This window comes from Vigna angularis, chromosome 5, assembly GCF_016808095.1.
Source record: "Vigna angularis cultivar LongXiaoDou No.4 chromosome 5, ASM1680809v1, whole genome shotgun sequence".
Classification (NCBI taxonomy): Eukaryota; Viridiplantae; Streptophyta; class Magnoliopsida; order Fabales; family Fabaceae; genus Vigna; species Vigna angularis.
The window spans coordinates 27,762,735-27,906,913 of NC_068974.1; the positions used below are offsets into that span (position 1 = coordinate 27,762,735).

At 33.8% G+C, this 144,179-nt stretch overlaps 8 protein-coding genes across 11 annotated transcripts; 3 read left to right on the forward strand and 5 right to left on the reverse strand.

Moving 5' to 3' along the window:
• The first annotated feature begins 20,406 nt into the window (after positions 1-20,406).
• Positions 20,407-21,488, forward strand: LOC128196708 (transcription factor bHLH162-like). Its single transcript, XM_052878218.1, has 3 exons — positions 20,407-20,535; positions 20,752-21,108; positions 21,243-21,488. The coding sequence occupies exons 1-3, from the start codon at positions 20,407-20,409 to the stop codon at positions 21,384-21,386; spliced, it is 630 nt and encodes a 209-aa protein (XP_052734178.1). The 3' UTR covers positions 21,387-21,488.
• Positions 21,489-27,336: 5,848 nt separating this feature from the next.
• LOC108340157 (probable pectate lyase 4) lies at positions 27,337-28,833 on the forward strand. The gene is made up of 4 exons (XM_017577377.1): positions 27,337-27,792; positions 27,909-28,264; positions 28,353-28,488; positions 28,609-28,833. The coding sequence occupies exons 1-4, from the start codon at positions 27,337-27,339 to the stop codon at positions 28,831-28,833; spliced, it is 1,173 nt and encodes a 390-aa protein (XP_017432866.1).
• A 3,899-nt stretch (positions 28,834-32,732) lies between these two features.
• Positions 32,733-36,977, reverse strand: LOC108339564 (dihydroorotase, mitochondrial). The gene is made up of 8 exons (XM_017576709.2): positions 36,856-36,977; positions 36,612-36,734; positions 35,464-35,645; positions 34,932-35,068; positions 34,374-34,539; positions 34,165-34,281; positions 33,530-33,690; positions 32,733-33,186 (listed from the first exon to the last, which is right to left on the reverse strand). Exons 2-8 carry the CDS (start codon positions 36,692-36,694, stop codon positions 32,992-32,994), a joined length of 1,041 nt encoding a protein of 346 aa, XP_017432198.1. The 5' UTR covers positions 36,695-36,734; positions 36,856-36,977; the 3' UTR covers positions 32,733-32,991.
• Positions 36,978-52,792: 15,815 nt separating this feature from the next.
• On the forward strand, positions 52,793-60,808 carry LOC108340715 (uncharacterized). Of its 3 annotated transcripts, none has more exons than XM_052878277.1 (5): positions 52,793-53,518; positions 54,028-54,107; positions 54,190-54,248; positions 58,962-59,152; positions 60,203-60,469. In XM_052878277.1, the coding sequence occupies exons 1-5, from the start codon at positions 53,210-53,212 to the stop codon at positions 60,323-60,325; spliced, it is 762 nt and encodes a 253-aa protein (XP_052734237.1). In that variant the 5' UTR covers positions 52,793-53,209; the 3' UTR covers positions 60,326-60,469. The 3 variants fall into 3 exon arrangements, with proteins under 3 accessions (XP_052734237.1, XP_052734236.1, XP_017433739.1); XM_052878276.1 differs by having other exon boundaries at positions 52,796-53,518; positions 60,208-60,808; XM_017578250.2 differs by lacking the exon at positions 58,962-59,152 and having other exon boundaries at positions 52,801-53,518; positions 60,203-60,808.
• Positions 60,809-61,549: 741 nt separating this feature from the next.
• Positions 61,550-64,710, reverse strand: LOC108340052 (wax ester synthase/diacylglycerol acyltransferase 4). The gene is made up of 5 exons (XM_017577281.2): positions 64,451-64,710; positions 63,113-63,676; positions 62,650-63,003; positions 62,297-62,434; positions 61,550-61,841 (listed from the first exon to the last, which is right to left on the reverse strand). The coding sequence occupies exons 1-5, from the start codon at positions 64,655-64,657 to the stop codon at positions 61,677-61,679; spliced, it is 1,428 nt and encodes a 475-aa protein (XP_017432770.1). The 5' UTR covers positions 64,658-64,710; the 3' UTR covers positions 61,550-61,676.
• Positions 64,711-85,420: 20,710 nt separating this feature from the next.
• LOC108318845 (G-type lectin S-receptor-like serine/threonine-protein kinase At1g11300) lies at positions 85,421-89,024 on the reverse strand. Its single transcript, XM_052877633.1, has 7 exons — positions 87,717-89,024; positions 87,389-87,529; positions 87,119-87,315; positions 86,805-87,015; positions 86,475-86,712; positions 86,251-86,398; positions 85,421-85,915 (listed from the first exon to the last, which is right to left on the reverse strand). The coding sequence occupies exons 1-7, from the start codon at positions 88,993-88,995 to the stop codon at positions 85,592-85,594; spliced, it is 2,538 nt and encodes an 845-aa protein (XP_052733593.1). The 5' UTR covers positions 88,996-89,024; the 3' UTR covers positions 85,421-85,591.
• A 14,300-nt stretch (positions 89,025-103,324) lies between these two features.
• LOC128196505 (uncharacterized) lies at positions 103,325-105,597 on the reverse strand. The gene is made up of 2 exons (XM_052877634.1): positions 104,006-105,597; positions 103,325-103,769 (listed from the first exon to the last, which is right to left on the reverse strand). The coding sequence occupies exons 1-2, from the start codon at positions 104,898-104,900 to the stop codon at positions 103,732-103,734; spliced, it is 933 nt and encodes a 310-aa protein (XP_052733594.1). The 5' UTR covers positions 104,901-105,597; the 3' UTR covers positions 103,325-103,731.
• On the reverse strand, positions 103,325-109,566 carry LOC108339643 (tRNA-splicing endonuclease subunit Sen2-1). Of its 2 annotated transcripts, XM_017576819.2 has the most exons (3): positions 109,239-109,566; positions 106,164-106,919; positions 103,325-105,897 (listed from the first exon to the last, which is right to left on the reverse strand). In XM_017576819.2, exon 2 carries the CDS (start codon positions 106,912-106,914, stop codon positions 106,189-106,191), a length of 726 nt encoding a protein of 241 aa, XP_017432308.1. In that variant the 5' UTR covers positions 106,915-106,919; positions 109,239-109,566; the 3' UTR covers positions 103,325-105,897; positions 106,164-106,188. The 2 variants fall into 2 exon arrangements, with proteins under 2 accessions (XP_017432308.1, XP_017432306.1); XM_017576817.2 differs by lacking the exon at positions 103,325-105,897 and having other exon boundaries at positions 106,113-106,919; positions 109,239-109,565.
• Positions 109,567-144,179: the final 34,613 nt, after the last annotated feature.

Genomic DNA, 144,179 nt, shown 5'->3' on the forward strand with positions numbered 1-144,179 from the left:
TTTCCCTCCTTGCTATGATCATCCTATGGGTGTGAGCAGGGGGAGATGAGGTCTCTTTGGAGCAGACGTTGGACGAAGGGGCTGTAGATGTTTAGTTGGTTTTAGACTAGATGTTGTAAAGAGTTTTATTCTAGTTACCTTATATATAAATTTTCAAATTTATGGCTATTTTTGGGATTACTGTAAATAACTTTATATTTTCTTTCTTGTTAACTGTTCTTGCTAATATTGAGATTGTGATGACTCTTTTATATAGTTAAATACTATATTTTTGGGATGTTACATTTTTTGTATCAGAACAATTCTTCCTTAGGATGACCTGTGAGTTGTGGGTTTGTCGTGCCTTTTCTGTGGAATGTTGAGTCTAAATGGTATGGTTTACCATGTTCTCCAAGTCTAGATAGTAGAGTTGTGCATCTAACTATAAGTATTGAGAGCAGAAAATGTCTTGATAAGAGTAGTGAGGGTGCACACTCATGACTTTATCAGTGATGATTTTCCTTTCTTAATTTTGAAGGTTTGAGGAAAAGAAAAGGTTGTGATTCCAATTCTGTTGTCCATAGTGATTCTTTTCTTGTTCTTGCCTTTGTGGTAGTGTATTGTGCCCTATAGTGGCAAAAGAATGCAGATTCAAGGATAATTTGACCTGCATACTTTCATTAGTATTGGTTAAAGCCTTTGAGACAAGTTTTTCCTCAAAGATAGAGTGATGTGATGTGTTGGTGCTTAGGAGTTAGAAGATCAGAGTGATTGGTCTGCAAAGGATGGAGAAATATGTTGGAGTTCAGAAGCTACGTTTTCGTTGAAGGAGATTTAATAACAGAGTTAGAGGAGTAGAAATCATAAGTTCTATAAGAGGAGTACAACGTCGAATATTTTTGGCCTTTCACGTCGAATTCGAGAACGACATGATATTGAGAGACGTTAAATTGACGTCGAATTTAAAAAGTTCGACATTAATTTAACGTCGAATTTTGTCAATATACGACGTTAATCAATTTTTTTTAATAATTGTAATCTTTTTTTACAACTCTACGAGATCTGAAAAGCAGAACTATGAACGGTAATATAGGATCAACAACAAATAACAAAGTTCAATCAAACAACAAACAAGTTCAATTAAACAACAACAACAACAAACAATTTCAACCAAACAACAAACAAGTGCAACGAATAAGTTCTTCAAAACGAAAACGAAAACTAACCTTCAAAAGGTAGGTTCGTCGGAATAAAGTGTTGCCACCAGTGAGAGAGAAAGCATAATGCGCATATGAAGGACAAGAACACAAAAATAATCGGTGAAAACAAATGAAAATCATACCTAAAGTAGTTAATTAACATGCATTTGTATCAAATGAAAGAAAGATTACATGTGATGCTCGTCAAACTTCGTTCGAGAAAAGTTTGAGCAGAGAAGAGGGTCTCGCGCGCTAAGATAAAGTTAATGAATTTTCAATCTCCCGCTCAATTTTTTATTGAATTCACTAACCTTTTGGCGTCTAACGCTGAGGCATTCGACGTTTTATATCCTTTTACGTCAAATTATAATTCTAAACGACGTTTAATAATTTCACTTATTTACAAAATTGACACCGGTCATTTTTAACATTGGCTATTGAATAGTTAGATATTGAATGTGTGACGTTATACACTGTTTTTTCACTAGTGAGTTGAGTTTAAAGGCTAGGATAAGCAAAGTTCGAGAAGACAACATAGTTTTGCATATAGCCAATGTTTGAGATCTAAAAAAGAAAAATGGTGTAAGAATTGAGGTTAAAGTTAAGAAAGGAATATGAATTTTGAAATGGACCAAGAGGCAACAAATCTTTAGAAAAGAAGTATAAGGTGAAGAACTATTTTAGGAGCATTTGAGTAATGCATAGTTTCTAAGTTGGATAAAATGAAGTTTTAAGAGAATGGAGCATTGTTTGGTTTGTAAGCTAAGTAAAATATTCAGAAGGAGATTATTAGATCTTCTCAACAAGCGAATGCATCAGAATCAAGTTTAGAAGGATGTTTCACGATCAGCGGATTGTATATAAGGAAGGTTGACTTTGGACTAAGGTGAAAGATTTTAATCGCAGAAGGAAGGAGCACATTAGAACGCCAATTTGGTAAGGAAAGGTAAGGTTAGAGGATTAAGAGAACAATGAATGAAGAAATGAGAAGAAAGGTATGGAAATAGATGAAAAAGGGGTGTCTACAGTATTTGTCGCTCAAGCGGGTATCGAGTATGAGTAGAGAGCTTGAGTTGGGGGATTTGGACCCTTCCGGAGCTGTTGGTGATGGCTTCAAAGCTATTTTCCTTACCTAAGTGTGAGTATGAAGTTTCTATGAAGAAAATTATGTTATTGTGTGATTTATAATGACTTGTATGAGTGTTTCTATTTCTTTAATATATGATCAATAGTCTCATGTATTGGTATAATATGTGAATGTGAAGTAAAATCAATGGTTTCAATGGTATGGAAGAAAGTTCTAAGGAGGAACTTCTCGGTGGTGGTTTCAAGTATTGTAAGTATGAATATGGGAAGTTCAGTATTGGAGTTCATCCTGACATTCTAATGGTCACACATTCTCAAGTAGAGAAGGGTGAGACATGTCGTTAGAATAACAGGAGGTCCTAGTCTAAGGGTTTTTACCTTGACCTAAGACGAGTGATAACGGAATAACCTTGTTTTGGTAGCTTGGGATGAGTCAGTTGTTTCACCGCAACAAGTGCATGAACTGTTATAGCTCAATATTCATACTAATTCAGATGGTCAAGTCAAAGGGTTGTCATGCATAACGGGGTTGTTTGGTTTGATGTGCTATGTGTTCTTGTGTGAATGTTAACATGTGTTAATATATCATTAATTGTTGTATTCTAGCTTACCTTAACTTGATTATATATATACACACACAGTAATAAACTACTAAAATATCATTAATATATTTAAATTGTCTAACCAGATAATTCAATAGATATAAATTATTAGTATTGTCTCCTTTTATATTAATTTTTAGAAAAGACAATTTTTTTTTTTAAAAAAAACTTAGAGATAGTAAATAATTTTCATATAGAAGAAGAAGAAACATAAAGGACAATAGACTTTGATTTTAAAAATAATCAAGACAAAGAAAAATTGTAATTAGTAGTAAACTTAAAATTTTGATGAATTTTTAAATTTGTTATTTAGAACATGAAGCCTTAAAAACCTCTATGCTTCAATTTTTTCAACAATCAAGAATTATACGTCTTCTTTAAGATAAAATAATAATTAAAACAAAGATAAAATTTAGAAATTTTAACGAATCTTTAGGTCTCGATTGCTAAGAAACCAAAGCATAAAGCTTGGTGTAACATCCTAAAAATACAGTGTAGAACCATATAATTGGAACATCACATTCATAATACTTCAGATCAGTTCTTACAAAAGATAGAATGTACGGTTATGGCCGAACGGCCTTACAGAATAGCAGGGAGATAAAACTGTACAATGGCTACCACTAGAACGAACGGTTTACAAAATACTTATACCGAACGTTCTTAAGGTTCAGTCTTCACTTCCACCTCTTCCAGTGCTTCTTCCAGCAACTCTTCTCCTTCTGCTCCCACCCACAAGGTGATCATCGCAATGACAAGGATGAACGAACGAGAATACATGACAAGACAGGACATAAGGGTAAGCTAGTGTAATTTAATTAACTATGTTAACATACAATTCAGATACCCACATAATACAATTATACATATATAGAAATCATAAAACATGTTTTAACCGACCACTTTACACTGACTGTCCGGACTAGTATGAATATGAGCTATGGTCGTTCGTGCACTCGTGGGTGGTAATCTAGAAAACCACCAGTATTACCGCAACATGGAAAAACCCTTGAGCTTGCCACACGAGGTTAACCCGTTATACCTCACCTTAGGTCAAGGTAATACATACCGCCCAGGCTAGGGTCTCCTGCTATTCTCACCACATGCATCACCATTCTCTACTTGAGACTCAGTGACCATTAGAATTTCAGGATGAACGCCAATACTAAGCTTTCCCTATTCATACTTTTACCACATTACAACCAATCACTGAGACATTCCTCCTTGGAATTCTCTTTTAGATCCATATATAATTTTCACATCATACTTTCTCATCCATCACATCTTTAAATAAATATCACACCTAACAGTACAACAATAACCCCACCTTTGAACACGACCGAACGTGAAAGATCAACATAACCTATGAACAAGACCGAAAGGGAGAGCACTCCCAATATGAGAACATGACCGAACGGTCATTTAGAGAATAAGACTCAAGCAAGAGTCGAACACTTGGATTTATATCAAGCACTTATGATTTAGAACGAACAATATTGTCTTAGACCAAACACTATTAACTTAGTACAAGTACGATATTGAGCACTAGTATGAGAACGAGCGCTCATAAGAGACCACACAACTCAATAATACCGATTGCTAACACTATCATAAACACTTAGTACAAAACCGAGCACTATATCGAACGAGCGCTGGTCCAAGACCAAGCACTTACCAAGAACGAGCGCTAGTACAAGACTGAGCACTACCAAGACCGAGCACTAGTACAGAACAAGCACTACCAAGACAGTACATGACCGAGCGCTATCACTAACCTAATGGCTAGTACAAGACCGAGCGTTATCATTAGCCTAACGGCTAGTACAATACCGAGCGCTATCACTAGCCTAACGGCTAGTACAAGACCGAGCGCTAGTACTATCATAAATAATAGTATAAAACCGAAAACTATATCAAGAACGAGCGCTACTGAGACCGAACGCTTGGTCCAAGACCAAGCACTACTAAACTTAAGTAAACATGAAGGAATGTACATATACAATTACGCCACACTTATTTTTAATGAAAAATAACGATAACATCTATGAGTTTACGTATTATAGAATACATTAACTAAACTGTTTAGGAAACATAAAGAATAATTATACTCAGACCGAACGCTTACTATTAAACCGAACAACACAACCAAATTATCACTACGAAGCCTAATACTGCTAAGCCTAAATATATGACCAGACCGAGCGTTCTATACCGATCGATTTTCTACAAAACTTGTAGAACTTCTCAACCACTTCACAAATTTCATCCAAACCCAGAATATTGCATATAACAGTCCACACCCAAAATCACCGAACATCAAATAATTCAATTTCACATACATGCATGATCATCAAACAACAGTTTCATACATCAAAACTAAGTAATTAAATTAGCTAGCTTCCCTTACCTCTTAAGCGTAACTGAACGTTCACAATGCAGAATAGGGTTCTCCTCTACCAGAGGCCTTAACGTTCTACAGTCACGCTTTAAGAAACTAAATCAAACATAAGACCAAAAATACTCAGAATGAGAGGATCAACTCATGCAACCAAAAATTTGGGTTTGCATGCGACAGAAAACACACGGCTGAGGGAAAGATGAACTTACCAGCTCGGAATCAAAAACTGATCGGTTCAAACAAACGCCCTCGACGCCGGGAATGCTCAGGTGTGGTCTGTTTGATGATCGGAAGAAGAAAAGAGTAAGATTTCTTGAAGAGAAGATGAAGAAATCTAGAGAGAAGGAGAAGAAAATGAAAGTTCAGGACTTTGGGGAAGAAAGGTGCATGCAGAAATGGCGTGAATTTTTGAAAACCTAGAGTTTTACTTCTACCGTCAAAATCGAACGGCCAACCTCCTGCTGCCACCTGTTTTTCACTTTCTGAAATTCTAACTCTCTTTTTGACACTTCTAAAATTAAAACATGCAAGGCAATGTTTTAAAAATTAAAACTGAAGTAGTAAATATTGGTAAATTTTGTATTTAAATAAATATTCATTGTATGAAAAATACAACTCTAGAATTCGGTTTTTAATAAATGTTAACTAATAATAATAATAAGAATTCTAATGGAGAAAAATGTGTGCTTGAAAATTGTAAAAAGTGAAATATTTAAAGCATAGATACATATGTCAACACAAACGACAAAGAAGAAGTAAACGATCGTAATGTACAAAAATATTCAGAGCAATACGTTTTTATTGAAAATAAGTAAAATTTGTCGTGTAAAAATATGCTTCAAAATAAGAGCAAAGACTCTAATTCTTGTATTTGTAAGATTTTTTTTAGCAAAAATCATTTTAAAATTAAATTCGTCTAAATAGATTAAAGTGCACTCTTTGACGTAATATAGGTGACGTATAATAGTCGCATTTTTATGGTAAATGACGCAATAATATCACCACAAAGATAATTGCGTATTTGAAGTTCATCCTTGAGGACATTGGACATAGGTCAACGATGGAATTGAAGTCTGTTAAATATTTATTAAAGTCAAAAAGTTGAAGCAGAAAAGCACTTTGTTCATTTCTTGAGCAAAATCTTCGATGCTTCTCAAAACTTTATCCGGTAACTTTTTCGTTATGCACTAAAGTTCGTATTCCTCCAACTTTAATTTTGCAGTTTTGATTACTTCAAATCCAAGACGCCGCAATTTCGCGGAAAAGATGAGGAATCGTCGCGGATGAAGTTATCAAAAGCATGCAAAACTAATTATATCAACACAAGAAAAGGTTGCAAAATTTATTTATTTTGAATTTATAATTAAACTCTCATATATCTATTAAAAATATGATAAAAGATTATAATGTATAATTTTGAATGAAACCTTATCTTATTAAACAAAGTCTAAGAAATTGAGTTAGAGTTATTTTTAATTATCTTAATAAACTTGATCATATTTTTTTAAGTGAAAAATAATTTTTTTATTACATTCTTAGTTATTTTTAAAAAAAAAATCTTAAACAAGAACAGAGGAAAAGTGTGTCTCTCTAACAAACAAATATCTGCGTAGTGCCAAAGAAACAACAGTCAGAGGTGGCACGATAATGTGAACAGAAACAGTAAGAGACAGCGCTGCTATTTGAACAGTGAGATTGAATCATCACCATTCTCACTCTCAGAATGGATCGTTTCAAATGAGAACACAAAATTAATGATGAATGACAATGGACTCATGAATGAACGTAGCGTGTCCCCTCGAAGCTTCGTTACAGTAACTGTTGTTATATTAGACAATTATAAATGTCAAGTTTTAACTCTATATTTTAATTCTTAGATAATATATTAAAAAAAAATTATTTGTACATGCAGAATTTTCTTTTTATTATACATTTTTTACTTTATTTCATCTTTTAATATTTTACTAATAAACCTGATCACTCCAACCGGAATAAATATAGATAGTTTGGGTCTACTCCTACTGTGATTTTTTTTATTTGAAAAAAACTAAAGTGATTCATAAGAAGATTAACATTGATTAATTAAATTTAAACATCTCATATTAGTGAGTTCTGACTGAACCACAGCAATGAGTTTCTCACACGGTTTTATTGAAACTTGAAACGTTTGTAATTATGTTTACAAAATTTAACTCTATTAATTATATTTTTAATCAATGTTTTTTATCTATTGATTTTTACTAAAATTTAGCTAACAAATTGAAGATATTCTTTAAGAAAACCTTAAAGATAAGATATTTTTTGACATAAACATATGGAGTCATAATATATATATATATATATATATATATATATATATATATATATATATATATATATATATATATATATATGTGTGTGTTTTTTTTTTTAAACCTTAAAAATATTACAAAATGTATAAACATTTTAATGTGTAAACTTTTTTATCATAATAATAGCTTTGATACTATAACATCTCGTTTGAATAGTATACAATGACATTATATATAAAGAAATGAAATGACAAGTTTCTCACATATAATACATATAAAAACCTATTATTGTTTTACAAAATTTAATAAGATAAAAAATCTAACAATCTAACTATAAACTTCATAATCACTCCCCTTCCATATTAGATCAATGAAAATATTTTCATCTGTTCACATCATTAAGGTGATTATTGCAAACAAAAGAAACACACAAACGTACAAACAGAAAAGAAATATTCAACCTATTATTAAACCAATACCCTAACCATTTACCCATTTAAACATATAACACTAAAATCACCATTTATGCCCTTAATATCATCAAGTTAGACCATTAAAACAAGTGAAATATAACAAACAACTTCATCAGAATTTTTTCATACCAAACCATAAGATTCCAAACCTGAACACCTAAACATAACACACAACATTTCAGCAACAATTCCTAACCCTCATATTTCGTCCAAAATTAGTAGCATTCAACAAGCAATCATAACAATATTTAAATAATAACTTAATTAATTAAAGCAATCATTCCAATTAATCACGAACTATCAAACATATAAACACAAATCAAGTTATATAAGAAATTGAGTACAATAATATTTAGCTTCCCTTACCTTATAAATGATCAAACCACTCTAAAAGGCCTAAAACAATACCAAACACACATGAAGTTCTATCTTCTTCTACAAATAAAAAAAATACAATCAAGGTACATTGTTAGAACCATTGATCAATAGAGAGTCTTATAGAAGACTCAAAGGTCACACTAGTGCAGTCAGGGGAAACGACAGCGGTTATTTTTGCCCATAGGCAGCGGTTCCCGAACCGAGGCATATCTAGGCGTACTTTTTGCCTCGAGTGAGAACCGAGGGATAAAAGGAGGAGATTTGGCCTCGGTTCAGCCTTAACCGAAGTAGTAGATGTTTTGGTTTTTTTATTTTATTTTTTTCGTAGGACTTTATGCCTCAGTTCATTCTGAACCGAGGTAGTATGTCCCCCTCTATTGCCTCGGTTGAAACCCTAACAGAGGCAGTAGAGCCCATTTTTGTTTTTTTTTTCATCCGCCAGCCTTTCTGCATCGGGTGTGACCTTAACCGAGGCCATAGGAGGCTTTTCTACCTCGGTTATGACCTTAACCGAGGCATATTTCCCTGTGTTTTTTTAAAATGATGTCTGTTTCTGCTACATTCCCAACTACAGAAACAGACTTGCATATATATTTACAACCAGAACAGTCCAGAATAATCCAGAAACGTATATTTTGAATAAAAATTATATTAAAACATAAATACGTTCAATGGAATCATAAATCAACTTCTTAGAAGTATAAATCAATCCAATGTAATCATAAATCAAGTTTGAAGCATAAATCAATGCAATGTACAAAGTTAAACTAATAATAATGTAGAAAATCATAAAACAACTTAGAAACATAAACTTAGAACTTACTATATCCTAATATCTACTACATACTATTATATAATTGAATTACATATTTAGCCAGTGTTTTCCTCACGAGTTGAAGTAACTTCTCTGGAATTGGAGCAGTCTTATTGAATCTCTACATAAAACACAATGATTTCAATTAGTGTATATGAAATCTAAACTATAGAGAAAATAAAATTCAAACCTAAATATTACCGTTTCCCATCCACTGGTGTAATGTGCACGAGTAATGGTCATATCCAAAACATGACGTAGTAACCACATTCATATGACCTCGTTTGTCTATTACACTACAATATATCATCATAATTATAAAATATTAATTAACATCATTTGAATGGAACCAAATGTAACAAAGTATGGACTAAAATACCGAACCTTAAGGGCAACCCATGCAAGCTTTTTAGCTGTAGCAGTAGATCTCCCAGATAACATCATATGTGTTGCAAGGGAACTATTAAAAAAAATTTTCTTTAGCATACATTTATATAACAAAGAAAGTTAAAACATTGAGGTTCTTACCAATCAACTACATGTCTAAGAGGGCTGAGAGGAGACTTGTGCAATGAACAAACCAGACAGCAGTATTCTCCGGTATGGAGATCACAAGTAGCTGCCAATGACACCTGAAATTGTTAATAACTTCATTGTCATATACCAAAATTAATAAATGAAACTTTAAAGTTAACAAACTTCACTTACCCATGTATATAAGGGAGAAAATATATCTCCTTCCCCATTCCAAAGCAGGTGGTGATGTATATTTGGATATCATCAAATTTATTTCTTTCATGAGTTATAGAGGGGTCAATGAATCCATATACATCGTTGAACCCCTTCCTGTTACTAACATCAAACATATACCTAAAATGAAGAAATAATCTTATATAAGTAACTTGATAAAAAATAATTATATAAAAAAGTTCTCATAAACTTACATCATCCACAGCTGAATGAGTGTAATATTAATTTCTTCTCTCCCAGACGCAAGCTCCCTAACATCTTGATGATACAAGTACAATGAGATCTGAGCTTCTCTTCCAAATGTAGTAGAATCCCAATGTACATTCATCGGCGCATCTGAAATGATTTTAGCAAGCTCGTCTAACGCACCAAGAGGGTCGTCCCCAGATAAATGAGTCTACCTCGGTGTAGGACTTCCCTCTTGACCTCCTATCTGTTGTTACATGAAAAAATGGTTATGTTATAACGTCAATTAGAAGTAAATATTAAAATTGAGAAGTATATAGTACGAGTGTTTATCGGGGAATCAGATACATCACCAACCAAATGTCTAGGCTAGGCGACAAAGGACTTAAATGCCTCTTCCACAGTGAAGAACTCATCTGTAGGCACAGGAAGAACGACATCTGGTATGACAACTTCATCCACCGTGACCTTGACCTCATCTTTTGCAAGTTGTACACCATGCACTATAGTGCCTGTCTCATAAACTGTACCACGAGCCACTAGCATGGTCCCAGTATCAGAGAGAATATATAACTGACATGGACGAGTGTCATCCATGTCGTCCCCTGGGGCACCGGCAGTTGAACAACTTCCTTTACCGCTTCTACCCGTCAAATTAAATGTTAGGTTATAAAAAAAGTAAATTAATAAACAAAAATCATTAAGTTTACCTGTAGGGGGCACATGTTCCGCTACAAGAGATGGCGGAGGACGATTGCCATAATCCTCATAACGCTGCTAGAATTGGCGCGCAACCATTTCAGCAACTTCATCATACAACTCTGCCCGAGCCTTCTTTGTGATCTCCTGCGTCATCTCTTTTCTTATGTCCTCCTTCATCTTTTCGTATGAATATGGACGCGAGGAAGACCCAAAGAACTGTCGTTTGCCTATGCCAGTACCAGCACCACGCACCCGTCCTGAGTGCTCAGGTTGTCCAATAGTTGTGGCAAGAATATCCTGACGACCTTCTTGTGTGAATTGACCTTCAAAGCTTTGCTCAACCAAGGAGTCCTGTCACATAACAAAATTTCAAAATCATTTGAAAGATCTATGTAATATATATAACAAAAATGTTGTAAAAATATGAGAAATGACATCTTACAATTCTTTCAGATATCTCTCTAGCAGAGTCGAAAGTGTAGGAGCCTGATGGTCTTATACGGGCTAACTTCCACTTCTTGTGCCGAGATGGTGGTGAAGGAGGAGGAGGGTCACCACCCTCAGAAAGTGGAAGTCTACTATCTGGCTTCTGCTTCATTATTTTTTCCTCAAGCTTCCTATATCCACCACGAGACAATAGATGTGGATTTTTATTCTAAGCACTTATTCCCTATGCTTTTGCCTTTTTTTCCTGTGAAAAAATGAAACAATTGTCATAAAAAAGAATTATGAATGATGAATTGAATGATTTTACCTACACTTACCTGTCACGTCTTGGATGAACGAAGTTCTACAAACTAACGTCATGTTTCTTCGTCAATTGTTGAATATTTGGAACATGGAGTTTCATTGCTTTTTGGTCCAAATATATATCTGGACGTCAATTTTGTCTTAAACCCTCTAAATCTTTATGCAATTGCAGATAAACACTTATTTCTTAAGCTCTCTACATTTGGCATATCAAATGTCATCTACAACAAAGAAAGTAATAACCTTATATCAATACAAATTTATCAATATAATGAATCTAGAATTTATCAATATAATGAGCAATATTGTTTAACTTACCAATAGATCTTGCCAAATGAGATTTCGATCAGCCTCAGATACATGGTCAAAGGATTGAGTAAGTATAGAGATACGATCACGTGCTAGTACTCCAATGTAAGACCTAAATACATCTGCATTTGGGCTAGATGCAACTCTAGTGACCACGTCAATAATGACAGGTGTCCTCTCACCTACATTTCTTCTAAGTATAAGCTGTCGTAACCTTGTTGCTCCTCTCATCCGTCTAGAAGTGGTGGGGACTTCATCTCCTGACGAATGAGGTGACTCAGCCATATATCTGTCACAATAAATAAGATGAAAGATTAATAAAACACTTATAAAATAAAATATATTATTTAACAAAAGCCATAAATATTTATACAAACATGAAATTCATACATAATCATATGGATTGGTCATATGTATATTTCCTAATTGTGATCTTCTCGAATTGCTTCTATATCATCAATTAGATGGTCGTCATCCAAATTTATTGTCGTTTTAAATGGATGGTTGTCAGCAATATGAAGATTACTTAGATTCTCTTCTTTATCTTCAATTTGTCTTTTTCCTTGAAGAGCAACATACCAATGGTCAGACGCAGGATCTTTAACATAAAAAACCTGACTTGCTTGATATGCCATGATAAACGGTTCGTCTCCATAACCAACCTTTCGAAAATCAACAAGTGTCATACCAGATTCATCTATTTTGGCACCACTCTTATTGTCGACCCACTTACATTTGAAGAGTGCAACGGAAAACTTAGTGTAATCAACCTCCCATATCTCTTCAATTCTACCATAATATCTCATGGATCTAATTACAAGATTTTGATCTTTGGATGTGGAAAATTGTAGCGACTCAGCTTCTAGAGTGACGCCATTATTTTGTACTGTGCTTTTATCATCCAAAGTCTTTGTATAGAATGTGCAATTATTAATTTCGTAGCCTGTACAACACACAACATCAAATTTCAAACCATTTGCTAGCCACAACAAAGTCTCATAGGACCGTGATTCTTTCAAAACTTCATATTTGAACCAGGACAAGAATGCTCTGTTATGCTCCATCAACTGTCATTTCTCTTATTGTCTTGGATACTTGTCTTTTACAACGGCTTTGTGTGCTTCCTAAAATGGGATCACTTCATCTGTGTTGTTTAATATGTACAGATGTGTTTGCATCAATTCTTCACGACTTTTCGTCACCACATTCACACCTTGGATGCTTTTACTTGTAGAATATCTATTCAACCATGATGTCTGAGGGACTCTTATTAGATTTGCTTTAGTCATATGATCAGAGAAAAACTCAATACTTTCTTCAGCAATATATCTTTCAATCATTGAACCTTCTAGACGATATTGATTTTTGACGTACCCTTTCAAAATCTTCATATAACGCTCAATAGGGTACATCCATCTTAAGTATACTGGTCCACACAACTTTATTTCTCTGACCAAATGAACAAGTAAATGCACCATGATGTCAAAAAAGGATGGAGGGAAAAACATTTCTAACTGACACAAGATTATGATAATTTCGCTTTGAAGTTCATCTAACTTTGTAGAATCGATGATTTTACTACAAATTGACGAGAAAAATGAGCACAATCGAGTTATGGTCTGCCTAACTTTTTTGGGCAAAATTCCACGAATTGCCACCGGTAACAATTGTTGCACTAAGACGTGGCAATCGTGAGACTTCAATCCAACAAGTTTTAAGTCCTGCATTGACACTAAGCTCTTGATATTTGAAGAGTATCCTTGTGGTACCTTGATACTCTTTCAACAAAGACAAAAACTTATTTTCTCTTGTTTGGACATTGTGTAACATGCAGGGGGCAAATAAGTACGTTTACCAATCTCTCTTGATGTCAACTCTTCTCGGATCTTCATGTCAAACAAATCCAAACGCGCATTCACTCCATCTTTTGTTTTTCCCTGGATGTTTAGTAGTGTACCAATCAAGCTATCACAAACATTTTTCTCTACATGCATGACATATATGCAATGTCTAACATCTAACTTTGACCAATATGGAAGATCCAAGAATATTGATTTCTTCTTCCAAGGGGTCGTTACAGAAGACTTCTTCGACGTTTTCCCAAATACATGATGTACTGCCCGAACTTTTTCAAGAACTTCAAGTCCAGTAAGTGGAAAGGGTGCATTGTCTTTCTCTTGTTCTCCATTGAATGCTTTCTTTAACCTTCGATATGGATGATTAGATTTTAAAAATCGTCGATGACGCATATACAATGTCTTCCTTCCGTGTTTTAATTGATGAGCTGCAGTGTTTTCTTCACATATAGGACATGCTTTATGACCCTTCACACTGTACCCCGACAAATTACCGTAAGCTGGGAAGTCATTAATGGTGCAAAATAACATAGCATGCATCATGAAAGTTTCTGAAGCAAAGGCATCAAATATTTCAACCCCATCAACCCACAACAATTTCAAGTCTTCAACTAGTGGCCTGAGATAAACATCGATGTCATTTTCAGGCTGCTTTGGACCAGATATCAACATTGAATACATCATGTACTTTCTTTTCATGCACAATCCAAGAGATAAGTTGTAAATTATCAGTATAACGGGCCAACAACTGTGATTGGTACTTAAATTACCAAATGGGTTCATTCCATCAGTAGCTAAGCCAAACCTAAGATTTCTACATTCTTCACCAAATTGGGGGAATTCTTGATCAATATTTTTCCATTTCTTTGAATCAGCTGGATGACGAAGCATCCCATCAGTTGTTCTCTCATCTGCATGCCATCTTAGGTTTTTAGCGTCTTTGGGATTCGCGAACAAACGCTTAAGTTTGGCCACGAGTGGAAGGTACCAAACTACTTTCAAAGCATAACCATTCTTTTCTGTATGACCATTATCTTCACCGTTGTTTTTTGACTTGTATCGTGATAACCCACATTTTGGACACTTTATCAAAACTTCATTCTCATTCCTATATAATATGCAATCATTCGGACATGCATGTATCCGTTTATACTCCATACCCATCGGACAAAGAATTTTTTTTGCATCATAATTATGAGTGGGTAATGTATTTCCATCTGGCAGCATTTCATTCAACAACGACAACAATTCTGTAAAACTCTTATCAGTCCATCCATTGCTCGCCTTTAAATTCATGAGCCTTAACATCGCTGACAATTGTGTGAACTTATTTGAACCGGCATACAAAGGAGTCTCTGCATCAGTGGACATCGTTTCATACACATGCGCCTGGGCAAAAGCTTCTGCGCCAACATCGCGGATCATGTCCTCTAAGTTGTCTTCTTCCGGTCGATCTTCCATATCCATTGTGGAATCATATACATTTTCAGTTGGAGAGACAGTTGGAAAGTCTGTTAATTCTCCGTGTCATATCCATGTTGTATAACTTCGTACGAAACCATCACAGATAAGATGTTCCCTAATATCAGTTGCATTCAACTTCCTTCAATTCAAACAGTTCACACAGGGACATCTAAACTTGACTTCATCATCACCACTCGTAATCGCATTACATTGCGCAAACTCTATATATTCTTCTACCCCTTTCTCGTACTCAGTGCTGATGCGTGGTAAATTAATCCACCCTCGATCCGTACGCATGTTTACTGAAATTGTTTACACAATTTCAATAATCTTGAATGATCATTTTGATCGTGTTTGTATTCAAGGTGTGACCCTATCCCATTCAAGAAGATTCACTTTTTTCAGTTTATTAAACATATCAATTTTAAACAACATATATAAAATTTCACGAAATTTTGCTAGCATTTTGCATTGGTCTTCAGGTTACACGAAATGAAAGTGATTATAAATCACAATCAAATATGCACCCGAAGATTAATACAAAACACAACTACAAAATTTCATCAAATTTAAGACATGTATATTAAAATTGATATGTATAATAAACTATGAAAAAGTCATTACTCTTCTTAAACTGTCCAACCGGACAATTCAAGATTCAATACTTCTAAATTATTATTACCATCTCCTCTCTATTCATTTTTAAAAGGTACATTTCTTCAAATATCTCTGGAGATAGTAAATAATTTTTGTATTGAATCTCAAACGGGAAACTAAGGCTAATTCACAACAACAATATATATTTAAGCAAACAAATAATTATATCTGCAACCTACAATATATAAAAGCAAACAATATATTCAACCAAACAATATATTCAAACAAACAATTAATTACATGGTCATATTAAAAGGAAAAATTTAAAAATAAGAACCTGGGAGAGTGAAAGTCGATCAACAATTTTGTTATTTTTGAGAAAATAATCACTTTCTAACTATAATTGTTAGTTAAAGTTTACTTTATTATACCCTACCTATATTGTTAATTGTTTAAATTCAAACATAGAATATTCCACTGGATTCTTAACAACCGAAATAAATACCCACAAAAAAAAAAACCTGTTAACATGAGGTGACATTAACAGAGGAACTAATATTTTTATAGTCTCCTCTCCAATATTTTTTATAATCAACAGGATGTATAAACCAACAACAAGATAAGGTAATTTAACTAATAATTATATAATCAATAGGATGTATAAACCAACAACAATATTTTATCTTCCATTGTAGCAAGTTCAACATCTAATTTAACTAATAATTTTATAATCAACAGGATGTATAAACCAACAACAAGATAAGGTAATTTTATAATTCAACCAATATATCAACTTATTTATCAAACACAAGGATAAGGCACGATTGTAGGGACGAATGCAATGAACAACTTACCGTGATGGGCAGCACCAAGGGGTGACGACGGCAGCAGAGGCTATGAATGCTATGAACGGCAGGGACGAAGGAAGCACAAACAGAACGAAGGTCTCACGGCAGCGACGGTGGTGGAGACAGCCCTTGGAGAGAACAACTGCGGTGGCGGCAGTCCTTGGAGAGAATAACGGCGGTGGCGGCAAAGGCGGAAGACAAAGGCGCAAGGAGAAGCAATGTGGCAGGGACGAAGGAAGCACAGGCGCAGCGAAGAAGAAAAGAAAAAGGAAGCAGTAGAAATGTTGCACAGGCGCAGCGAAGAAGAAAGGAAAAAGGAAGCAGTGCGAATGAAAAGGGGTGGGAAACTGAACTTATGAAGCTATACTACCTCGGTTATCAAGAATAACCGAAGCAATAGGGCACTACCACCTCGTTTATTCAAGAAACCGATGCTTATAGTTGACGCGGGATACAAAAACTCAAGCTTATACGCCTCGGTTATCAAAAGAATCGAGGCCTAAATGACGTTTGATATCGGCTGCAGTGCTACCCGAGGTCGTTTCTCTTGGTCAGAGATGACTGACTTGACGTGTTGCAGGCGTTTGCAGGCGTGTTGCAGGCGAGTCAGACGTGTTTCAGGCCTTTCTGCTTCGGTTCTGCGTGCAACCGAGGCAGTATCACCTTTTCTGACCGTTTCATACGAAAATCCTGACATGTTAGGTGATGTTTAGGCATTGGTTTCCTTTGCAACCGAAGTGGTAGCCCTGTTATGACTGGTCCTAATTGAACCGAGTCCTATAAGGTCTCCTTAATTACGGAACTGCCATCGTGTTTGGATAGGCAGCGGTTTGGTGTAAACAGAGGTCTATTGTGCGAGTTTAAAAGCACATTTTGTACTAGTGTCACATGCATCAATAACCAACTCACATGAAAAAGAAGACAAAACAAACTAAAAAAATGAATAGAAAACAAACCTACTATATCTGAGAAACTTCTCGGTTCAAATTGAAAAACTTGCTATAAAAATCAATCTTACGATTTTGGTTCTTCGGTCAAATGAATAGAGGACAAGAAATCCTAAAGAGAAGTTAGAGAACCCTAAAAATGTATTTTCTATATTTTAAAAATATAAAATTAGACAAAAATATTTATATTAAAACTTTTTAATATTAAAATAATCGAATCTCGTTATTTTAAATCATTATCACTTTTAAAATGTCATATATATATATATATATATATATATATATATATATATATATATATATATATATATATATATATATATATATATATATATATATATATAATAACGTGTATTTTTATAACTAATGTGTTTACAATATTATCACTTAATGTTTTATTATTATATACAATTCTTTAGTTAAAATGTATGTAATCTACCTCAATTATTAGTTTGATTACAAAGAAGAGAAGAATTTTGTCACAGAGATAAACTTTACCTATTATTTTTAAGAAATTTACCTCAATTAAGATTTAGACGAGATATGTTGTGTGTATATTTGTTTTCTTCAATTTTATTCTTTAATAAGTAAAGATTTTTTTCAAATTAAAACAATTATCTTACTAATTTTACTTTTTTAAGCGATTTTTTTATTTAACAATTTTTTAAACTTAACCATTTTTAAATTAAAATAATTATTTATAATAAAATATTATCTACAAAATAAATAAGAAAATACTTATAATAAAATTATATAAATTATTTATATTTATTTTTATAATTATAGTTTTATTCTTTTTTTTATTAGAAGGAACATACATACCAGAAATCAATTATGAAATACTAATAAAGTTTGACCTGTTAGGATTATTCCTGGCAAGACGAGAGACTTTTTGGTCTTAACCACTTCTGTATATAAATTTCAGAAAATCAGTATTCTGCTTTTGCTGGGACCCACGATCAGAGACTATATATATATATATATATATATATATATATATATATATATATATATATATATATATATAACAACAACTATTTTCCTTTAAAATATTTTTCATCTTAATTTTTAAGCATGAAAAAGTTGCCTCTCTTTTTCAGCGTCCACTCCTCCTTTTCTTCACATATAAATATTTGGATATTTTCCATTTTCCACTACTTAATTATAACGCAATTTAAGATATAATATCATCTTTTTTATTTCAAATTAAAAACTCAGATAAGATTTATGTATAATTAAGTAATAATAGAATGAAAGTTAAACTTTACATAAAATAGGAGTTGCAAAACCACTTAAACTTTTCACGTTTAAAATAAGTTAGTTAATATCAACTGCCAAACTAATCTATTCTTAAAAAAAAAATACATTTTTACATGTTACATTTTTAATTGCTTTCGAAGAGCTAATTAAATAAATGATAATTCAATGTTTCATTATATTTAGTTTTTGTGAAGGAGCAGAAATATGAACTTGACTATGAGAAAACCTTGTTGTATACTTATCAAACAATAATCATAAACAAAAAATATTTCAATACAATTTTATAATAATATTTAAGATATTATTTTTTCAATAATTTATTATTTTTTTTTATTATATTGACGTATTCTAAATTTAAAATGAAAAAATGATAGGTATATTGTGTTAAAATGTTAGTCATAATTAACTCATTCTTAGTTAAGTTGCCGTTTTATTCTTTTATATTAACTTATATATTTTCAGATTTTTCTGTTTAATAAGTCATGTTCTTCTCACATAAAACATAAAAGTTTACAAGATAAAGTCTATATAAAGACTAGAAGTCACAATGACACGTAAACTTATTTTACTTTTAACTTTTCAAAATAAGTTGGGATAAAATGGTCCATTCTAGTTAAGTTGAATTGGTAAACTAATCAATTTTTAAAAAAAAATAATACAACTTTAGTTTTAAATTTTATATAGAAATTTTATTAGTCCTTAATTTGTTAATTAACATTTTTAATTATAAGAAAGAAGAAACAATTACTTTTATAAATTAAATTATTCAATTACAACAAGTAATTACAATTTAATTAAGGTGCTGATACCTTAAATTATAATGTTATTTTTTACCGCTTTTACCAATACAAATTTATAATCCTTTAAATTATATATACATATATATATATATATATATATATATATATATATATATATATATATTAAATATAATATATTTAAAATAATGCTGAAATGATAAGCGCGACATCCTAATAGGGAAAATTGCGGTAACCCATTTGTTTTTTTTTTTCACTCTATCTACTTTTCAATTAGTTTTTACGAAATTTAAAGCATCTTTAATTACTTTTTGTACAAAATTTAAAGCATTATTTAATTAATTTTTTGAACATCTAGAAGATAAAATTAATAAAAAGTTAAAATATATATTAGACAAAGGCATCACTGTAATAGAAAAGAATTAGGAATGTATTTTGTTAGTGTTACGCGGAAACGCAGACCATTGAAGTGAGAAAGAAACAACGAAAGTGCATAATAAAGGCACGTGTGTATTTGGACGGCAGAGCAAAACAAAATGACTCGCACATGGCAGGCTCAAGAACATTACATCACGAAGTGACGTTTCTGATCTCTAACAATTCCATTCCTTCCATACAGAATTTAAATCTCATACCCTTTCTTTCACTATTCTAAGTATAACTACTTCACGTATATATACCCACATCAGCACACCACTCCATTCATCTTCCTATCTTCTAATAAACTCACAGGTTGCTGCAGAATTCAACTGCATAATAATGGATCATCTTGGAATTCAACCCCCTTCAACCAAGGTTGAAAGAAGGCTCGTTGAGAAGAACAGAAGAAACCAGATGAAGATCCTCTTCAACAAACTCAATTCTCTTCTCCCTAGCTACAACCCCAAGGTTATAAAGCTTCCTTCTTTTGTTTCCTTACCAACTTTTTTCTTGCATGGAGATTATAAACTTAGATGGGTGGCCATAGTTTACAAAAGTTACCGTAAAATGTGTTTACACTGCTATCTGATCACCAGTTGTTCGTATAATTGCTTTGTTAGTACTGTTGGTGTGTTTGGAATTTGAATGGTGTTATTGATTTGGTTTTTGATGGTGATGACGCAGGAAGTATTACCACTGCCTGATCAAGTGGATGAGGCAATCAACTACATCAAGAGTTTGGAGGCGAAGGTGAAGATGGCACAAGAGAAGAAAGAGAGCTTGCAGGGTGCTAAGAAAAGATACCGTGGTTGCTTCTCCAATAATAACGGTGCTAATTTAGATGCAGCACCACTCCCAAAATCTCCACAACTTGAGATTCAAGAAGTGGGTTCCTCCCTACAAGTTGTTCTGACTACAGGGATGGATAACCAGTTCATATTCTATGAAATCATTCGAATGCTGCATGAAGAGAACATAGATGTTAGAAGTCTCAATTCCTCACTCACTGGAGACTCGGTGCTTCATGTTGTGCATGCTGAGGTATGTATATATGTGTCATCGTCTGTTGTTGTTTAATGTTGTTTTCATATTAATTCATCGGTTTGATGTGTTCTTCTTAACATACAGTCATACCTTATTCCTCTAATTTTGAAAAACTTGATGGGTTTATGCAGATTCCTCAATCTTTTCTTCAATTCGGAGCCGCCAAAGTAAGTGAGAGGTTGAAAAGGTTTGTAAATGGATCATACAGTGACGTGGAAACACAACACGAGTGGTGGGATTTTGATATTGGCAGTGATGATATCTGGGGTTTCTAGATCTTATGTATGCACCAAAAGTTTTGTAAAATATGAGGAAAATATATAACAAGTTTAAGAGTATTTTGGTCTGTGATAATTTCCGCTGTTAGAATAGATTTTGACCGGAACAGTATAGTTTACCAGCTATTACTAGCAATAGCAACCTGCATTCTGAATTAAGATCCTGATCTTTTGTCCCATCTCTTAATTTTAACAGTACTAATTGTGATTTTTATCATCAATTAGGAAAAAAAATTCCTACAAATTAAGTTGATACCTAACATAATAAAGAGGTGGAAAGTTCATCAGCTTCAATAAGTATCTTATAGATATGCTGTGTATGCCCTCTACTTTGGAGGATATATATATATATATATATATATATATATATATATATATATATATATATATATATATATATATATATATACACACACACAATTCAGGTTCTCAAACCATAAGAACATATATTCTATGTCTAGATCATTTGCATTCAAGCTAATCACAGATCCAAAAGTCTCTTCAAACACTCTCTCAATGAGGTTTTGTTTGTCGAGAAACAAATTAAAATTGTTGGGGAATTCAGAGAACCAACCTAAGATTGGCTAGGAAATAAGTAAATTGGTTCAAATAAGAGAAATTTAACCATAAAAATTAAGAGTTTCGGAACTGTATAATTGCTGACAGTTCACAGAAGAAGATGCAGCCGAACCCTGATGAGTTCATCTGTGAAATATATCTGGTTTCTCTTGTGATTCATTTGGTTTTAAAATGTTAAAACTTCGCATATTATAATCATAACTAAAAGAGTATAATTATAGGAAATTAAATTAACTCAACAGACACTGTACATTTTTTTTCTTTCTTTTGTTTCAACAGACCTTTGAACCTTTCTTTGCAAGAAACAACAGGAAAATAAGATAACTTTGTTGTAATTCAAGGTAGTCTTCTCAACAAATGGAGTAGGGTGATATAACACCAATTACTCTTATGTTTTAAGGTATACTCTAAATTTCTAAATTCTTTGTGCTTAGATGCTTGTAATATCTAGGGTTGTGCTATGGTAGATGGAAATTTCGCTAGGTTAATGATAAAAAAAGGAGCTGACACTTCTATTTGCACTATGTCCTTTAATTATATATTTATAATGGAAATGTCATAATTTCTTTAAGCTTTTCCAATACCATTTTGTCAAAAGTTATAGAGAAAGAGAACCTGTTGATGTGTGTATTATTTCATTCACCCTAAAAGAAATACTGAACATATGTATTGTACAGATTTATTTAATTATAATTTTCTATTTATAGTCTAGGGGAGAAATAGAGGAGAAACTGTCTGTATGTGTAGATTATATTTTCAAGTTATTATATATTCTTATATTTACATTTTTTATATTCCCTTCTTTTCGTCTCTATTTCTTATCATATGATTGGTCACATTTATTAGTTTATATTTTTTTTTCTGTCAATTTCTATCTTTCACCAATCAATCCAATGGATGTATATGTTTTAAAGTTTTTCAATTCACTACATTATTTTCTGCTGGTTGAGTTATATGTTTGCCAAATTATTAGGAGATTTAATGACTTTCTACTAAATAAAAATTAGTTTTATTTTTGCTTATTTTATTTTGGTACATTAACAACATTTTATGCGTCCTAAAAGTGAATAAATGCATGTACAGTATAGGTGACTGTCATAGCATGCAAAACCCCTATATATATGCATTGGAGATATATCATTTGTGAGTCATTACTACTATTATTGGTTAATTAAGATTTTAATTGTATATTAAAAATTTTAGTTAATGTCATATCATATGCATGTTTAATGTTTTTTATCTTTTATGATTTTAGTTTGTATATGATTTTTTTTTATGTTTTGGGCATAACTTTCTTTTGTAATCTTTTATTTCCATTATTCATTGATAACACTCACAATAATTTATTAAAGAATTCTGATGGTAAACAATTATGGTTAAAATGAATATATATACATATATATGATGAAAGACTTGACTTTTACCAACTGCATAATTGTGTGCCATTTTTTCTACTTTAGCTTTGCAAGTCTTTCATAAAGACCTGAAATTATTTTATAACTATGCTTTTTCTACTTTGATTATCCCACACTAATAAGAAACGTAAGTATTTGATCCAAGCATGTGTACATGGAAGATGACACAAATAGCATGACCTTGTACAGACTTTAGAATGTATTATGTGTTATTACGTCACCCTTTAGACGTCTGACCCTCGAATATCCAATGTAAAAAATGATCGGTGGTATTTTTCGTAAATAAAACAACTATTTAGACGTCGGTTATGGAAGGGTCCGACGTCTAAATACTCATATATGTCGGCTCCCCCGAATAGACGCCAAAACTAAACGAAAAAGTTAAAAAAAATAATTTTTTATTCTATTTAGACGTCTGTTATGGAGGGAACCGAGTTCTGAAGCACTTTAGACGTCTGTTAATTGGGGAACCGACGTTTAAACCCTAAATCCATAAATTTAAAAAGTCCATTTTTGACTCCCTTTAGACGTCTAATCCCGCCACTCCGACTTCTGAAGCACTTTAGACGTCTGTTAATTGGGTGAACCGACGTCTAAACCCTAAATCCATAAATTTAAAAAGTCACTTTTTGACTCCCTTTAGACGTCTGATCCCGCCACTTCGACTTCTAAAGCACTTTAGACGTCTGTTAATTGGGGAACCGACGTCTAAACCCTAAATCCATAAATTTAAAAAGTCACTTTTTGACTCCCTTTAGACATCTAATCCCGCCACTCCGATTTCTGAAGCACTTTAGACGTCTGTTAATTGGGGAACCGACGTCTAAACCCTAAATTCAGAAATTTAAAAAGTCACTTTTTGACTCCGTTTAGACGTCTGATCCCGCCACTCCGACTTCTAAAGCACTTTAGACGTCTGTTAATTGGGGAACCGACGTCTAAATTTTGGCATTAAAACACTGTGAACGCGAGACAGCTGTTACGCGCACTCATTGTTCATCATCTTCGTCGCGTTTTCTCTCTACAGGTTACGATTTTCAGGTTCGTTTTCTCACTTTTGCACCGTTTTAAATTAATTTTACTCCGATTACATCACTCTTTGATGTATTATCTTTCATTTGAACCAATTAAAATGCATTTTCGTTGGGTTTTGGTGCAGTTATTCTCGTGTCTTTAGGCGGCGTTCTATGGCAGTGATTTCTTGCGTTTTGTACTCCTCCAATTCCCTCCACTACGTTTTTAAAACCATCCAATAAAAAAAATGTCCAATACATTCTCTTCAACTAAAATATAAAGTTGTAAACTCGAATCACCATGAGTCAGGAGCAACCTCAGAGACGTCTAACCTGTATGGATCGGACGTCTATATAGACGTCGGACCTATATAGGTTCGACGTCTATAGAGACGTCTGACCTAAAGGGTCTGACGTCTCATTAACGTCACCCATATAGACGTCGGACAGAGATCAGACGTTAAAAGCCCAAAATAACAGACGTCTAAAGTCCTTTTTGCACTAGTGGTTAGAGAATTAAACTTAAAATCTCTCTCACTCTTCCTCTAAACTTTATAAATCAACCTTATAACTTCTAAATGTTAGTGAAGAGAGTTGAAATCATACTCTTTCTTACCCTTTCTTTCAACTTTTGTCACTAAATCAACCTTCATTAGTACAAAAAACACATTCCAAAACTCTTTGGTTCCAAGAAAAACAAAATCTTTCAAAATACAATGGCAGTTTTTAAATTAGTTGCACACCTACAGGTTTCGGTTATAGAATAATCAAAGTCTATAACCCTAAACGAAGTCTATACTATTACAGATTTTGATATAATTGAATTTTTAGAAAAGTTATTTTTTTGTCATTACATTGCATTGTTGTTGCGAACCTTCTGTTTTCAGGTTTTCTCTTTTCTCTCATTTTTCTTCTTGCTTTCTCTCTTGGTTTCTCTCTCTTGTTTGCTTTCTTCACGCACAGTTCCTTCATTTGCATGCCCTTCATATAGGTTCCTTCATTTTTAAGTTCTCATCGCCATGTTTGGAAAGGTTTTTTATGTTATTTGTTTAGTTCATTGTCTTTGTTTGTTTGTTCATATTATATATATATATATATATATATATATATATATATATATATATATATATATATATATATATATATATATATATATATATATATCTTAATCGCATGAAAATCCATATTTTAGTATTAGTTCTCATATGGTAGTATTAAAATTTAGTTTAATTTTTTAGGTTGTTTAATAAAGCGTGAGAGTTATTGAATGAATCTTTTTCTTTTTAAATATCACAATAAGCTTTGATTTCCCAAGGAACTGAAGCATATAGTCGAATAGACTTTTATTGTTTTTCATAACCGAAGTCTTTTCCTTTATTCTTTTATAATATTTTATTGTGTTGGGTTTCAGTTTCAAAGACAATTGAAGTCTAATGTCGAACTTTATACTTGAGTTTATAATCGAAACCAAAAGACCCACATTTTTTACCTCATCTTGATCTGTTTTGGTTCAGAAACTGAAGTACAATGTCAAGAATAAATGAAGTCAAAACTTTTTTATGCACTAATGCTTATAGCTCCTTTGTTTTTATTATATAATATCTAGTCTTCATTTAAGCTTACAATGTATTTGGTTCCTTTAAATTTGTAATGCATCTAACACTTTTGTAACGTCTTCTAGGGCTTTATGTAACATACACTAGGGAAGAAAAAACTTTATATACGTCGATTAGAAAAGACTTTATATGAATCGACATTGAAAGTTCACATTCTATATTGGACCCACCATAATAAGTCATAAAATTCAATATTTACACTAGTGATAGCCTATATGTTTAACTCTTTGTGTAATATTGTCTAAGCTTTATGTAGTATACTAGTTCACACTTTTTATAAACTAATTAGATGTTTTTTGTGTTCATCTTGCTTTTCTTGAGAGTAATTTTAATTATAACCATCTTACTAGTTCACACAATTTTAATTATTATTTGTTGTCATCAAAATCATGAATAATCTTAGACAAGATATATTGATTGATTAATAGTTAGACTATACATCATTGAGCTTTACATGTTTTAAAGTTGTTTAATTCACTAACATTATTTTCTGTTGGTTGATTTCGTATGTTTGACAAATTATTTGTCAATGGGATTTAGTAATGTTTCTACTAAATAAAAATTTGTTTTATTTTTATTCTTTTTTTTTTTGGAACATGAACAACAATTTTATGCATCATAAAAGTGAATATATTCTTATGAAGTATAAGGAAAAAATGTCAATGTTGATAAACAAAAATGGGTAGTGGGATAATGTCTCGATAGCAGGATGAAACAATAGAATCAACAAACAACAAACTTTACTTGGATAGACTCTAACCTCTGACTTTGATACCATGTTAAGAAGTGAGTTTTAAGTTTAACTCAACCTTACAAAATTGTCTAGTAAGGTGAGGTTTGCATCCACTTATATATTGTAAATTGGTGTTATTTTAATCGATGTAGAACCTCTAACATAACTCAATCCTAAAAAATCGATTTATAAGATTAGATTTGGATATACTTATATAGTTTATTTTATCTCTAGTTGATGTGAGATTTCTTAATGTGGGATTTCTAACAATTAATGCTAGAAGATACCTGAATTTCTAAATTTACTTCTATAGTTGCGAAGATTTAGGTAATTGTTACAACTTAAGGTTAACATTTAAAATTAATTAAGCAAATATAGTTACTTATTTTTATTAATAGGTTTTACGTAGTAAGGAATACCCATTGACATAGCTTGCAAAAACAACTTAAACGAACTTTTAAGATAATTTTTGTCTTTATAATCACTTTTCATATTACCTTTTTTTTATCAAATTATACTATCAAACATTCTCTCTTTTTTCTATAGTGTTTTTTTATAATTTACATCTATTAAGAATAAGTATCATTTACGATGATATCTTACAATATCAATATTAATTATTGGCATTTTGCTTTAGCTATTGTTGTTGTTGTCTTCATTCCAAACCTCAGTGTTGCAAAACAATCTAAAATAGATGGATTGAAAATGAATGTGATTGATCAATGTTGGAGATTAAATCCTGAATGGAGGATGAATCGACCTCAATTAGCAACATGTTCTATTGGCTACACTGGTAAGATGACAAACAACACTGGGAAAGACCTCATCCATTATAAAGTTATTGACCCTAGTGATGATCCTATAAGTCCTAAACCTGGTACCTTGAGATATGGAGCTTCTGTAATTCAAAGTAAAGTGTGGATCACATTCCAAAAAGACATGCATATTAAACTTGAAAAACCCCTTCTTATTAGTAGTTTTACAACCATTGATGGTCGAGGCATTAATGTTGACATTGCTGAAAATGCATGTTTAATGATCTTTAAGGTAATCTCATTCATTAATTTCTTGCTATAAAATTTGTATGCACTTACATCTTTTCAAATTTTGTTTATACAAGCTAACACTTTCCGAACAACTTCATTTATTTATTTTAATTTTAGGCCACAAATGTAATCATCCATAACATTCGACTTCATCATTGCAAACCTCAAGCTCCAGGGGTTGTGATGGGACCAGAAGGAAAGGTGATTCCTTTAGGCCATGTAGATGGAGATGCAATAAGATTGGTTACTGCTTCAAAGATTTGGATTGATCATAATACACTTTATAATTGTCAAGATGGCTTACTAGATGTAACACGGGGTTCAACTGATGTGACTATATCTAATAATTGGTTTAGAAACCAAGACAAAGTCATGCTTCTTGGACATGATGATGGTTATATAAGAGATCAAAACATGAAGGTTACTCTTGTATACAACCACTTTGGACCTAATTGTAATCAACGCATGCCCAGGTAATTAATTATTAATTTAGTACATAATATACACAAATTTAAATAAATTTCACAATTTTATACTTTCTCGTGAATAAAAACATGTTAGGATTCGTCATGGGTATGCACATGTAGTCAATAATCTTTACTTAGGATGGGTGCAATATGCCATTGGTGGAAGTATGAGACCTAGTCTCAAAAGTGAAGCTAATCTCTTTATAGCACCAACAAAAGGGAGTAAAGAGGTAAGCAATTTTAGTTTTTCCTTTTCAACTACTTAATATTCAATTAATAACACATCAGAAAAGTTGGATATGAATGAAGAAGTCACTTTAGTAATCTTTTTATTGATTTAATGTGTGAAGGTAACATGGAGAAAAAATAGCCAAGGAAATGGAGATGCATGGAAGTTTTATTCACTGAAAGACGCATTTGAGAATGGAGCTTCTTTCACAATGACAAAAGGAGGACACGTGCCAAAACCAAACTATAATGAAGAACAACGTTTTAGTGTTGTTAATGTCAAATATGTAAGATTATTAACTCGTTCATCAGGTGTATTACAATGTACTACAACATCTTTATGTTGATAAGTAAAAGAATCTTAAAAAGAAAGAGGTAAGCAAATTTAGCTTTTCCATTTCAACTACTTAATATTCAATTAGTAACACATCACAAAAGTTGGATATGTATGAAGAAGTCACTTTAGTAATCTTTTTATTAATTTAATGTGTGAAGGTAACATGGAGAAAAAATAGCCACGAAAATGGAGATGCATAGAAGTTTTATTCAATAAAAGATGCATTTGAAAATAGAGCTTCTTTCACAATGACAAAAGGAGGACATGTGCCGAAATCAAACTATAATAAAGAACAACTTTTTAATGTTGTTAATATCAAATATGTAAAGTTATCATCTCGTTCATGAAGTGTATTACAATGCACTACAACATCTTTATGTTGATAAGTAAAAGAATGAAAAATTTTAGTCCATTAAATAAATAATGAGAAATTCATTCCTCCCATATGTGTTCTATGATATACTAAGTGTAATTTTTCATTTATGAATATATGATACATTTTTTTCTTATCTATTTTAGTAGTAATAATTTTAGGAAGACATCTAACTCTTCTTTCCTTTTTCATTATTTATTAATAACATTGACAGTAATTTATTCAATAATTCTGATGCTACACAATTATAGTTTAAGTGAATATTATATATATATATATATATATATATATATATATATATATATATATATATATATATATATATATAGTGTAATTTACAATTTCTGACCCTTAAACAATAAAATCATAAATTAAATTTTATAAATAAACTATGATGAAAGACTTCACTTTTTCCAACTGCCATTTTTTCTACTTTACCTTTAGACGTTCAAAGTCTTTCATAAAGACCAGAAAATTATTTTATAAGTATGATTTTTCTACTTCGATTCTCTACAATAATCAGAAATGTATAAAGTATTTGATCCAAGCATGCGTACATGGAAGATGACACATATAGCATGACCTTCTGATCATAGTTCCTCTTTAAAATAACTTTGTTTGTTGAGAAGGTTTGACTTTAGAAAAGTAAGTTAATTTTTCTAAGTCCTTCTCATATTGTAAGATCAATACAACTCGTATTGCAAGATAAATACAACTCATGTAACAAGTTCAGTAAGTATTTTATCGCAACAATCATTGTTTCTCTTAATTAATAATTTAACATAACGATATTTTTTCCCTAATAAATACAAGAAAGTTCTCATTAGAAAAATAAACATAATTTATAAATGTTCATTATATCATATAAGGAAAATTGTGTAATTGATCTGATAAATGATTCTTTATGTAAAATCATCTTGAAAATTGTTTTCTTTTACTTGAGTTTTTAATAGTTTTTGCATTCTATGCATAATAGTGTTGACACATTTTGAGAATGGTTTTGTAAAGACCGTCTCAGTTTTGAAAACAATATTTAGATTCTTTGAAATTAGGCTATTGATGTCAATATAAGTTATTAAAATTATTGTAAATTGCTATCAAAATCACGAACAAAATCAACCATAAATTATTAAGATTGTTGTAAATTGCTAATAAAATCACGAACTTCAAAAATCTTTCGAGGATAACAAAACTAATAAGTAATCTCTTAAGGAATAAAAAAGCCCAAGATATTTGAGAATAAACAAAAAGAAGGAGAACAAAGAAATGAGAGGGGAAGAGCTTAAGATGTTAACTATGAGGAGAGTTCGAGATTGTATATCTGTAAGAGAGTGCTCGAGAAATATATTCTATAAGAGAGAGCTTGTCTAAGAGATTCTATGAAAGTGAGCTCTTTGAGTGTTTATGTGAGAGAGCTCGTCCAAGTGTGTTTTGTGCATTTGGAACATATCTCAATCCTTTATTTATAAGGTGGGATGAGAAAAGAGTTTGGCCCAAGCTCCACGACATGTGGAAGAATCCCACACCTTATGGTTTAACATGACCATTCGACAAGCGTAGAATGTAAAAGAAATCTCAACTCTTGTAGAAGAAAGGTTTGACCAAGAGTTTGTTAGAGTAACCAAGAGAACTGACCACACAAAAACTCGACCACACAAGCTCGGTCTCAGGAGCTCAATCATGAGAGTTCAACGACGAGAACTCAGCCACAAGAGCTTGACCAGATGAACTCGGCCAACACAAGTTCGACCAATGAACTTGGCCAACATTTGAAACTTTTGCAATATATATGTAAAAGCACAAGTTTTATAACAAAATATGGAGCTGTAAGTGGTGCGTGTTTCACCATACAGGTGAACCCAGGTATTTATTTATTTTTGGGAGTTTCGTTATCTTCTTTTCCTACCACATCATCAAGGACAATTCCTTAATAGCTTGGTCCATATTGGATCATTTGAGTTCTATGTTTCTAATAATATCTTATCTGTTCGGTTGCAGAATGTAAACATAGGAATTATGAGCTATAGGCGAAAATTAAGAATCACGATAACAACTCTAAAGGGATTCATAAGAAAAATTCAGTCTCAGGTGAAGAGAAACTCATGTTTTGCATTGAGGAGATATCATAAATACCCAACACAAAAGTAATTGAGCTTACATTACGTACGAAATCAAGGCGAGAAATATTATTTTTAAAAAATTGCATATATATTGTCTGAATAATCAAATCATCTTCGTTTTTTTCAATTACTTTTTGTTCGATTAAATGCGTCATTTTTTCTCTGCTGAAATTGTCACTTTATTTATCACATTCAGAACAAAATATATCATAAAAAGTGTTTACTTAAAGCATTCCTATGCAAAAATTTTAATGATAAAATCAACAATAATATTTTCTAACATGGCTTCTCTGGTAGATAAAATTGTTAAAAGCATTAACATTTCTTGTGACATTAAAGATCTTAAATCAGTTCTTATAAACTTTAACTTTGAAAATCTGAATTTATATTGATATTACATTATCAAGTACAGTTAGTACGATCCTATAAGCAATTAAAACATGTGAATAACAAACACAACTAAAGAATGTCAATAGATATAATTAACTCATCAAGCAAAGTCATTTTCAATACTTTCAATAAAAGAAAATATCATCCAGATTAACATTGGATAAATTATACGAGAAAAGATAGAGTGAACATTATCACAACATTTTCTTAAATAATTATCTTCTAACAAACATTTTCTTATAATATTATTTTAGTTGTTTATATTTATCTGTTATTATTAACATTGACATTTCAAAAAAAGTATAGAATTAGAACAGGAGACACAACATAGCAAAATTAGAAGATAGGAATAACTCCACGTTTTTCTTCACACACACCCCACTTAATTTTGTTCAATCTTTCCTATATTTTCTTCTCTACTTAACTACCTTCTTCCTCTCATTTCCCTTTCCTTCCTTTGACTCACATTCCTTTCTATCATACCAAAATAACCGTAAGTCTATCTGCAGAATTTTTCTGTTTTATTTCTTTCATCATATTCCAAAAAATTGGAATAGTTGGTCAGATATCACATCTGAAAAATAATAAATTTGATGAATAACGGGGTTTTGCTTTAAGCTTGGGAGGGAATATCAAAACGATGGAAGAGTTCTTTGGGGGAACATTGTCTAGCACCCTTTTTATACTTGTTTGGAAAACTTCTAAAGGTTTAATCATGACACTATTTGGTAGTGGGTTGCAGAAAGTACCTCTCTGCTCAAAGGGTAAAGCTTATGTAGATTTGTCCATACTCCAACTATATATATACAAAAATATTGTAGCTGGAGTTGCAGTCTACATTATTCATGTAAATTATCGTTAATATGAAATAACACTGCTCAAATATTAAAATAGAAAAGAGAAATAAAAGTCTTTTGAAACAAGTTATGAAATTTGGTGTCCCACTAGAGACTACTGGCCTGTGGGCGCTTTGGTTCAGACAGACATTCAAAGATCCATAAAGAGAAAATGGAAACAAGGCAAATCTGGAAAATTTAAGCAGCGTTTATTTATAAAATCCGAGCAACCAAATTGCCTAATCAAAGTTCTGAATATTACCAAAATTCCCAGTTCAACAACCAATAATTTATGGATCACAGTCAGTGCTTTGGTTTTATAGTGAAACTTACCTGAGCCTGACCTAGAAAATGGAAATGATAACAGTCTGCAAAATAAACGCAGAACTGACGGATAAGACTAGAACAAGATTACTGAAGGATACCGAACTTTGAAATAGACGTGCAAGTCAACAAGGCAATGCCTCCCATTCAAGGGTTTCACCAGCAAACATGGGAACAATGTCTCCAAATGGAAATGACAAACAATCAGGTACTTTCCAAGGAGCTTTCCTCAGTTTAATCTTTGACTTATTTCTAGGGAGGCCATAGAAGTCAGGCCCATTAAAGCTTGTAAAAGCCTCCAGCTTATCAAGTGCACCGGCCTAAAATTGCAACAATTTCACAAAGAATTTTAAGACTTAAATCCAAAAACTTTCAGAAAGCATGCAAAATATTATAACCATACCACATACTCATATAAGCATATTACCATACAAACACGTGAGAAATATGTCAAAATTATGGACATGTGATGCATAATCAGATATCATCATCACCTCTAACATACTGTATTACTTGTTTTGCAAACCATGGACAATATTTTCGCTTCCAATCACAAATTTTCATTTCTAACTATTCTCACAAACTGTGCATATTGCAATTGAATGATAAAAAACCACCCTTCTGAAATCTACCCAGATGCACATTAGTGAAATGAAGTGTTACCTCTTCAAAAACCTTGGCATATAGTGATAGAGCTACCGGGGAGTTGTATATCCCAGCACATCCACATGAACATTCCTTTCTTCGCCTATCATGTGGTGCACTATCAGTTCCAAGGAAAAATCGTTTACTTCCACTAGTAACAGCCGAAACAATAGCCTGTCCTAAATAAGAAAAGGAAAACAAAAATGAGATAAGATGACAAGGATGTGTACAGTTTCTTAACATTATCAACGTGATGATCCTTGTCCCTAGTGACATTTCCTCAAACCTAACTCAGGAACTATGACAGCATAAAGACTGAAACTCTTCAATAGTACTGTGTAGCACGTACTGTGTGCTACACTCTGCAATTAAAATTTATGAAGTACAATTTGTTTCTTGAAAAGACCATTCAATGCACTTCAGAACATATTTATGTTTGCCCAATCAAATCAAACAGGAATCTAATTAATTTAATTAACAGAGTGTAAGACCAAGAAAATTACAAAAAAAAATCATATGATTTAAATTATTTCACCTATCTTCCAAATTCGACTGAATCATTAGTTCAAATTGTAAACTAAGAAGTGTGGTATAACAGCTGGAAGATATTGAAATTTAATAGATTGTACAGGAACGAAAAGAAAGCTACATACTATGGATCTCTCTTTTGAGCACTGGAAGACAGTAATTATGAGGCCGTAAGCCACCTTGGAACAAAGCATTACGATTCAGAAGAAGATGTTGTGGTGTTACGGTTGCTGCTACGAAACCTTACAAATATAGCAAATCATGAGAATAATTTTAAAATTAAATAGTACAACACAATGATAAATTAGTTTTTACTAGAAATTTAGTTAGTTACCTTCTTTGCAAGACTCTACAAATTTAACAGCATCTGCAGTAGTAATATGCTCCATTACAACCTTCAGCTGTGGAAGCCTTTGAACTAAAGGCTCCAAAATTGTTTCAATGAAGACCTTTTCTCGGTCAAAAATATCTACATCTGAATTTGTAACCTCTCCGTGAACCTGTAATGTATAGTGATAAGAAAGTATAATGTAAAATTATAAGTTTTACATATTAAATAAAGGGCAAACATAAAGAATGAAGCATGTCACTAGCCACCACTGACTGCCACAAGCACCACCCAGCTCATGGTTAAGTGTCGAAGAGTTAGTAGATGTTTTCAAAGGGGACTTCCTCCAAAATCGGTATCCAACATACCACCTAGTACATGCATTCTATTAAATGGTATAAAATAATTCATGAAAACGTGACATATTAGCAGTGATTTGAATTAAGAAGGCAAACATGAAATATAAGAATGAACCTTAAATATATATATACAAACACACACAATTGGGGTGGGGAAAGAAAATGCAAAGAAATAAACAAAAGAAAAACCACAAATTTAAATTACCAACAATGGTAAATTTTGCTCAACCATTTCCTCGAGAACAGAAAAACAATTTCCAAAAAGATCTGTAACACCATCTTGGGAATTCGTAGTGGCACCAGCAGGATACAACTTCACACCATACACAAGTCCACTTTTTTCTGTCAAAGTAAGTAGCATAATCAAGTATTGTACTATGATAAATAGGGATTTGGAGGAACAAAACCAGATAGATGAGCATAGAGGGTGCATTGCAGTCTAATCAAATGATAAATGAACATTTATTATCATGACCTCATGGCCCATGTTAAAGACATTTGTTACAGGATCAAACATTACGTGTTAGACAATTGCATTGCAACAAATATTAGACTGATGAATAATAGGTAAAAGAAGATAACAGAAGCCTCGTTTTAACGAGATTAAGAACAAAATTTACACATATATAAATAGACACACAAATTAAAGTTATGGATACGAGTAAAACTTTTTTCTCTTCATATTACGTAGATAATAAATATTTTTTAAACGTGTGCATCCCGCCTATTACACTCACTTGCAAGTTTAATCTCATCAGGTGTAGTCAAGTCTGTGAGGTAAAGTGTCATGAGAGGAGTGAAGTTGCTATCTGTAGGTATTGCTTTCAAAATGGACTCTCGATAAGTGACAGCGGCAGATGTGGTAGTGATGGGCGGTTTCAAATTTGGCATCACTATAGCCCTTCCAAAATTCTTAGCACTGTAAGAGCAATAATCTGAATTAGAACTTTTGTGAACTCAATGTGAATACAATAAGCAAAAAGGATGACATACTATACAGAGATGCACAATACAAGCCTTTCTCACATTGGCCTCAAAAGATTAGGAAAGAGTAAAGCATCAACGATATCAATAATCTTGTCCCACTATGTAAAGTCAACTCACAGATCACACAATGCGATTATTAGGTTCGAGTACAAGCTAAATTTAAGGATATTCAACATGAAATCTCTTAATAATTTCCTCCAATGTCTTTATTGCTCTCCCTCTGCCCCTTTTAACAGGGCTTAAAACTATGTGATCTACTCTCCTTACCAGTGCCTCAAGTAGCATTTGAATGCCCAGACCACCTTTTCGATTTTCTATCATTTTTTCCTCAATAGGAGTCAAACCAATTCTTCCTACAATCATATACTTAGTATCTTTTTGCCTGACCACACACATTAACGTACTCGTTTATGCTACTGGCACTTTTGTTTTGCCCTTTTAAAGCACAACATAAACTGTCATAGAGCATAGCTTATCTTGCAGTTTAATACAACTTTCCTTTGAGCTAGAGAAATATTTAACAGCCTCGAATAACCCTCGATGTCTTTCTCCATTTAACAAGCCGTCTTGTATCTTGTGTGCGAAATCCCCATTAACTTTTCTGTGACATGCTATCATTTTGTACTATATATATATATATATATATATATATATATATATATATATATATATATATATATATATATATATATATATATATATATATATATATATATATATATATATATATATATATATATATATACTACATAATGAAACTTAGAAATTTGCAACATGAAAGTTTCTAATTTTTACCTTTACATCATTTCTTTTTTACCTCTTACTGAAAAGCAAGGCATAACTCCTAAAATAGCACAGTACAACTGAGGATTGTTTTATACAATGCAAGTAAAATAACCTGTGAGGGAGGACAGCTTCAAGAAGAGAACCATCACGAAGGTGAAGATGCCAATCATCAGGTTGCGTAATAGTGAGCTCCATCTTAAAGCGGATGAACTGTTTTTTACTACAATCTTAATAACTGTTACAGAAGGGTAAAAAAAAAGCACTAGAGTAATTAGTGTCAAAGAGAGCAATAAATGACGGCGGCGCCTCTCTCGGCGACGACTCTCATGGCGGCGACTCTAATGGCATCGACGTACCTGACGGTGGCGCGCTCTCGACGTGCCTGACCTCTCGTGCGAGCCTTGTTCGTGGGTCGTGACAGATCTGGGCTTTTTATTGGGTTGGAATTGGGACCAGTTTTCTATTGTGCTTCATCAAACACCTCTTTCTCCAAAAATTTCATTTTTAACCTTCTCCAAAAATTCCATTTTTAACATTTTCCAAAAATTCCATTTTTAACCTTTTCCAAAAATTCCATTTTTAACCTTATGCGCTTTCAACTTTTCTAAAAGTTTCATTTATTTTCTTTTTTATTAAAGACATTTTAATAACTAATTTTTTATTTTCTTCTTTTTTTTATTAAAGATACTCTACACCACTTTAAAATTAATTCTAATTTAATTTAAAATTTAAATATTATTTAATATAATTTTATATTTTAATAATTATTAAAATATAATTTATATTATAATAATAACTATATTAAAAAAATAAAAATAAAAAAATTAAAATAAAAATAAAATAAAAAAATAATAATAATATAAAATTTGACTTAATATATTCAAATATATTAAATTATATTAAAATATTAAAATAAATTAAACAATTATTAAATTGAAAATAAAAACAAAAATTTTTAAAAACTTATTATCAAAAATCAGTTTTGTTTTTTATTTAAAATTTAATCAATATTTAATTTAATTAAAATTATAAATTATTTATTATATTTTTATATTTTAATAATTATTAAAATATTATTTATATTTTTATAATATTTTTACTAAAAAATAAAACTAATAATAACTAAAATAAGAGTAAAAATAATAAAAATAAAAATTATATTAAAAATCACATTTAATATATTTAAATATATTAAATTATATTAAAATATTAAACTAAATTAAATAATTATTAAAATTTAAATCAAAATCAAAATTTTAGAAAAAGATATCCATATCCGATTATAAATTTATCGGACGTCATCCGACTAACATTTCTAAAATTTTATTTTTTATTTAAATTTTAATAATTATTTAATTTAATTTAATATTTTAATATATTTAAATATATTAAATGTGATTTTTAATATAATTTTTATTTTTATTATTTTTACTCTTATTTTAGTTATTATTAGTTTTATTTTTTAATAAAAATATTATAAAAATATAAATCATATTTTAATAATTATTAAAATATAAAAATATAATAAATAATGCTATAATTTTAATTAAATTAAATATTGATTAAATTTTAAATAAAAAACAAAACTGATTTTCGATAACAAGTTTTAAAAAAAAAATTTTTTATTTTCAATTTAATAATTGTTTAATTTATTTTAATATTTTAATATAATTTAATATATTTGAATATATTAAGTCAAATTTTATATTATTATTATTATTTTATTTTTATTTTTATTTTAATTATTTTATTTTTATTTTTTTAATATAGCTATTATTATAATATAAATCATATTTTAATAATTATTAAAATATAAAATTATATTAAATCATATTTAAATTTTAAATTAAATTAGAATTAATTTTAAGGTGGTGTAGAGTGTCTTTAATAAGAAAGAGAAGAAAATAAAAAAATAGTTATTAAAATATCTTTAATAAGAAAAAAAATAAATGAAATTTTTAAAAAAGTTGGAGGTGCAAGATGTCAGAAGGTTAAAAATGAAATTTTTGGAAGTGCAGGATGAGATGTTGGAGGTGTAGGATGAAGCACTCAGTTTTCTAATCCAAAACTTTAGAAGGTTGCTCTCCCCACCATCACCGATACTCCCTGCACCTCCTCATAAAATTTGTAATGACAAAATCACCCTTAAAATTTTAACTTTTTACTTTAACTTTAAAACCCTAAATAATTATTCATCTCTCCTCTCATTCAGTCGCACCCCCCACTCTGTCTCACTCTCTTCCATATCTGTCAGTCATTGTCTTCGTGAGATCCGTTTGGTGTTGTCGGAGAGCCGTTGGTGGTGCGGTGGTGTGGGTGTTCATGTTGCGGTGGTGTGGAGGTGGTGGTACGTCGGTGACTCGTGGATGGTGCGTTCGTGAGTCGAGAAAGCTGCTGATGGAGGTTAGTTTTGTTTAAAATTTTTGAATTGAATAGGTGTTGTATGTTTGGTTTGGTGGGTTGTTTTGATCGCGGATGAGTGTTGTGGGTGCGTTTGGGGTTATCTGTTGTGGTGTTTATGTGAAGAAGATGACCGGAGCACCAGAACGGATGTCGCACATCCGTTTGGCACTGAAACGGATGTCCCAAATCCGTCGACGGATGTCGCACATCTGTTTGAAGTTGAAGGCGAAACGGATGTGGGACATCCGTAGGGCCGTGGGCGGGTTTTTTTTTTAATTTATTTAGTATTTAAGTATTTTTTTTTATAAAATGTAACGTAAATTTAATTTAATTTATTTGATTTAATGAAATTGTTATTATAAATTTAATTAAATTAATTATAGTTTTATTTAATTGATTATTTAAATATGGGTTTATTTAAGTTTGTTTTTAGTTTATTAGTTTATTATATTTTAAAATAATTTATATACTATTTAAAATGTAAATTTTTATTATAATATCTTTAGGAAATTATATGTAAATTAATTTTATTTTATTTAATGAAATAATGATTTATAATTTAATGAAATAATTATTAATTTAAATAAAATAATTTTTATCAGAAATGGTAAGAACACGCGGTGTATCTCATACTTCTCACAAAGAGAGTTCTCGAGGAGATTTCTGCACAGGGTGAAGCTAGGAGACGACCTACAGCTTCGGCTCGGAGAAGGCATGCAACTCCTATTCATGATGACCCTATTGCTGAGGATCGAGCGACTGAGGAGGAGGCATATCAGGCCTATGAGGATGATGTTCAGGAGGACGTATTTCAAGCCCCTGACCACGATGATGATGAGGAGGAGGATGCGGATGTTGGTGACATAAAAGAGGATATCGGTGGATTTCCTGGAGGTCCACGTGATGATTCATTGCTGACGCATTATGTTCAGCATGTTGCTTATGGTATTTCGCAAGGCCAGGTGAGTGCAGAACTTAAATTTGAATTATTAATTTGTTTTCGAATACAATTTATATTAAATATTGTTTTGTAGGATCCAGGGGACATGCTAAAGTTGATCTCGCACGGTAAAAAAGTTAATAAGTTACGACTAGGGATGACAACGGGTCGGGTCGGGTACGGGTAGTGCCTACCCGCAACCCGACCCACCGGATAAAATCGTACCCGCTACCCGACCCGCTACCCGCCGGGTACTCGTTTAAAAATTACCCACGGGTACCCGCGGATACCCGCAAAAAATAAAAATAAAAATATTTAATACATTTTAAAAATAAAATTTAAATAAAAATACAAATATATATAATATAAATTAAATTAAATGTAAATTAAAGTTTAATTTTAATAAAATTTAAACTAATAAAATATAATTTTATTTTATTTTTAATTAAAAATATATATAAATTATTTATTTTTTAATTTTTTGCGGGTAACGGGTACCCGCGGGGCGGGTAGTATACTACCCGTACCCGACCCGTTTAGAAGCGGATATTAAAATACCCGCTACCCGTTACCCGCGGGTAGTAAATATCCGCGGATAGTTACTACCCGCCACGGATTTTACCCGCAGGTACCCGTGCCCGCGGGTAAAATTGTCATCCCTAGTTACGACCGTGCGCCGAGGGAATTCAACACATTGTGTTGAATTCCTGTTTGATGCCTCTCATAGACATTTGCTATGATTATGTTGATAAGGGCTTGTTGCTTGGTTTCATAGAGAGATGACATTTTGAGACGAGTAGTTTCCATCTCCCTATAGGGGAGATGTCGATCACTCTTGACGATGTGTCCACTTTACTTCACCTCCCGATGATGGGTCAGTTATATGATTTGGAGGAGCTGGAGTTTGAGGAGGCTCGTTCAGCTCTTGTGGACCTACTTGGCGTTGATGGTGGCACAACTAGTGTTGAGATGGAGGAGGCACGTGGTCCGAAAGTCAGACTGAGCTGGCTGAGAGATATATATGGTCAGAGGTGTCAGTCGCGATAATGCGATTATGCTGCTAGAGCATATCTGTTGCATCTAGTAGGATGCACGATTTTCGCAAATAAGAGTGCCACTTCTATACGCGTGTCATACTTACTATTATTTAGAGATGTACACGCGTGTGGCAGATATGCTTGGGGCGTTGCTGCACTCGCCCATTTGTACGAACAGCTCGGGGATGCGAGTATGGCTTCCACGAGACAGATGGCTGGATATCTGACTCTGTTTCAGGTACACATATACCTCGCACATTTACTTCATTTACTTATTACTATGTCCGAAGTTGGAAAATATTTAATTCAATAATTACTTTTAGAGTTGGATATACGAGCATTTCCCTACCATGGGTAGGAGGCGGTTGGTGTCATCTTATGATGACACGACACCACGTGTCGCTAGGTGGCAGAGCCCTAGGTAGAGTTCCACTCTTGCAGAGATTCGGTCACAGTTGGATGGCCTTACATACAGTGGAGTTGTGTGGCACCCGTATGAGGGACATCGGGGCATTCGTCCATTGTTCAGCATATGCATGTATTCTGGATGGATTCGAATTGGTGACACCCTTTCCCGTCATTTGCCTGAGCATGTGATAAGGCAGTTTGGGTTTTACCAGGAGATTCCAAGACCACCCACTGTCGTTGCAGATGCAGATGTAGTCGTTGTTGATCATGCGTGGTTGCACTTCACTGATCATGTTATTATGAATGTGAGACATGCATCATCCCCTTCGGAATGTGTCGATGGATACATACAGTGGTTTAGAAGGGTTTCACATTCGTATATTATTGGAGCTGCAGTTGACCAGCGGCCGGATCTCTTGCCTTCACAGCGGCCCGATGTTGACCATGAGCCATGACCCCATCGTAGATCCTCTTCACCTTCATCATCTGGTGTCATGGTTAGTTATTTATCATGTCTTTTGTTACTCCATTTTTGTTAACCATGTTTTTTTTATTGCGTCGCTTTATTATACTACAGGCTAGATTTAGGCGGATGGTCAGGATGTTACAGTCGTTGATATCGTGTCGCCATGTGACCGAGGGTACTGTTGCACATCAGGTGTCGGTGGACCTGCTGCAGATTGCTAATGAGGGCATCGACGAATATTCCTCGAGTAGGAGAGGACAGAGGCATGTGCGTGGTAGACGATCAACGTCTAATTGATAAGAATTTATATTATATGGAATTATGTATTGCAGTACTTTATATTTCTCTTGTAATTTTAATGTTTTCATTTTCATTTACATGTTATTTTATATTGGTTATATATGTGGAACAATGTTAGTATGCTTGCATCCTACTAGTATAAATAGATGACCATGCTCGCGCCTGAGGATAACAGTAGGTAGAGGAGATGATATCCACCATGGGCAAAGGACAACCTTCTTGTAGTTTAACCTGTATTATACGAATTTCAATGTTAAGTGGGTGATAATTTATTTTCACATGAAGAATCAACACAAAATAATACAATTACCTGCACGAAATGACATCCATGAACATGTCCTATACAAATTATGCGATGTTGACTTATATCAGAAGGTGGTGTAGAACGTAGTGGGAAGATAGTATAAATTTGATAATATGACATACACACTAATATGACATTATATCGGTTAGCAATTGCATAACCAATGTCTAGTATAGTCATCCACTTGTTCCGATTAGCCTGTAATGAATAAAAGAATTAGTTAGATAGAATAAGATATATGAAATAAATACATATATAGGGAAACATGTACCGTCGACAGCGACTGCACCAACAAGGACATCCTCAGTTCTTCTAGTCTATCATAGCCTCCTACTAGCCTTGCAAATGATGATTCATTTGTTGCATGAAACACGTCAACATGCTCAAAATATGATGGCTCTCGCGTCGTAGACCTTTCTCTTCGTTGAACTTTACTTTTTTGTGCACCCTTTGTCTTAACTTTATGTAATGGAGGGACCATTGATGTCATTGCAGGACAAACAATGTCAAGTAACTTCTGTTTGATGGTGACTTTACCTCCAATGTCAACCTCATTGAATCGTTCTTCTACCAATTTTAGCTCATCTTTAATGGATAACAAGGGCTCGGTTTCCTTTAATTCAACATTTGAGAAACTCAATCTTCTCCACATTATATGGAATTCACCCAAAGGAATGAACCCAGGAACATAACGTGCTAATTCACATGCACAAGGTAGACCGAATGTACGTCTCCACACACATCCACACTTAGACGAATCCAATCCTATCAGTTGCACTATTTCCAACTCCTTAGCAATGAGATTCAACGAATATCGAGAGACACGCCCAATAACATGTCTATATCTATATCCTTTATAAAGGTCACTCGTAAGCAACAGACTTGATTCAAATGATGCCTTAATCTTGTTATGTTGTAGAATAATGACGTTATGAATAACATCCCAACAAGAACATAGGTCACCCATACTGTTGCCCAAAACTTTCTTCAGGCTCCAATGAGCAGATTCAACTCTGAAAGAAAAGAAGAACATCAAGTTTGAATGTAAAAAATTATCTACAGAAGAACTAAGTAAAACAACATACCTATTTGTGGTTGTGTTCCCTAAGTGCATTACTCTATCTATCCAGGCCTTTACAAAATATGTACTGCATGGAATAATCCAAGTGTGATTGACATATTCAAAGAATAAAGGCCAAGCACTGCATGCATATTGAAGACGATTGACATAGTTAGCAAACAAGGTTTGATCAGCACAATCCATAACGTTTTTCCATGCCTCCATCAACACATCCCAAGCCTCAGTAGAATCAACTAACATTTTGCATTTGGCCTTAACATTTTTAAGGATGTGGAACCGACATAATATCTGATACGACTCGGGGAAAACATTTGCACTGACATTCATCAAAGCCAAGTCACGGTCACTAACAATTACTTTAGGTCCGCCCTCAGATGTCAAAAATAGACCTTTTAGTTTTTCCAAAGCCCAAGTGAAATTGTTTTGCCTTTCACTTGAAAAAAATGCAAATGCGGCTGAGAAGGTTAACTCGGTCGACGTCATGCCAACAATCTCAAGCAAAGGAAGTCTGTATATGTTTGTTTTATATGTTGAATCCATCAACAATACAATATTAAATGCGTTCAACAATTTCACAACATCTGGATGTGCCCAAAAGAGGTCATTAACAACCTCTGAATCGTCAGCACACCTGCTCCAATGAATGTACTTATCCCGGTCCAACAACATCATAAGTTGTTGTAGTTCAGTTCTGGAGCCCCTCAATGATCGTTTATACGCTTGTCTTGCGTTGTAGATTTGTTTAATCGTTATCACATTTCGATCATTATTTTCTTTCAGGGTTAGTAAAATATTTGCAGGTGTAACTTTACTCTTTGTCATATCAACGAGTAATGAATGCTCTGATATATTTAATCTCCCAGCATAAGGGTGACCAACTAAAGTTTCAGCCAAGTCATGGTTATGATGTCCACACATGACCTTAACCACCCATCCGTCCCCATCTGAAGATGGTTTACCCTTTAACCTAAATGGACACTCACATTTACGAGTGTCGTATACACTAGCCACCGCATCGGGTTTGTATTTCCGATATTTCCCCCCTCTTTCACATCCAAGTATGACGAAAGTTTTTCTTCCCCGCACACCAGTAGCTATGTCAGACCTCACTATTACAACAACAAACCCTAAATCATAAGCAATCTCTCTTACCCATTCAATTAACTGCTCCCGAGAAAGAAATATTTCATTTGTGGTAAATTTATTTGTCAAATCTTCTCTCTACAACTTCGTTGATGAACGAAGAGAAATCAGATATAAAACTAGAATCAATTTGAGAATTCATACAAAGATGTTTATCCACTTTAGATAATAATCACCTATACAATTACAATTATTGTCATTAACATTGATATATAATTAATCAAATAAGTATAAACAACATTCATATAAACACATAAAAAAATATTTATCTACATATTATACATTCAACTTATACCCATACGTCAACTATATTTCATTCAACTAATAATTATTTTATTAAATTAATAATAATTATTTCATTAAATCAAATAAAATTATTTTACATTTAATTAAACAAAATATTATAAAAAACATTAAATTTTAAAGATTAACTTAATATTAAAAAACACACACCTTTAACGGATGCCGCCACATCCGTTCAGATCCGTTTCATTATCAAAATTTTTTAAAAAACCTAAATACTAAATTACTCTCACAGATATGGCATATCCGTCAACGAATTTGCTGACATCCATTCCAGTTTCACCTTAATATTATAACATTATTACATATATAAAAATAAATTAAAATATAACAAAACAAATAAAATACAAAATCAAAAATACTAAAATAAAAAAACACCTAAAACACTTCTACGGATGTCCTAACATTATAAAAAATTATAAACCAAAAACTCAAAAATTAAAAGTTATGCAATCCGTCGACGGATCATCACATCCGTTGAAGTATTGACATCGTGCACCTGAGACGAAGCTCCTCCTGCTACTCCGATAAGCACCACCACAAACCGATCTCTCACCACTATGGTTCCTTGCCAGCCCCACTTGCAACGTTCCAGCATAGTCCACCACCACACCGACTCACACCATGCAGACTCACCCCACCACCACAATCTCGCTCACGAAGAAGAAGAAGAAACAGATAAATGATTTTCGTGTGCAGAGGTTCTTGGTGTGGGGGTGCATTTGTTACATAGGAGAGCAGAGCAGTAATTAATGAAAGTAGGTTAATGTTGTTGGTGAAAATTTACTGCGGAGCAATTTGGTCATGGGAGGTGCAGGGAGTATTGAGTGGAGGGAGCATCTCTCAAAACTTTAACCCATTTTTTTTAACATACTAGCCTAATCACTAAATGGTAACTTTCGGTATTGCAAAAGACAAAAAGAAAAAAGTGACTCAAGAAATTGTCACTGCACTGAAAAATTAAAAAGAAAAAAAGTGACTCTGTAGATGAAGAAAACCGACATTGCATAGAAAATTAAAAAAACATGACTGTTTATCCATAGATTTAAGATAATTTAAATACTTATTTTTCTTTTTAACTTCTGAAATAATTTTTTAAAGATAAAATCTTGATAGAACATAATTTTCAAAGTAGACAGAATGAAACTCCAAGGAAATTAAAAAAAAGTAATAACTTGGAAATTTGGGTATCGTTATTCTATCCCTTTTTCAGAAGTTTTGAAACGCGTGCCTCCATTTATAATATACCATATTGAGAGTAGATGAAGGATCTTGATATCTTGATACAATTTATCAATAGTCAACTAGTCATTTTTTTCAGTAATTGTCAGGCCTCGTTAAATGCACCCAAAATCCTCCTGTCAGACTCATTTAAAACGCACCCAAAACCCCTCTGAACGGACGCCAGGTGTCAAGAAACGAGGATCCGAAAATCAGATAGTGGAATGCAGGTGTCACCAGGAGAGCGAACGTTCGTTTGAAACAAAATTGATTTTTCTAAAATCCGCGTCACTCTCTCTGCATGCACTCTTCTTCTCCAAAACTCTGACCTTCATTTCTCCTCCTTCTCTCTAAACAGCTCTCCCTTCTCTCTACCAAAACTCACTCTTTCTCTTCTCCGATCACCATTCAGGCACCAGTTCTACACTTCCGGCGTAGAGGACGATCGTTTGAACCGATCAGTTAAGATTCTGAACTGGTAAGTTCCTCCTTCCTCCATTCGTGTCTTTTCTGTAAACATGCAAACCCAGATTCTTGGTTGCATGAGCTGATCCTATCATTCTGAGTATTGGTCTGGTTTATGTTGGTGATAGTTTGTAGAACGTGTTGTAGAACGTTAAGGCCTCTGTTAGAAGGAGAACCCTAGCCATATCTGTGAACGATCGACCACCTTAAGAGGTAAGGGAAGCTTATTTAATTTAATCTGTATGTTTACTGTGTTGTATGAACGTTCGTTGATTTGATGACTGGAAATGAAATATGGTTGTGTTATGTTCTAATGCATGAAATATATGAAATCTCTATGTTTGGATGTTATGAAATATGAAAGTGATTATGATATGAATGTGGAAGGTTATGAAGTTATATGTTAAGAAATGAGTTTGAATATATATGAATTTTGAATATGAAATTCCCCTAAGAAAGAGTACGTACGTTACTGAACGGTCCTTAACCGTTCGGTTTTCTAGTGAATTTGAATTTGTAGTGGGTTCTTTCATTTGGGAAGAATCCTAGTTGAGGACGAGCGTCTTCACTTCATAATACTGTGCATGAGCGTTCGGCCAAGCACAGTTGGATATTAACGTTCGGTTATAAAACTAAGTATATATGTAATTGTATAATTTATCGATCGTAAACCCTACTTCAATATTATCGTACTATGTTATCAAGCCTTTTTATGATTAAGTTTATTGGTGCACGGTCTTACACCAAGCGCTCGTACTGAGTAGTGCTCGGTCTTACACCAGGCACTCATTCCATTTCCTTAAGCTAATTTTTATACGAGCGTTCGTTCAAGTCCTTTAGGGTTCACTCTCTATAGTGTTCAGTCTTTGACTGACATTTTGATTTCTTGATACTAAACTCAATTAAACACAAGTGTTCGGTTTCTTTCGGTGAATCACTCTAAGTACCAGATTTTGAATGCCTTGAAATATCTTTATTCATTGGTCTCACCCTAGAGTCCACATTCTTGGGTTAGTCTTTTAATGTTCTGAGTAAGTTCTCAAGAGTCAGTTCATCTAATTGACTCAACGTTGTAATTGACGTTCGTCCCATTCGTTTTTGGAATATATCATTGTACTCGTTATCTCTCAACTCGGTATCAACCCTTGATATTAATCTAGTTCAAAATTTGAGATATCTCGTGTTCGCTCCACGTGTTCGATCTCGTTCACAATTCAGATTGAACGTTCGTTATTTTAGAGTTTATTGAAATCTTTGTACGAGATAGTTAACTGAGATATTTATTAATGAAAGATGAAGAAAATGAGATTCGGAAATGTTTGGAATATGAACGAGCGTTCCGGGGAGGAACGACTCATGTATGAATATTGAATTTGGTAAAGTATGACTGTGGGCATGCTAAGCTGGTCGTTCATCTTGATGTTCCGTGAGTACTCGTCTTCACGTAGAGGAGGGTAGGTCATGTGTGGGAACGGCAGGAGGTCCTAGTCCTTAGGGGTACTTCGGACAGATAGGGCTAACCCCGGGTGGCAGCTGTTGAGTGTATCCCAGTTACTACATCACCCGGGTGCACGAACGCCTGTAGCTACACAGATTTCATACAGTCCGGACGGTCAGTCTAGTGATAGTCTTCGTAGGGATACATGTGTTGAAATGCTCTTGTGTGTTGGATTGTTTAACATATATGTTGATGCATGAATTAAATTACATAAGCTTACCCTGTGTTTTCCTTGTGTTGTCTCGTCTTGTGCGTTCGTCTTGTCGTTGCAATGATCATCCGTGTGGATGTGAGCAGATGGTGATGCTCTGTTGGAAGAGACGCTGGAAGAAGAAGAAAACTTGATTGAAGTGGAAGTAAAGGCCGAACCGTAGTATGTTCGGTTAGTAGATAGTAGTTTATTATGAGGTGATCGTTCGGTCACCTCCTCTCTTTTGTTGTTATCTGACCGTTCGGTAATTGTCCTTTGTAAACCGTTCGGTCTTGATTTCTCTTATCTTGAATAGTTTAGTTGAAAATCTTATGTAAGGCCGTTCGGCCGTAAGCGTACGTTGTTGAGTGTAAAACTGAACTGATATATTATTAAATGTAATTAATTCTATGATATGGTTTATTACTGTATTTTTGGGATGTTACAGTAATCACTTACAATTATATTTTTATCTATTAATTTTTAATTCAAAATTTTATTTATGTAGCAAAAACAATTAATTAATATGTTGAATCAATGTATAATAATTTGAACATTGTACAAATTTGATCTTTAACGAAATAACTTCTAGTCAATTTTTACTTATTTATTGTCTGAATTAAAATAGCTTGAAACAAAACCTTGCAACTCTAATGAATCACGTCTTTTAGGTCTTGTTATTTTGAGTGAATTGTCCTTATATTAATAATGACTTGTTTTGATGTTAATTATAATACTTACTCTTAACATTTATTTGTATCTCATAAAATTAAGGTGTAAAGACAAAATGATTAAAAAATTAGAATGTACCATATTTTTCTTGAATTAATCAATGTGATTCTTTAATTTTGTTTTTGTTATGAAGTATCTTTCATTTTTTTTAAAAAAAGAATTAATGTGTTACTTTTGTTCACGTTTTTTAATTACAAATAAAGCGACATATGGTATATGTGGCATTTTTCTTTTTCAACTTAAGTAGATATTATTATGTAACTTTTGCAGTAAATTTACTAAAGGGGGAAATAGATTATATTATGAAGATTAGAGATAGGAGCAAGATTTGGACAAATACGATTATTTTTGGTAGTTGAATATTTGCCAAAATTGAAGACAGATATTGTGAAGTACTAGTGACAATTGTTTTGGATTTGAAGACAAATTAATAAAGTATATATGTTCAACTAATATTTACAAAACAAAATTTGAGACAATTCCAAAATTGTTTTTTAATATTCTTAAGAATTACAATTTAATATTGAGAAACTTCTCCAATAATAAGTGCAACCTTCAAATTCCTATTCTAATGATCATGAGATGTATTTCATTGATTTTACAAATCCCAAGCATTGGAACTTTACGTGGATGAGAATTAATAGTGAATATTGATGAGAAATGAATAAGACACCTAAACTAAGATAAAATGAGAAAAAGAGAAATAAAAGAGGATAGTAAAGAGATAATAAGATAACCTAGTGTTCCCTAAAAGGTACAAAAGTTAAGAAACTCGCTAAATATCTCACTTAACCTAGTAAAAAAGGAGTTGAAAAGTAGGAGAGAAACGGAAAAAGAAAATTCATGATTCATTTAGAACACCAATACATTGAAAGACAATAAGAGAGAATTTTTTTCACGTTTTTCACATAACTATGATTGTAAAATCAATATTGAAGATTTGTTCACTATTGAATTGAGATGGAAATTTGATAGCAGGTTTGGGACATCATGTTCTTCATTGTGATTGATTGGATAGTTGATATGAGATCTGAGTTGAGAGATATTCATTTCGCACTGTAGTTGTGTATTTAGTTTTTTTTATTTTTCTTGTTCTCTATTTGCAATCTTTGTTGTTTGACTGGACGTTTTAGTACTATTTTATGTAGTTGATTAAGACTCCTTTGTACTCTTTGTTGATCATGGTAAATTTATTTCTTTAATCTGGATTACTCATGGTTTTTACCCTTACTATAAAGGTTTTTCACATTAAAATCTTAGTGTCTTTGCTTTGTGATTTTGGTGATTTACTAGTGTTGTTCATCGATTGTTGCTCCTCATAGATTTTTGCAAGTTAGGAGAATTGTATTTGCTACATTATCTGGTAATTCAGTTGTGTCATTGTTTTCCATCAGAGTGACATTAACTCTTGGTATATACCTTTATTTACTTATTTGAATGATGAAAGCAAATCAAAGATGATTTCCTTAAATGTATAAATTATAATTTGGAGAAAGGTGATATAAAAGATTTATTGTTTGTGAAAAAAATTATATGATTATATATATATATATATATATATATATATATATATATATATATATATATATATATATATATGACATGTTTTTCCCCTTTTTAAAGACCAACACTCACTACCACAGGGCATAGCTACTCATCATGCAAGACAACAAAACTTTCCTTTGAGCTAGAGAGATACTACCGTCTCAAAATAACCCTCAATAATGTTGTACTATATACCGTCCGGTCAACGCATTCCACAAAATGAATAGTTGGTCAACTTCATTACAATCGTTCGGTACCTCATATATTAATGTTACCACAAACTCAACATGATTAACAAGGTTAAACATGCTTATGAGCCATTAGGCTGTAATTAGGTCAGTGTAACCAAAAGCTCATTTCGAAATTTATAAATACAGAAAGGTAAGAAGATAAGTGATTGCATTTATTAGACATTTAAGACTTAACTGTGACAACCGATTAGTTAACTAAAAACTGACTTGAACTTCGGAGTTTTTTTGACAAGTACTCACTTGCTCAGCTTGGACATTGAAGGATTAAGAAACAACAAGAGTTTGCTAGAAGAACGACTTTTGGAAAAAAGAGGAGTAATAAAGTGTGAAGGAGTAGTTATTGACCCTATAATCCAAAACAAATGTCTTTCTCCATTTAATCAATCCTATTATAGCTTATGTACAAAATCACAATTAACTTTTTCTATGATATGTTATCATTTTGTGATATATATATATATATATATATATATATATATATATATATATATATATATATATATATATATATATATATATATATTACATATTGAAACTTAGAAATTTGCAACATGAAAGTTTCTAATTTTTATGGAGGAGACGTCAGGTTCGTTGATGGTGGTGCGTTGATTGCGTTGTTGGTGGTTCGCGTTTTGTGTTGCGATTTGGCTTCTTCTAAAGGTTTTTACTGGTTCGCAAAGATAGATTGATCATGAGAGATTGATCATGGCTACTAATGGCTGATGAGGTTAGTGGAGGATGAGATTCTCTATGGATGACGACGAATGAAACTTCTAGGTATTTTTTGAAACATTTTCAGAATAGGAATGCTGCTTCCATAGTTTCTCTATTTTTTTTTCTTTACTAAATTCCGTGTCATAATTTAATTATTTCCACGTAATAAAATATCCACGTCAGCATATTCACTATCATCACATTTTAACGCCGTCTATAAAAACTTAACGGGTATTGCTCCCTCCACCACCACACCTTTCTCCCTCCACCTCCCCTTTACTATTTTGTCCCTCAGTAAAATTTTATTTTTAGGGTTATTATTTTTTAATTTTACCCATTCACAACCTATTTCATTAATAACCTATTCTAGTCCCGTACATGAGTAAAATACTTTTCTTTCATTTTAACATTATATTTCTTCCTCTCTTTCTTTCGTCGTTGTGAGATACTACAAGTTGCAAAGGTTGGTGGTGGTGGAAAGAATTATCAAGCAGTGTGCAGTGCGTGGAGTGTTTCCTCGTATTCGAATAAACCTTGAAATAAAACCCTGAAATAAAAAACGTAACCTTTTAACGGAGGTGACATCCTTCAACGGATGTCAACATCCTTCAACGGATGTTAACATCCGTTTAAGGAAAAACGGATGTCGACATGCGTTTTACCTTAAACGGATGTTGACATCCGTTGAAGATGTCACCTCCCGTTTAAATGTTACGTTTTTTATTTTAGAGTTTGTTTTATTAGGTTACATCTCCGTTGATGTATACTTCCTCACATTGGTTGATGCTCTGGACGTTCCTCCACACCACGGCGGCGACCCTCCTTCACACCACGGTGGCAATGGAAACTTTCAAACAAAAAAAACTGTGAAGAAAAAAGAATGGAAGTGCGGGAGGTGGGGAGGTGAAACGAAAATGGGAAAAGGGAAGAGAGTTCCGTAGGTGAGTGTTGAGAAAGTAAAATTAGGGTTTCAAATTATTTAAAATAGGGTAAAAGTAAAAATCTTTTTAACTTAAGGATATAATTGTATTTAAAATAATGTGGGGAGGTGGAGGAAGTATAGGTGATGATGGAGGGAGCAACATCCAAACTTAACGATCAGGACTTAATTAGTTATGGACTCAATTAAGACAAAAAAAAAATTACGAGATTCCCAACAAACTTGAAGACAAAGGGTTTAAACAAATAAAATATTTATATAAATTTTAATTATTTTTCATAAATTTAAGTTTATATAATAAATTTATTTTATTTTTTCATAAAGCTCCGTCCAACTTACCGTAAAAATACTGGTTTACACACAAAATCATCATTAGATAGAAAGTCATTTCTCTGATGTTCTAAACAGCGGCCATTTTACCTACATCTGTCACCACTCACGAACAAGACTTGTACAAGAGGCCAGCGTTGAGGTGCCGCTGCAGCAAGAGTCACCTCCGCGAGAAGCACCACCACAAGTAACATTGCCCTGACAAGTGCCGCCACGAGGTCTGTCGGCTTTCCCCCGCTGGTAGGCGAGACTGCATCGCGTGATTCGCTGTTTCCACGCGAGTTGCGATTTTGAACGTCGATCCAAAAAAAGTGACTTTTAGGCGACTCGAGATCGGAGAAGGAGAAGAAGATTGTGGACTCGTAAAATCTTACTGGTTGAAACGCGATTTTGACTACCTTGGTTAGCTCGTTTCTTTCCCTCATTCTCCGATTCCACAATGCAAAGGCTAACCCCAAACTGCACAATTTGGAGGGGCATAGCCTCTAAGGTCAGAAAAAACTTGTTTTTCATCAATGACCCTTTTGCTGTGCGGTCTTTCTCTGCGGTTCCCCTTGCAGCAGCCACAAAATTGTATAAACCGGAGATTCCGTGCGATTTCCAGAAATGGGCTTCGATTGGATTCTGTAGGACGTCGAAGTTCGCCTCTGGGTTCAACCCTCTGCAACCGAAACCTTTGGATTCTATTGTAGATATCCAGAGGTTGAAAGATCGATATCCTGAAGATATTGCTTCTATTTGGGATGATGTAATGTCTCGTTGATTACTTGTTCTTAGTTCATTTAAACTTGTTTGATTTGTAGACTCTGTTGCTATTCATAACTCAGTTTACTGAAGCTTCTCATGGTTCGCATTAAGAGCAACAATTTGTTTGTTTGTCCTTGTCATTTGCTCTTCTTGTTAAACTTGTTTGAGTTTTGGGGAGTGAAAAATTAGTTGGACAAGATAGATAACTTGGATATAATCTCTAGGAAGAATGGAAAAGGAAACAACAAATTAAAATTTGGGCAGTTAATTGATTAATGGGAAACAAGAGGCCTTTCTTGTGTGTGATTAGTATGATTTAGGCAAAATGTCCATGATCACATAGAAGAATGCTGATGATCTCTGTTGGAGCAATTGAGTTGTTCTTCTTGTGGGCCTCTAGGATTTTCCTTTGAATCTACTTTTAGTTTTGTTGCTCTTATGTATTATTTATTCACATATATTTTCGTTATTTTATTTTTAAATACATGTTTTGACTGTTTTTTTTTTCAGTATCACATAGGAAGAGGTCATATTGGAGCATCTATGAAAGCAAAACTTTATCACTTGCTGGAACATAGAGCTTCAGAGTGGTATTTATATTTTATCAATATTGATACTATGAATTTGTTGTATTCTAGATTTCATGTTCTCAGCTTTCTTTATCCTTGGCAGCCGATACTTTGTGATTCCTTTGTGGAGGGGAAGTGGATACACTACAATGTTTGTTCAAGGTTTGACAAAAAAACACTCTTATTTATTTGCTTGTAAAAAGTTAATAATTGTTTTCAATTAAAACTATATTACACTTGATTGATGATTTGTATTTGGGAAAGATGAAAATGTAAATATTATTTCCCCAGTTTATGTAGGTATTATAATGATATTATCTATTTCTTGGATGTGATTATATGAGAGAACTTGAAAGACTGAGAAAAAGAAAAAGATCATTCTAGGAAACTGTTGACATTATAGAATTAGATGGAAAATTGGAAAGGCAGACAAAGATGGACCAGGAGCACTAGTAAGTATGATTTATGAAAGAGAGTCTGAATAGTTGCAGTACATGACACTGACCTCATATTTCTATTTCTACTAATAATTAATAAATAACGATCTAGAACACATACTCGTGCAACAAGTACATAACCACCTTGATTGCACTCAGAATGCACTGCAATATACAACTGAACTGAATAAAACTATTTTAGTAGTATTAGACTTATGCATGGACCGACAATTATTCTTGTCCGCAAATAGAGATATGTATACAGGTCAGGATAGGGAATTTTCCCCTTGCTGATATTAATATCTACAGAATGTGGGAAAGATATTGTAATGTGTCCACTTATATATATGGACTATTTTTTAATCCGCTAAGCAAATAGGGATATATCCTAATTGGCAATTATAGCAAATTTAAATGGCTTGCCTGTACACTTCAAATAACATACCATAACCATTAACAAATCAACCAAAAGTGAAGCAGTAAGGAGTATACTCAATCATGTTTTGAGACTATTTTGATCCTTTAGGAAAGAGAAGATATCTTGAAACGTAAAGATCACTTCGGTAGCTTTGGAATTAGATTTGAACCAAAAACCCGAAACTGTAATGCTGCAAGATTAAAGATTCAGTCAGATCAAGCTATTATTAGGAGTTCTAAAAACAACTTCATCAAACATAGAAGAAAGCATTACGTAAAGACAATCAAGAACAACAATAAAGCAAGTAAAAAGGAAAATAAACAGTGCAGAATGAAAATAGATTGAATCTGGAAATTAAAGATTGAAGAAAGGATTAGAACAAGGGAAGCAAAATTGAATTACTGAAGGGTTATACAGCTGCACGCATCAGTTTCCATCCCTTGTCATTACTTTGCATGCCAAGAACTCTGAACCAAAATCCGACTTTGCAGAGAAAAGAAGATTGCGTAGCTCAAGTTTGAAAAGCTATTCAATATCTGTCTTCATCCATTCCTATATCTCTCTCTACTGCCCTTATTTATGCTAAAGCTAAATAAGCTAAAAACTAAAAAAAATACAAGGCTGTATCAGCTTATTTACTTAGACCAAAACTGTCTTGGCCGAACTCAGCATTACAAGGCTGACTTTTACAGCACCAAGCTTCCAAATGCAGTGCAACAAGCTGCAAAAGATCACACAGCTCTGACTTGGACTCCTCAGCCCATCACACCTTCAAAGGCAGCTTTACTCGTGTCCATATGCGTTATTCAGGTTCATGAGAAGTTCAGCTTCTCCAAACACCTTCAAACTTGGTCTTGAACTGTCTTGTGCACCAACTCTGCTGCATTAAGAGTAGCCCACCTCTAAGACAGTGGAATGTTGTTATGAGTCCAAGTTAGCAACATCAAAACTCAGAAACACCACTGCACTAAGAATCTATAACTGAAATTGTTGCTAAGCTAGCTCCTAGAACAGAATTGTACTTCTACAAAAGCTATCATAAGACCAAAAATACTATCTAGACCAAAAACACCTTTAAAAACACTTTATTAACAAGTTGTTACAAAAACACAAATTTTCCCTACCAAAAACTAAATCTGAACTAAAAGAAGGTAATTAACACAAAACAATGCCCAAAGGAGTGCTACTAACTACCTAAAACTAGACAAAATAGGGACTTAACACATCCCCACACTTAAACTTTGCATTAGTGGGAAAACTACAAAGAAGATAACAACACAAGCAAAACATCATATTACAGCTCTGGACAGAATAAAAAACTTTTAATGCATAGCTGGAATCCGTGAGCATCCAGAGAATCTGCCAAAACAACACTTTGAACCTCTAACCAAGTCAGAATTAGCTAAAATAAGGCAAATACATTAAGAATTAATCAAACTAAACTCTAGAAACAGAACTGACCCCACTGGATAGTGTTTACCCTCATGCTCTCATGTGTGTTTGGGTTAAGTATTTGTCTCTCAGCACATCAGGAGCACCAACATTGTCATAGGCTTGGAAAATCTCTCAAATCAATCACCATGTTAGAACAGTGCACTCATGATCAACAGGTCTTTACAAAGCTTGTAATGTGGCTCGGGTAGGGGTAGGATAGAGGAAAGGTTGCAGAGCTAAAACCAAGGAAATATGAGGCAGCCATCGGGAAAATCTAGAACACACGTGTGAGTTCAGTAGCTTCATCACAAGTCAGACCTTCACATCCTTTTGTTTTTTTATTTACTTTCCACTTTCCTTTTTTTTTTAACTATTTCTTCTTTCTTTCCAATCATAGACCACAACTTTTTTCAGATTTTCTATTTTTCTCAGTTTCAAACTTCTTTTCACATCTGTTCAGCATTTTGCCTTTGATCAAACTGTTTTGGCACACTTCCCCCACACTTGAGTTTCACAGAATTTTCCAAAGTACTTTCACAGCCCCTCACAAATCCATGGTTAGGTGATCATTGATTTTTCTGGTCTAAGGGTTGTAGTGAGCTAGAAATCAAAAGGTAGAAACTGGGTGCAGTGGAAAATCTGATCAAGGTAGGCTATTTTGCTAGTGAGTTAAAAACAAGGAATGGCTATATAATGTCAAGAATGCATCATACAACTAGCAGAATCAACAAGAGATGATACAAGTTCTGGAATGTTAGTATCCTACGTGCAATCACACCAACAAAGAGCAAAGGTGCAAAACTCACTTTAGTTCAAATATGTCAGAACTGATTCAGAACTGGTTATCACAATAAATTATGCATTTTACCTCAAACAAACTATTCTAAACAGGTCAACAATTCTAATTATGCGTGCAGATCAAAGAACTCACTGGAAAATCAGCAAAAACAGTAAAAAGATTAATTCTAAACAGCTTTGTCAAAGGTTTTCAAAGAAACTAAAACAGAAACTAGCTAAAAAAAATTCAGCAAACTGAAAACATCATATGAAACTACCTTGACACTATAAAAAATGTCTTAAAAATCTAAAAAGAGCAAATGTATCATGCAGAAACTAAGAGCAAAAATGAAAAAAAAAGTTCTCGGAAATTTTCAGCTCTCTCCTCACACTTGAAACACACGTTATCCTCAATTTGTAAGGGAGTGAAACTGATTCAGCAAAGTTAAGCAGAAAACGAAAGGCAAAATGTTCTGAGATAAAAGAAAGTAAAGTGTAAAGGAGGAGTAAGCTCAGTTTAGAGGGATTTCAATCACTGGTTCTGCGCCCCCCTTTGGATTGATCAAAGGCTGTGCAGGTATTGCACCAGACTTCTGCTGCACTAGCTCATTGATAGCAGCAACCAGTTGAACCAATTTGTGTTTTCAAGTCTTGAATAGTGGCTTCCATTGTAGGGTCTGATCTCACATGTTGTCGAATTGTTTGTGGTTGCCTAGCCATCTGAATCTGCCCATCAGTGGTGCTGCATTTTGTCTTGATGGTGATGGTGTACACCTCTGCTTCCGGTTAGCATTATATGACTGACTTAGGCTGTTTTGTTGCTGGGACTGATTCTGTGGTGGTCCATATCTCAGATTTGGGTGCCCTTGCCATCCTGGATTATACGTATTTGAAAATGGGTTGTAGGCCTGCTGTTTCTGACTTTGATTGGTCCAAGCCTGTTGTGGTGGTCTAAAACTGTCCTGTTGGCCTGAGAAAATTCCAGCCTACTTAACTAATGCAAAATTGAGTAAATTGATCAAATGCAAATGTAAACAAGTGTACAAGGATCCTACTTAACTAATGGAATGCAGAATTTAACAAGACAAAATGCAGAATTAAAAATCCCAATTCTAACCTAGCCTAGAAAATTGAATAAACTAACTAAACTGTAAACACAGCAAACATGCATTGGAACAAATTTCAATTGATTAAAGGACAATATTAAACATACAAACAGAAGTAAAACAAGTGCTAAAACGTAAATGGAAGTTCAGAACTGGAATTGTAAAGAAAACAGTAAATCAAAGCAAGGAAAACTATCTACACCAGAAAACACTCCCCAATGATTCATATGGTTGTGCTTTTGATTGCCAAGGATCATTTCTGATTCCTTGGAGTATAAGTGGTCACTTTGTACTCACAAAGCCTCAGCATTAGTGGGTTACAAAAGTAGAATTCGTAAGACAGAATCTAAAAGCAGAAAACAGTAGATTAATTGGTAAAAGATTTCAAGAAAGGTATATTTGCATTGAAAGCTAATTGCAATTTGAAGAAATATCAGCGGTAGAACAAAGAACCTGAAGAACTTGATTGTCCAACTCACTTTGCAGTCAAGACAAACTTGCACTTCAAAGAAACTCTACTCTACTTGCTCTAAATGTAAGTGTTTACACTGATAACTCAGAAATTGAAAAGCTCTTTCTAATTTTCTGACTTAGTCTACTATACTCTAGCCTAAGAAATGGAACCTACAAACTGTTAAAACTGTCTACAACAGGTCATGTTAACTTCCAATTACAAGTTAGATTTATTTGCAAACTGTTCCAGCCAGTGCAAATGCGTATCCAGCTTCTTCAAGTAGCCAGTCCTCCAAGTCAGTGCATCTTCATCCAACAGGCTACATATCACTAGTGCAGGTCACGCTGTCTTCTCCAATCTATCCAGTTAAGTTCCTTACTGCTGGCAGCAGGTTGCTGCAACAGCTTAGACCAGTTCCAGCCAGGTCTCTTTGGCAGCAGGTCAGCTTCCTTTGCAAACTTCTCCACTCATCACAGCCTGAGCTTAGTCACGTTCAGCTGCAGCTGTATTTACGTTGGCAGCTTCTTCAGCATGTTTAAAGTCACGCAGCTTTTATAATTGGATTGGTTCTTCAATGTACAGAAATTCACAAGCTGGACTTCCTCTCAAGTGAACTGTAGAAGCACATAACAGTACCTAGAAACACTATTTAGAGGGCTGAATTACTCATTAAAAATCAAATTAGAAACTGGCTTAGACTAATCAAAGTGACTAAAACAGAAATTAACTAAAGCACAACTAAAATCTACTCTAGAAATAGGAATCAAATCTAAAATCTATTATTTACTAGACTAGAAATTAACTAAAATCAGAACTAAACTAAAATTATAGTTAAAAACATTTTATCAACACTTATCTTTGTAAAAACAAGGAAATTTATTTTAAAAACCAAATCTGTTCTAAAAATAGAAAATTAAGACTAAACTATACCAAAAAGAAGTGCTACTTCAAAACACAACAAATTAGAGATTTTACATGCTTCCTATGCTATCTTTGATATTTGATAAGATAGTTGTCCTCTTCCTTCCTTTTCTTTTCTGGTTGGTTTATTTACCCATTTTGTTTGAGAAACTATTTTCACCGGCTTATCTAGTGTGAACGAGTAGTTTCCAAGACCTATAATCTTCATTGCATTTATAAATGTCTGAATCTGGTTGAAACCCTGTCCACAGATAAGTATAACTAGTTGGGGTTGGCTGTTTTCACTTGTTTTCTTCCCATCAATCCTCATATCTCTACTTGCAACATTATTATACTGTCTACAGTGAAATATTTTTTTCATATTCCTTTTTTTATTGTTTTGATTACCTGTAGTCTTTAGCGTTTTTACGGAACTTTCAATATGACAATGACACGTTTTAGAGATTTATGTTGATGTCAGATCTTCTGAATTGTTGAGAATGATTGTTGGTTAGACATACTAAACAGCCTCAATTAGAAACCATTATTTTCATTGTTGTCTCACATACATATTCATCATTTTCTGGCAGTCCAGACGCCCCACATGCTTTTTACAGGTCTTGAAGATTACAAGGCCAGGGGAACACAAGCATCACCCTATTTTACTGTCTCCTTTTACACTGAATTTGCAGAGAGCAAGGATCTGGTACTGATCCGTGGGGATGTCGTATTTACCAGCAAGCTTACTGATTCAGAGGCAGAATGGCTTTTGGAAACTGCTCAGTCTTTTTATTTGAATGATGCAAGGTACAAGCTGGTTGAGAGGTTCAACAGAGAGACACGTGATTTTGAGTTCAAAGATGTCTTGCAAATACTGAACATGCCTATTTTGTAACCTTTTTTGAATTGAACAACTGCTAAACTAACAGCGTGAGGACAAAGCAGAAGGGAGGATTTGATCACGGATGAAATTGCAAACGAAGGATAGGAAGAACAGTAACTTTTTCATTATTTAGTCATATTCTTTTGCACAAGGAAGAGTGTCTTGGACTGAGCTTCCTCTTATATTGTAGTCTTAGATTCAGTCTTTATTTTTCTTTCATGCTGATTCAATAAATAGATCTTGTATTGAATCACTGCTTCAAAACATTTACAAACAAACAGGTAAAATAGAAAAAGAAGTTTTGTTTTTGTCAGTTTGTATTTGATTACATATATTTCAGGAATTTTCAAAGGGGTCATGGACTTAACACCCTCCCTCAAAGCCAACATAAACTACAGAGGAAGATTTAAAGTACTGTTTGGAATTGCATGTTCCCATTGCAATTAACACCCCTAATTCTTTTAAAATGCTGAATTGGAAACTCAATTATAGTTTCAACCATAAATTGCATCTGTCAATAATTGTAACTATAACATGCCGTTCATTGATAAGATTATAATTTGAGTTCACATTCCACTCATAAGTGGTGGTAACTTCAATTTGATGTTCTGTGCTTATAGCCATGACAATGACACACAGAAGGTATCTCACCAGAGATAGAAAATATTTGCTCGCTATTTATACTGGTGAATGCATTAAATGAAATGTGTTCTTAGAGATTTGACTTGTATACACGTCCCGCTGATTTGATTGTGAAATTAATAAATTATTGGTTATGCAAATTATTATTGCATGTAAACTTTTCCTCCATAACTACATTTTATTCAACAAGAGAATATATATATTCCTTTTTTTTACTTTTTTTTAATATTTTCCTCCATAACATAGACTTGACGAAAATAAAATTTAATTGTGAAAATAAACAGAAAATTTCCACACCAAAATAAATTATGAGCATAACGTGGCAAGATTTTGAAAAGCAAGAAGAACCACATTTGAATGATTCCAATGGATTTCTATATCTTCATTGCCTTAATTCGCATTCATATTTCACTTTCATAAAAAGAAAGGGAAGATTCAATGTTTTAAAAACTAAGGTCCAATAAATAAGCAGCTACATGCTTTAACTTGAATGTTTGACTCATCGTGCAATGACAATGTCACAAATATATTTGTCTCAATTATTTGTTATTGGGTGTTTGAGAAATCTCCATGGCAGCTTTGAATATCACATCAAAGGCTTTCTCTATGCAAAACCTGAACTTCTGTTCATCAATGAATCCCTTTAGTGTTCTGAAGGTGATTCTCAACACTTTCACATAGCTCATAATAGTTATGTCTATATTCTGTCAACACACAAAAAAACATGTTACAACCTAAAAAGTAGGTTGACGGATTTAGTAACTTTTTTCGAAAAAAAATCACGTAATTTTAGTGTAACTTTATTATTATTTTTAATTGTTTTTTGAAATATTTTTCACTTAACATATGAAAATATACTTAAAGGTACGTGAAAGAAAAATAAAAATCTCAAAATCCGTTGCAAAATTAATGATTTTGATGTATTTTTTTTTATGTAAATGAATTAAGCAATGATAGAATAAGATACATTTGCATTCATTTGAAATACATTATAAAAGTAAAAATACATTATAAAAGTAAAATGATTATAAAAAAATAAAAAAAGTGAATTTTCATAATTTTTTACAAAAAGAAATAGAAAAGAAGAAGAATGTCTTATGTGTCAAAATTTCTCGAATGAATTTAAGTCTAAAAAACAAAAGAGTAGTTGAAAAAATACCTCAGGTCCACCAGTCATAGTGAAATATAAACCACTTATGGGATGATTTGCCAGAGCCATTTGTTCCAATGGCCCAAAAATGTTTGATATAACAACACTGCAGTTTCCTAGAGTCTTGTAGATGATTTTAGCCACAGCCTAAGACACCAACATAAAAATATCAGAGCAGTTCAAAAGAATATAGCAGAGACGTTTCATGCTAATAATTAAGGCTGATTCTTCATGCTATATATACACACACTAATGTTATAGATGATAACTTGTGTTATAAAAATTTGACCATAAAAAACTTATCAATAAAAAGAAGTGAAAAGAAGCCTAAAGTATTTTTATAAATTTAAACAGCTACATACCTCGGGGCCTTTTAATTTCATCTCCAAATCTAAGAGCAAACCTATGAGATAAACACTGAAAGAACGTCTCTTCTTCTTTATAAGTTTTCTGGCATTCCAAACAAACTCAAGAGGGTTATAGCTTTTGGATTGACTTAGCTTTGGAATAGGTATTTGTAGGAAAGAAATTTTGTTTCCCCATAAACCTTTCACCTTTGAATTTTGCATCTCCTTCACTGATTTGTACCCTTTAACATTTCTTGTGTTCAGCATTACCACAGCAGTCGATTTTGCTTTTCTAGCCATGTATTCAATCTCTTCCATGTACAATCGAATCCCATAGAAAATCATCCCAGTAATCACATCATTTATCGTCTGCATGCATGCAAAAATAAATAAATAAATCAACTTTTTCAGACAATCACCATATTCATTAGTCATATCAGAAACCAGTAAGAACTTCTTTTGAATGATCTAATCTTACCACTCCAAGCTTGGTTTTGATTGCTTTGACATGATCAACAGACAGTGATATGCTTGACAAGACAAAAAGCATGGACTCAGTTCCTTCATATCCAGATCTTACTGGTGTTTTGTCATCTACAACCATTCTTGTCTTCACTAAGCTTGATCCAAAATCTGACAAGGAGCTAAAAAAGGAAGAGACAAAAGAAGGTAACTTCTGAATCACGTTTTTCTTTGAAGCTTGTGAAGTTGATGATGTTCTTGAAGGAAAAGTTAGTGGAAGAGAAGGGTCATCGATTCTTTCAAGACAAGAAAGAAGCGCACCCATTAGGGAGTAGCCATCTCCAAGAGCATGATGCAGCTTGAAAATTACTGTGCCTGCAGCTTTGCTGGTTGGATACTTAATGATATGAATTTCCCACAGTGGTTTGTTTTGAGGTGTTCTTTCAGTCAGAATCCTTGTCACATACTCATCAAAATACTGATCATATAATTCAGATTCTGGAAATTTCGGAATCTTTACGTGCTCTTCAGGCTTCACTTCTACCCTTTTCCATCTCCTTTTACCATTTTCGTCTCTTATCTGTTGTGAAGCAATCAACTTATCAATTACAACATAATATAAGTAACAGCTAACCATGATTTTAGTATTTAACCTTTGATACAAAATTAGAATTGATACTTTATTTTGGAAAATGTTATTTTAATAACTTTTTTTATAACTTTCACACTTAAGTGAAAGTGATAGTTTGTGATTAATCAATTTCAAATATACCAACCAATAAAATAGTAACACTTAACTTACTATCAAAAAATTGTTATGAAAAGTTATTAACACCATTTATTTAAGATATTTTAATTTTCAAATTTAAAAATGAAATGAATTTAGTTCTTTTAATTCTAATTAAATTTTTTTAAAACACAATATTTAGATTAAATTTTAGCTCAAATAATCTGAAACATAATTTAAAAAATTGAAAAAAACTAATATCATTAGTTTAAAAAAGCTATAGATATATTTTTTTAAAATTTAAGAATCAAAATATATAAAAAATATATATATCAAAGTTCTGGATATAAATAAATTATAATTTCACATAAATTAAAAACATATTTAATTTATGAGAGTTTTTATTATTATTTTCTTTTTATTTAATTTTTGAAAAACTTAAAAGAATTACTTTGTATCTTTATCATTATTTGACATTCTTTATGTACTAAAAGAAAGAAAGCGAGGGATCATATCTGTGCTATCATGTTAGCATGATACTTTAAAAAAGCAAAGTCTATATTCCCAAAATAAATGTAAAACCTAATTATAGGAGAAAATATAGTAAAGGATGGAAGAGAAAAGAACCATGATAGAGGAGAAACGTGGGTTGATGGGGAGGAAGACATCCTTAATCAAAGGTATTGTCATTGAGTCATCAATAGGAATTTCTATTTCAAGAAAGCCAAAAACATACGAACATATCACAGAACTGTTGAAATATTGACCTGCCGGACTCACTGGTTCTTCAACCTCTTCATATAATTGATCCATTGAGCTACAGTTTCTGTGCATGAAAAAGAGAATGAATTTGTAAGACTTAAGAAAATATTGTTTTTGGATGCTAAGCCAAACCAAACCATGATCAATATATAGCAGCAGCATTGTTGTTTGTATAGATAAGATGCAGAACTGCCAACTGCTGTTTCGTACATTAATGATGGTGCCAAATCAATTGCTTTCACATTGTTGATGAAAAATGTATGGGTTTGGAGTTTCAAATAATGCCATTGCCAATAATTATTGAGGCATTTAGATCAGAATGGAAAAGTGTATTCACTGATATGGATATATACATTTAATTTACGGTTGAAAAATTCAAAAGATGACGATAGTTTCAAAATAAATTTAAAATACAAAATTGTTACGTTGTAATTTTAATGAAACAAAACAAAAAAAAAAAGTGTCGTTTTCATCAAATTTTGTTTCCAACAAAGTTTAGCATCAGCGTACTTGAAATATTATTGGTTAATTTGTCGAGATTGTATTTTAAGAAGTTAATTTCAGTAAAGTCTCGTGAATTTTTTTTAGTGTTGCTAAAGAAAATTAATCAAGAAAAACATCTTAAAAGCTATATCATTAAAAAAAGTAGTTTTTAGGTTTATTTAAAGGCACTCTTAATATATAGAAAACAAAAAAAATTATTTAAGGGCAGGATGTCGTAGTTATTTTTGTTAGGTAAACTTTAAAAGGGCCCACTTGCTGAATAAGGAAGCTAATGTTCCCCACTTTGTAAAGTTGAGGATTTTGAGGAAAGTGTTTTTCCTTTGTCTGCTGAAGCACCGAAAATCTGCACCAATGTCTCTTGGAGTTTAGTTCTTTTATTGGTTATAAAAGGAGAGCAAGATGTGCAAAGAAAAACAACACCACCGAGAAAGAAGTGGGCATCCTTGCACAAGAGAAGAAAGAGAGGAATATTGTGAGTGTGTGAAAGAGAGAAAGCTAGAGGAGTGTGGTGTGTGTAGCGTGAAATTCCAGAGAAGAAAAAGAGTGGAATTGTACTTTGTATGTTGGGTTACGTTATTGTGAGTTGTGATAATTGTGTGCACCACTGTGAGAGTTAAGAGTGATTCTTGTATTTCTGAAAGCTTTTATTTTCAATAAAAGTATATTTGATACCAACAAATTGGTATCAGAGCTTTCACAGTCTGAGTGTTCGAGTTAAAAAAAAAGGAGAGAGTGAGAAATGGCAAACTTTGCAAACAGTGTGTCTCTACCCCAATTGTCAAAGAAAGTTAATTATGACAATTGAAGTGTGAAAATGAGAGCTCTTTTGGGATCCCAAGACGTATGGGATGTAGTGGAGAGTGGGTACGAAGAACCCACAGATGATGAAGCACAGACGGTTGCCCAACTTGCAGCGTTGAAGAAAACGCGTGTGAAGGATAAATCAGCTCTATACATATTGTACCGAGCTGTGGATGAATCTGGCTTTGAAAAGATAGTAAATGCTAAATCTTCAAAAGAAGCATGGCAAATTCTGGAGAAAGTATACAAAGGTGACAATCGAGTCAAGCAAGTCAGGCTTCAAACTCTCAGAGGCGAGTTTGAAAGTTTGAGAATGAAGGAAAAAGAAAAAGTAACCGAGTATATATCTTGGGTGGAAGCAGTGGAAAATCAAATCTGTAAAAATGGAGAGGAATTGCCAGCCAACAGGGTGGTAGAGAAAATTTTGAGATCACTAACAGATGATTTCGAAATCATAGTTTGCGCTATCGAGGAATCGAAGGACCTCTCAACGCTCTCAGTTGAAGAGCTTACTGGGTCACTTGAGGCCCATGAACAAAGGAGAAGAAAAATGAAAGAACCTCTTGACCAAGCACTACAAGTGCAACTTGACTTAAGAGGAACTCGGAACACTCAGGGCCAAGATCCTAGAGGAAGAGGAAGAGGTGGCCGAGGACGCGGCGGACGTGGTAGAGGTGGATGTGGCAGAGGTGAATTTGAAGCCGACACAAACCAGACCAGACAACAGAATTGGCGTGGTGTGGTCAAGGAAGAGGTCGAGGAGGTCGATCTAAGTCAGGAATTGAATGCTTCAGATGTGGCAAAATTGGCCACTACGCAAACGAGTGCAGATCAGGGAATTGCTATAATTGTGGGAAGCCAGGCCACATAGAAAAATATTGTCAGGCTGAAAAGAAAAAGGAAACAAATTTTCTTACTGAGGAAACCAATGAAGAAATTGGGATCTTATTGATGTCAAAAGATCCAGAAGCTGAGCTTGTGCCAAACTGTTCAAACAATTCGGTTTGGTACTTGGACACCGGCGCAAGTAACCATATGTGTGGCGACGAGAGTTTATTCAAAGTACTTTCAAAGGTGGAATCCGGATCTGTTTCTTTCGGCGATGCTTCGAAAGTAACCGTCAAAGGTCGAGGAACGATCTGGTATGAACAGAAAAATGGGCAAATCGGAGAGATCATAGATGTATACTATATACCCGATCTCAAAAGCAACATACTGAGCATGGGACAGATAATGGAGAAGGGGTACTCAATTCTGATGAAGGACCGAAAATTACAACTGAGGGATAAATTCGGGAGGCTCATCACCCAAGTAGAAATGAAGAAAAATCGCACGTACAAACTTGAGTTGAAAATAGTTCAAGATAAAAACATGCAACTTGATATGGAGGATAAGGCCATGAAGTGGCATTTGCGGTTCGGTCATCACTTTGGAGGGTTGACCGAGTTGGCGAAAAAGGAGATGGTGCTCGGACTGTCTAAAATGGAATTTGAAAAGAAGTTCTGTGAAGAATGTGTGATCGGAAAGCAAGCAAGGACTTCGTTCCCTCGGATCTCTGAATACCGAGCAAAGGAGCAACTTGAATTAATCCATACCGACTTGTGTGGGCCAATAACTCTAGAATCATTTAGTGGTAAGAGATACTTTGTCTCCTTCATTGATGATTTCTCAAGGAAGACGTGGGTTCACTTTCTGAAGGAGAAGTCAGAAGTGTTTGAAACTTTCAAGAAATTCAAAGTGATGGTAGAGAAAGAAACAAACAAAGTCATCAAAACAGTCCGATCTGACAGAGGAGGCGAGTTCATTTCTACCAAGTTCAACAAATACTGCGAGGAACATGGAATCAAACGTTTCTTGACTGCTCCATACTCCCCACAACAAAATGGTGTTGCTGAGAGGAAGAATCAGACCATTCTTGATATGGTTCGAACCATGCTTAAAGGGAAGAATATGCCAAAGAAATTCTGGGCAGAAGTAGTACAATGCGTAGTTTATGTGCAAAACAGATGTCCACATGCAAAGTTGGGTGAGAAGACGCCTCAAGAGATTTGGAGTGGTGTGAAGCCGAATGTCTCTCATCTAAAGGTGTTCGGCAGTGTAGCCTATGGGCAAGTACCAAGTCAGCACAGGACAAAATTAGAAGATCGGAGCAAGAAGTACATATTTATCGGGTATGATAAAAATTCTAAAGCATATAAATTATTTGATCCTGTTAACAACAAAGTAGTGGTGAGCCGAGATGTTCACGTGGAGGAAACAAAGGAGTGGTGCTGGAGTAACCTGGTCGAAAAAGAAACTAGCTCGGAGATTGTTGTACCTTCAGCAACAACAACCACCGAGTCCTCAGATGAAGAAACCGAGTCACAACAGCCTAGGATGAGAAGTCTACAGGACATATACGATACTACAAATGAAGTTCATGTTGTATGTCTTTTGGCCGACTCTAATGACTTGAGTTTTAAGAAAGCTGTCCAAGATGAGAAGTGGAGAACAGTCATGGATAAGGAAATCGGAACGATTGAACGCAACAAAACTTGGGAACTGACTAACCTTCCTGAAGGAGCTCGACGACCCATTGGAGTAAAATGGGTGTACAAAAAGAAGATGAATGTTGAGGGAGAGGTTGAGCGTTATAAGGCTCGACTTGTGGTAAAGGGGTATAGACAAAAGGAGGGGATAGACTATGATGAAGTATTTGCTCCTGTCACGAGAATAGAGTCAATCCGACTCTTGATCTCGTTAGCTGCTCAGAACCAATGGCCACTTCAACAAATGGATGTGAAGTCGGCATTTCTAAATGGCGTACTGAAAGAGGAGGTGTATGTTGAGAAACCACTCGGGTACATGAAGAGAGGGGATGAGAAGAAAGTGTTGAGATTGAGAAAAGCCCTCTATGGACTGAAGCAGGCTCCCCGTGCCTGGAATGAGAGAATTGACGGGTATTTCAAGAAAATCGGGTATGAACAATGTCCGTACGAACATGCTTTGTACACAAAGAAATCAGAAAAGGATATGATGATAATTACTCTCTATGTCGACGACCTCATATTCACCGGAAGCAACACGAAGCTGATTAAGGAGTTTAAGGAGACAATGGAAAAAGAGTTCGAGAATAGAGTCAATCCGACTCTTGATCTCGTTAGCTGCTCAGAACCAATGGCCACTTCAATAGATGGATGTGAAGTCGGCATTTCTAAATGGCGTACTGAAAGAGGAGGTGTATGTTGAGAAACCACTTGGGTACATGAAGAGAGGGGATGAGAAGAAAGTGTTGAGATTGAGAAAAGCCCTCTATGGACTGAAGCAGGCTCCCCGTGCCTGGAATGAGAGAATTGACGGGTATTTCAAGAAAATCGGGTATGAACAATGTCCGTACGAACATGCTTTGTACACAAAGAAATCAGAAAAGGATATGATGATAATTGCTCTCTATGTCGACGACCTCATATTCACCGGAAGCAACACGAAGCTGATTAAGGAGTTTAAGGAGACAATGGAAAAAGAGTTCGAGATGACAGACTTAGGCTTGATGAAATATTTTCTTGGCCTGGAAGTGAAGCAATCGGAGGAAGGGATTTTTATATCCCAAGAAAGGTACGCACTTGAAATTTTAAAGAAGTTTAAAATGGAGGACTGCAACCCGGTTTCTACTCCAATGGAACCAGGCATTAAACTATCAAAGTTTGATGGAGGAGAACGAGCCGATTCTGGGAGATATCGAAGTTTAATCGGAAGTCTGAGGTATCTTACAAGCACGAGACCCGACTTAATGTTGAGTGTTGGGATAATGAGCAGATTCATGGAGGATCCAAGCTATACACATTGGAAGGCCTTGAAGAGAATTTTGAGATATATTCGAGGAACCCTATCACTTGGTCTTTTCTATTCAAAATCAGATGACTATCGACTACTGGGTTACTCAGATAGTGATTGGTGTGGTGATATTAATGATCGGAAAAGTACTTCAGGTTACGTATTCCTACTTGGAAATACAGCTTTTACTTGGCTGTCTAAGAAGCAACCCATTGTAACTCTATCTACCTGCGAGGCAGAGTATGTGGCGGCCTCTTGGAGCGTGTGTCATGCAGTTTGGCTTTTAAATCTATTAAAGCATTTGGGAGTGATCCAAGATGAAGGGATTGTGATCCGAGTTGATAACAAGTCGGCAATCGAGTTGGCAAAGAACCCAGTTAATCACGGAAGGAGCAAGCACATCGACGTCCGTTTTCATTTCATCCAAGAACAAGTCAAAGAAGGAAAGGTCAAGCTGGAACATGTTGAAAGTCGAGCTCAAGCCGCAAACATATTCACCAAGCCACTACCAACCACACTGCTGGAGAATTGCAAAAGGCTTATTGGAATGAGATAATGAGATACAGTGCAAGAAGACCAATTTAAAGTTTACGGGGGAGTTTTGTTAGGTAAACTTTAAAAGGGCCCACTTGCTCAATAAGAAAGCTAATGTTCCCCACTTTGTAAAGTTGAGGATTTTAAGGAAAGTGTTTTTCCTTTGTCTGCTGAAGCACCGAAAATCTGCATCAATGTTTCTTGGAGTTTAGTTCTTTTATTGGTTATAAAAGGAGAGCAAGATGTGCAAAGAAAAACAACACCACCGAGAAAGAAGTGGGCATCCTTGCACAAGAGAAGAAAGAGAGGAATATTGTGAGTGTGTGAAAGAGAGAAAGCTAGAGGAGTATGTGTGTGTGTAGCGTGAAATTCCAGAGAAGAAAAAGAGTGGAATTGTACTTTGTATGTTGGGTTACGTTATTGTGAGTTGTGATAATTGTGTGCGCCACCGTGAGAGTTAAGAGTGATTCTTGTATTTCTGAAAGCTTTTATTTTCAATAAAAGGATATTTATACCAACACTTTTTAGGTAACGATTTTCTGTGTAAATTTGTGTGTGCTTTTATGGCTCATTATAATGTATAGTTTATTATTAATTACTCTTTAGATTTAGACCGAAAACAAGTATTATAGTACCTCCAAATGAAATGGAAAGTCAGAAGACATGTGGTGTGGTAAAGATAGGTACAACCATACACTTATGACCTTTACGCCATCCATCTACGTCCCACGGCATGGGAGAAAGACTTCTAAGGAATAAAACAGCATTTTTTTTAAAATTCTATTCCTTTTAATAAGAAAAATAAAATACATAATATATATCAATGGGAAACAAGTGTCTCAAACAACGTGGGACTAAGGTTAACTTCATATAGCTGAAAACCAAAATTTCGGATAAATATTTAAACTATTAATGAAAGATAAAAAAGACAGGAAATAAAATAAATATTAAAAATTACTTAAACTTCTTTATCACAAACTGGAAGAAGAATTTTTTTTCTTACAAGTTAAGTGAAACTTCAAAGTATTAATCTTTTACCGTGGTGTTGAGCTTTGTTGTCTAGTTATATTGTCGAACTGGATTGTTAGACTAGGATGTTGAGTTGGGTTGTCGAGCATAACTTTCTAGGTTGTAAACTTGTAAAACATACTATTATAAGTAGTTTGTGTGTAGGCTGTTGTTAGTTTCAATTTTATGGAGTTTAGGAGGAAAAAAGGGTGGGAAAGTTTAGGTCTTCTTGAAAGGCCAATTTGTTTAAAACATTTGGGTGTTCTATCAACTGGTATTTAGAGTTGTCTTATTGGCCTTGTGGTAGCAGCGTAGGTGCTTATTGTTAACACCAGAATGAATTCAAGATTAGAAACCTTTGAACGCTTGATTCAAGAATTAGTACGTGATAGAGAAAAAGCAGGAGCAGAATGAACGTATGGAGGGGATGGAAAATTTAATAAGTGGATTATAGGGGTGGTGGAAAAGATATCATATACTACAACATTTGGGTCCAATCAAAATGACTTTTCATCCCATAAATAAGGAGAAAAGGAGCAAGATTGGAGGAAGTGCTAGATGGGGAGATTCAAAAGGAAGAAGGGAAAACAATGTAGTTGTCTATGTTCAGATTGACTGGTATGACCATTAAGAAGTCATGGAAGGTTTGTGGATGCATTGGGAAGGAACAGATTATTGTAATGATAGACTATGCGATTTCAATAATTTTCTATCTAAAGATTTGATAAAAAGGTGTGGGTTGACTTATGTAAAGACCTCTATGTATGTGGTGGAAGTAGGTGATGGGAGGAAGCTGAAATGCCAAGGGAGATGCACAGATTTAGTGTTGGAAATTCAAGGTTTAAAGATTTGTCAAGATTTCTTCATCTTTGACATATGAGGGGATTATGTGGTTTTAGGCCTTGAATGACTACCTAGTCTGGGAGAGGTGAAAGCTGATTTTAGCAAACTAAAGCTCACTATTGGGGGAGGTGTTAATCAAGTCAAGTGGTAGGAGATCCAACTCTGTTTACCACTTCTATTTCTTTCAAAAGATTGATCACTGAATTGCAGCAAGGAGATATGAGTTATTTTGGTTGAAGTAATTAATGGGAATTCGGCATATGGATCAATATATAGTAAAGTGAATCTAGTGTTATATTCCTATAAGGAAATTTTCAAGAATTTAGAAGGGCTACCACTAAAAAGGCATTACGATCACACAACATTCATCTTTTGCAAGGATCTTCAATTTTCAACTTGATACCTTACAAATATTCTCACCAATAGGAAAATTAAATAGAGAAATTGATTGCTAAAGTGTTGAAAGTTAGCATAATTTTTTCTTTTTTTTTTTTGCCTCAACTTGTTGACTTTTTAGTCAACAACTCACCCGTTTGGTCTCATTTGCGTCTTGGTCTCGTTTAATCTCAATCTATCGACTTTTCAATCAATAGCTCGCCTGTTTGGCTTCATTCAACCTTAACCTGTCAAAACTCTCCTGTTTAACCTCATCTGCCTCTTAGTCTCTTTCGACCTTAACTTGTTAATTTTTTAATCTTAACAACTCGGTCGTTTTGTCTCAACCTGTCGACTTTTTAATCTTGATAACTCGACTGTTCGGCCTCAACAGGGGCTTTGTTACTTTCAGCCTCAACCTCAGCCTCGTTTGGCCTTAACCATTCAGCTTGGCCATTCGACCTATTTCAATAGTAAAACCTATGTATAGAATTAATTTCCCTTATGTTGAATATACATACAAGGTACTCTACTTATAATAGAAGAAATACGAGCTAAGTCCAAATTAGAAATAATAACAAACTAACTAAAGATAGATAAAAATAAGATATCCATATAAGATATCTAATAATCTAATATATCTAACACTCTACCTCAAGCTAGTACATTCAAATTGTATGTTCCAAGCTTGTTACTAATATAACCAATAAAGACTTAGTGAAAATATCTGTTTTAGCACTCGAGTGATATCAAATTGTTAATGATTTAAGAAGACGACATAAAAGATGAAATAGCAAGTTAGAAGACTCACCATGAGAAACAAATCTGGGAGGTTGCTCCGTATAAATCTCTTCTTGCAAATCGTCATTGAGAATGCATTTTTGACATCTAGTGGATAAAGAGACCATTGTTGAAAAGCCACCACGGTTATAAATAAACTAACAAAAGACATCTTTGTCATTGAAGAAAAAACATATGTGGACGAATCAAATGCACGGGTGACAGAAGAGAAGTAAAAAAAAAAACAATAATGGAAAAAACTATGGATGAACAGGACAGAGAAACCCTAAAAATTCAAATTCTCCAATCCAGGCACATGAAAGAGGAAAAAGAGCGACATCGACATTTTGAATAACTGCCTGAGAGGAGATGGAACGTGTAACCACACACGATGAACTTGAAAGCGATTCAGAGCAATCAAACTAACAAAAGATAAAAGATAAAGATAAGATATCAATATAAGATATCTAGTAATCTAATATATCTAATATAAAGTATGATTGGATCATGATTAAGCGAATAAAAAACTACTATAAATAAAACTTTAAAATATGACTTTCAAAAACATGCATTACTATATTAATATTGTACCGATTAATATCATCTACTGTCCAAACAATTTCAACGTACAAAAAACTCTTCGTGAACAAAACTTAAACTTTAGTCATTAAAAATCAAATAATTGACTTTGACCCGTACTCCAAACATCTACATTTATTAGACCATATTAACGCCCAATACTTACTTAACGTTGAATATCTTTAGTAAATGACCCGATAACCCAACGACCACACCACCACCGACTGGTTTAGCATGAGAAGGGAAGATAAAAAAAAAAAGTGAAAAAAGACATAACCACGGAATTTGGATTATATTCAGCTGGCAAAAACAATTTTTTAATAATATCTTTTTTGTGATGAGTAAGTAATTGATATACTTTAAGATATTAGCTTAACTCAATTGTCATAATATAGAGTGATATTGGGTTTTGGAAAAATTATAAAAAAACTAACCAAAATCTTAATTGAAACTATCCATAAAGTTCAAAGAAAACTCAATAACTTCTTTGCTCACTCCACCCACTCAATGTCTTTCAAAATACACAAAAACTACAACACATACTTTCTATCTCAATTTCTCAAAACTAATAATAAAGTGATTAAACACAACCAAAAGTACAGATATAATGAAGAGGCTTTTTTACTGATATAAGTGAAAAACATTTATTATCAGATGAAAAAAATTCGATAATGATACAATAAAAAAATAATTTACTATTAATATTACTATAAATTAGAAAATAGAGAAAACTGTGGAGTTAGTTATTGGAATATATTCCTGTTGATGAACATGAATAATTAGAAAATAATTATAATTTCAATTTATAATTATTTTTATTATCTTTTTGTTAAGTAATATGATTTATGTTTCAATTAAAATATTATGTTTGCCATTTTAATATTAAATGCAGAAGTATTAATATTTTTTTTAAAAAAAAAGAGGTGCTAAAAATACTTCTTCCATATTTTTATGAAAGAAAATAGTTTACGTGTCATGATTTTGTACAAGTTCATGCTATAGATGTAGGGTTGTTTGTTGGTGAAACAAGACATAATAAAGACAGGTAGTTGCTAACAAGCCACGTGTGATGTGTACAAGAGAATTCGGGTGCAGATTAGATTGGATGATATCAAATTGAAAAACCATTTAAATTTATTAGATTTTCTTATTTTTATTTACTTGTTTGAGTTCAAGTCTATGCCATACAATCTAAAGCGATATAGATTTCATCAATTCATATATAGCTTTAATATTCTTTTGTAAGAGAAAATATGGTGGAAACATTTTTAAATACCAAATATTATTTTATTTATAAGCTATTTATAACAAATAATGACATAACTCTTGAAATCTATATTACTAAAATTAAATTAAGAGACCGTAATGATTATATTCTGTCTCTACTAATCAAAAAATTATTTGGGTATCACTTATTCTTGTATACATATATTTATGAAAAAAAGTGTTTATATATGAGATATATTATAAATTTATAAGTGAAAATACATTTATAATAACTGGATTTTTAATTAGATTTTAAAAGAAAAAAATTGACAGACCTAATCCTATAAAAAACTAACTTTAAAGTTTTGGTTTATTCTACTTTCTACATCATTGTTCTCTGTTTTTATCGGATTAAATCAGTTTATAAAATCCTCAATATTTTTATTAGGATGAGGATATGTACTGTGGGGATGCATATTCTGTGTTCATTCAATTCATTGGACAAAATGAGGAATAATGATGAATGTATCATACACATGGCCATCAATCTAAACCATGACATATCAATATCAACGAATTAATAATTTAATTATCTCTTAGTCTTGGATGGCAATTAATGACCAAACGGCCCCTATAATGACTAGTAACTAACGAATAATTATTGTACAAATCTCTATTCAGAATAATTAATACGACAACAATAGGTAAATGACTTGTAGAATCCAAATGTCAACAATATATTATGTCACATTAATGGGCATTAAGGTACCCATTTTGGAATATTGTATATGCTTTTATGATAGAGAGAAATATACCTTTAGGAAGTTGTAAAATTTAATGAACAAAATTCAATACAAGAACGTCTTTCACCTAAATACTACAAAGTATAGAGAATAAAAAATAAAGAATTAAGAAACATGAGAATTTAATATATAAAAATTTAACATAATTTAATTAAAGTGTTAATAAACTTCGATTTATATTTATGGATAAATTTCACTAGAGAATTATAATTTAATCATTTATTTTTAGATATAGTAATTTTTCATTTTTCTTACAATCAATTCAATAATATCACACCATTATATTTTATAAAAGATGTCTATTTATACAACACAATAAATATTAATGACTAATTAATACTGATGACATACTCTCTAGTCTTGGCCAATCACTTCCAAGAAGAGTTGAAATCATAAGTGAAAGATAAGTCTAGATTCTCTCTCTTGGACCATCTTGGGTCATCATGAAGCTTTCAGAGTAGAAATGATTTTTTGGCCTCGTGGGCCAAGTAGTTTGAAATTTATTTAGACTTTGTACTATGGGCTTAGTAAGGTAGGATTTATTTTTGGGTCTTGTATTTTGGATCCAATAGAATAAGGTTTTTGACCACTTAAGTCAACAAAGGGCCAAGGCAACCCAAGTGGACATCTAAAGCTTGTTTGGACAAGGGGTCAAACATTTTTAAGCTAGCTTGGTGAGCAAGGGAGTGAGCATCACACCTTTGTGTTAGTGGTCATGTGTAACTTTCACATTGGAGAGAATTTTCTGTAGGTAGTGGCCACATGTCCTCCTCTTAATGAAGAAGATTTTTGCCACATGTCCCCTTCCTAATAGAGAGGATTTTCACCTTGTTCTCCAAGCTAGCCAAGTTTGATTTTTTAGGTTTTGCTTCTACAAATTGGAGACACCCTTAGCTTATAAATAGAGGTGTCACCCACTCATCTTAGGTCCCCAAAGGCTAGATTATCCCATGTGGTCTCCTTTAACCACATTCCTCTAAGTTGGCCTAACCTCTCTAAGAGCACCTTCAAACACCACTCCTTTCCATCTTAAATCATTGTGGCTGAGAGCCTTAGCCCTTTCACCCACCAAATTTCGTACCATCTAACCATTCCAACCATCTTCATGGCATCTCTTCTAGTTTTGGCCCAAATTAGCTAGGAGGATTGCTATCAGATTGTGAATCAGATCACATATCAACCAATAAAATTTGCAATGTGTGAAACATGTGTTTGGCTCTTAAAAAAAAGACTTGAATACCTTATATGTTCTTTTACTAGACAAGTCTATAAGATGCACTCTATCACACAAATAAACAAGTGACACATCATTCAAGTTTGTCATAAGTTTTCACCAAATGACCAACAAATAGTAGACTCACATGTACCCTTAAATGATATTATACAATAAGTTGATCATATTTTATTGAAATAACTTTCAACAAATTTTCAGCTAGGCTCTAAGATAACTTTCAACAATTTTTTACCTTAGTTCAAAACAAATCTTTTGAGTGAAACCTACTTTAATTGACATTATGTTCATCGCAAGCTTAATCACTAATGAATAACACTAAATCCAAACAATGAAGAACTTGTTGCTTGACAAACCTTTTGTAATCCTGTTAGAGTAATTATGATTTGTTCAAAGTTTCATCATCTTCACATATCTTCTAAATCACCTCTTTTACAAAATGTAGCTTGATAACAATGTGTTTCATTCTTTCACAATATATTAGTTTTGCCTTCTCAACTCTTTGGCTAGACCCTAAACAAGACTTCCTTCATCGCTTCTATAAAGGTAATGTAATTGGCTTCAATTATCAAAAGAATCATACCTTTTGTAGATTGGTCTTTCAACTAATAGTAGTGACATATGTATTAAACATATAACTAGTGAGAGATTTTCTAAAGTCCAAACCTCTATCATAGTTTGAGTTTACAACTTTTCCAATCGGAGCGTCACTAGCACTAACATAAACTAGATCCCTTTTAAGTGTGTTGGGACTTCGAAAAATGTATCGAATCGTTCAAGTAATAAACCGGTAAGACCATATATCGTTTCCCAAGAGACTCGTGTCACCAAACAATTGTATAATTTCGAACTAACTTTGACTAAAGAATGATTCCATAATTTGGGTTTTTATGCAATTAAGGTAAAGATGAAACATAAATAGTAAAAGTGATCTTTGATGACTCAAACACTTGGAAATGGCTAAGATTAGAAATGATATGGAATGGAATGGTATTGTTGGGGTATGATTTCACCTACTTCACTCTTATGCATGTAAATTTACACCTTCTTCATTTACTTATTAATGTCAATCTTTTAATTTACTCAAACCCAATCCCTTGGTAGAGAGAGCCTAAACTTCCTTATTAAGTTCCAATTCCTTGGAAAACCTAACAAGTTAATCTGCTTTAATACTTGAGACCTAAGACAACCAAAAGTTGAAGTTCTATCCCTAGATACAATTCCCTTTGGATAATTTGTTCCAGTTCTAGGTTCACACAATGTTCCCAACATCAAGCAAATCCTAAAATCATGCCATGGATAGCAATGTCACAACAAGCTTTAAGAGAAGGAACAAAATACTAGTAATCATGAAAGAAGCATCAAATACATTCAAATCTGTAACAATACATAAGAGTTTGGTGGTTGCATCAATCCCCCAACAATAATGAAACTAGCTCTCCATGAATAGAGAGCTTGAGCTTACAACAAGGATGGAAATGAGAGAACTAAGAAGACCCAAGGAAGAAGATGGACTGTTCCCACAGCTCCTAGCTTGCCTCCAAGAGCTCCAAATGAGAGAAAATGTGTCTAGGTGTCAAAAGATGCAAAGCCCTTCGAGTTTCAGTCCTAAATAGACCAAATTTGCCACATCAGCATCGCCACCGCTCAGCTGAACCCCAGCTGCACCCCAGCGGCAACACTCTAGTAACAGAGCGCTCAGCTGCACCCAGCTACACCCCAGCGACAACAGTCCAGAGAGCAGGCGCTCAGCTACACCCCAGCGGCTGCAAGTCGAGATGAATGGGGCTCAGCTGCACGTCAACTGCACCCCAGCCACAACACTTATGTTCAATGTTATTCTTTTCACCCTTCTTCATGCTTCTATGGTTCTTTGATTCTTTGGATTGGCGCACAAGCTTCATGTGAGTGATCTCCAAGTAAAAAGTGGGGATTAGTGATGAAATTCAATCAATACAACACAAGATGTAACTACTTAGAAACACAATAAAATGAGGCATAAAGAAGGTGGAAAGCTAAGAAAGAGTTGATTTTGTTTACTTATTCATTAAAGAAATATAGGTAAAATTCAACATTATCAAAGTGGCCCCTTCAAGTATATTGGGACCCACTTAAGAGCTTATTAATTGATAATGGTAAACCTGAGTTATGATTTTTATGTTCATTAGGCTTAAATCCCAAATTCCCTAACATTACACAATATCAAGTTTTAAAAGATTTATCTACCTGTGCAATCTATTGGCAAGTACCCCAAGTCATTTGTACAACCTAATGAGGTTACCATACCACAAGAATTAGCAAGCATATTGGTAGTTTGTTTTTGGATTTTTGTATTTGAAAAATATTGATAATAATACATATTATATAGATTACATAAAGTATAGGCTATGAGTGAATTTCATCTCATCCTTTTCCACTGCACCATTACTGATATTGTCTATGTACTTACACACATTATTCGTTGTCTTGGAAGGGCTCTTTAAATGTAGCTCTAGGTCCATTCCTGATATCTAGAGCCTAAGATCATCAAACTTCATTATGATTTCTTAGTGACTTCTTGAATGAATCACTTGCATTAAGATTAAGACTCTATAACTAGTTAGAGCCTTAGATCTGTTCCTACCATTTAAAAGAAAGAGGAAAATTAGTTGGACCACAACTTGAAACCAATTCTCACTCAATCGCACGCTAGTAAAATAAGACGAGTGATTAGTTCATCCAACAACAAGCACAAAATTGATTTACAAGGAAATTGAATGAAAGCATAGATAAATATTCAAGAAGTATAAGTACAAAGAATTAGAATTGATTACATTCAACCTCAACATAAGAGAGTTCAACTACTCATAGAATATTGCAGTGCAATCCCAACAACATCTAGACATAAGATTTACAATGAAAGCATCTCTCTCGAGCTTCTCAAAACCATTTGTACTCTACTACTACATATTTAACTCTTTAATCAATGCCTAAAATGAGGACATGGGGTCTGTATTTATAAACTGTCTAAGACGATACTCAACTTCAGTTTTGACGCTTGAGCAGTACAAATTTTATTCCAGATCTTTCCAAACCGTCTTTCTTAGGACTTAAGTAAGACATTTTGCACCCGAGTGTAAAAGTTACATTCCAAATCTTTTCGAAGGTAGGTGCTTTAGGTTTCCACCTCATGAGGGTTTGCTCATTGAATGAATATGTGTTTCACCATTAGAAAGAATACAATATTATAATCAATTCCTTCCTTTAAAGTAAAGCTTCTAACAAACAATCTCGCATTCAATATTTTCTTATAGTGCTTGTAATTCCATCCTTTAGTTTAAAAAATCATTTAGAACTTGTCGCTATAGAACCCATAATTTTACAAACTCCATCACAATATATAAATTTTGAGTATTTTAACTTTCAAAAGCAAATAATGCAGTCGATGGTTCATGGTTTAATACCTCACTAAGACCTACTAAGGATAATATTATAAGCTTTGCATATCGATACATTTCTAAAGCTTTAATAATTCTTATTGTTCTACCATTACAAATATTGTAACAATCACCAACTCATCCATCTTCATCATTTAACCCTTTTTTTTCTACAATATCATCTAATTCATCATTTTGTCAACACTCATATGTTTTGTTAGTCTTCACCTCAATGTTTCTCTTCTTATCATCATGATTACCCTCAAACTCACGTTCTAAAACTTTTGACTTGTAAGTCATTTCACTTTTGCCAAAATCATATATTTTGTCAGTCTTCACCTTAATGTTTCTCTTCTCATCATCACAACTACTCTCAAACTCACATTTTATAACTTTTGACTTATAAGTCATTTCAATTTGTTGAATATGATATTTTGGCTGATGATATACTTATCGATCCTAATTCAAGATGTCTTAACTTGTGCGTCTTTACTCCTCATATTTACTCTATAAACATACATTTAACAACACATGATCCTTTCTTTCCTTTCCTCTTGTGAGCAAATGAAACACAACCAAAGATTTTTATATTTTCAAGGATGAGGAAAAACATTGAACAAATTTCCTCGTAAGTTTTCATATTAAGTGTTGTTAAAGGACATTTATGAATAAGATAGTTAACAACAGTAATAACTTTAGCCCAAAATATTTTGGGAATTCTAGCACTCAACAACATACATATTCTTTTTGTAAATGATTCTATTTAAGTTTTTTGATAAGTCATTCTACATAGGTGTGTCAACTCTTGTTCAATGTCTCACTGTGTCATTCTTCTTATAAAAGTTATTAAACAAAATTGAACAAAATTTTGTAAAACTATTTGTTTTAAATGTCTTCATTGTATTATCGATTTTGTTCTCCAAAAGACGTTTCTGACTTTTGAAGTTCTTAATTGCTTCATATTTGATCTTCCAAGGGTAGACATATAACTTCCTCAAATAGTCATATACTATAAATAGGAAGTACTTGGCACCACAGTGTGATAGAGTGCATATGTTCCCCATATATCAACACAATGTAATTAAGAGTTTGTTTCACACTCAATTTGACCCTACATGATGTGGATCTTAGAACCTTGGTAGAATCTAGATCTACCTCTTAAGATGTTGGAAACACGAAACTCATTCTTGAAACTCCATTAATAGCGGAAGCAATAGAAGAAACAATAGGCACCTTGGGTTAGGCTAGAATATGAAGTAGAAAATAGAAACAAGTAAAGAAATGTAATAAAAAATGGACTAAAGGAACAAAAATGGTAAGAACATGTCACCTTCAATTTAAGAACCAAAGGATAAGTGCAAGATGATTCACCACTTGAAAAAGCTTCTCAATTTGAAAGCTTTTTATTTTGTTTGTGTAATAATTAATAGGCTTATGATAGCCTTGACGAGTTTGACAATAATTCATGATAAACTTGAATAACAAAATGAATGTCAGAAAAGTCTACCTCTTCGTCAGAGTTGTCTGACGAGTATTTAGTGTTGTTTTCCATTTGGGTCCTCCCAAGTGCCCATAAGAATCTTCTTTATATGTTTTCTATTGAAGACCACCCTTTTCTTAGCATTCTTAAGATCTGGACATTCTGACTTGAAATGTCCTAGCTTTTTGCACTCATAACAGACAATTGATCCTTCCTTTTTGTTATATATTTGATCGTTTCTGGAAGTGGACCCAAAGCGTCTACCTTTGGAAGTTGTGCCTCTCTTTCTCCTTCATATGGAGAATATTTTTCTCGAGAAGAACGATAGTTCATCCTTCTCCTTATCTCTCATTGAGTCTTTATTGTCTAATTCTTCTAAGGATTCTTCAACAAGCAAAGTCTTTATAGGTGTTCTTTTGACAAACCTTTGTGCTTCAGAGCGATGTTCCTCTCTTCCTTCAGCACTCCATCCTGCTGAAGCTCTAGCTTGTGCATCTTTAGGATTCCAACAAGTTCCTCCAAGCTCATACTATTAAAGTTCTTTGAGGTTCTTAGAGTGGTTACTTATTATCTCTGTTAAAGAAAAAACCGTCTATATGTAATGCCCCGATTTCTAAGATGTCACGGTTATTCAAAAATCGGTAAAATTTCAAATTTTAACATAATGCGTAAATGTATTTTCAAAAACCTCAACATTTAAATGTGCATAAAACATAATAGTTCTAAAGCATTTGTACAATGCAAATAACGAAGGAATAAAATCCCAATTATATTGTCTTAAAGTTCAAAAGTAATAACTGTAAATAAAATCCCAAGTCTGTACACCGTCATCTCTCCAATCTATCATGCCTCAACAGCATCCATAACATCATCTACTCACGTATAATGCATTATACGATCAACGCCGATAATATTATTCACAAACACACAAATACAAACACGTATAGGGTAAGCTACCAATAAAACAATCGTAATAACATGATATAAACATACTGATTAAATCAACAATAATCAAACACCCCATACATAGTAGTAATAACAATAAGATTTTTAGTCCTTTAACATAACAATTCATTCAAAACGAATTACACGATCTTCGATTCTCGATCATTGGTCTCTAACCCTTGATGTTATCACTAACATCTCACACATAGACCCTTGGTTTATCTGCTTATTAGCACCTATGCTAACTACTTACTATAACTATTATAGTAACGCTGCTATCACATAACATCACTTGGAGCATCTCAAATACCATGATCTCCATCATAGATACACTACTATCATGACTATCCTAGTCATAATCAACATCATGAGCATCAGTGTACCATAAACACCATAGTAGAAAGAATCAATCACACTCTTGTACCCTACCTCATTGACTGTAGCTGCTCCTATAGTCGCTCTTACAGCCTCATATGTAGATTCTCCATACAAATACATTCGAATAGTCTCGCAATCCAACTAAGAAACATGTAATCATGCCACACAAGGAGAAGGAAGATACATTCACCCCTACACAAGGAAGACTCAATACCCTAATAGCCTTTCCAATGCACACAAGACAAAAAGGAAACACCTATTTGTAGATAACACCAGGACTTACGAGGTACAACTAGTAGAGTTATCCTCCACTCTCATGCTCATCAATCACATACTTTGGTACATCCCAGCACCCTTTCATGCTCAAATTCTATATCATAAGTCAAAACTAACCTTAAATATAACCATTACTCTCATTCTCTGATTACCATCATGTTTTACAACTTCTCAAGCTTGGTCTACGTCCATTCTTCATCAAATTCGACATTTTTCACAAAAATGCACTATGATAATCGATTATCACTTGTGATAATCGATTATCTTAGTGAAAATTACCCATAAACATCACACAAGAAGGGATAATCGATTATCATTCCAGATAATTGATTATCATCTAAGATAATCGATTCTTCCAGCAACCAGACTTAACCTCAAAGCATAGATAATCGATTATCACTAATGATAATCTATTATCTTCGGAACGAAACACATCCTGAACATAATTCAAACATTCAAATACACATACATCAATCTTAAATCTCGTGAAAACTTACTCAATATATTAAACCTTTAACCTGATAATGAAATTAATGTTCCTACATTTTAAGTTCTTTTACAAGAGTTGTTGACAATGGAAAAGATACATACATGAAGACAAATTCTTCTAGATTGATGGAGGACCATATGAAAGGCACACGTTAAGTCTTGAACTCAAGTTATGGCAAGGAGACCGGAGAAAGAAATACCAAATGGGTCTCATTTAGTGTAAAATGGAAGGTGATCTCTTCGTTCCAACATCAACCTTGGTATTTCATTCCCGGGGTCCGTGTTCAGTAGCGCTAACCATCAACCCATCAAAAACTCAAAAACTGCATAAAGAGGTCACCTCCTTACCTTGAATTTGAACTTAAATTGATAATGCTATGTGGAATTCTTCGGATTTTTCCTTGAAAGTGGAAGTCTCCAAATTTTTCACAGTAAAACTTGTGTAAAGTTGAGTTTTTTTTTTCTTTAAATGCATTACAAATTTGAAGAGCCTCGATTGAGACTTCCACCAACAAATCTTTATGAATTTAATATTTATATTCTTAGCCATTTATTACCAATGATAAATTCGTATGTTTTTGTCTCGTCTCGTCCACCATGTTTATTTTTGACTGGACAAACTTTTATACGTAAAAAAAACAACAAAATTAGGTAACTATATCCATTAAATGCATGATTAAATAAAAATAATTTTTTGGAAAATGAATATTTCTTCTTAAAAGAGACACTTTAAATTTATAAATATAAAAAATAGATATTTGAAAATTTACTTTTTTAGAAATTACTCTCGTTATTTTGATATAAATAGATAGTTTAAACTTTAATTTTTTTAAACATTATTAATGATAAACAGTACAAAGTTTGAAATTTAATTTCATTTTAATTCATCCTACTTTTTTTTTTTACAAAGTGTAGATATGAAATTAGATTTAAGTGATTTATGTTAACTATAATAACTCATTAATACTTTTCATATATATTCTTTCGTTACAATTCAATTTTCATGTATTAAAATATAATAAGTGAATTTAATAAAGAAAATGATGAAAACAATATAAAATCGTAGCTATCTTATTCTTTTAATTAAATTTTATTATGCTTTACTATTTGGAAAAGTATACAGTTTAGCAATCATTTACAATAAATTTAAAATTTAAGATATCCATAATCAGAGAAGGAGAGAAAATTAAAGAAACTTGGATGAATTTCTTCTTCATAATTTATGAAAAACACACTTCTCCCAAATTTAATTGAGCAACGGTTAACAATTAAGCAAGATTACAAAATCAGCCTGATTACTTCCATGTTCCCACCTTTAACTTATATCTAGCAGCCTTGCATCATTTATAATCTTTAAAAAATATACAAGATCCATCATCAAATAAGTATTTTAATAATCATTTAACTGTTGGACTCAGACTCAGTTTTTTATAACCTGATTCCGTGGTTATAATATATAAGGGAAGTAGAAATTGATACATAAAACTTTCAATAGAAAAGAGTTGTTGTCTAATCCAAGAACAAGGAGGAGGATTTTATAGTAACTCATCTTGCTTCCATAGTTGTATTTGTGATAACATTAACTGAAAATCTTTCTGGGGTGGTTGAGGGCAATGTTGAACTATACTCACCTCTTACCTTTAGAAATGCAGGTGGTTTAGGAGAAGGAAGGAGCACAGTGTCATTTCCAATCATTGATACAACATCAGACATGGTTGGCCTATCTTTTGGACTTTCTTGAACGCAAAGAAGTCCTATGTTCACATATCTTGGCACAGTATGCAGACTGTTATTACTTAAAGTATCACTGTCATCTAATGCACTGTCCATTAGATCCAGTCCTGAATTTCTTGTCCAAAGATCCCAAGCCTTCAAGATTTAACACAAAACAACCTCAAAATTAGAAAGTCTGGAGCATATTCTGGTATGGCACTATGATTTTGTATACTCCATCTCATGATGAAAATTTAAACTTGAACTCGTTCTCTGATGTTAGATTAAAAGTAGTATTAATCTTTTGCGTGGGTTGAACTCAGATTACATGTATGTAGTTTCTCTTTGATGAATCCTTTCTCAAAATAGAAAACTCATTAGGCCATAACATACCATTTGTAAAAAGGCTTAAAACATGCACAAAAATCATGAAATCAATTTGAATGTGAAAATGCAAATGAAGAGCAAATGGATGGAATCTAGAAACTCACATATCCAAGAAGATTGAAGGAATTCGTTTGATAAAAGCCAGTATTCTTCTTGCCACTTAGAATCTCCAGCAAAAGGACCCCAAAACTAAACACGTCCGATTTTACTGAGAAGAGCCCTTCTGCAGCATATTCAGGAGCCATATAACCACTGAGAACAAGGTAGATTAATTAGTAGATGGTTGATCACGTAAAAAAAAACCACTAGTTGTAGTTAATTGACTTACTACGTTCCAACTATTCGGTTTGTATTTGCTTGAAGCTCATTATCACCAAATATTTTTGCCAATCCAAAATCTGATATTTTGGGATTCATATGGCTGTCCAACAATATGTTGCTAGCTTTTAAATCTCGGTGAATGATCCTGAACCTGGAATACTGATGAAGATAAAGAATTCCTTGGACAATCCCATCAATTATTCTGAGTCTTGTTCCCCAATCCAGCATCTGTTTCTTTGTTGCATCTGCTATGCATCATTGAAGATGTCACAACCAAAGTTTAAGTTTGGCAGATGGGATCATATTTAAGAGAGTTCAGAGACTGTAGGATACAAACCAAAAAGGAAAAGATCCAAGCTTTTATTAGGCATAAATTCATAAATCAGCATCTTTTCATTTCGATCAATGCAGCAACCCAGAAGTCTAACAAGATTGTTGTGTTGGAGTTTTGCAATCAACAAAGCTTCATTTCTCAACTCTTCCCATCCTTGACCAGATCTCCGTGACAGTCTTTTCACAGCAACCTCATCCCCATTAAATAATGTACCCTGTATTTTCTTATCATTTGTATAAGTTACATATATGGCGTAGTAAAAGCTGTTTATATCGTAAAAGCTGTTTATATAGAGAGGATAGAGTTTTTGAGCATGCCTTGTAGACGGGTCCAAAGCCCCCCTCACCAAGTTTATTTGCATCTGAGAAATTATTAGTTGCAGCTGCAACACTCTCGAAACTGAATAAAGGCAATTTCACTTCCTTCTTCACTTTGGCACTCCTATCTGCTTCAGTAAGCTCAGAATCTTCAACTTTCATGCTCATGCTTATATCAAAATGGAGCAAATCTTCCCCTGCAAATTGAGGAAAATTAGTTCATAAGTTAACATACTCTGAATTTACTTGGAAAACTTGTGTCTTTCTTACCTTTTCTCCTCTTCTTTCTAATCCAGTAAACTAAAAGGCCCAATATAAGAAAAACTACAAAGGAGATCAACATAACAATCAGAAGTAGGATCTTGCTCACAGAAGTTTGTCGTGATTCTTTTTCTCTTGTTGTGTTCGAATCTGCAGAGAAAATTTATCAACTATAAAAATTCATGTATTGACTGATAAATTTATATAAGTTTTCAGTGAAGTGACTCTAGCTAAAAAAGAGAAAGAAGTAGCAGCTGAGTGAAAAAGAACTTAGGATTCTGTCTTCCTAACTCTGAGAAACACATAAAGTCTAGGAAAATACGCTTCTTGAACTTACCCGAAGTATCGACTTCCGCGGCAGCAAGTCTTAGGTAAAAAATTGGTTTGCTATCATCAGAATTGGCCACATCTGTTGAGACGTTCTTTAGATTCAATACCGAACCAAGCCACAACTGGCAATATCCGTTCACATAGTAAGCGTAAGCAACGCAAGAACAATTTCTAGAACAAGTACTTTCACACTCTCTTGTTGTTGTTGTATTGATTTTCGTGAGACTGTCCAAAGTTGGTGATTTGACATAATAAAGTTGCTTGAATTTATCGTTGGATTTAACACTGTTACTGCAGTACGACAAGTCTTTTTTCCTTACACAGCCAGCAGATTTGTTCCCATTATACCAAGAATCAGCATCAGAGGGCCTGAAACCTTGAAGACAGTCACAAGGGTCACGAGCTTTCGGGTTACAGATGGAAAAGGCTCCACACGAATTGTTAGCACACTTGGATGACTGAATAGAAATCCATTGGTGTTCTTTATCAGACCAATACTCCTGGATGAGCTCACCAGACACTTCTAGTACCAGCCTAGAGTCATTACCAACTGGCAAAGTGAAATAGTAGCCGACATTGAAACGAGTATCGTTGAGGTTGTGCTGATATCCACCACTTCGGCTAGTAAAATTGCCAATAGTTTCGTTGTAGTGGTTGTCAATCCAGAAAGCATTAGAACCATTGTTGATGATTAGGCTGACCCTGCCCAAATCATATTCGAGGGAAAAAGCTCCTTGGTCAGGGTCATCTGCACTTCTCCATGATCGCAATGACCAAGTGTTTCCTTCGTCATGTCCTAGTTTCATTATGGGTAAAAGGGTGTCCGTAGGATAATCAAAACTCTGCCACAAAATCTGTTTACTTGAGGTTTTCAGCAGTATCAAGTTTCCTGAATCCAAGAGCATGGCATAGACACTGATATTGTTTGAAACATTGCTGACATTGTATGTAAGTTTTCCATCTATGATCACCAAATTTCCATCTTTAAAGGTAAGAACTGCTGATGGTGTTTGAAATGCGTAGTCTCGGTTAGCAACCCAGACAATCTTGTTCTTGTCGTTTGGGACCCTGTTATACCGTATACCAACGTAGTACTTGGTTGAGTTATCTCTGATTCTGGTGAAAAAGCACAATTCGAACTTCCCGGTATAAGAAACAACGGAGTCTAAGGTTCCCATTGATTCTCCTATTTGCAAAAATTCCTTGTGAATGACTGCATTAACACAAAACGTACACAGGCAAAGGAATGATGTCAAGGATGCCAGAGTTGAGGAAGTTAATGCCATTTTAATTCACAAGATTGATTGCCATTATTTAAAACAATTCTACATATTATATGAGAAAACCAATCTAATAAGTTGTCCTAGATGACGGATTGAATGGTTCGTATTCATGACAGCATTGGTGGCTTGACTTTAACTAACCCATGAATTGTGATTATTCTTATATTTTTTTCTTTATTTTAAATTTTCTTTCTAATTTAACTCATTTTGGATTGCCTTAGATTTAAATTAAAAAAAAAATTGTTATTTTTTTGAAATTAAAAAATAAAAATTACTTGTCATTAAATGAATCAGTAAATAAATTCATTTAATTTTTTAATGTGTAATAAGTTGAATTGGATCAAATTTTTTCAACCCCTCATAAGGGAGTCAAATTAAATTGACATTTTGATAATACTTGTGATTGTGATGAGTAACTATACCCATATATCTCAATTTTATCTACATTTATTACATATTTCTTTTTCCTTTTAATATTTCAAACAATATAAAGCAACCAAATCTGTCACTTTCTAAGTGGAGGGTGGACTTGTTGACTTCATAAATAAACACTGGCCCGCTATGTGTAATATTCCATAGAATAAAAGGCAATTAAAAATGTCACTTTCTAAGTCGAGGATGGACTTGATGATCATGAGCATTATTTTAAAATAATGACAGAATCAATTCAAATTTGATTGTGCCTGTTATATTTTAGGTTTACTTATCCATATTTTAGGTTTTTGCCCTTGTATATTGAATCTTTATAATTTACACAACCTTACGTACAAAGTATCACTTACTGTTTGTAGAAACCAATCAAATGAATGCTTGAAACGTTATCTCGATTTGAGTCAAATTATGTTAATCACTTGGTTGAGGCATGTTGAGTTTTTGGACTTTCTTTCTTGTCTATAATAGGTCTAAAGGTAAAGTTCATTTGTTCTCTAGATTTATATATATAAATATCTTAAAATGAATTGTTTGTAACACAATTTTGTATTTGTTAGTATATAATTTACAAGTAAATAACGTTTTCCATGGAAGATAAACCATTAGATTTTTGAAAAACTATAAAACAAGTACAACTAATCAAATCCATACAAATGATGAACGCGATACAAAATTACTACAAATGCAAACTAGTAGAATTAAGCATATCGTTTTTACAGATGGAAAAACCTAGACCTTAGAGTACGCCTAGATATTGGATAAAAGTTTACACTTTCAACCTGGGCACTCGATTACAAAAATTATTTTAATATGGTCTATATGTTTGTGAGAAATTTAAGGTTTTAGAAACAGTGGAAAACAAACCCTTCCTATATTATATTATTTTTGTAATGTATATTGATTTGATTCAGGTCATAATAGAAGCCAAATATAGAAAAAATATTTTAAAAGAAATCTATATATTTGGCCTTAGTTATGAGTAAAATGGGATTAAATCCATTTTATATATATATATATATATATATATATTAGTTTATATATATATATATATATATATATATATATATATATATATATATATATATATATTTATTATTATAAATATCTTAAAATGAGATGTTTATAACACAATTTTGTATTTGTTAGTACAAAATTTTACTAGTAAATAACGTTTTTCCATAGAATATCAACCATTAGATTTTTGAAACACTATAAAAGAATTACAACTAATCAAATTCAACCAACGCGAAGTGAAATTAAGAAAAAAAAATTTCATTTTATCAAAATTATAAATATGATGTTGTCATTTTGATTTAATATTTGCGATAGAAGTGAAATTAAGAAAAACAAAATGTACTGAATTTCAAATTAGAATTTAAATTTAATAAATTGGAATTTAAGTTTTACTTCTTTCAATTCTATGATTTTATCAAAATTGGTATTAAGAAACTAACTCTTTTACCCTTATTATGGGTTGATGCTAACCTCTCTTCGTGGAGGTTTCTTATTTTTTTTTAGTTTTGAAATTATTGTAGACTTTAGCTTTTACAAATTTAATAACAATCAAAAGGAAAAAGATATAACACAAATAAAAAATCAACATCAACATCATCAATTATTTTGTTATTAAAGTGGAAAACAAATGAACAAACAAAGTTAAAGAAATAAATTGCGGTGTCCTGAATTGTTGTATGTGAATGTGAGAGATGATGGAGATGAAAGAAAAACAAAAAATTAGATAAGTTGAGAAGGTTGATTAGTTTTAAGTGAGTATTTTTTATTACAAAAATTATTTTAATGTGGTCTATATGTTTGTGTACACTTTATTAAGAACTTGATACACTTTCAACATCGAAAACACAGAGTTTTGGTAACTTTGGTTGGACGTTGTGTTGTCATTCTTTGAAACTCCAGATTTTGATAATTTGGATCACTTAGATGTGTCCAAGCGGTGTAAATGAGTGTAAAAGCACCCCAAGTTGCCACTGAAGCATTGTTGGTTGGGTTTAGCATGACTACCATTTTGTTGCGTTGCATTTTGATGCTCTCAATGTCGTCTTCAAAGCCCTTCTTAATGTTTAGAACTTTGTACCAATTTGTTGCACTGTTGCGATCTTTTTTCATTGCTGCCTGGTGAATCTTGTAGGCTAATATCATTTCATCAATGCCCTCTACTTTTCGGTTTAGTCTTTTCGCCATCGTCGCACAACTGATGGCCCCTTTGATGTTACCTACTTTAAACTTTTCTTCTGCATTCCTTTGTGCAAACATTGCTAAAGACTTTACAAAATCCATCATATGGCTTACAGTAGATATTTCCTATGAATGTGCTTTTCTGAGAGTTGATTGATTTATTATGCTATGTGAATGATATATATAGATGAACTAATCTATATCTTATATTTATATTATCTAGAAGATATTATTATCTATAATATCTAATAGTATCCATTATACATAACTATTTTATCTCAATACGTAGATTATCTTATCATTTTTGTTATTAAAAAACTAAAAACTTAAAGTTATCTTTATATATATATATATATATATATATATATATATATATATATATATATATATATATATATATATATATTCTATCTTTTTATATGGATGAATTACAGATTTTATTTATAATTTTGTAGGATTTTTTTAGTTATGTAGAAAGAACTTTATTTTTTTTATTGATTTATCTTTTTCAGAAGTAAAAAAATAAAAACAGAAAAAATTATATGACGTCTGCATATTTTATCTTAACAAAAGTAAAAGATAACGAATATATTCACAACTAAGATTATAAAAAGAAAAAAAATACTTCTCTACTAAAAGAAAAAAAAAATCGTAAATATATCTTATTCAGAATTAAAATTTAAATAAAAATATTATCTTAAAATTAAAATATTACATATATTAAAATAACAGTTATTGTACATATATATTTATATATAAAAGTAAGATCATACTAACACAGTCTTGTCAGTATAAAAAATTGACATTTTTATTTATTAAGAAATACCTTCTCTGTTTTTGGTAACATTTTTGTATGTGAATAAAATAGGATTCCATTTATGAAACACTAATAGAATTAATCCTACAAATGTGAAAAGTTAATTACAGGTATAAATAAACATCTTCCATTCCCATTCAATATATATATATATATATATATATATATATATATATATATATATATATATATATATATATATATATATATATATATATATATATATATATATATATATATATATATATAAATATATATAAGTAAAAAAAAAATATAACCCCTAATTATATTAAAAAGGCGTACTTAAATATAATTATTAAGAGGAAATCTCTCATAATTACCTATTAGACAAAGTTATCGCTATATTGTATTATAAGGATTTATTACCTAAGAAATATCAGTACAAATCAAATAAAAGATTGAATGTATAATATATTTTATCTTATTGTTTAATTAAGAAAATAAAATTTATCTGTTGTATATATAGATACACTGTATTTTTAGTTATATGTATGTTCATAGTTTGTTAGTGTAATGACTAAATTAAAAAATAACCCAAATATATAGATATCAAAGGGGATATTATATAAATACACGGTTTTATTTTGTTATAAATACATGTAGCTTTTATTTTGTGGAATAAAATGATCTTTATATCTCTTTTTCTCAGTTATGGAATAAATCGAAATAAATAATGCCACCAATATCAAATATAATAGGTATTTAGATCTGAATTTTAAAAATTTAATTTATCTTAAAGATTTCGTTCTATCTTAAATTAATATATTTATAAATAATCCATATCCATGTTAGATTTACAAATGACAGACTATTAACCAGTTTTTTTCTTTTTGCTTACATTGTCATCTTCATTGTTGCTATTTTCTTTGGGGTTCCTTAGTTTTATCGGTTATTTCTTCAAAAGAAAAACCTTATTCACGATGAGAAATTCAGATTTCTTCAAAAGGAAAACCTTAGTCACGACGAGAAATTGGGATTTGATAAATGAAGGGTTAAATATGTTTTTAGTCCCTAAACTATTAAGCGATTTTGTTTTTAGTCCCTCTTTCAAACTAAGGTACTTTTTAGTCCTTCTCCTTTAGGAAAACATAATTTTTCGTCCTCAAAAATCAACGACGTTAAAAAGGAGCTGAGCTGGCTAATGGTGGAGTGTCACGTCATCTTTTTTCTCACACGGAGTCAATCTGACCCTCACCGTTCGGTCACCATCATCATTCAGTCACCATCACCATTTGGTCACCATCACCATTCAGTCATCATAACCATTCGGCCACCACCAATACCGTTCAGTCACCACCAATACCATTCGGTCATTCAGTCATCATAATCATTTGACCATTACCAATACCGTTCGGTCATTAACAATACCGTTTGGTCATTAACAATATCGTTCGGTCACCACCAATACTGTTCGATCATTCAGTCATCATAACCATTCGGCCTTACCAATACCGTTCGGCCATTAACAATATCGTTCGGCATTACCATACGGTAAGGGATCGATTGACTCAGTGTCAGAAAAAAACATGACGTGACACTCCACTGTTAGCCAGCTCAGCTTCTTTTTAACGCCATTGGTTTTTTAGAACAAAAAATTATGGTTTCCTAAAAGTGAAGGACCAAAAAGTACCTTGCTTTGAAAGATGAACTAAAAACAAAATCATTTGATAGTTTAGAGACTAAAAACATATTTAACCCTTCATTTATTATATGGTACTAGAACAGTAATAGTCATATTGTACAGACGCTAGTATGTTAACTTTAGAAAATTGTAATGTTAATTGTTCTTAGTTTTCACGCAAATTATTTGATGTAATGTTTTCTTTTATATGATAACAAAAATTGTTTTACATACATAGATAGTTGAATGTCATATTTTCATATTTCTTTTACATTGAATGCCTTATTTTCAAGTATGTGATAAAAAATAATTTTTTTCATATTGTAACAGTCCATGGTCTGTGTATCATACATACTTTAAATCGTGTTAATTTGTTTTGACAACATTCTATGAGTGGAACTGTAAACAAATTTCACTAATCATTGTTTTACTATTTCATCAAGAATGTATTTTCTTATATATTAAAAGTTTTAAAAGGTCCAATTTTTTAAAACAATTGGATAAATCCAAAATAAATAAAAAAGGCAATCAAATTTCTTATCTTTTAACACTAAGAAAATGTAAATTCATGAAAACTTAAAATTTTAATTTTAAGATATTGAAATATACTATGTTTTTGAAATTGTGAAACACTTCATCTTTTGAATTTTTAAATAATGGTAGAAGTTACTGTTAGTGGGTGAATTTAAGGGTGGAACTTTCACTTTTTTCTTAAAAGGTTGTTCAAATATACTCTTATATCATATAAAAAAATATTTCTAAACAATTATAAATTATTTATAATTGTACTGATATATTGTTGTGTAAGAAACAAACAAGCTCATATCAGCAGAGTTATTATGTAATGTACTTAATGACAACGTTCTCGTGCTCGTGTTACAATTAATTAGGAAACGGTAACTAAAATTTGCATTAAATCAATTTTTTTTTTGAATTTGTATTTTTATGTACTAATTAAAATTATTCTCTTTTTGTGCATAAATTCATGTATCAAATTATTCTCTTCTTCTCCTTCGTCTTCTTCATCGTTGCAATCAAAACCTTTGAAAGGCCTAGAAACTAAAGGTGGTCCCTTGCTTCTCCCACAATTTTCATTATCTCCTCCCCACTTTGAAAAAAAAAACTTGGGTTGGATCTTTGGTAAAAGACAACTTGAACTGATTCAGTTAACTCTCTTGGTAGATTCTTCAAAAGCCATGAGTGACCATTAATTTCCTTAAGCTTGATTCTTTGTAGACAATAGAGAGAACCAGGTGTGAGAGTTAGCTTGATGTAAACTACATATTGACTCTCGATATCACATTCAATCAATGTACTTTCAAAGTTTGTGTTTAAAATGTTATCTTCTATTAAAAGCATATCAAAATTGGTGAATAAAGTGAAGATAACGTAGGTTAATCAAAAACAAGAAGCTCTATATAGATTTAAAGCCACACAAGTAATTTAATTAATAAGGACTGAGTGTATGTTAAACTTTTAAAACCATCAGCCACTACAAAAATATGTAATTTTAGTAGGGGTTATTTTTAACGTTACCGGAGGTTTTAACCCCCGAAAAATACTTTTCCAAAGGTTACAAGAACCATTGGGAAAAGTAGCGTCACAAAGTTATTGGCGATTTTCTGCCAATTTTCAGGGGTTTTGGGAACTGCCGGAACTAACCGGGGTTCCGTAAAAGCGCACCTATTACCAAGGGTTTCTATTATTCACCGTAAAAGAATCCTCTTTACAAAGAATGGGTTGGGAGCATAACCTTCCTGGTTGAGAGCATAACCTCTCTCTACAGGTTAAAGACCGGACTTTACACAAAATACACTTGAAGCCCTCTACCGAGTTACAAGAGCTCTATTTATAGCAGCTCTGATCCACTCCCTTTTTACAACCGACACCCCCAGACCCTTAACTCCTAAATCCAATCTATCATATCATCCTAGATCCTAATAGTAGACAACGTATCAAACCGAATAGAACCAAGTTAAAAAGAAAAAAAATTTAAACTATTATGCCACTGAATTAAAATCATCTGCCTTGACCATTTATAATTTCTCTTAAAATTAGGACAAGACAACCATTGCTTATCCTAATCTAATGTCACACAAAACCCACCTTAAGACATCAGGTAAACAAAAAAATGAGAGAAAAAATGAAACGAAAAAATAAATATAACTATGAAGTGTAAGAAGTTTCAAAAAAGAAATATAACTATGAAGTGTAAAGTAAAACAGCCAGTTAAAAACTACTCATCACAAGTGGCAGATAACTTATTTGATACAAACATACTAAATAGAGAATTCGAAATTCGAATCAAGTTATAAATCTCAATATACAAAATATTCTAGAAATTTATTTAAAGAAACTTGAATCTCCTTACACATGACACATTGATAAATACGTTAGCAAATGAATCATCCTAATACTAACAATAAAAGTCATACTCTTGTAGAATGAATACTCAAAGTGAGTACATAACACACTTTTTGTGTATAGATTGTCATTTACTATAAACAAAATAATCATCAAGATATAATTCCTTCAAAGCTTCTTATTTGTTATAACATATACAGAATATTACAGCTCAATGTTGTACAAAGGCTTCACATCATGATGACGAAAACAATGATGAAACCATAGCAAAATGCAATTTTGACACAGAGCATGCTAAGATGTTATGTTTGTGTAAGAAACCAAATGTGAACAAAGACAAACATAAAATCATAATTCAAAGAAAAGAAAACTAGAAAGCTCAAACAAGCTAGGAAGATTGACATAAGGCAATAGAATTTTCAAACACAACACAAACAGAAATCATGAAGATGGATTAGAAGTTTAAAAATTGAGAATACATTCAAAAGGGGATGCTTAGCTTTGAAAGGAAAGGTCATATTGGTTTAAACAGTCAAATTATAAGCAGATTATCAAGACAATAGAAATTATATTTAAAAACAACACTATGATCTGGACCAAAAACACTCCTGCATCCCACAAGTTTATAAGTAATTCCAGTAATGGTCCTTTCCTCACACTTTATGTTGAATGGGTTTTGGAAATGGCCAGAGACACCTAAGATCATATGATCCTGACTATTACCATAAGGCTACAAAACACACGGTGCCAAAAGAATTTTTCATAAATATAGGCAGGTTGTAATAAAATTAGGACAAGACAACCACTGCTTATCCTAATCTAATTTCACACAAAACCCACCTTAAGACATGAGGTAAACAAAAAAATGAGAGAAAAAATGAAACGAAAAAATAAATATAATTATGAAGTGTAAGAAGTTTCAAAAAAGAAATATAACTATGAAGTGTAAAGTAAAACAACCAGTTAAGAACTACTCATCACAAGTGGCAGATAACTTATTTGATACAAACATGCTAAATAGAGAATTTGAAATTCAAATCAAGTTATAAATCTCAATATACAAAATATTTTAGAAATTTATTTAAAAAAAACTTGAGATCACAAGTCGGAAACTCGTGATGTGGTTACGAAAATGAGTCTTGGTTGGCGAAAGTGAAAGGAACTACGAAATGTAAGAAACTCGTGTGAATCGGTTGTTCCTCACACGAGATGGTGAGTTGACGCTGCACATGAACTAATATCTTTGAGAAATTGCTTTTGATATAATATGAATTGCAAAAATAAAAGAGCATAAACATAGAAATCACGAACCTGAAGGAGACGAACACGAACACGCAACGGGAAAGATTGTGATGAAGGCAGCGGAGGAAATCAAAGTGCTTAGGAGGAAGGGAATTAGGGCTTAGGGAATTAGAAATGAAGGTGTGGGAAAAACTTTTCTAATACTAAGGACCGCCGAAAAATTATTCTAAAATAAAAATATATTTTAGGGACGGTTTTTGTTAGTAATCACCAGAAATGTTTTTTAAAAACAAAAAAAAAACTTACTTGCGGTTTTAAGCATAAACCGCCGGAACATATTCAGGGTTTCCAAAACTGTCGGAAAAAAACCCTTTCTAAAATTAATTATTTTTGTATTGAGCTAGTCAATTCATTCATCAAAGTCAGTACATGGCACCAAAATTTTGAAAGAAAATACCATCAGTTCTTGGTAAAATATGATAGGATTTATTTTCAAATTTTACAAGTCTCAATTTTACATTTTCTGGGATCTTCTTAAAAATCCTTGAGATAATAGACTATCATAATGATAATCGATTATCACAATTAATTTCAAATTTTCAGAAAAGTTCTGAGAATAACTTTTCACCCAGAGGTTTAAGAGTGGTGTGGTAGAGAAACTCTCAGTGTTTATGAAAAGGGAGCTTGTGAACTTGGTGCTTGAAGAAGGAAGTACTTATCTTAGTGGGTCTAAATGGTGAAACATATCTACTAAGGAAAGTCATTCTTAATCATCCTTTCGTGGGTCAAAAGGAAGTGTTGATCATCTCTTGTTTGTCAAAGGAGGTGTATTCTAAAATTATACTCTACTTCATTGTTGTAAATTGTTTGCTTATTTTAGTTGATAAGTTAATCCTTTTTTAAAGTGATTAATGATTAGATGTAAAATCTTTTGATCTGAACTAGTATAAAAGTAACTTGTGCAAGCTTATTTTCCTTACTTTTTTTTTATTTACTTGCTATGATTCATAGTTATTTTTCTAACTTGTTAAAGAAATTTTAAAAAAGTGAAAATTTGTTAAAAAGAAATGATTTCTAAAGGAAAACCAATTCACCCCCTATTGGTTGTTGTCTACTCTTTAACAATTCTGTTGTGCTTTTTCTACAATTGATATCAGAACTTGCTTTAATAGTTATTCAAATTTTTCAAGAATGATTGGATAATTTCAAACCTTTGCAAAGGGTGCGTCTATTAACAAACCTCCTCTTTTTAATGGTGAAAGTTATCTATTCTGGAAAGTTAGGATGCAAATCTTTATGGAATTTATTGATAGAGGTGTTTGGGATACTATTTTGAATGGACCATATTTGCCTACTATTACTATAAATAATGTGCAGGAACCAAGGTCATTTTCACAATGGATTATGGAAGAAAATAGAAGGATTTAGTAAGATGTTAAGGCTAGAAATATCATTTCTTATACTTTATCTCTACGAGTCTTCTAGAATTTATGTTTGTGAAAGTGCTAAGGAAACGTGAAAAATTTGAAGAGTCACTCATAATGAAGGCACAAATCATGTTAAGTTGACATTTTGTCATTCAAGATCTTCATCAAGCAACTCATCTAGCTCAAGTGACTCTCATGAGGAAGCAAAATTATGTTTAATGCTAAACAATGATGACATTAGGAGTCAAGTAAGTATTTCCAGTAATAATAATGATTTACTTGATTTACAAAAAACTTTTCTTATAATTACTTGATGAATCTGAAAAATTAGATGTTGTTCACGAAAAATTAAACAAGATTTTAAAGAACTGCAGCTTAAATATGAAAAAGCCTTAGAGGAAGAAGTCATTTTAAAAATCAAATTTCTAATTTAGAAATGAAAGAAGTTTAAACCGTTGAATCTTCCATTGAACGTCAATCTTCTAAGAATCACATGTTTGATATTAATATTATTTGAGAATTTAATTAAAGTAGAAACCAAAAATAAAAATGTTAAAAAGGTAAATTTTAAGAAAAATGATTTTCACTCTTAAGAATAAGAATAAAAAACTTCGTAGAATATGGACAATTATTTGTACACAACCTATTATTCACTGTTACACAGTTTCCTTTTGAACCCCGAGAACAAGAGTCACATGGAGGCAAGTTTTTCCACCCATTGAGTGACTGAAAAGAAAGGAAAAAAATGAACTTAGTTTGATTTAGACTTTGATTAGGTGAGATTATTGCTCTCTACACCGTAACTCCTACGGTTCACTCATATCTTCAAAATGAAGAATAAATTGGTCAAAATTTTAGAGAGAATAGAAGAGGAATATATTTAAAGAAATGGCAAATTTTATAAAATAAAACTTGTTTAATTGGTTTTCTAATTATAACTCAAGCTTTTAATAAAAAAAAGTAATCAAAACTTCATTAATATTATCTACTCCAATTCTTAAGTATTTTTCAGATCTTACATTAACTTTTACTAAATTTCATCGTGTAAATGTATGGATGAAAGTTATAGTACATATTTGATTTGTAATTCAACGTAAATTCATAATTACATGTCAACTTAAATTATTTTTAAACAATTTCAATATTTACTTGTTTAAATGTAAACATGAGACTGCAAATATCAAAAAAGAAACTTTGAAATTCCAAACATCAAATCAAATACGCACATAGATGCTATATATGTCTACAAAATTATCACAGGCTTAAGAACACTTTATATCAGTGTTTAATTTTGATTCTTTATTTATAGTTATCTAAACAGAATTCTTATAATTTTCCATCTTTCCTCTAAAATTCCATGTAATAGTACAATTTAAAAATGCATTTGAAAACATAAATAATGTCTAAATAAAAATAATAAAATATCGGTTTCATTATTATTTTAATACTTTATGGATTTTCTTCTAAACTATACATATCGTAATGTATTATACTTCCATTATAATTTTATTAATTATTAAATGAAATTTAAAGAAACTTAATTCCAACAATCAAAAACTATAAATACTAAATATGACTAATTGACCAATTACTTGAGATCTAAAAGAGGAGAAAATATTTCTCCAAGGACTTATTTCATTTCCACTCTTAATCTTACATTTATAGAACTAGAGAGAGTGCTCTCTAGTTGTAACACACTTAACACAACTCACACACCACTCATACACACTCACACACAGCTCATACACACTCACCCATAAACCAATAATTCTAACACTCCCCCTCAAGCTGAAGCATACAAATTGTATGTGCCAAGCTTGGAACAAATAAACTCAATCCGAGGTCCCCTTAATGACTTAGTCAACATATCTGCAAGTTGGTCATTTGATCCAACAAACTCAGTACATATTTCTTTTGACAATAACTTTTCCCGAACAAAATGACAATCAATTTCTATATGTTTGGTTCTCTCGTGAAACACTGGATTTGATGCAATGTGAAGAGCAGCTTGGTTATCACAATACATCTTCATACCCTGGATGTCACAGAAGTTAAGTTCTTGAAGGAACTGCTTCACCCATATAAGTTCACATGTTAATGAAGCCATTGCCCTATATTCAGCTTCAGCTGTTGATCGAGCCACTACATTTTGTTTCTTACTTTTCCATGAGATAATGTTTCCTCCAAGGAAAACACAATATCCCGTAGTAGATCGTCTATCAATAGGAGAACCTGCCCAATCAACATCACAATATCCTGATACTTGAAGGCTTCCTTTTTCTTCATATAACAGCCCTTGCCCAGGAGCCTTTTTTACATACCTTAGAATGCGAATGATAGCATTCCAATGGTCAACACATGGAGCTTGCATGAACTGACTAACCACTCCAACTGCAAAAGATAGATCTGGCCTTGTAATAGTAAGATAGATTAGTTTTCCAACTAGCCTCCTATATCTCTCTGGGTCGGAGAATAACTCACCTTCTTCTATTGTTAATTTTTGATTTGGATCCATAGGGCTATCAACCGGTCTACAATCAATCATGCCTGTTTCTTGCAAAATATCCAGAGCATACTTCCTTTGGGAGATTACAACTCCATCTTTTGACTGAGCTACTTCAATGCCTAGGAAGTATTTGAGGCTCCCAAGATCCTTGGTTTGGAAATGTCTACACAAATACTCATTCAATTGAGATATTCCAGTAGTATCATTTCCTATAATAACTATATCATCAACATATACTATCAAGTAAACACATTTTCCTGGAGACGAATGATAATAAAAGACTGAATGATCTGCTTCACTGCGTTTTAGCCCAAATTTTTGAACAATGGAGCTAAACTTTCCAAACCAAGCACGTGGTGATTGCTTGAGCCCATATAGAGATCAGTTCAATTTACAAACCATACCAGACTCCCCCTGAGCAACAAACCCAGGAGGTTGCTCCATATAAACTTCTTCCTCAAGATCACCATGGAGAAAGGCATTTTTGATATCCAATTGATGAAGTGGCCAATGACGAATGGCTGCCATTGCAAAGAACAATCAAATGGTAGTCATTTTTGCCACGGGAGAGAAGGTATCACAATAATCAAGACCATAAACCTGAGTGTACCCTTTTGCAACCAGTCGAGCTTTGAGTCTATCAATGTCACCATTAGGACCGACTTTAATTGCATATACCCATCGACAACCAACAGTCTTTTTGCCTGAGGGAAGTGGCACAAGCTCCCAAGTATGACTGTGGTCAAGAGCCTGCATTTCTTCAATCATGGCTTGTCGCCATCCAGGATGATCAAGTGCTTCTTTCACAGTTTTAGGAATAACCACAGCAGATACTGAGGATAAAAGTGAATAAAAGGAGGGAGATACTCTGTGATAACTAAGAAAATTATAAATGGGATGAGGGTTTCGAGTGGAACGATTACCTTTTCTGAGAGCAATGGGCCAACCAGAATCATCTTCATCAGGAGGCGTGACAGGAGATGGTGACGGAGAAGAATCTGAAGAAGGAGATCCACCATTTTCTGGAAGAGGAGTATCCATCGGGGTACTGTGTCGAAGGATATCAGTATGTGGAGAGGAAGGTTCGGGAGGACCTTGGGTATGACTTGGATTGACTGAGGTATTTGAGATATTAGACTCAACCATTGGAAGAGGAAGTACCTGTTGGAGGATATGAACATCTTGAACAGATGGAGAGAAGAAAGGTGTCTGTTCAAAGAAGGTAACATTAGCAGACATGTAGTATTTTTTGGTTTCAGGAGAGTAACATCGATACCCTTTTTGAAGGTGAGAGTAGCCCAAAAATACACATTTGATTGCACGAGCAGAGAGCTTGTCGAGCCCCGGAGATATGTCATGAACAAAACAAACACAACCAAAGACTCGAGGAGAGGTGTGAAAGAGAGGGTTATTGGGAAAGAGAATGGAGAAAGGAACTTTATTATTGAGAGAGGAGGAGGGCATTCTATTAATAAGAAAACATGCAGTTAAGATGACATCCCCCCAGTGATGAACAGGAATATGAGCACCAAGCAAAAGGGTACGAGCCGTTTCAACCAAGTGTCTATGTTTTCTTTCTGCTATACCATTTTGCTGGGGTGTATGAGGACAAGTGGACTGATGCAAAATACCATGGGAGCTAAGAAGTGAAGAAAAAGTTGATGAGAAATACTCTTTAGCATTATCACTTCTTAAGACTTTAATTACTTGGCCAAATTGATTTTTGATTTCATTCAAAAAGGATGTGAAAATGGGTAACAATTCAGAGCGATCTTTCATCAGATAAACCCAAGTACATCTAGAATACTCATCAATAAAGGTAACAAAATACCGAAAACCAAAAGAAGAGACGCGACTAGGTCCCTAAACATCAGAATGAATAATAGAAAAACTAGAAGTACACATTGATTGAGATCTTTTAGGGAAGACAGATCTAACATGTTTTCCTAGTTGACAGGACTCACATTCTAAAGTCTGAAGACCACTAAGTTCAAGACACATCTTTTTTAATTTTGACAAGTTAGGATGGCCAAACCGATCATGTAACACTTTAGGAGGAAGAGCGGCAACACAAGATACCTGTGGACGAAATCCAAAATGGTATAAACCTCCAGCTTCATATCCTTCTCCAATTTGTCTCCCCGAGCCACGCTCCTGTATAACAAAAGATTTTGAATCAAACGTTATTGAACAATTTAATATTTTGGTTAACTGACTTAGGGAAATTAAATTGAATGGACAGCTAGGAACAAAAAGAACGGATTTCAGAGTTAGAGAGGGAGACAGGGAAACTTGACCGACTCCCTTTGAACAAATTTTAGAGCCATTTGCAAGGGTAATGAAATGGGGTTTTTCTTGGAGGGAAAGATTTGAGAACAATGAGGTATTACCAGAAATGTGATCAGAAGCACCCGAATCAATTACCCATGAATTTAGACCTGCCATGGATTGAGAAATGCAAGTTGTGGACGTACTTGAGGACTGAGATGATTGTGCCAAGCTGTTAGACTTTAAGCGTAGATACTCTTGATACTCTTCCTCGGTAAACTTGGAGTTGGAAGTGGAAGTTTCAGCCTGAGAGATATTAGCGCTTTTTGAAGGAAAGCCATGCAAGGAGTAGCAGTTTTCTCGAGTGTGACCCATCCTGTTACAGTAAGAGCATTGACGTCCTCGACCTCCACGTCCTCCTCCTCTAGTTCCACGCCCTCCTCTTCCTCGCGTGGCAACCATGACAGATGGTTCTATTGTTTCATGAGCTTCCTGAGACTGAGACACAGGAACACGAAGAAGACGTGTGGTCAAGGCTTCCAAGGAAGGGACTTCATGACTTGTCAGAAGTTGATCTCTGATGTGATTCAAATCTGGATGCAAAGTACGGAGGATCATCACCATATAATACTGGTCAAGTTTCTTTTTGATATCTTCTGAAGATTCCAAGAACATTCTCAATTCTTCCACAGCTGCTTGGGCTTCAGTCATGAAGGAGACCATATCATGGTCTGTCATTTTGAGACAGGCGAGCTTGTTTGCGGTATCATAGAGACGTTGAATATCATTAGCATAAATGCTTTGAGCTTTCTTCCAAAAGGTGTGACATGTCTTGAAGGCTCTAAGAGATATCAAAAGTCGGGGTTCCACAGATTGCCACAATAGGGCACATAATTGAAAATCAGCTTGTTTCCATTGTTCAGCCATGTCAGATGGTACTTGACTCCCATCCTGCTCAAGGTGGTCATAACGTCCTTGACCAAGGAACCACATTTCTACAGCAGCAGACCAAGACATATAATTCTTTCCATTTAGCTTTTCGGAAGTGATTGAGGGACTTCAAGAGAAAGAAAGAACACTTCCAGTTGCCATTCTTCGATTTAAACAGGAGAGGGAATCAGAAAAACCGTGAAGGACCAGAAAACCCTATAGGGTTTCTTAAGGTTTTCTTAAAGGGAAGCTTCTGGACCCACCAAAGTAAGATTTTGAGGGTCAGAAAGGACAGAGGAGATGAGGGCGACAGCTATGGAGGTGGCGCGGAGACTTTCCGGTGAGCAGAAGGCGGCGCGTGGGCAGCACGCGCCTGTTCGCAGCGCGCAAAGAGGCGGCGCGTGACGGAGCGTGGAGGAGAATCAGGCGAACCCACCGGTGGGGTTGGCTGTCGCGTGAAGAGGCGAACCAGATCCAGTGGTCGTCGGACGGAGCGGTGACGGTGGCCGGCGGCGGACGGCGGCGGACGGCGGCAGACAGCGGTGGACGGCGGCAGACGGTAGTTGACAAATACCAGGATGGCTGACAACCAAGTTGAAGAACTTGAAACTGTAGTTGACAGCTGCAGATAGTGGCGAGACAGTCGCAGACAACTACAAACGGCACTGGATAGGTGCGACCAGCAGTGACAGTGCTGGTGGACAACACACGGAAACCAGAGCAGGATGAACCCGCTCTGATACCAACTTGAGATCTAAAAGAGGAGAAAATATTTCTCCAAGGACTTATTTCATTTCCACTCTTAATCTTACATTTATAGAACTAGAGAGAGTGCTCTCTAGTTGTAACACACTTAACACAACTCACACACCACTCATACACACTCACACACAGCTCATACACACTCACCCATAAACCAATAATTCTAACACAATTAAAATTAAAAGTAACAATCACACAAGACAAAAACACCAAAATTAAAATTAAATCAAAGTATAAAATGAAGTGGTTTCAACAGAGTATGCCTCAACATTAGATTCAAGCCAGACAAGGATCAGGTTCTGGAGACATGCATCTGGAGGACCTTCAAAAAAGAGATAGCAATGTCAATAAAAAAAGGAACATTTGACTATTGTTGTCCTTGAATAACAATATTACCTTTGAACAAAGACAATAAAAAATATTCTTATACTATCATATTTGACAATATTTTGAATGCTGAGAAAAACAATTGTCAACATTCTAAAATCCACTTCAGTGTAAGCTACTAAGAGTAGCTTTTGTGTTTAGCTCTAAATATGACGTGAAAAATTAGCAAGACTTGCATTGAAAATATGTATCTATAATTACTCTTTGTTATCAGTGCTAGCATGATCTACATATTTTCACGGTTCTGTTCTGGACTCCATCTGGTGATTGTGCACTCTTCAACAGTATAGTTTGCAAGACATAATGGAGACTCGTTGTTACTAATTTTATTGATCTGTAGAACCAATAAGGTTTTTGCAACACTTCCAACAAGTCGAGTTGTGCAATGAACATCAGACCATACTCTGAGTCTTCCATTCAGATCTTTATGTACCCCCTCTGATAAAACAAGCACACCATACTCAGAATGGACCCGAGATGGATGGTGGCGATAGATAACAAAGTCTACACCATATTGAGATCCTGACCGTACTACCCAATTTTTCATTCGAAGGTGGGAATAAGCCTTGTAGAAACAAGGGAATGTTTCTTTCTTCGACTTCATATAATGCCACAACTCTTCATCATTTTGGGGACCAGTACCACTGCCGTTAATCTTAAGGCATTTCAAGGAATAACATAAGTAGAATGCCTCCTCAAAACTTAATTGAAACCAGTGTTTGTCCTTTTCAATTGTTCTCACAGGTCGACCAAAGCATGCTTTATCAAGCAGATCAAGTTGCTCTGCTCCCACTGCTAACTGTACATTGTTATCAGAGAGAAATCCACAAGTATCTGATTGAACTAGAGAAGACTTGAGTTCAAATACAATCTTTGACATGGGTTCCTTGAGCGCCCCGGCTTCTGCATCCTTTTTAGCTTTTGCATCTTTTCCTTTCCATCTTGGTGCCATTTGAACTTACAAAATGAGTAAACAAATGTGTCAAATCCAGGTTAGTGCTGCTTTAACAAACTTTACTAAAATAAAGGTAATGGCAGATGATAGGATATGAAACAGTGGAAAAATATTCAAGTTCCCCCCCAAAAATAGCAAGAATGTTAAGAAAAGCTTTACTAGTCAACTCCATTTGCTTGGACAACTCAAAATTTATAAACGAGCAAATTTGTACTCTTACTAACACAACCATTAAGTAAATTACATGACTCAAAGTCCAAACAAGAATTACAGTGCTTAAACTATATTAATTTACTTTGGATTTAGTAAAAACAAAATTAAAAGACAGTTATAACCCAATAGAAAAATATAATGTCAAATTTAGAGGGGGGGAGGGGGGGTTGGGGGGACAGGGTAAGAGAGGATCCAACCTTAAATATTTTCTTACCATATCAATTATATGTGCTGAAAATTAACAAATCAAATTCTCATAAAATAGAAATGGTCCCAGTCTCGGCTTAGAAAAAACGAACTACCATCTCAATTCTATACTTAATCAGTACACTATGAGGCGAAATAGACATCTTATTACAAACCAATTATGATGTGCATTAATCCATTTCAACATTTAAATTTTAAGATGAAAATCAAAAGGAAATGAAAAATTTCACCAAATAAATGCTACCCAATCTGCCATCTTGCTACAAAATGAGCTCAAGTGGTATTATTACTTGTAGGCGAAAGTTTACTGTAGATAAGAAATCATGCAATAATAATAAATTAATATATCTGTACAAAGTTGAACCCCAAGGTTGACCGAAGCTTAATTTTACAGTTTAGTATAAGTACGTAAAAAAACCAAATAAAAATATGCTTAATTATTGAACAAGTAGAATTCCTTCTTAATGACCTCCACATTGGAACAAAATGACAAAGAAGTAAACAATTCATAACAGAAATATTTTGCTTCAGTGGTACACCATTTCACCTAATAAAATTTCAATGTATCTCACATTTTAGTCCCTTAATTGCAAGATTCCACTTATGATGTCCCAAAATTTCCCATTTTGCATATGAAATTAATCTTTCTTGTTAACATTAATACAATGACCAGTCCATAATTTATATATAAAACATCCCCAAAAGCAGACCATTCCTTTATCTTCTCCTACCACTATACAACTCACAGAACCACCAAAAATGAATCTCTATTTTAAAAGTGAGATTCTATGGGAAACCAGTTATTTAAATCTTACACAGTGTTGTCTATATGGAAAATTTACACACATATTGTGAACTGAATAGGTTTCCAAAAAGGATGCTAACTAAAATTCATACCACTACCAATATCACCCACAGCCGAATTTGGTGCCTAAAATCCCCAATGAAATTCAAATTAAGTTGGAAATTAGTAGAAGGCATTCAACTCCAATATCAATCCTTTTGAACGAAAATGCTTGGATCTCTACCATATTTTAAGTAGTTGCAGAGAATACGGGAGAACATAGGAAGAGTAAAAAAATCAACAACACAATGATAGAAAATAATAGAACAAAACAAATATTTAGTAACATTGCAATTCAAGGTTAAGCTTCTTATCCCCTTTCTCCTTCCTAATCTAAAGTATCGACCAATTCAGAAGATTACACCTACGCAGTGAATATTTCAATGTTAAAAAAACACAATAAAAAGGAAACTCAGTGAAAACAAGAAAAGAATGAAATAGGTTGAAGCAAAACAGTGAGAAAGAGAAACGTAGATTGGGACGGGTCATCATCCAGCATATACCTTGAATAAAGAAAAGGAAAAATAATCATGTTTTAAAGCATCGAATGGGTATTCTAAAACAATGACGAACCGATTTGTTGATTCGTCCAGTGAAAAAGGTACGATAAGGAAACATATGGTTCAGGCATTTTGTCAAACAGTTACTGACATAACAATACCATGGTTTTCTTTTCCCGTTTGTTTCAAAGTCCTTTTGGGAACTTATTCCAGATTCAATATAAGCACAAAAACCAGAAAAGATGAACAACATAAACATGCATACAAGCAAAATCAATTTTACAGAATAAAACTGATATAACAAGGAAGGGAGAAGAACAGTAACAGTAAAAAGCTCTATGTCTATCCTAATCGCTACTGTTACTTACGAAGTTAATTCTACTGTGGATTGGATTTGTGTGAGGACCATAATATTCTCCAATAAACGAATAACAGTAAAAAACTCTATGTCTACCCAAATCACATTGCCTCTGCCTAAATCTCTAATTTACCAAAACCTTTAATTTACCAATGAGAATGAAAGACCTGCAAAAACAGAGAGGAGTAAAGGGATGAACCTGATGAGGGTTCCGCAGCGAGGATTTAGGACGAGGATAACGGTGAGGGCGGAGGGTTTGGGTTTCCGGTCAGGGTTTTTGGTGACGGTAGATTTGGGTTTCCTATGAGGTTTTACATAAGGGGTGTTCGCGTGACCAATGTGAAATGCTTGAAGGTTCCACTAGAATGAACGCTCGACGAGTTCGCGATAAGGAATGAAGGTTCGCGAAATGACACCGGAGAAGGGTTCTTGAAACGAGGGAGAAAGGTTTTCGAAATGTATTTCAGGTAGAAGGTTTATGTGAAGGGAAAGGGTTACGCGAACGAGAAAGGTTTTAGACTGATAACTTTTGGGAATTGATTTTCTTTTTGTGGGAAAAGAGTATTCAGAGGGAATTTTTATTTTAATAAGAAAAATGTTAAAATCCTTCCATTTTTATATATAAAAAAATTCAATTAGTCCCTTAACTTTTATTTAGTTTAATTTAATTATATAACTTTTAAAAATATTTAATTAACTTCTTTTCATTAAACTAACCTTAGATTTAGAATTTAGATTAAATAATTTAATATATAAATTTAAACGAAAATTTAACGGTAATTTAAAAAAAAAATTAAAAGTTTTTAACCTAAAAGAATTTCCGGCCTTTCAGGAAGTGTTTTTCTTTTTTACTACTTGACAATAGAATATGTAACTTTTAACCCTTGATGAAATCAATCCAAATTCCAATTGAACTGTATCAATTATACAAATCAACGGCATATTCATATTACAGATGCTCTATCTCACTTCAATATATTCTAACGCAGAAAGGAGAAATAGAAATAACATTAATAATTATTATCTAATGTACCATTATCAGAAAAAAGAACTAGAAGACTTAATACCATTGTTAGTTTCAATTTTTGTTTCGAAATGGTCCTAATATTTCTTTTCAATGTAGTCCTTTAATTCAGATCTTTACTTAAAAGGAAGCCAAAAAGCTCAATCTCAAGTTTTTGTCAAAAATTGACTTAAATAATTAATTATTTTTCCTAATAATAAATTTATTTTAGTCAAAATTTCATCTTTGGCTAAACTTTCTTTCAAACAATCTATTATCACGAGAAATAATCTATTATTTCATAAGCAAAACTGAAGAAACGACCAAAATACAAGCCTAAAAGAAAGCTAACTTTGCCCCCAAATATAAAGCTTAAAATAAAACAGTAAGTATTAGAATGAAAATTATTCCGTAATTGCATACCTTGATCTATATATATAAATAGATTAGCTTTTATTTTTAAATTACAATGATTATTTTATAAATTTTTCCTTTAAGTGATCATTTCTTTAAATTTAACTGTATTTTAAATTTGAATGTTTTTTGAATTTAAAACAACATGTTGATAACTAAACTTTAAATAAAATATTATTTTAACTTTAAAATATTATAAATATACATTGAAATAAAATAAATATGCATTAAAATAAAATTTTATTAACACAAATTTGTATTTGTTAGTATAAAATTTTACATATATATTACCAGCACTAACATCTTTTCCTGGTAAACAATGCGTTTGTATACAGATAGAACATTATATTTATGAAAAACTAAGAAAAGTGTAACTGAACAAATTCAATCAAATGATGGAATTCAAGTACAACATTATTATGGAAGTTTTTGTAGGTGGGGAAGCTTAGACTTTGGAATCTGTCTAGATATTGGATCAAATTTACATTTACAACACGAGCACTCGATTAATAAAACTCTTTTAGTGCGGTCTCCATGTTTGTGTGCACTTGAAATCTTAGGAACTTCGTATTTGCACCACTTTCTACATCGTAAACATATACTTTTGGTAACTTTGTTGCGATGAGGAGTCGTCTTTCTTCTTAAATTCACATTTTTATAATTTGAGTCAGTTAGGTGTCTCCAAGCATTGTAAATGAGTCTAAAAGCACCCAAAGTTGCGACTGAAGCTTTCTTGGTTGGATTGAGCATGACTACTAATTTGTTGTGTTGCATCTTGATGCTCTCAATGTCATCTTCAAAGCCCTTGTTAATGCCAAGAACTTTGTACCAATTTGTTGCACCGTTGTCATCTTTTTTCATTGCTGCCTGGTGGATCTTGTATGCTAAGATTGTTTCATCAATGCCATCAACTTTTGGATCTAGTGTTTTGGCCATGGTGGCACAAGTGATGGCCCCTTTGATGTTTCCTAGTTTAAACATTTCTTCTGCATCCCTTTGTGCAAACATTGCTAGAGAATCTACAAAATGCATCGACATGGCTTGCAATAAACAATCACTATGAATGTGTTTTTGTGAGGTTTGATTCATTTATTATGCTATTGAATGATATATATAGATCAACCAATTAGCATAAATATTCTTACATTATCTAAAAGATATTATTCTACACAATATATGCTAGTATCTATTATATATAATTATTTTATTTTAAGTGTTAGTTATTATCTTATAACTTTTTTATTAATAAATTAAAAAATTAAATCTAACTTATTTACTATGATTAGTGCGTATAAGAGGATAGAATTTATCGTATGTATGTTGTATCTTTAGTTATATATATTTTCATGATTTATTAGAACTTATTGAAATGTAATGATTAATTAGAGTAATAGCTCAACTTATCTCGTCATTATTATATAGATACACTCTTATATCTTATGCATTTCTTTTTATTGTTCTATTTTTGAAGTGATGAATAAGTGTAGTATTTATTTTATTGAATAAAATAAAATAATATTTTTATTTGATTCAACACCTTCCTTCTCTACTACTTCCATTCACTTCTCATTTCTTCAACTTTAAAACATAAATTATACTAAGTAATGATAAAGAGGAAGGAATGCAGTATTCTTATATTAGGTAAAAGATATTATTATATATAAGATAATATTTATATTCTATCTTTTTACTATTATCTTATAGTATTTTATGACTGGTATATTAAAAGACACACACAAACAAATATCTATATATATATATATATATATATATATATATATATATATATATATATATATATATAATCATTATTTTATATAAATGAATTACATATTTTATTTATATTTTTGTGGAATTCCGTTATCTTAAAACTTTGTAGAAATAACTTTAGTTGTTTTGTAGATTTGTTTTCTTTCGGTATTAACCGTAAGTATTAAAACGAAATTATATTATACTTGCATATTGTATCTTAAAAAAATTAAAAGATACAAATATATTGATAGTCAAGATTATAAAAAAGTGAAAAACATATATTTTTGTGCTAAAAGAAAATTTATTATAGATATATCTTATCCATGACTGAACTAAACTGTAAACAAAAATATTATCTTAAAATTAAAATATTGTAAATATATAAAATCAGAAGATCATACATACATATTTATATATAAAAGTAAAATCATATTAACAAAATCTTGTTAAAAAAAACTGGCATATTACTTATTACTACATATAAGTAAACATTTTTTTTCCTGTGAATAAAATAACGTTGAATATATCGAAACACTAAAACAGATATAACAAATTCAATATAAACAAATGCTGATAAATCCGCGTTGAAAAATAATTAAAGATATAAACGAGTATAAATATCAAAAGATAACTTCGTCATTATCTTATGGATACGCACTTATATTTTATCTTTATTTTATATAGATCAGTTACATATTTTATTTATATTTTTGTAGGATTTTTTTAGTTATCTTATATCTACGTGAAAATAACTTTAGTTATTTTATAGATTTTTGTTTCCAATATATAAGTAATGATACTAATTTTATTTCAATTTTATAAGATAAATCTAAGTAATGATACCAATATCAAATATATATATATATATATATATATATATATATATATCAGATATTCAAAATTGGATTTTAAAATTTTGAATTTATCTTTAATAGTAAAGATTTATTTTTATTTTAATTAGTATATTTTTGTTTTCAATATATAAGTAATGACACTAATTTTATTTCAATTTTTTAAGATAAATATAGTAATGATACGAATATCAAATATATATAGCAGACATTCAAAATTGATTTTAAAATTTGAATCTATCTTTAATAATAAAGATTTCTTTTCTAGTATATTTACAAATAATCTAGGTGAAATTTACAAATATTATTAATCATTTCTTTGTTTTATTTATAAATATTACAAATGTTATTGAAGTTCGTCATATATCGCTGAGGACATATTTGTGGTCATTAGACCAATATTTGTGTATATGTAGGAAATGGAGTATCCAACACTTCTATGTTATCATTTTGTCACTGCTATGAAATTTCTCAATATAGATGCACATGACTTCATATTTTGTTCCTTTAGGAAGTTAACATATGAAAAAATATACTCATCAATAATCTACTTTTTCAATGGTAACAACATGTGGGACATTACCACATATGCTGATGTCTTGCCTCTAGCAAAAGAATATTGTCAGGCAGACCAAAGAAGAAAAGAAGGTTGGAGCAATAGGAGTTGACAAAGGATCAAACAAGAATGAGTAAGGGTGGCTTACTTAAAAGATGTGGGCTATGTAGGAAAGTGGGTCACAACAGAACTTGTTGTCGTAAATCAACCCAAGAACTAGTAATGTCATCTCAACCAGTAATGCCATCAACAAATGAATCTGAAGGTCAACCCTAGCAGGGGAGGTTTCTGGGAAAAATTTCAAATGGTTGTGTGAAAATTTTGTAACATATTACTTGCTTCAACAATTGTAATGGTTGTGTTTAAAATTTGAACAATTGCAATGGTTATGTAAACAATCTGACCACTTTCGTATGTTTATGGAATGATGACTTCTGTTATCTTACTAAATGATTGCCTTTTTACTGCATTGAGTGAATAATTGCCTTTTTATTGTAGTTATTGTCATTGACTAAGTTTTTAATTCTTATGTTTGTGATGAGATGAGTGAATGCCTATATGTTTGCTTTCATTTTCAATACATACACAGTAGGTGCTAAACAAATAATAACTAAGTTATTGTGTTCATATTACAACCTTTCTGTCCTAATGCCATATATGATCACACTGTGTTGATAAAAACCAAGACCAATACCACTAATGTGTATAGTTTAAAACAGAAGGCATGTTTAAAGCGTATTGTTAACAAATTCCTTTGTGTCATTTCTTTAGTAAGAAAAGTAAACAATATGTGTCGCAACCGGAATCGCGACGGGACGACGATCCAAAAAAAGACGAGTTTTAGAAAAAGAGATTTGGAGTCGCCACCATAGTTTATTCTGGAAAACTACAGAAAAACTATAAAATGATAAGACACGGTCCGCGAAAACCAGATTCTGGGTTCGGGAGTCGGTTACACATAGGGAAGGTATTAACACCCTACAACGCTTACCCTAAGGCAGTACCTAAGGCAGTACCTTTGAAGCTATTTGAGAAATTTGTTTGAAAATTGTTTGAAAATTTGTTTTGAAATGATTTTGGATTTTTGGGAACTGAACCTGACAAGGACTAGCCTTGCTCCAATGTATCTCCACTCTTGATGGAGAATCAAGGATCACGTAGTTCTGGCCGAGAGATTGTTTGTTGTTTGAAAATGCACATGTTTTTTAATTTTTGAAGATTTTATGTTTTTTAATATTTTCGAGAAAAAGAAGGTAATGAGTACTAGGCCGACACGGACGGTCACACGAGCACTCATACCATTATTTAATTTATTTTTTTAATCTTGAGGATATTAATTTTTGTAATTTTATATATATATATTATTTTTATATATTATTAAATATATATATATATATATATTTTTAATAAGTAGATATTTAAAATAATAAAAAATAAAAAATAAATGAAATAAGATAAATAGGAAATAAAATAAATGAAATAAATAACAAAAAATGAATAAATAAATAAATAATAAAAATAAAACAAACAATGGGGGTGCCTAAATGAGAAAATGGGATGTCCAAACCATTTTTCCTTTTATAAAGGACTAAACCCAAGCTGAAAGGGGGTGAGGAAGTGAGACTAGGGGTACAGGCAAGAAAATAAATTTTGTTTCCTTTGTTTTTATTTTTTAGGAATGAGATGGGTGTGGGCCCAGGCCTAGGGAATATATAGGGGTGCGCGGGTAAGGAATGGGGGTGCGTGAAGGAGAGAAATGTTTTGTTTTTTTTATTATATACATATGAATATTTTTAAGTGAAAGTTAGATCAGGCCCAGGCCTTTTCGTCCCTCAGCTCAGGAAACCCTTAGGGGTTCTCCAATCCTTCACACTGCACCATTTCATTCAACTGAGACCCAGGTCTTTTTCTCTCTGAACAAGAAAACCCAGAGGCGCTCACCTCTGCCGTTCAACGACCACGTCCCAGCCTCCGCCTAAACGGCCACCGCAAGGGGGGGCGGCCTCTACCGGTCTCGGCGTCGACGACGACCTCAGGCGCCACCGGAACCACTGCCGACCGCGGTGCCACTGCCTTCTCTCTCTCGTTTCCCTTCGAAAACGGTAACCCAGGGAGGGGTTCGCCTCCGCCAGCTTACGCACACGGGCCGCCGCCTCCATCGAAACCGCCCACTGCGAGTCATGGCTGAAACGTCGCAAGCACTCCCGCTCACCACCATTCGTCACCGGAGCCACCGTCAGCCACGACGCTAGGTTCCCCTTTCCTCTTCTCCTCGCGCGCGTACAGCCTCTTCCGCCAAATCGGCTACCACGAAGAGGCCCTCCGCTCGGTCCTCGCTGCCACAACGACCTTCTTGCTCTACCTGAGGTGCTGCCGGCAATGCGGGTTGCCACCGCGGTCTTAGCCAGCCGCCGTATGCCATGGTCCAAAGCGTCGCGAGTACACTGCTCACCGCCGAGATCGTCGCCGGCCACAGCTCCAAGCCTTTCTTTCCTTCTTTGTTTATCTTCTCCCTCTTCGCACTACTACCTTAATCTAGTGTTCTACAACATGATGGTGAGCCTGAAGGTGGCTGTGTGTGCCTCTTCTTAGATTGGACAAGAATGAATGAAAGTGGAGATTGGTGTTGAATGGTTGAAGGCGATGGTGGACGACACAGTGGCGAATTCTCGCTTTGGTTCAGTGAAGGTAAAGTACAAACTTGTGTTTGGGTGCTGGAAATTGGTCATTGTTCTTGGTGATCGATGCTTATCTCGGTGGCTTTGTGCAACGTAGGTCGAGGTTGGTGTTATGCGTGAGTTGGGGTGGAGGTTCCAATGGGTGAATGGAATGGTTCTGTGAAGATGACGATACTGGCTCTATTGTTTTTTTGTTGTGATTGTGGGTGAGGATTATGAGAAATTAATTTATGACTTGATGGAATTTCTTTAGCAGGGGGAATGTAGGATGATGACATTCGGTAAGAATGTAGGTTACTATAGGAGACGATGGTGAAGGTTCGTACACAGTATTATTAAGCATAAAAATGCAACAACAAGTATATATCTCCAATGCTTATTCCATTATACATGATAGTATGAACTAGTGAAGGAGTTGCTTACCTCTTGGAGCTCCTGTGTTATTGCTTTGTGTCTCCAGCGACGGCTGCAAGGAGTGAAGTTGGTGCCAGCAGTGAGGATGCCCATATAGCTCGCCTCTAGCTTCTGATGAAGCAAAGTTTTGTTTCCTTTTGATGATCTCTCGAAAAAATATCTCCCCCTCTCCTAATCCTTCTTCTCTGCTTTTTGTGTTGATGCACTGACCAAATCTCCAAATCCTTATCTGTAGAAGCCGGCTCCCTCCCCTTCAACACACGCGTTGTCCTTCCCTCGACAAAACATTTTTTTTTCACTAAAGACAAAATGGAACGTTCCAAACCTTTTTTCCTTTTTTTTAACTATTGCATTTAACCATATTAATTATATTAGAACAAAACTAAAAATAAAAATAAGACGTAAAAACAAAGTTTAAAAATGGAAATTATGAAAGGAAAAGTAAAATAAAATAAAAATAGAATACTAAAAAGAAAATAAGAATAAAACAAAAGAGAAGAAATGAAAATAACAATGTAAATGAAAATGAGTAAATAATAAAACATAAGACAATAGAATACGATAAAACCCAAAACCAATCCGGACGAAATTTGGTATTGACAATTGTCCCTCTTTACTTAGATTTTACTAGATAATATGACAAAGTGATGTTTTCATATTATATAGTAAAAGATTAGTAAAGATAGAAATACTAATTTCGTCTGGTTTCAAAAAGAAAGGGGAAGAATAACAATCGATTCAAGTACATATGATAACCAAATTCATGAAGAGAGTCACGATGCAACAAAAAGCTTGGCCAATGCCCAAAGAGAGGCGATTCACCAAACAAAAACTTGGATTCGACCATTGCCAAGCAGAGGGCCGTTAGAAAAACTAAAATCTGGACTTGACCATTGCCTTGCAGAGGGCCAATATAGCATAACAACAATCTGGATTTGACCATTGCCTTGCAGAGGGCCAATATCGCAGAAGAAAACTTAAATTCGACCATTGCCAAGCAGAGGGCCATATCGCAGAACAACAACCTGGATTTGACCATTGCCTAGCAGATGGCCGATATCGTAGAACAACAAGCTGGATTTGACCATTGCCTAGCAGAGGGTCGATATCGCCGAACAACAAACTGGAATTGACCATTGCCTAGCAGAGGGCCAACAACACGAAACGAAAACCTGGATTCGACCATTCATAGTAGAGGGTCGATATCGCAAAACAACAAACTAGAATTTGACCATTGCTTTGCAGAGGGCCAATATCGAAGAAGAAAACTAAGGGTGCTAGATAAAACTAGGCTTAGGGTGCTAGGCAAAACTGGGCTTTGGGGGCCAGTATGGAAATTGGGCTTTGGGGGCCAGTGTGGAAACTGAGCTTATAAACTTCAAAATTCTTGAAACTTGTAGTTTTGTGAAATGTTTTTTTTTTCTTGTAATTTTTGACAGAAATTTGATTTTTTAAAAGACATCAGTGACTATTCTCAAAGAGAGGGTCCTGATATGAAGATAGGAGAAACAAGGTGTAAAGACCATGGTAGAATGCTAAAACCTAACTTAAAAGCGATGAACAATGTGTAAAGTTGTGAGTGTCAAAACCTCAAAATGAGAGAAAAAAAACTTGATCAATAAGAAATAGTATGACTTGAAAGAGAAAACCATAATGTTATTTTTTTTTGTATTTTTGAAGAAGGATTCGACAACCATTCATATGAATGAAGAGGGTTTCGATCTGAAAGAATTTCTTTTGATGGATTTATGCACATATGAAAAACATTTGTTTTGTTTTGTGTTTTTTTTTTTACTTGAGTCATTCATCTTACTTGCAAACATCATCAAACCAATCTTTATGTTCAATGTTTTGTGAAAGTGAGGAATGTCATACATCCGAGATCTAACTGATATGATTATATCTTCAACTTTCTCTTTCCTGACATCAGTGCACACATGCTTGAATTTACTGACTAGTGAAAATGGGAGATGTTTGTAAGGGTTTGGAAAAGATGGGATAGTCAGGTGGGCACATCAATCCCCATACACTCCTCGACGGAGATGTAGTATGTGAATGTCAATGTGGAACACGAGATACCCAAAGGGTGCCCCAGCTTGGTGTTATGGAAAATGGGCATGGGGTATGGATCCATGAAAATTAGGGTGAAAAAAATCAAGTGAGACATGCAAAGTTGCCCCAATCTTTGGATTATGGATTGATGAAAAACTCTTGTGAGACTCACAGAGCTGCCCCAGCTTTTTTCTTTATTTATTGTGGTATGGGTTGATGGAAAACTCGTATGAGACTCACAAAGTTGCCCCAGTTTTTGGCACAGGGTTATGTTTGGAAGAAGTAGTGGGCATGAAAAGGATCGGTTAAAAGGATGATCCCAATTGGTCTGATTTTCTTTTGCATGCTTTTGCCTAGTTGGAAAAGAGATCCCTTCTTCCTGAGACATTACTTTTTCTTTTTTTTCATTTATTTTCAAATTTTTTGTTTTTTTTTGGACACATTGCAAGTCATTTCGTCTTATTGCAAAATTAAGTTTTATTAAAATTTGAGCAAACATTATTCAATCTGTGTGGACTTTATTAGGCTTGTAATGTGGCTAGGGCTAGAAGGTATCGAAAGAAAGGGTTAAAGGCCCAAATGAATGCTTGTCGGTTATTTTTTTTGAAACAAGGGTTATCATCTAGGCATCACATCAACTATTTGACTTTTTGAGCACTTTGCTTTTTTTCTTGAACTTGCTTTTTTCATTCTTTTCATTTATCACCACTTTGGGATTTTTTCTTTTCTTTTGTTTTTGTTTTTTTGTTTACCCTTTTGAAGGATTCTCTCGTTTGATCATTGAATGCTCTTCATTTGCTTCCTGAGTTGACTCATACTGATGATAACCCTTGCTTGGGAATAATTTTGAAAAAGGATTTATTTTTGGCTCAAAATAGGGTGACAATGGATATATTTTTTTTTCTTTTTAGATAAAGACAAGAAGAAGGCCACACATCATTTTGAACTCTGATTGCTTTATTTTCAAAAGATTAACTCCACGACTGGATGACCTTAACATGCGTCATTTTTTTCTTTTTCCTTCTTTCTAGACCGTCCTTTCGGGGTTTTCAATTTAGGGGACTTATTCTCTTTTTGAAAGTTCTTTTGTTTGTCTCAATGGATTCAGGGATCACCCAACTAGCACAAGCGAGAGTAATATTGGTTAGGCCAATCTGCCTCAGTGTAAAGGTATTTGTTGATGAGGGTAGTGTTATTTTTATTAGGGAAAATCCTTTATTTTGGAAAGGTGAAGGGTGGAGGTTTTCAAGCAACATGCACACAAACGTCTAGAAAAGAAACGTCAAATTTTTATTTTTGATTAAACACTTGACCTCGGAAAAGCTTGACACTGCATTTTTATTTTTGATTATTATCATTTTTATTTCTTTTTTTTTGCTATTTTCGAAAAAAAACAAGAGTTTGACGATTTGCAAGAAAGACAAGGGACTCAAAATTGCCTTCAACTTATTTCTTTTTAATTTTGTTTTTTTTTCACAATACCCTTTCAGGACTCGATTTCCAGCACTACTTGGAGAAATCCCATAGTGAACGTTCACATTGAAAGTCATGGATGAAGACGTGATACCAATGAGCATACTTCTCCATAGCAAGACACTTCACAACATCAAATTCACTTGTACAATGACTTATGCTCTCTTATGTGGTCTTAAAGCCCACTTCATTTCTTCATGGCATCTGTAGAGACATTCTCAAGTCATGCCTCAATGTTGGGTTGACTTTCTTCAAACTTTAATCATCCTGAATCAATCAAATTTTGCTTGTGCTTGAACACCCAACACTTTTGGTGGAATGACCAATAACCCTTTCATGATAATCACCTTTTGTATATGATGCATCACGAGTCTTGAGGTATTGAGGCTTTAAAGGCTTCATGTAACAAGTAGAGACCAAGCCTTTTATGCAGGAGACTTGGAAGAAATGTTGCATAAGTCAGAAGGTTAAGAGTGAAACTCATATGCCTTTCGTCTTGATCAACATTTTTGCCTGGCGGCTTGGTAGGAAGTTGAGTTTGGGTCGAGTCTCCGATTTTTCCTCAAAACGGTTTCAAAGGGTAAGCCAACGGTATTTGAGCGGTGGCATGTGAATGAGCTCTTTCTTCTCTCCTTATCCCAAGCTTAGACCAGACTTGTTCACATTTACTACCATGGTAGGACCTTGAGCGATCTTTTTAGTCTTCACACAAATTTTAATTCTTTATCTGATTATCACCAAGTTTGCCAAGTTTAGGGAAACACTGCTCACCATGGTCTCACAGAAGGGTGATTACAAAGTATTGAGGAATATGGGAACCATTTCCTTATCACTCTCATGAAACTTTATTTGAGCAGTAGTCTCTTTCCACCTTTGGCATATTCTTTGAACAATTTGGACTCCTTCACCAAGGTTTGCAGTTGTAATCTATCAGGTGCTCCATCCTTGATATATTTGTACTGCTTTAAGAAAGCAGTCACTAGATCCTTCCAGAACTAGTTGCGTGAAGGTTCAAGATGAACGCATCAGTTAGTGTCATGCCAACCAAATTCTCGGAACAAATTTTCATCGTATGCATGCACAAACATTTTCTTTCCGTACATCATGAGATGGCTCTTGGACAAGTAGTCCCTCCGGGTAATTTAAACTTTGGGGAGGTATCACCATATCATCTGAGACTAAGCATAACCCTGCAACATTTGCAAACTTAGAGCTTCCTTCCCCTTCCATGACTCTTATCCTTTTTCCAACATTTCAAATATACGCTTGTCAGCCTCAACATCCACTGGTGCAACGACATGAGGAAAAGATTTCAACTCGGGTTGCTTTGTCATTATCTTGCTCACAACACTGAGCTGAATCATTTCGGTAGGGACCATGAAAGTTCCCCAAGCTTCTTTCCTCTTTCAACTGCGTGATTTCCTTCCTTTTGAGTGTGAACGTGCCTCAAATCCACTCCCAAGGGTGAAGTGTAATGTAGGGGAAGACCATATGAGGGGAAAATTTAGGCCTATCGAACTCTGTGTGATGGTTATGGTGTGGGCGAACCTCTAGGATTAAGCTCATTTGGTCATTCAATTGTTGAATATCAACTTTCATCCCTTCTTGAACTTCTCCTTGGTTCTCTAAGATTTGGTAACTGGTTCGAGTCCTTTAGGGTATCTTGGATGTTTAGCCATATCATTAGCTTTTTTTTTTAACATTTTATTAGATGAAACAAATTGAGAAAAGGAAAATAAAAATGAAAAGAAAAAGAAAAGACAACGTAGTTCAAATACTCTAGTCGAAAATTATAAAGCTGTGAAAACATTGCCCCGGTATAGTTTGGAAATTAACACGAAACAGAGTCATTAGGGTGTTTCATCATTCGAAGGTTCCCAAAATGTGAGTCAAAGGAAGTCTTGGTCAACCATCTCGGGCCTTAGCCATCACATTCTTCATTTCTCTAGTCAGTTCTTGCAGCAATTGAGGAAAGTTCAATCCTCTTAAGCAGGTTAAAGATTGACACTACAGACTCAACATCAGTTAATAACTTCGGAACACCTTTAATGGCTTCATTGACGAGGGAAGCTAGTTGTGAGAGACTTCTCTTTCAATTCCCCCTTGCTCAATAATATGCCTCTTCATTTGAATTATCAATTATTTATGTCTCCTTTTTAGCTTGATGTCAACATTCCTTATTCAGTTTTCCCACTGCTGCTTTCACACGCTACTCAGCAGTGTGAAATTTCTTTTCACAATTTGGGTCTGGAGAAATTACATTGAATGAAAACTTGACTGTCTTAACCCTCTCTGTGATCCATTGGCTAAGGGAACCTTTCATCAAAACTCCATGGTCTTGGGTCTCCCATCGAACAAAACAACAGTACTCTAAGCGTCTCTAACTTGATGAAGCATTCCAATAATGGTTCCTTCCTTTGAAGATCTACGATGTGGCAAGAGATGTAGGCGTTGGTGATCGTCTCGCAAGATACCCAAAATTGTTTTTGTGCTGACACATAGGATTGTAATTAATACAACCTCTGATACCCATGAGGGGGACATCAGGATAACTCCCGCAATGGTGTATGATACACGATCTTTGTTGCCAGGAAAACATGCCATTAATGTTCTCTTTATAAGCTTGCGCAAAGCTGCACCCATTCAATTGCCCCTTCAATTTCTGTTTTACACCGCAACAACTCCTCCACGTGACATGTGGCATTCAAAATGGCCTTACTCATGCAAGAGATCTTCTTTCTAGATGGATCATAACCTTGCCTAAGGGTCTTGGAAACTTCAGTTAGGACAATAGTGACTGGATTCTTTAAAGCAAACTTTGTATCCCACAAATGCATTCATGGCGACATAGCCGACAAAATCCATGATATTAGAAAAGAGCATGACACCATAGAGGATAAGAGCTAGTACATTCATAATTGTTTCCCACTTTTCCTCCTTAGTCGAACGATACAGGTACCACTCTAGGTAACCCCGAGGAAGGCTCCTCGCTTTATCCTTAAGCATGAATCCTCTCTCCAACTTCATAGGGTGCACTCTTATGATTCTCACTTGCTGCAAGATATGGGTATACTGCCCGAGGTAGTTGTATAGATCTTTGCCCTCGAGAAGTGTATTTAAGATTTGCCCAAATTCTTCCCCTCTGACAAGCTCAACAAATTTTTATACCCCTTCTTGAATGCATCTTTCAGGGTTATCTTTTTCTCACCAGATCCCTTTATCCACCAGTAATACCGTCCTTTGCTTTGATGTATATCAAAATGTCTGAACTCGAATACCCCCGACTCAAAACCCCATGTTAATTTCCATCTTTACCTTAAGGACTTAATCACAAATTTATAATTTCTCGACTAGAATACACAAAATGTGACAAGACCATAAAAATAATGAGCAACAATGAAAGAAAGAAAATAAAAAGACATATAAAGAGATATGATGATATGTACAAGGTGCGTGGTTTTGTTAAGTGAAAATGAGGGTTATAAGACTGCACACATCTCCCTTTGTGCCCTAGAGAAGGTTTGAGACCTGAGATTCAATGTTAAGTATATGCAATCTCACAAGGATAGTTCCCTGAACCTAAAGATCAACGGTCACTAGAGCTATGGCCCCCTTCACAGCATCTCCACAACAGTCGAGTAATCAACTAGGTGTGAAGACACAAATGAAGAAAATAGACTCTAGTTGGGGTTCTCACGATAGCCAAACAGGAAGTATGTCCCAAATGGCACCGCTACACAACCCCTCTAATTCTAAGTTACACTCGAACCCGCGTATAGGGCTCCACTCATGATATGCATAGTGTGTGTGTGAAGGGAGAATGTAATGCATACCCAAACCCTCACCTGCAAAACAACCAGAAAAATTCCCAGGCAGATATAAACATGTCTTCTACCCTAGGGTTCAATATGGAACAATCAAAACAACGCACATGCAATTATGCCAAATATCAAACATAGATAAAGAAAAAGGGGAGGAAAACATAAAGCAAAACCACATCGAATTCGCGCATCTAATTAAATGGCTTGACTCTCTAGATGTCCCCAGTGGAGTCGTCATCTGTCGCAACCGGAATCGCGACGGGACGACGATCCAAAAAAAGACGGGTTTTAGAAAAAGAGATTTGGAGTCGCCACCATAGTTTATTCTGGAAAACTACGGAAAAACCATAAAATGATAAGACACGGTCCGCGAAAACCAGATTCTGGGTTCGGGAGTCGGTTACGTGTAGAGAAGGTATTAACACCCTACAACGCCTGCCCTAAGGCAGTACCTTTAACTAAATGCGCGAAAATGATGTGGTTTACAAAATGTTTAACTATCCCCTAAAATAAAACTCTAAAGAAACAAAATATATTTTTTAGTTTTTTGGGCCCGACAAGGATTGATCTTGCTCCTACGTATTCTCATTCAGAACGAGAAATCTGGGTTACGTAGTTCTTTGAAGCTATTTGAGAAATTTGTTTGGAAATATTTTGAAAATTTGTTTTGAAATGATTTTTCATTTTTGGGAAGTGAACCTGACAAGGACTAGCCTTGCTCCTACGTATCTCCACTCTTGATGGAGAATCAAGGATCACGTAGTTCTGGCCGAGAGATTGTTTTTTGTTTGAAAATGCACATGTTTCTTAATTTTTGAAGATTTTATGTTTTTTAATATTTTCGAGAAAAAAAAGGTAATGAGTACTAGGCCGACGCGGACGGTCACACGAGCACTCATACCATTATTTAATTTTTTTAATATTGAGGATATTAAGTACTAGGCTGATGCGGACGATCGCACGAGCACCCATATCCTCATTTAGTTATTTAAATAAGAGAGAAAGGTATTGATCACTAGGACGATGCGGACAATCACACGACTGTTCAACCATTAAAACATATTTTGTTATTTTTATTAAAAGAAAGAGAAAAGGTTTTTAGCACAAGGACGACGCGAGCAGTCACACGTGTGCTTAACCCTTAAAACATATTTTTGTTATTTTATTTAAGAAAGAAGATAAGGTTTTTAGCACAAGGACGACGCGAGCGGTCACACGTGTGCTTCACCTTTAAAATATTTTTGTAATTTTATTTAAGAAAGAAGAGAAGGTTTTTAGCACAAGGACGACGCGAGCGGTCACACGTTTGCTTAACCTTTAAAACATTTTGTAATTTTATTTAAGAAAGAAGAAAAGGTTTTTTAGCACAAGGACGACACGAGCGATCACACGTGTGCTTAACCTTTAAAACATTTTTGTAATTTTATTTAAGAAAGAAGAAAAGGTTTTTTAGCACAAGGACGACGCGAGCGATCACACGTGTGCTTAACCTTTAAAACATTTTTGTAATTATATATATATATATATTATTTTTATATATTATTAAATATATATATATATATATTTTAATAAGTAGATATTTAAAATAATAATAAATAAAAAATAAATGAAATAAGATAAATAGGAAATAAAATAAATGAAATAAATAACAAAAAAATGAATAAATAAATAATAAAAATAAAACAAACAATGGGGGTGCCTAAATGAGAAAATGGGGTGTCCAAACCATTTTTCCTTTTATAAACAGATTGGGACTAAACCCAAGCTAAAAGGGGGTGAGGAAGTGAGAATAAGGGGTACAGGCAAGAAAAGAAATTTTGTTTCCTTTGTTTTTATTTTTTAGGAATGAGATGGGTCTGGGCCTAGGCCTAGGGAATATATGGGGGTGCGCGGGTGAGGAATGGGGGTGCACGAAGGAGAGAAATGTTTTGTTTTTTTTTATTATATACATATGAATATTTTTAAGTGAAAGTTAGATCAGGCCCAGGCCTTTTCGTCCCTCAGCTCAGGAAACCCTTAGGGGTTCTCCAATCCTTCACATTGCTTCACATTGCACCATTTCATTCAACTGAGACCCAGGTCTTTTTCTCTCTGAAAAAGAAAACCCAGAGGCGCTCACCTCTGCCGTTCAACGACCACGTCCCAGCCTACGCCCAAACGGCCACCGCAAGGGGGCGGGGCGGCCTCTACCGGTCTCGGCGTCGACGGCGACCTCAAGCGCCACCGGAACCACTGCCGACCGCGGTGCCACTGCCTTCTCTCTCTCGTTTCCCTTCGAAAACGGTAACCCAGGGAGGGGTTCGCCTCCGCCAGGTTACGCATACAGGCCGCCGCCTCCATCGAAACCGCCCACTACGAGTCGCGGCTGAAACGTCGCAAGCACTCTCGCTCACCACCATTCATCCCCGGAGCCACCGTTAGCCATGACGCTGGGTTCCCCTTTCCTCTTCTCCTCGCGCGCGTACAGCCGCTTCCGCCAAATTGGCTACCGCGAAGAGGCCCTCCGCCTGGTCCTCGCTGCCACGACGACCTTCTTGCTCTACCTGAGGTGCTGCCGGCGATGCGGGTCGCCACTGCAGTCTTAGCCAGCCGCCGTATGCCATGGTCCAAAGCTTCGCGAGTACACTGCTCACCACCGAGATCATCGCCGGCCACAGCTCCAAGCCTTTCTTTCCTTCTCTGTTTCTCTTCTCCCTCTTCGCACTACTACCTTAATCTAGTGTTCTACAACGTGATGGTGAGCCTAAAGGTGGCTGTGTGTGCCTCTTCTTAGATTGGACAAGAATGAATGAAAGTGGAGATTGGTGTTGAATGGTTGAAGGCGATGGTGGACGGCACAGTGGCGAATTCTCGCTTTGGTTCAGTGAAGGTAAAGTACGAACTTGTGTTTGGGTGCTGGAAATTGGTCATTGTTCTTGGTGATTGGTGCTTATCTCGGTGGCTTTGTGCAATGTAGGTCGAGGATGGTGTTATGCGTGAGTTGGGGTGGAGGTTCCAATGGATGAATGGAATGGTTCTGTGAAGATGACGATACTGGCTCTATTGTTTTTTTGTTGTGATTGTGGGTGAGGATTATGAGAAATTAATTTATGACTTGATGGAATTTCTTTAGCAGGGGGAATGTAGGATGATGACATTTGGTAAGAATGTAGGTTTGACGATGGTGAAGGTTCGTACACAGTATTATTAAGCATAAAAATGCAAGAGCAAGTATATATCTCCAATGCTTATTCCATTATAGATGATAGTATGAACCAGTGAAGGAGTTGCTTACCTCTTGGAGCTCCTGTGTTATTGCTTGGTGTCTCCAGCGACGGCTGCAAGGAGTGGAGTTGGTGCCGGCAGTGATGATGCCCAGATAGCTCGCCTCTAGCTTCTGATGAAGCAAAGTTTTGTTTCCTTTTGATGATCTCTCGAAAAAATATCTCGCCCTCTCCTAATCCTTCTTCTCTGCTTTTTGTGTTGATGCACTAACCAAATCTCCAAATCCTTACCTGCAGAAGTCGTTTTCTGCTCCCTCCCCTCCAATACACGCATTGTCCTTCCTTCGACAAAACATTTTTTTTCACTAAAGACAAAATGGAACGTTCCAACCCTTTTTTCCTTTTTTTTAACTATTGCATTTAACCATATTAATTATATTAGAACAAAACTAAAAATAAAAATAAAAATAAGAAGTAAAAACAAAGTTTAAAAATGGAAATTATGAAAGGAAAAGTAAAATAAAATAAAAATAGAATACTAAAAAGAAAATAAGAATAAAACAAAAGAGAAGAAATGAAAATAACAATGTAAATGAAAATGAGTAAATAATAAAACATAAGACAATAGAATACGATAAAGCCCAAAACCAATCCGGACGAAGTTTGGTATTGAGAATATGGAATGTCAATTTAGCTTCACTTATAGATGTCAGTTATCATGTTTCACTATGAATGTACTTTGTACTAAGGTAAGGTAATTGTTTTAAACTGTTTAAACCACTCTTCACTACTATATAAAAGAGAAACAAAATAAATAGATCTCAATGTCATCTATTCACAGATTAAACTTAAATTACATATAACAACCTCCACAAGTCTAAAACAAATCTTCAATTCATTAAAACAGAACAAAGGTACAACAAAGGTAGAACACATCATCCAATTCTCATCAACATTCAAATTAAAATTATGTTTATTACACATAAAACAGAAACCACCTATATCAACACCTTCATCAACTTTTGAACAATCAACACAGATTTGTCCAAATTAAGTATCACTTTCCTATCAGCCTCCCTTTCTTCATTGTTCAACATAATATCATTCTTTCCTTCACACTTGAAGTAGGTACCCTTACCCAAACCCAACATCAGTCCACCATCTGAAGTAGTTGCAATCAACATCTTCAATTCCATTCTGTAAACAAAACAATCAACGACAATGACCTCTTTTAAAAAATAGTTACACGAAATACACAGGTTCAAAGAATCTTACCTTATACTTAGAGCAACCCAAAATTTTTTGCCTCGATTCTTCGTAGTCTTCCCAGTTCTCAACACACATTTCTATCCATAATGGCAAATCAGTGAATCATCTAAACTCCTCAATCCTCCTCCACCATAAAAACAGACACCAGGGTTTTCCTTGTGCCACCCATTACATGTGGAAGAACAAAATGAATGGTCCCTGAACATCCTGTTCAAAGAAGAAGAAGTAGATTCACCACCCAGGCACCCGCGTCGAAGAAGAACAACTTCCCAGACCTCATGCACCCTTTTTAAAAGGAATTTTTGCAAATTAGGGATTTAACCAAATCCCAAATTTCTTTCATCTCAGAATTACAAAACTCATGTCACTAATACCCTGAATGTGACACATACTTAAGATTTGCAACGTCAGCATGCCATGTGACTGTAATCTTAATGTCGCTTACTGAAATTGACAACAAGGATCCAATTGATTCAATTTTACACGAATAGGGACCTAATTAAGAATACGAATAAGAGAAGGACCTATTCGAGACAATTTTGCATAAACAAAGACCTTAAAAATGATTAAACCTTTTTTTTCAAAAGGAAAATCTAGTTCACATACCTAGAAAAAATCGTGACTTGATGACGAGGTAAGTCTCTATACTCCTGTAGTGGATGATCTTGGTTACAAAGTTCTGCATTATTTTTTCTAACTCTTTTACTTTTGGGATAATGAAAAGAATGAAATAATATGATAGACACTAGGGATGGCAAAAAAATCCGCGCCCACGGATAAAATCCGCGACGGATAGTTGATACCCGCGAATATTTACTACCCGCAACCCGCGGGTAGTGGATATTTTAATACCCGCTTATAAACGGGTCGAGTGCGGGTATTATACTATCCGTACCGCGGATACCCGCTACCCGCAAAAACTAAAAATAAAAATTTAATTTATATTTTATTAAGTTAAATTTAATTAAAATTAACATTAATTTATATTTTACAAGATTAAATTTAATTAAAATTGAATTGAATTTATATTATATTTTATATATTTTTTGTAATTCTATTTAAATTATTTTAATAATTTATTAAAATATATTATTTTTAAATATTTGCGGGTATCCGCGGATATCCACGGTTATCCGCGGATATCCACGGGTATCCGCGAGTTTTAAAATACCCGCGGAAATTTTTTAAGCGGGTATCCGTGCAGGTAGCGGGTCGGGTAGCGGGTGGATTTTTTTTTGTCGGGTCGGGTTGCGGGTAGGCACTATCCGTGCCCGACCCGACCCGTTGCCATCCCTAATAGACACCAACCAAATTTTAACATAAATGCTTGAGTTTCATCTATAATACGATAGACACCAACCAAATTTTAACATAAAGGCTCCAGTTTCATCTATAAATTCACATTTCAATGCTTCGGTTGTTAGTTCTTTAATTGTTTTCCCTAATGCAAAGCACACTGAAATTGACATTCCCTCGTTACATACTATAGTTTATGGGGATCTATGATGACACTTGTCCTTCTCTGGTCAAACCATATGGAGTACCATGCCTTTTATTTTCAAACACAATCTATGCAAGAGGACACAGGTCACTCGATCAACTTTCAACCTCCAAGCAGTTTTTCAATACCCTTACAAAATGAACCATTTGCGAGCACATATATGCACCAACCTCCACTTTTTGGACGCCAAATGAATCTTTTTCTTATGGTCTTTCTTGAAAATGTAATATATATATATATATATATATATATATATATATATATATATATATATATATATATATATATATATATATATATATATATCATTCTCTTCACTTTTGTTGCATTTCATATAGAAAAAATTTATCTTTTTTTACATGTCTTTTTTATGCAAGATGTTACTTCATTGGGTGATCATGATTTGGAAATTTTGAACATGTTATATGAGGCAAGTATATTATGCATATTCTGATATATTTTTCTACGAATTTGATTATGAGAAGCTTTAATTTGCTAACTTTTTGGAATTGGACAATAGGAGCTTGTTGAGTATTTTGAACGGATTAACAATGTAAGGATGGATTTGTCACATTAAATTATTACAAGAGTAGTGAAGACAAAAACTTGTTTACTACCTAATAACTTGGAGTGGGTAATTTCTAACGAGCAAAAAATTAATCTTTGTGTAATATGTCAGGTACGAAATTTAGTAACATGTATAATTAATGTATTATGATCCATCAAATGCCTTATTTTATAGGTAATATTTTAATCTTTTAATTTACTCTATGAGATTATTCATTCGGGTATGATATCTTACAAAGAGCATGTTAACATTTTTCTTTGGACTATTAATAGGAATACTTATGCTCTATTTCACAAGATGGATATAAGAACAAAGAAAAAATTGGAATTTTGCAATACCAACATAAATACCACATAGATTGCATAAGGAGATGGTTACATGAAAAAAATGTTTGTCCAATCTGCAAATCAGAAGTATTAGATATTGAATAGAAGGTGTAATAGAAAACACTTATTTCATTGTCTCTACTTACTACACACTCCTGTACATGTAATTAGCATTCTCATTATCGATTTCATTTATTTGATGCTATTAGAATAATTGTACACTACAGTAATTGCGAATTACCGATAGAAAAATTGATGACCTCTTATCTTTCATTTATTAGCGGATATATTTGTCAGTAATGAGTGGGTGATTTAATTTACCAGCGGATATATTTCAGTAATGGTGCTCCCTTGCCTCCATTGGCATTCAATCACGTCGTGGTCTTATAGAACCTTCATTGTTGTTGAATCATTGTGTGTTCTACAACCCCTCAACCTTCATTAGCCTTCACTCTTGCTATCAAGAGGCCTTGTTGTCATGGTCTTCCTCTTTCCTCTATGCTTACGTTTGCCTAGAGTTCATGGTTGGTGGAGGGTTCGTGGTTGGTGGAGGTATGGGGGTTTTGTGGCTCGTGGAGAGTTTGTGGTTCATGGTTCATGGATGCTGGCGTGAGGAGGCCAATGTCGTAACATGGGGCTCCCTAGTATGTTGAGCGAGGTCGAGGGTTCATGCAGCGTTTGGCTTGGACGATCTTGGTGGAGGTTTTGTAGGTTGTCTTGCATCAAGATTAAGCCATCTTCTTCTCTCTAAAGTACCAAGTTAGCGTTAATTACTTTACCATTTTGCAATCAAATTTGAATTCAATGTGATTTGTTTGTTAACTTTGTGATTGCTTCTGCTAATTGAAGAACTAAGGTTAAAGTAAGATGAATGGAAACTTACTTTAATTGTTGTTTGTTATCCTATAATTTTTTATTAGAATGAAATTTATGGTTTGGCCTTTAGTGATTTCCAAGTAATGGAAACTATTTTTGGGCTAGGGTATAGCTATCTTGAGTTTTATCATACTTAGAGTATTTTGACTAAGCCTTTTAATGAGAATTTACGTTCATGTGCGTTGAGCTGAAATAACTAAAGGTGTCTTATTAGTAGTTGGTGGGTAGTTGGATTCATGTAATTGGAAGAGTTTTAAATTCTTACATGAAGTCCAAAGTTTATGGCATTATAATGATGGATTTCTTCTTCAATTGAATAGATCCTAATTACTGGGAAAACTGGTCCAAATGGCTCTTCCCATGCAATTCTCATGTATGGCCTTACATGATCCAATAACAAAGGCCAAATGAGATTTCCTTCTCTTTTGCACTCTTGGCATAATGTTGTTCCTTTCTCCTTAGCATCCTAGACCAGTTTAGTGTAGTTGTTGATGATTCTGACACAACTGTGTTACCAATAAGGAGTATTGGTAAAAACCTGAAGATGTGTTTTGATGATGCTGCAACTTATAGATTTTGGATGTAGTAGGAAAATATTTAAAAAAAAGCAACTTGTAGATTTTGAATGTAGTAGGAAAATGTTAAACATTGTAATTTTTACTAGTATAATCGATTATGGTTAAGCAATAATTGATTATCACAAGTCATACTTGAATAATCGATTATCACTTCATATAATCGATTATCACTTTTTTGAAAACTCTGTAATGGACTTGAATAATCGATTATCACGTACAATAATCGATTATTCATGGCAGTTGGGAGCTGACCTTTGGCATTCAATGTACTTGGCTATATAATTTGATTTGGAGAAATCAGAATGTAATGTTTTTTTTGAACTCAGAAAGCTTAGAACACTGTGTGTCAGAGGAACGTTCTTAGAGAGCTTTTTGTTCATTGTTCCCTTGCTTGGTCTTGTGAAAGGAGAGGCTCGCATATCGTGTGTCGATAGTCGGAGCATACTCTCTTCAAGTTAGCAAGGTACTCTGCCTGGTCTTGTGAAAGGAGAAGCTTGCGAATCGTTGGTCGATTGCCGGAGCGGTTCTCTTCAAGTTGGTAGAGTGGTTCTTTTCGTTTTATTCCTGTTCATTTGATTGTAATCTGTTAAACCATTTTTAGTGGAACTGTTAATCACTATTTATAGTGATTAACGACTGGACGTAGATTCTGTTGAATCGAACCAGTATAAAAATATCTGTGTGATTTTTCTATTCCCTACACTCATATTATTTTACGTATATCAACTGTTTGATTAATTATCTGAAAGAAAATTATTTTTACTAAAAGGACCAAATTAATTTTAATTGTGATCGAACACGTTTTCCGCTCTCTGAGTTTTAATTCCGCTGCGCTATACTCTTCGAAAAATACCTCCTACGATACCAATAATTGGTATCAGAGCTTGCTTTGATAGTTTTTCAAAAAAAAATATTTGCGAAAATGGCCAGTCACAATCAAAACCATGTATATGCTGAGGGTGCTTCCATTAACAGACCTCCATTGTTTACTGGTGATAACTATGCTTTTTGGAAAGTGACAATGGAGATTTTTATGGGGTCTGTTGATAGAGGTATCTGGGAAGCTGTAAAAAATGGCCCTTATATTCCTATGAATACTGTTGATGGTGTAGAGACTGAAAAACCTTATTTTAATTGGATTGCTGAAGAAAATAGACGAGCTCAGTTTGATATTAAAGCTCGCAATATAATTTCATCTAATGTTGTACTTGATGAATTTTATAGAATTTCAGTGTGTAAGACAACACAGGAAATGTGAGAAGTCCTCAGAGTCACTCATGAAGGAACAGAGGACGTGAAGCGTGCTAGGAAGAACACTCTCATTCAGGAATATGAGATGTTCAGAATGCAACCTGGAGAAACGATCTCTGACGTTCAAAAATGATTCACTCATATTGTGAATCATTTAACAGGGTTGGGTAAGACTTTTGATACTGATGAACTTAATGTGAAAATTCTGAAATCTCTGGACAGGTCTTGGCAACCAAAGGTGACTGCCATCTCGGAGTCTCAAAATCTTACTCAGATGTCAATGCCAATCTTGTTTGGAAAGCTCCGTGAGCATGAACTTGAGCTGAGGAGATTGAATGCTGAAGAGGATCAAGGCAAAAGGAAAACTCTAGCTTTCAAGTCTGAAATATCTAAAGGAAAAAGCTCTAAGAGGATCGAAGAAGATGATTCTGATGATGAAGAAAACATGAGCTTGATGATAAAGAAATTTGCAAAGTTCATGAAAGCAAAGGGAAAGGACAAGTTTCACAAAGATAGGAAAGAAAGTCAAGAATCTCCATCAAACGTAAAGTGCTTCGGTTGTGGAGAAAGAGGGCACGTAAAATGTGAGTGTCCAAAAAGCAAGAAAAGTAAAGACAAGAAGGAAAGAAAATTTCAAAGGAAAAAGAAAGCATACATAGCTTGGGAGGATAATGCCTCTAGCTCAACGAGTTCAAGTGACACAGAAGAAGAAGCCAATCTATGCCTTATGGCAGATTCTGAAGAAACTGGAAGTCAAGTAAGCGATTCCAGCTTTGAATCTAGTGAATTAGATTTACAAAAAAGCTTTCTTTGAATTGATGAATGAATCTGAGAAACTTAATGCTGCTCATAAATATTTAAAAAAGGAACATAATGAATTGAAGTTAAAATATGATAAACTACTTGATGATGAAGTTGTTCTAAGAAATAGAGTTAATACCTTAGAAATTAAATTATCAGATGCAAATGCTACTGTTGAACCTGTTGAATGCTTGTCATGCAAAAGTTATATGTTTGATATTGATATACTTGAAAACTTACTTGCTAAGGCAACTAAAGCTAATTCACATGCTAAAACAAACCTTAATAAGAGCAATGGAAACATGCATCAAAATTTTAAATCCAAGGTAAGAAGAACTCGAAAAATTTGGGTTGTTAAAGGAACTTTTATTAAAAATAAAATTAGTGATGTATGTTGCTTTTATTGTATGAAGCATGGTCACACATCAAACAAATGCAATATCAAACATGTTGGTGTTCCAAGTGGCAAATATGCTTGGGTTAAAGCTGTGAGATGATGTAAACTTGCAAAAACTAACCCCAAGGACCCATATTGAGATTGGGGACCTAAAATTCTTGCTAACTTGTTTTGTAGGATCAATCTAAGTCCAAGAAGTCACTGTGGTATCTTGACAGTGGTTGCTCAAGACACATGACTGGTGACAAGAAAAGATTCATCTATTTTGAGAAGAAGAAGCAAGGATTTGTAACGTATGGGGATAACAACAAAGGCAGAATAATGGGTACTAGAAACATTGGAGGAGGAAACACTTTGACAATAAAAGACGTCTTATACGTTGAAGGCCTCAAACATAATCTTCTAAACGTAAGCCAACTATGCGACAAAGGTTTCAAGGTAACTTTTGAGAGTGACAAATGTACTGTTTATTTTAAAAATTCTGCTGAAATTGCTTTGCAAGGTGTTAGGCATAATAACATATACTTGATTGATATTGAGAGTGCATCTATTCATAGTATAACATGCTTAGTTGCTAAAGAAGAAAATCCATGGCTATGGCACAAAAGAGCTGCACATATTCACATGCAACACTTAAATAAATTAATCTCTAAGGATCTTGTGATTGGTTTGCCTAAACTAAAATTTGAGAAAGATAAACTTTGTTCTGCATGTCAAAAGGGTAAACAAACCAAATCTTCATTTTCATCTAAAAGCATGATTTCAACATCAAAACCTTTAGAACTTTTGCATATGGACTTGTTTGGTCCATCTAGAATTAAAAGTTTTGGTGGAAACTACTATGCTCTTGTAATTGTTGATGATTACTCTAGATTTACTTGGACTTTCTTTTTAACTCTGAAAAGTGAAGCTTTCAAAGCATTTAAAACTTTTGCTAAACGTATTCAAAATGAAAAAGATTTGAAAATCAAAACTTTGAGAAGTGATCATGGTGGTGAATTTGAAAATGAATCGTTTGGAAAATTTTGTGAAGAATTTGGCATTGCATATAATTTTTCTGCACCAGAACTCCCCAACAGAATGGTGTTGTTGAAAGGAAAAATAGATCATTAGAAGAATTAGCTAGAACGCTTATGAATGAATCTAATGTGCCACAATACTTTTGGGCTGATGCAGTAAGTACTGCTTGTTATGTGTTAAATAGGATGCTTATTAGGCCAATTCTAAAATTAACTCCATATGAACTGTTGAATGGTAGAAAACCAAATATATCTCATTTGAAAATTTTTGGATGCAAATGCTTTGTCTTAAATAATGGAAAAGATAATCTTGGAAAATTTGATGCAAAATCTGATGAAGCAATTTTTCTAGGATATTCTTTGACTAGCAAAGCTTATAGAGTGTTCAATAGAAGAACACTGATAATTGAAGAATCAATGCATGTTGTCTTTGATGAGATTGTAGACCTTGAGGTAAATCCTCTTGAGTCAAATAGACCCATTGCAGGTGATGAGGATTACTTAAGAGAAGCCCTTGAGGAGATGTATCTAAATGAAAATTATCCTCCGGAGCTTCAAGAAACACCCCAAGTCGTTGATTCCAAAAGCTATCAACAACCAAGAGGACTATCTTTGGACAACATCATAGGAGATATATCAAAAGGGGTAACTACTAGACATAATTTAAATAATTTTTGTCTAACTGTTGCTTTTGTGTCTCAGGTAGAACCTAAAAATATAAAGGAAGCTCTTCAAGATGACAAGTGGTGCATTGCTATGCAAGAAGAGCTAAATCAATTTGAAAGGAATGAAGTTTGGGAACTTATTCCAAAACAAGAAGAATCCCAAGTCATAGGAACAAAATGGGTATTCAGGAACAAGCTTGATGAGGATGGAAACATCACAAAGAATAAAGCAAGGCTAGTTGCTAAGGCATATTGTCAAGAGGAAGGTATAGATTATGATGAAACGTATGCACCGGTAGCCAGGTTAGAAGCAATTAGATTATTACTTGCATATGCATCTTTGATGAAATTTAAACTATATCAAATGGATGTAAAAAGTGCTTTCTTAAATGGTTTTATAAAAGAAGAAGTGTATGTTAGTCAACCTCCTGGCTTTGAAGATTTTAAATTTCCTGATCATGTTTACAAGTTGAAAAAGGCCCTTTATGGTCTTAAACAAGCACCTAGGTCTTGGTATGAAAGACTTAGTCCCTTTTTAATTGAAAATGAATTTTCTAGAGGAAAGGTTGATTCAACCTTATTCATTAAGAAAGTAGGAAAACACATTTTAATCGTGCAAGTTTATGTAGATGATATCATTTTTGGGTCAACTGATGATTCTTTGTGTGAAGAGTTTGCAAAAATAATGCAAGGTGAATTTGAGATGTCTATGATGGGTGAGTTAAACTTTTTCTTAGGACTACAGATAAAACAAATGAATGGTGGAACATTCATCTCCCAAACTAAATACTGTAGAGAAATTCTTAGGAAATTTGGTATGGATAGCTGCAAGGAAGCTAGTACACCCATGGGTACTTCATGTTATTTAGATAAGGATGAAATTGGAAAAGGAGTGAATGAAACCATGTTTAGAGGCATGATAGGATCCTTGCTATACTTAACTACTAGTAGACCAGATATTATGCAGAGTGTTTGTGTATGTGCTAGATACCAAGCCAATCCTAAAGAATCTCATTTGACTGCAGTTAAGAGAATTCTAAAATATCTTAAGGGAACTACTTCATTTGGACTTTGGTATCCCTCTGATGCCTCACCTAGTTTAATAGGATACTCTGATGCAGATTATGGTGGTTGTAAAATTGATAGAAAAAGTACTAGTGGAACCTGTCATTTCTTGGGATGTTCTTTAGTGTCATGGCACTCAAAGAAACAAGCATGTGTAGCTTTGTCTACCACCGAAGCTGAATATATTGCAGCTGGAAACTGTTGTGCCCAAATTTTGTGGATGAAACAACAATTGGAAGACTTTGATATCTTCCTTGACAAAATTCCTCTAAAATGTGACAATACTAGTGCGATAAATTTGACCAAGAACCCCATAATGCATTCAAGAACTAAGCATATAGAAATTAGGCACAATTTCTTAAGAGATCATATTCAAAAGGGGGATTGTCAAATTGAATATGTTGATACCTTACATCAATTAGCTGATATCTTTACCAAGGCTCTACCTAAAGATAGATTTTTTGAGCTTAGAAGAGAGTTAGGAGTGTTAGACATATCTTAGAATCAAAATCTATGCAAATTTTTGCATTTTTCGTAAACTTAACGCTTCATAGTCGATTATCTCTAAGTTATAATCGATTATTCATGCATAAAATTCAATTCTGGAAAATCTTGAGCAGATAATCGATTATCATTATGCATAATCGATTATCATGCAATTCTGGGCAGTAATTATTGAACTTATAATCGATTATCGCGCTGACAGTTTCAAAAATAGAGCCGTTGGAGCATCCTATAACGGCTATAAACGGCCATAAACGGCTAGTTTTTCCATTTTTCTTATAAATAGCCCCCCATAATCGATTATTAGACACTCCTTTGCACCCAAATACTTCTGAAATCAAATCTAGAGCTCAAATCTTCTTCATTTCTCTTCACCTTCTCAAAATCTCATTTTCCCATTCTTCCTCCATGGCTGACTCAAGAAGGCACTGTCGCAGAACAGCTGGAGCCTCCTCTTCTTCTCAACCACATCTTGCAAACATAGATGGATGGATTTCAGATCAAGGGAAACATGCAGACTTTGTTAATTCTTGGCAAGAAAGGAAGATCATGGCGGTAAAGTTTATTCGTCTTGACTTTTTCCGCTTCTATGGCTTTCAATTTCCAAACACTTTTGCTGAGCAGGGGTTAACGCATCTGTTAGAACAAAAAGGATGCATTTATCCTGATCTTATAAGAGTCTTCTACTTCAACTTGCGCTATCGAGATGGGATAATATCTACTAAGGTCAAGGGAGTACGCATCATTTTAGATGATGACGTATGGACCAATGTTGCTCAACTTCCCATCTAGGATGATGCTGTCAAAGTCCATTTAGGACTTGAAGATTTCAACAGGATGATGACTTTTCAATCCTTCCTGCGTCATCCTGAACGGCAAACAAATAGAAGGCAATTATTGGTTGGAGGTTTTAAAGTTGAAGAAAGGATGATCCACTACTTGATTGTCTGGATTTTATGTCCTAGAGCAACCAACCATGCTCAATGCTCTGAGCAGGATTTACTTCTGTTGTATGGGATTCTAAATCACATACACATCGACTGGCCTGCTCTTATTGCTGACACAATGGTAAAAGCCAAGAAATCCTATTCATATCAATTTCCCTATGCTCTTCTTATTTCTAGGATTTTAGAATTCAAAGGTGTACCTGTTGAAGGAGAACTCGTTCAAACTATTGAAGCTGTGGGATCAGAAATTGGAGATACTACCTTTCGTTAAATGGGATTCATTACTAGAGGCAGAGTCCTTATTCACAAAGATGATGACCATTCTGATGTAGATGAAGATGATGACATGGACACTCATATGGCTGACCTAGTAAGTGTTGCTGCTCCGTCTGATGCTGGACCATCCAACATACCCTCCTCTTCCTCAACTTCTATGGAAGAACATTTTGCAAGGTTATCTAAACAGTTGGAGGATATGAGTCTTGCACAAAAGACTCACTTTGAGGAGATTTATGAGTGGCAGCGATCTGTTGATGAGTACATGGTTGATCAATTTCTTGATCTTGATGTTCGCCTATCTAACATCGAGGGTCATCTTAATATCCCACCTCCTGAACATTCTCCTAGTCCTGAATTCTAGGTTTTAGGCCTCTAAGTTTGATTGTTATGTTATTTTCTTTATGGTATTTAGTTTCTTAATCTTTATAAATTTCATGTAATTCCTTTCTGTTCTTAATATAATGAGCTTTTACTTTGTGCATATATTCCATTTTTGAGGGGGAGCTCATATTAAGGGGGAGGTTATTACATTATTCTTTTTGCTTATGATCAAAAAGGGGGAGAAGAAATATAAGGGGAGGATTAAAGAAAAAAATAGTTTTTAGTTCTACAGGTACTGCTAACTCTGTGGTTGTCCATTAGTTTATATTAATTGCAGGTAAACCTGAGTTGCTTTTAAAAAGAGAGTTTTTGATCATCATCAAAAAGGGGGAGATTGTTACCAATAAGGAGTATTGGTAAAAACCTGAAGATGTGTTTTGATGATGCTGCAACTTATAGATTTTGGATGTAGTAGGAAAATATTTAAAAAAAGCAACTTGTAGATTTTGAATGTAGTAGGAAAATGTTAAACATTGTAATTTTTACTAGTATAATCGATTATGGTTAAGCAATAATCGATTATCACAAGTCATACTTGAATAATCGATTATCACTTCATATAATCGATTATCACTTTTTTGAAAACTCTGTAATGGACTTGAATAATCGATTATCACTTACAATAATCGATTATTCATGGCAGTTGGGAGCTGACCTTTGGCATTCAGTGTACTTGGCTATATAATTTGATTTGGAGAAATCATAATGTAACGTTTTTTTTGAACTGAGAAAGCTTAGAACACTGTGTGTCAGAGGAACGTTCTTAGAGAGATTTTTGTTCATTGTTCCCTTGCTTGGTCTTGTGAAAGGAGAGGCTCGCGTATCGTGTGTCGATAGTCGGAGCAGACTCTCTTCAAGTTACTAAGGTACTCTGCCTGGTCTTGTGAAAGGAGAAGCTTGCGAATCGTTGGTCGATTGCCGGAGCGGTTCTCTTCAAGTTGGTAGAGTGGTTCTTTTCGTTTTATTCCTGTTCATTTGATTGTAATCTGTTAAACCATTTTTAGTGGAACTGTTAATCACTATTTATAGTGATTAACGACTGGACGTAGATTCTGTTGAATCGAACCAGTATAAAAATATCTGTGTGATTTTTCTATTCCCTACACTCATATTATTTTACGTATATCAACTGTTTGATTAATTATCTTCTAGTGGTTCGACAGTTAGTTTTGCCACATTAGCCTTCACTTTTTCAACCAAAGCATCAACAATAAAATCCATTATGAGGACAACCTTAAGAGAAGTGCACCACTGCCCATTTTTGTTAAAAAAATATGGAATTGTAATTCAAGTCAAATTACTTAAGAATATGATTTTTGTTGATGTTATATTATATTTTATGTATACCATAAGAAAAGCACACGATGTTCAAATTCTAACCATTTAACATTCTAACCAATTCAATCTCTTGCGTTATTACCCATTGCTCCCATGCAATTCTACGTCAGCAAAACTTAATTAAAAAGATTAAAATTGGGTCAATCCTAGTCTGACACGTGTTAGAGTTAAAAATTTGTAAAAAAAAAAGAGAGTCAATATATCATTACCCTTTATTAAACTACCATTTTACTACCATAAAAAGTAGGTTTAAACCCTCGGATCGTCCTCGTATTTTTTGGGGAATCTCAAGTGGGTCCTCTTTTTTAAATTATCAAAATTGGGTCCATATGTTTGTAAAATTGAGCCGATTGAGTCCAAATATTTGTAAAATCGAGTCAATTGGGTCCTCTCCATTAAGTTTTCACAGACGATGTTAAACAGATATTGAGCTGTATTTTTTTTAAATGGCGTGGCATTGTGTATTAAATTGAAAGGGTTATGTGTTGTAGAATCAACAATTCCACGTGGAAAAGTAAATTCTTTATGTTCTTAGGACCACACTACTTCTTCAACTTCACACTAACCCGACGAGCAACCTTGTCGCTTGATGACGCGCCGCTTGACCACCGTTCATTGAAGACAGGTTTTTCAGCATGCCTTGGTGACGCTTTTGCCGCCACAAAATAAACGGAGGAGGAGCAGAGATGCATTGCGGTAGCGCGTTTGAAAGCGCCACCGACTTCTTCTCTGTCTTCAGCGTCAATTTCTTCACCGGCTTGCGTTCGTCGACTACGGGTCGGACTTTGTTGCTTTCTAGGACGATCACTGGACACGCGTCGGGTTCAGCGACCTCAAAGTTCGTGGATCAGACTCTGGGTAGGCCTGACATTGCAAACCCTACACTCAAAAACCATTCTTCTCGAACTCAGTCTCAGGTAAATGCCGAATTCGAAATTAAAATTTTAAACCTTCTCAAACAGAATAAAAAAAGATATTTTTTTTATGAATAAAGTCTTGGGATTTTGAAATTTGAGTACTGGTACTGCTTAGCAAGTTCGAAGATTGGTGATGATTTTTCATGGTGGCTCTTGAGACGCGAAGTGGTGGTGATGATTTGAAGTTCGCGATTTTGGATTCTAGGGTTTATTTGCATGTTCGATTTGCAGCTAAAGTTCTCGCGATGGACTTACGATTCAAGGGTTTTCTTTTTGTTTGGTTTTGTAATTTCTTATTTGCAGGTTGGATCAGTGAAGAAGGTGTGAAGGCGTTTTTGCTTTTGAATTTGCATGTCGCAATTTTGTGAATTGTTGATGGAGGCACGAGGCTTCTGCGCGATGAAGGAGAATTTGTGGTTCGTGGTTTCGCGTTCTCGCGAGGAAGACGATGGAGGCTTCGTGTGGTGGTCATTGAGGCGCGACTTGGGATTTAAGGTTTTTCTGGCTGTTGTTTGAGTTTGCAGGTCGACGAAATGGTTCCCTGGTGGGTTCTATTTTTAGTGGTGTGTTTTCTAGTTGGGTTAGAAGAAGATGGTGGATCCGACAAGGTTGACAGTGGAAGGTTGTGGATTAACGATGTTGATGGTTGTGGCTTAACGATGTTGATGGTTGTGTAGCACGGTGGTGGTTCTGGCGAAGATGGTGGCGACACATGGCTAACGACAACTAAGGTTTCTATGGAGAAGACGAAGTTAATGGGTGGGAGATTTTTTTTTTTTGTGAATGGAAATTTCTGATGGTAAGAATTTACTTTTCCACGTGGAATTGTTGATTCTACAACACATAACTTATTCAATTTAATACACAATGCCACACCATTTAAAAAAATACAGCTCAACATCTGTTTAATGTCGTCTGTGAAAACTTAACAGAGAGGACCCAATTGGCTCAATTTTACAAATATTTGGACCTAATTTTGACAGTTTAAAAAACGAGGACCTACTTGAGATTTCCCAACAAATACGAGGACGATATGAGGGTTTAAACCTAAAAAAATACATATGAACCTAAGGTATGGATCAGGACTATGTCTCTCATAAACATATCTTACATGTATTTTATTTTTCGAGCTCTTTTCAACTTTTCACATGAAGAGCACAATTTAGTGACTATTTGTATCTCTCTCCACCGTCTCTAAATCAATGTTTATCTTTATATTTGTTTCTACCATACACATAGTCCTATATCACTTAAGATTCGATGCATGACATAATTTAAATATTCCTTCTTCCTTCAATCTTTTGAGGCGCCTTTTAAGAAAAAAAGTGTAACGAAATTCCACGCTTCAAAGCAGGCAATACCTCAAATGTATGGTGATTGACCTGTCAGAGCGGCTACAGCGGAATGGTTAGCGTGGAATAACAAACCAAGAAGGTTTTTAATACGAACGCCTGCCTTTTAATTTCTACTCAATTAAACTTACCAAGTAAATAATAATAACAAATAAAGAGAGTAAGGTTGAGAGAAATTTGCACAGATGATTTTATCCTAGTTCGGATCTTACCAATCCTACATCTAGTCGCTTATCTCAAAACAAGATAAATAATTCACTACTCACAAAACAATTACAAATTACAATCACAAAGAAACAATTTGTAAAAGTTTAGAAACCACCTCTCTTGATACCACAAGAGATGAACTTGCACCTGTTAGCAAAATGATGAAGATGAAATTTTGATGATGCCCAAATCAAGTCAAGAACAACCATGAATCATGAAGAATGATCTTTGAAGACTTGTAATCTTTTGTAATAATTGTATGAACATAGGAAAATTAGTAGTTTTATGTATGCATTCAAAAGTGATGTAAAAATAAGCCATAAGCAAAATTCTGTGCAGTGTTAATCGATTAACAGAAGGTGTTAATCGATTATTCCAGTGAGCCATGAAGAAGCCCAGCAATGCAGTGTTAATCGATTAACAAAGGATGTTAATCGATTAACGTTAATCGATTAACAAAGGGTGTTAATCGATTAACATAGTGAACGTTTGAAAAACTAGCCGTTTTTTAGAGCCGTTGAACTATCCGTTGGGTTGTTAATCGATTAACCACTGTAGCTAATCGATTAACACAGTGTGAAAGGTTGAAAACGAAAAATGGAAGAGTCTTTGGATGAGTCTATAAATAGACTCTCATTTCCTCTCAACAAAAATGAGAAACTCTTCCCTTGTGCTCAAATAC

Coding starts and splice junctions, on each gene's coding strand:
- LOC128196708 (XM_052878218.1), top strand. CDS start 20,407: ATGGATCATCTTGGAATTCAACCCCCTTCAACCAAGGTTGAAAGAAGG. Junction 20,536..20,751: donor TCCCTAGCTACAACCCCAAG/GTTATAAAGCTT, acceptor GTGATGACGCAG/GAAGTATTACCACTGCCTGA. Junction 21,109..21,242: donor TTCATGTTGTGCATGCTGAG/GTATGTATATAT, acceptor GGGTTTATGCAG/ATTCCTCAATCTTTTCTTCA.
- LOC108340157 (XM_017577377.1), top strand. CDS start 27,337: ATGATATCTTACAATATCAATATTAATTATTGGCATTTTGCTTTAGCT. Junction 28,265..28,352: donor TGTAATCAACGCATGCCCAG/GTAATTAATTAT, acceptor AAAACATGTTAG/GATTCGTCATGGGTATGCAC. Junction 28,489..28,608: donor CAACAAAAGGGAGTAAAGAG/GTAAGCAATTTT, acceptor TAATGTGTGAAG/GTAACATGGAGAAAAAATAG.
- LOC108339564 (XM_017576709.2), bottom strand. CDS start 36,694: ATGGAGCTCACTATTACGCAACCTGATGATTGGCATCTTCACCTTCGT. Junction 34,540..34,931: donor AGCAAAATTTACCATTGTTG/GTAATTTAAATT, acceptor TATACATTACAG/GTTCACGGAGAGGTTACAAA. Junction 33,691..34,164: donor GCTCAAAAGAGAGATCCATA/GTATGTAGCTTT, acceptor TTTCTTATTTAG/GACAGGCTATTGTTTCGGCT.
- LOC108340715 (XM_052878276.1), top strand. CDS start 53,210: ATGCAAAGGCTAACCCCAAACTGCACAATTTGGAGGGGCATAGCCTCT. Junction 54,249..58,961: donor CACTACAATGTTTGTTCAAG/GTTTGACAAAAA, acceptor AAACTGTTCCAG/CCAGTGCAAATGCGTATCCA. Junction 59,153..60,207: donor CCAGGTCTCTTTGGCAGCAG/GTCAGCTTCCTT, acceptor CTGGCAGTCCAG/ACGCCCCACATGCTTTTTAC.
- LOC108340052 (XM_017577281.2), bottom strand. CDS start 64,657: ATGCACAGAAACTGTAGCTCAATGGATCAATTATATGAAGAGGTTGAA. Junction 63,677..64,450: donor CACGTTTCTCCTCTATCATG/GTTCTTTTCTCT, acceptor GCTTCACAACAG/ATAAGAGACGAAAATGGTAA. Junction 63,004..63,112: donor TCAAAACCAAGCTTGGAGTG/GTAAGATTAGAT, acceptor GCATGCATGCAG/ACGATAAATGATGTGATTAC.
- LOC108318845 (XM_052877633.1), bottom strand. CDS start 88,995: ATGGCATTAACTTCCTCAACTCTGGCATCCTTGACATCATTCCTTTGC. Junction 87,016..87,118: donor GCTTTGGACCCGTCTACAAG/GCATGCTCAAAA, acceptor AAGAAAATACAG/GGTACATTATTTAATGGGGA. Junction 86,399..86,474: donor AACCGAATAGTTGGAACGTA/GTAAGTCAATTA, acceptor CCTTGTTCTCAG/TGGTTATATGGCTCCTGAAT.
- LOC128196505 (XM_052877634.1), bottom strand. CDS start 104,900: ATGTCTTGGTCTGCTGCTGTAGAAATGTGGTTCCTTGGTCAAGGACGT. Junction 103,770..104,005: donor TGCTTCTGATCACATTTCTG/GTAATACCTCAT, acceptor TTTGTTATACAG/GAGCGTGGCTCGGGGAGACA.
- LOC108339643 (XM_017576819.2), bottom strand. CDS start 106,914: ATGGCACCAAGATGGAAAGGAAAAGATGCAAAAGCTAAAAAGGATGCA.